The following is a 144,179-nucleotide window of genomic DNA, read 5'->3' as shown; positions in this document are numbered from 1 at the left end:
ATAGCTCACCAACCAAAATAGTTGTAGGGGGTCTGCAACTCAACATCCAGTGCATGCATCCACGATTTCCGAAGACTACAACTTGTCGTACCCACTCCTCTGGCGCTTGACGGTTTCCACCCACTAAATATTCCGCACCATGACTTGCCATGGATTCCCTTCTCTACACTTTGCATGCACCAACTAAGGCTCCTAAATGCTTCTCAAACTCCAGCTAACGACCTCATGTTCTCACAGCAATAATGACCACACGTGCGCAAGTTCAGTGCATGCTGGCCAAGATGGCGGCCCAAAGTGCACGCAAGGATAACAATATCTCTCACGCATGTAAATTGACAGCAACTATTTTTTGTGCTTGCGCCTACCAACCCAAATATGAGGTTGGAGTATCTCATGCTCTAGTCGCGCGCAACCCTAACCATCAGTTGCATGCAAAGAAAACTAAACCAAAGCACTAATTGTTACTTTACCAAGCAACTCTGCAACGCTTAATATAGCTTTTCTATCAGATTCGACGGTCTACGCTTCTTTTCCCTGTTTATTTTCCTTATTGCCTACCACTACTGCCTCCTACTCAACCTTGGACCGGCTCTGCTCAACCTCATCTCAGTCTCCTGGCCCTGTCGTGACTTGTAGAGAGAGGGAGGCTAGGGAGGAGCTCGGGGGGTCGGGCACCTTCCAAGAAGTGTCAGCAGTGTAGGCCCCTTGGTGTTTGGGAACACTCTCTCTCCCCCAATACGACTATGTATAGAAGCGGACATTGATAAAGCTCCGCAGTGACCGCTGCAATATTTTCTCAGATGACACCCGATGCCGAGCATCCTCGAGAATTGACAATGAGGATGATGATTTCAATCAGGCTGTCTTTAGTCTTTCACTTTCCCTACTTGATGGATCCTTCTTCTTCTATTCAAGCTAATTAGACATTTACTTCGCCCTCAATGGTTATGTCTTTCATGCATAATATTTTCATTTGATAAATGGTTTACATAGCTAAGTACTGGATGTTGTCTACATTATTTTTCCTTCATATACATCATACATATATTCATTTAATGTGCAAAATATTATTTTTTTATAGTGACTATGCATGTATTAAACCCATTAAAGATTTTGATTCACAACATTACAATTTGAGAAACATGATTTTAAAACGGAGTGCACTAGATGGGAAAAAGCACCTAATTGGTCCAAACGGTTGGATAGGCTCACATCCTGTTTTGTTTAAATTTTTCAAGGCAAACAATTATTCACGAAGCTTGCTATTGCTTTGTCCCAAGATCGATACACACTCGTTATCCCAGACTTGCAAACCATCATATAAATCAATTTTCAACCTTCATTATCCGCTTTCCTATACTCAAATCTATGTATTTTAACCCCAATTTTGCAATAATTTATCATTAAAGGGCTTTCAAGATATTGACATATTTAGTGTGCACTTAGATTATTGTTGAATTTAACAAGAAATCATCTTTAGTTCTTGTCTTTGAGAAACATGTTTCGAGATAAAACTAAGTACAATGCTACCATATTAGAGACCCTCCAACTCTAAATTCCCCCATCCTTCTCAACGTCTCCTTATGCGAGAATCCTCCAGTTTAATAGTGGTTAGGGGTTTGAAAAATTAATGCTTATTATATTTAATTTCTTTTAAGTAGGTCGTCAAACACTTTACGTTAAGTCATTGTTTAATTGTCATACCTTAAACAGAATGGCACCTTGTTTTATTTCATGGTCAATTAACACAAAATTAACCCATTTTGGATTTATTAACTATACTTTGATGATGTAAGTTTGATAGTTGCATCTCTCCCCTACTTGTATCTCTCTCTACATACACACTAGTATACGATTTTTCAGATACAGTATATCCTCTAGCCATCTCTCATATTGTGGCTTAAGATTGTACCAAATGCAATTTCTATTGACATCATTTGATATCAAGCTATAGCATGATTTCAATTGATTTGGGATGATTGTCAACATTTGGTGCATCCTTCAACATCTCAACCTACTTCAATTTCATACCAGGTAAATGTTTTGTAATTTTTATGCCTTGTCTAGTCCATTGGTCACTTGCACACAGATTCATCGATTTAGGCAATGTGTAAATACTCATCCTAGCGTAGATTTGTCGATCTAAGCAACATCATACGTGGAGATCCGCAAGTTTAGGTAGCACGAGTGGAGATCTGTCGATTTAGGTAGCACACCGATAGATAAGACATTTACTATTTCCAACAATTTTAAGTGAAGATCCGTCAGTTTAGGCAGCACAAATGCCAATTCATCTGCTTAGGCAGCACGTTGGGTGTAGATTCATCAATTTAGGAGACACCAATCACAAAATCATGCTGCAATGGTTGGCCACCATTGTCCCTAGCATGCTTTTATTCTAGTGGTATGGGACACTAGAATATGCAGTGTGTGGATGATGACATGAATAAGTAATTTTGTTTAGTCTCATAAATTTTCCTTTTACTATGTGATATTTTTGACACAGATTTCTAATCACTGTTTTTGACAAGTATGGTTTGCAGATTCTAATCTTCACAATTGAGGACAATTGCGAACGGAGAGGTATGTAATGGAAATGATAAATCGTATTTATTGCAGCTGACAGGTGGAAATGCATAGCTACACTATGGAATGTGCAAAGGATAGTAGATTCACTATCATTGTATTATTAAAGAGCTATTTGTGATCTATAGTCACTTTATGTCTGGGCCGACAATGTATATTCATTTTTTAGCATTCTGAAATCTATAAGTAAATACGTGCAAGAGGAAAATGCTCACTCTTGCTTCAACAAAATTGGCAGAATCACTAACAAGCAGTTGGATTTTATTAAGAATATAAAATTGTTGCTATGGTTACTGCTCGCAATCACCGAGATGGTATACACAAGATGTCACAAGAACGATATGCATATTTTTTGCAATTTCTTTTTTGATTTGTTCAAATTATGCAACAAAAGGCAAGACAACACGAGCTTATTTTTTGTTGTTAGTTGTTATGGTGGAGCAAGGCTGATATTTTGATAGTTGAGCAAGGCTCAACAACAAAACATAATCAGATGCAAGGGATATGTGTTAAGTGGTTATGGACATCAAGGAGATTTAGCCAAGGATTGCAAACCAAGGTCAAGATTTAGAGTCCAAGGTGTAAGCAAAAAAATTTATGCTTTTGCTACAACGTACAACACTTTAGATGTTTGATTAATTGTTGGATAATCGGCAAGGTCACTTCTAATTTACCTCTACTAGGTATGCAAAACGGTGCGTATTGCCAAAGGTTTTCAATTATGGTTTTTTGGCACGAAAATACTCATGGATTTTTGCTCAAGGTGCACAAACAATTTATTTTGCCTTTATGGTTGACTCTCAATGGCATTTATTTTGTCTATATAGTTGATTCTCAGTGAGATTTATTTTGCCAGATTAAGTTAAGAGTTCCAAAATTTACTCCACATGTGGAGAGTAAATGTACCCACCACGGACTTTGACACAGGGCGCCAACCTTTTGTTATGTGTCACAGACAAGTCCAAATGCTCATCAATGATTGATTTGCATTAGAAAGAAGCATTCCAGTTTCTGGAAGGAATTGCTTGAGATGAGTGTGTTAATTTTTCTTTGTTAGAGAATCTCCCTTGAGATAGGCTTTACATTAGTAGCAAAATGAGAGTAACCAGCTAGAGTGTCTCCATTTAGATAGACTCTACATTACTAGAAAAATGAGAGTCAAAAGTTAGAGTGTCTTGCTCGAGATCAGCTCTACACTTAGAGCAATAAGTTTGTTCAATTTGAGCATCTCGTTTGAGATAGGCTCCACTATTAGTACAAGAAATGGTTAGAGGTTCCTTCTAACCCAAGGAACAGTCTCTTACAAAGATAAGGATGGCAATCATTCAGTTTAGTTTTTTCGATGAGCAGATAGTCCCACATGTGAGTATCAACTTTGGTACTTATTTCGTGGATTGGTTTGCTTGATACAGGTTCAAATTAGACAAACATTGATGTTATTAAGAAGAGGTGTTCTAGTAATGTTTTCAAGGACGAAAACTCTCCTTCAAGGGGGGACTAATGGCAAGGTAAGACTAGGTCGAGCATGGTCCTTAGGCAAGGGCGGCTAGGTGCACATGTTTAGGGGTTCATAAAGATGGGCTATGAGCCTATAAGAGGATATGATTGGGTAGAGATCAGCATGACAATTCCTACTTAGCCTTTCAAAGAGAGGGGTTATTTATAGATACAGAGGGAGGTTATAGATAGATATATAGAGAAAGAAGCACTCCTCTATGAGAGAGAGGGGGAGGGAGGTTGGAGAGAGAGAGAGAGAGAGAGAGAGAGAGAGAGAGAGAGAGAGAGAGAGAGAGAGAGAGAGAGAGATATGAAATGAAATGAAATGATATATTAACGTCTTCACAAGGCCAAAGTGATCTATGAGACAAGAGTTTACAAATGGTGAATCTCTGTGTAAAAGACTGAAAAATGGAAAAGTGAAAAACTGAAAATTGAAAAACTGAAACTGAACTAAGCTAAAGTAAAATGGAATGAAATGAAATGGGATGGAATGAAATTAAATGAAAGGCCAAAATATTGAAATCAAGATCCTATCCTATGATATCTAGCATTGGTCTTTGGCGGAGCTCATCATTGTCCTCCTCAGTGAGTACCCACTTCCACCAATGTCTCAATGACCCTTGCAATCGTGGGCGTCTAGATCTCCCAAGCTCAGTGACCTTGTCAGATAGTGTACCTCTAATACAGGTGGACTCTGAAGTCTACGTGATGCCTGCTCATTTGAATGTCGCACATGTCATTTGAAAAAATCAGTGATCTCCCTATGTGAGTGTCTCCTACTGTCTGGTCTCCTCAAGAGGCTCTCCCTATGTATGCGCAACTCCAATAAAAATAGCCCAAGGCATCTTTGATCTTGATATCTCATAATTTTGGCCAGTGGTCCAAGACCCTATGTGAATAGGCAATGGAAACGGACTCATATCTCATAGTGGACTGGGCAGTGACAAACGTGATGTAACTCTACCTCTGGCTCTATATGGCATAGCTGACAAATCCTGGCCTGTGCTGGTACTCTTCTAAATCTACCAGTCTCATTCTCTAATTGATGTGATGATGTGTGCATCTATCCAATAGCACATCGTAATCCATGGGATAGATGAGTGTCCATGTAGGCAGGTCTGATCACAAAACCATCCTCTGTAAGCTCAAGGAGATGCTCTCTGTAGAAATCCATCTTTGTGCCAAGCACATGCATAGGCTGTATCCATGTCCTCCTAGTGTCTAGCTGAATCAAGTCTTGTGTGATGAGCTGAGTGATCTCGGTCCGTGTGAGAGACAAGGAGGGTGCGTCCAGTGAAAGTGGGAATCCATGTCAAAACCATGCAACTTGAACCAAGCTAGCATATACCAACAAGAGGTGTCTCCCTGTAAGGCAAGCTGTCGAGAAGATTCCAAAGTTAGATGGACATATTTTTGTATGGGGAGATCCCACTAGATACTATGCACGAAAGAAACTGATTTGGTGAGTGCTTCGATGACCAGTGGTGGAGCAGCGAGCTATGCACGGATAATCTCATGTGGTACAAAAGGCTTGGCCCTAATCATTGGCCCTAATCATCCGAGAAATAATAGAGACCAAAGGCCTCTCCATGCACTTCCATCCATTAGTACTGCCATCCCGGCTATGGCGGTCCACTAATGGCCCCCAAATCTGCACCACATAAAGCATAGTTGATGTGACCAAAAATGTCAAAAAGCCATAGTTTTGATCGAGGTTCCTGAAGCTGAACTTGCAAACACATCCTCTCCATCACAGATTTCTTTTCAATGGCTTGTGCAACGGAAGAAGAGGGCCTATCTCACTCAGTTAGAGAAGGAGTTGTATAAGCTATTTTTGAGCCAAGACTCAGGTGAGGCATGGAGATTCTTTCATGAGCCCTCCCCTCGATCGGCTATCACATCCACTGAGACTTGGGGTGAGTATGCAGGTCTCATTTCTCTACACTCCTCATGATACCAACTAATCTAGGGCATGCTCCCAGAACGACATCTGTGCTCAGGTTGGCTGTGTGGGTATGCCTCTGCTGCTGCATCATGTAATGTCTCTGTCAATATTTGGGTAAGCTCCTTCAATGGAAGTCTCGGCTCCTCAGTAGTTAAGCGTCTATATATGCCATCTATGTAGACACAATCGGTCTCTGACGTGAAACTGTATTGGGCATGTGTGGATGTTTGTGTCAATTGAGCTATATTGAACTAAAAAAGACGGTAAGCGTGAGAAGGGCATCATCTATTGCTACACCGATAGGCCTGGGCCCGACTGTAAAAATCTTGAATAGAGGGTATAAAATTGGGCCGAGCTAGAACATAATCCACTGTGCTAGCCCCATGTCTGTGAGGAAAACAAGTGAACCCACTCAATGTTGAAAATCTGTAGATCGTTCAAAATGGCCAGTCCATGTGTCTATAAAATATCCCCCAGAAACCAATGTTCTCCTCATCCTGCGAATGCCTGGCCAAACCCATATCACTGACATCCAATTCTCTTAACATCTCCTCTGAGGTATCATAGAAGACTATCTGAGAATGGCCAGACCTATCATTGATCCCCCAGAAGGATAACATCCCCATCTCTAGAGAACACCCATATATCCTCATCCAAATTCATACAAGGTGACTGTCCCTTGGGGGATGCATAGTGAGATGTGCTTGGTGGAGATAGCATATTGCAATGTAAAGTGGCCTCCCAATCTCCTCTCTCACCTTGACCCACATATACTTGGCATGCTCATCTTTATGGACAATACGAATGAGAGACTGCAACTCCTCCCTGAATAGGACTGCCACACCTCCTGACCCATGTCCTCTATACTCTGATCTCACCTCCCATCTACAAGTAGTCTCCCAACGATACCCTGACTAGGTAATGTGCGAACGGGAGTATGGTGTGTCTCTGAGTAGAAAATAATGTCTCTTCCTTTACATGTGCGTGTGCGTGTGTGTGTGTGTGTGTGTGTGTGTGTGAGAGAGAGAGAGAGAGAGAGAGAGAGAGAGAGAGAGAGAGAGAGAGAAAGAGAGAGAATACATTATATAAAAATAGAAAGCAACATGGTTGTGACCAAGAAGCTTCATCTTTCTCTACATTGAATTAAATTCTATGACAAGGATAACAATTTGTGCTAATGATTTTGATATCTTACATCATCACAAAGATAAAACTTTCTATAAAAGAAATACATAAGTGTCAAGGCTAGAGTAGAGGAATTGGTATGGAGACACCTTATAAACACACAGCTCTAAACAACGGTCATATTATATTTAGTGTAACGGTGATAAAAATGCTAAAGTGAAAACAAAAGTCATATTATATCTAATGTGATGGTGACAATTTGGATGATGAGAGGTTTGTAACCACTCGTCTATGACCTTCTTCAAGCCAAAGACATACGCCTATCATAATTAATCACAGAGAAGTTGGTCCTCAAACAAAGATGTTAATTGAAAAGAAAAAAACGCTCTTTTTTTCCAAATAAATAACCATAGAAAGACTATTTGCAAACGAGCCGCATCAAACAATAGGTTGGAGGTGGACGACAGTCCTATTCACTTTGACTTGTAGGCCTTACAAAGGCAAATTAACATGATTAGACAAAAAGCTCATGTGAAGCAAGCTTTTTCGAAGGAATGCCTCCCTCATGCAAGCATGGAGAACTAAGAGGAAACAAAAGAAATAGAACACCACATCCAACCAACTTCTCAAATTGAGAGTTTTTTTTTTCTTAAAGTCACCTTACCATAGTCCACCATTGGGACTATATTCCAATGGCAATAAAAGAATCTTGGTCATGGGATTGGTAGCAAGGAAGTGAGACACAAACCGCAAGGGCATCTGGTTGTTTGCATGCCATGGATGGGTAACATGCCTTGCTTTACATAAAGTGTAAACTTGGGCGGAAATGGTGATGTCGAGGGGTGGACATGGTACTGGTAAATTGTTGACGAGGATATCGATGGGACGAACACGTGTTTGCCATGCCACATCATCAAATTTTCATGGGGCTCCTTATGATTGGGGGGAGGACAAGAGGATTTATGACGTATTTCAAAATTTCAAATTGGGAAAAGATTTGCATGCATGCAAAAAAAGGGGTGGCAAAGGGTCATTATGTGTGGGGGGGCCTGTTCAATGTAAGGTAAACGGGCTTTCCTTGGAGGATAAACCTCTGCATCATTTGCAGGGCAGGAGAATTGTGTGCAAATGAAGATGTACGCTTCCACCATTGGAGGGGGGGGGGGGTTAGGGGGCTTGGGAGTGGGATTTCAATGGGTGGCATTTGAAGTTACAAGATGGTGATAGCTTCGATGAAGATGAAGGCGCTTTCAATGAGTTGGAAGGGATGTGGATGATACTTCAAATGCTGGATAGCCATGAGATGGAAGATTTCATTATAAAGCATCAAAATGTGTGGTTGGCTGCATTAACTTTTGCATCAAATAAGTACTTCGCGTTTGATGGGCAAATATACAATTTGATGATAACTTCCATGCAAAGTGGCCAAGAAATTAGCATAGGTTCTCTCAAAGCACAAGACAAGTGAGGCTTACTAGACTTGGAAAAAAGGGCAAGAATCAAAGGTTCTCTGCATGTAGTGGTTGATCACGGTGGCTCCATGTTTCATGATGTTGAGAATGGAAAGTTGCTTGCATGCATAGAAAATTGGGAGAGCATTGTTTTGGCATGCCACTCAAACAAGCATGTAAGCTTGCAAGCAAGCATGGCAGCTATTACATCTACATGGTGCAGAAATATTAGGCAACATAGAATCCCACTTGCTTATGTGAAGGAGATTTGGACTTGTGTGTTTGTACATCATTGCTTGGGTTGGAGGAATTTCAAGTCTATGAATGCTCCTGTGCTACTTTCACAGTACAATTCCTGAATTTACAAGATAGACTTAAGAGCCCTTGCAAGGGTGAAGGTGGTGTTGAGGAACACATGGTGCCAACGGATGATGTTCATGATATGATAAACACTATTGCTATCAAGCACAAGGCTAGATTGGTAAAGCATCAATTGTTCTTGAGCGGCTTCATTCAACTTGTGTGTCATCAATGAGCTTCATTCAACTTGTGTGTCATCAATGAGGCAAGGCACAAAGAGTGGGCCATGATTACCAAAGATTGTGCACAACAAAGAAGTGTGGATGCCCCTTCATGGTCATCATTCAACATCCCCTACAATGTCATCGATCTTGTAAGAATAAGAGTTCATGTTGGGCACTAAGGTCAAGTACTAGGATCACGTGAGGATCTTTATCACTTGTCGTTGCATCCTACTGTGAGGAAATGATGCATGAACAATTTGTTTGACATTGGAACATGCCACCATGCTGCAAACATGAGTGTCTCTACTAAGGAGCTATTCCACATCAATATGGCATCGCCGATAGAGCAAATGTCATATAGATTCTTCATGATACCAAAGGAAACTCAAAATGGTGTCGTATCAGCTTCGAATCAAAGGTAATCTGTTGAACTTTTCCACACACCATCCTTCTTGGGATAATCAATTTTTTTCTTGGGTTTACTTGTCAAGTGACTTCACTTGTATCCACATACTAGTGAACTGGTGGGTTCAATTGCATTTCCATACATAGTGATTCTTGGGGTTGCATGTGACCATGATTGTGTCCACTTATATTTGATATTTAATTATCCACAACTATAAACTCTCTATTTTTTTACATTAGAGTATGATTGGTTTGGCTTTTATTTGGTTTCAATGCTAAGGTTTTGGTCGAATTCATTGCTTTTGTTTAGGAAGGCTAAGAAGTGAGGATTGGTCTTCAATTTACAAAGAAGCATCGGAAATTGAAAGAGCAAAAACAAGAGGTTGTATTGTCGACCCTACAACCAGGATGCCTTAGATGAGATGAGTAGGATGTTCATTCTCATTATTCAAGATGATTGGATGCTCCACATGTGCTTGCATTTCTTAAGAAACAATGCTTGAGCATTAGACTCTACTTTGATTTTTTTTTTTTTTTTTTTGGGATGCCACTTTTTTAAACCGTGTTGCCAAATCAAAAGGGGATTGGTTTGCCTTTGTGGTTTACGTTGTGCACACGTGATGTAGGAACAAATCAAGAAAGCATTGCAAGTGACATTGAAGCTAGTGTTCCAAAAAATGAACAACATCCACCCTCGAGTATTGGTGATTGACAAGTGTATGACGTCTCTACTTGTAAGACCCATGAGCTGCGTAATGAAGGTTCTCCGCCCAAACTCCCATTATATAGCCCTTGGCCACTGAATAGAATATCATGTCCGCCTTTAGCAGTCGGACCTTGCCCCAAGTCCTACTCGCCTGGGTTTTACCTTGGCATGACATTACTCCCCCCTTGGAGAAGCATTTTTGTCCTCGAAAACACAAGTGGTAATATCTTCGTAAGAACACTGATGTTTTCTTGATTGGCATCCCATCTGTGGGCCAGTTCTCCTTATGACCGATAATTGGTGCAGTGAGCAGGTTCAACAAAACCAAGAGCAACATCTTGATTTTCAACATTGTCGTCCTTTTGCAACCACTTGTATCGAACCAGTTTTCAGACTTTCCGAAGATATTAGAAAATGCAAGCAAAACGTGGTGCAACTTTCCATGAAGTTGTGAGCTAGATTTCCAACTCGCGTGAGTTTCTTGAAAATCTTATAACTGCTAAGGGATAGAATAAGGAGTGTCCCCATGTCAGACTTTCGAACATTTTGGAACACACAGAACTACATGTTCACCCCTAATGAAGGTTACATGCCAACATACTTTGTCAGCACACCTATTAAGTCCTTGACTTATGAAACTATTGAAACGATACCCAACCCCCCCACAACAGGTGTTCAAAGTTGAAAACCTAACTTAAGAAAATTCTTGAATAGGGAGAGAATCACCCATTCAAAATGCTATGTGCTAACGTATGCTCTTAGCAGATCCTTTAGCACTAGAAAATTACTTGTAAGCTGCCCATCCAACGTTGGATGAATAGCAGCAATAAGAGTGAGGTACTTTCCCCCAACCACTTACAGGCAATCTTCCATGACTGACGATAACTATGACTCAACCAGTGAGTAGCTAGCCATATACTCGATATGGAGTGGAGGCAACCAACTAGGTTGAAAGCGGGTTGGAGTGGAGTAAGCTCATAGAGTATAGACCATCCAACCACAGACACCCATCCTGAGCCATTACCTTGTATGGTAGGGTGTAAACTCATAAATCTGCTTGAAAAGTGGCACTTGAAGTGCAAAGAATTGCTGAAACAAGAAAGTCCATGAATTGGCATGCCGCTCCGAACAAATTTGTGTTAAACACTAGGACCCATAACACCTAGTGTGCATGCATTTAACACAAACAAATCTGAACCGCAATTCCATGATGAGACTTTCCACGGCACGTACGTGAAAGCCTTGCAATAAGAGTTGGACCACAACAGAATGTGAAAGCTCAGTCACACCTAGGTATCAACCATGAGACATTCTCATGAACGTAGTAGACTAGGCTATATGTAGAAACGACCCTATGTTAAGGTGGTTCCACATCACTTGTAGGTACACAAGTTTGTATGTAGTACTTGACAATTTCTGGCCACAGAAATTGTTCGTGGTACGGTGTGCTCCAAATGGTCAAATAAACGAATGCGACCAGCATGTAGGGACTTCGTCGCTACACATCATTAGGAACTAGGTGCTAGTGTCAGTCCCAGAGACTCATATGTGCCACAAGTGGAATATGTCTAAAGTAAGGATGACAGAGAAAGCGACATCCATCAAGCACAAATTGTGCTTGTGTGTGGAGGTAACTATGAACACTCCATGACGCGAGTGAGAGGGACCCTGAATATCATTGCTCCACACTCGCTAAATCGAACTCCTAGAGTTCCTAAACCATGTTGTATCCCATGTGACAACATGTGCCAAACAGAACCATACCATGTAGGTCTGTAACTGTTTCAACAAGAATCAAACCCATCACGGTATCTTGAGGAACATGGAAGAGAGAAAATAACATTATTTGCTCAAAATGTTGTGCTCTTACATGACCTTGCCATGTGGCTAAAGAGGAAGCTGGATGAAAGTCTTTGAGCTCAAACATCCGTTGTACAGAACTTAATCAAACGGAATTGGAAAGGAAAAGAAACCCAAAAAAAAATATAGACTTACAATGAGGTGGAAAATTACCTGATACTTTCCCAAAAGTCAGGTATATCCCTCAACTTGTAAGCGTACCATATCAAAATTTCTTTGACCTGATTATCACTAAAGTTAGAGATTAGTGAAGATAAAGAAATGAAACTTGTAACTCTGGGTGTTGCCGTGGCAATCCAAACCCCTAGGTATAGCTTGCAAAACCAACCCCCTTGGTGAAAGGTTGGAAAGAACCTTTTGACTATCCTTTGGCAGATAGTGTTTCTTGAAAAACAAAGTGTGAAGGTGTGCAAAAATGACCATCAACACGTATTGTGTGATTTAGTAATCACATAGGTGGTCATACCACAAAACTGTGCTCCTATATGCACGCCTAGTACTATAAAGAAAATGAGAGATCCACGGAGGGTGGAACCCCTAGCTCTTATGGACAACCATGCTGTCGGAAATGCTTGCCGCATCTATACGCCGTGCTATAGACTAGCCTTGCAAGTGTAAGTTTATCAAAACTCAGCTTAGTCGTTGCACCAAAACATGTAGTGCTTACAAAATACCCAAAGATATATGTAATGTCAAGACTCTTGCTTGGCCATGAACATCGATGTGGAGTGCACGGGGTAGATCTGTTCAAGCTGGAGAACAATCACCCAAGAAATGACAACAGTTGAGTCTTACCCAAGATTTGAAAATGACTCTTAGCCAGCGTGTGTGACTCCTAACCCTTTGGCAACTAGTGTTCAATCGACGAACCAATGAAGACTAACTTGGATGGCATCTTGCCCAAGTTCTAGCTGAGAGTTAAAGCACCTTGGCTCAAGCTGACTCACAAGCAAAACATATTCATTATTCCTTGAGCAAATTAAGAAAGAGAGAGAAGGAGAGCATGAGGGCCTGAGGAACTTTCCTTAAATTGGTATGACGTGTATGGTATAGTGGGTGCCCATGCTCATGTGAATCTTATGCCTAGGGGTATATCCCTCCTCTCTCTCTTGGTGGTTCAGGACAATCAGGGGCGTAGTGACCCTCTTCATCACAATTGTAGCATCTACCTTGTAGCCTTCATCCCCTACCTCTCCCACCTGGCCGCTCTTCTCTTTGGTTCCTATTCATTATGTTAATTCTTAATTCTTGCAACTAACCAGCAAGATCATGCAAAACCCGGGCCGTAACGTGATTTGGACCTTGAACCACTAGCTCCACTCTATCATCCGTTGCCACAGGGACCATTGGTTGCACCACAATTGGCTCGGCGTGTGTCATGCCTTGCTCCCACCTTCTCTTGATCTTCTTGATCTTGGCCTCGGCAATTTCCACAGCTCTTTCGAATGTAGCAGGCTCATCTTGATCGACCTTCTCCCTTACACTTGTGTGGAGACAATCCATAAACTGACGCACTTTAAAGAAATCCCCTGGAGGTACTTGGGATGATGCCTCTAATTGAATCCAAAGTCCTTTGAAGTGTTGCAAGAACTCTTTAAAGTTAGCATGAACATTTTGCTGCAAACCTCTCAATTTTGTCGTCGCTTCTGTTTTGCAGTTAGTTTCTTCCTAAACCTGTCAAAAATTGCCAGCTTCACGTGCTCCCATGTTTGCTTTTTGTCTTCCTCTAAACCTTCAAACCACTCCCGAGCTTCTCCTTTGAGCGCAACAAGAAATACATGAAGCTTTTCTTTGTCATTCACAATGTGTACACCAAGCGTATGCCACTCGAAGTCCGCAATCCAGTCCTTCACATCCTCTTTCCCTGTGAACAGTGGCCTACTATAAGCCATCTCTTCAGAGTCGCTTCTCCCTTGCATGAGTAACTCCACAAAAGTTGAAGTCTTGCACCTCAACCAAACCACCGATTTTCTTCAATGAAGCTCAAACCTCACAGCAAAACCGCTTCACCTGGGCGCACAACCGGCAAATTTCCGCTCCCCAGTAGGATCGCCAAAGGATGATGGAGCAAAAGACGCCGTGCGCACACTCACACACCCAGACGACTCAACACCACACAAGGAATTCTCTTAAATTCCAACCCACATACACCACCACTCAAGAGCTCAATAAAAATACTACCCACAAGCTCAATTCAAACTCCAAATGCCTCTACCTACAAGCCCTTGCCTGCCCTCAGACACTACAAGGTGAGTCAAGTTGATCAACACTTGAAATCACAATTGATGGTGACCAAAATATACAAGAAAAACCATCAAAAACTCTAAAACTCCAGCCACAAAAGTACTCTCTCAAACCATTGCAAAAGCTTCACCAAACTCCACTCTGTTGGACTCTTTGGAGTAGCGCCAATCCTAATGGCACCGATACACGGTCACATAGTCTTGCAGAAAGCCGCACCTTCTTCCCTCAATTACTTGCACACACACATCCATGGAAACCTCAGAACTTCCATAGACTCTCCCAAGTGCAAAATTGAAGAGAGAAATCTCTCATTCACTCCTCCACACACTTGAAAACAGGACGCGAACGCGACGAGACTGCACTAGACCACCTGTAGGAACCCTGCTTCCTTCCTCATAGAGAGAGGTGAAAGTGCCAAGAATTGGCTTCCAAAATGATCCTTCAGCTCAAGCACTCATGGCAGCGTCATTGATGTGGCAAATTGAAGCCTTTTCACACCATTTTTGGTCATTGTTTGACCTTTTTTGACCCAGTTTTGGCCAGTTTTGACCCCTGGCGGGCATTTTTTGCGGGAAAAACCCCAAACGAACTCCAAAATTCACTAAATTTTGTAGCTTGATCCTTGATACCCAAAGCACTTTGCCACATCCCCACATTCTATTTTTGACCACTTCTAGGGTGGTGCACGCATCACCGCAGATCAGGCACCGTAAATAGACAGTTACTACATGTCCCAAACTTCTCGAGCGGGATGAGAGTACCCATACTTTTTGCTTGCATTATTTACATTCTAGAAAGCCCAAACACATTCTCTAGAGCAAAAATAAGCCACCTAGAACCATACCCAAGGCCCCGATACCCTATCCGGACATGTACATGTGTCTGACTGCTAGCACGTGAACCTGTCCATTCACAATGTGTACACGTTGCATCTTTTTTCGAGCTTGAAACCACTTTGCAAAGCTCCCAAATGCATGTATTTACATCTTTTTGTACATATGACCATGCATATAAACGCTAATTTGTACACGCCAAAAGCGGTCTACCAACGTGCACCCAAAAGCTCTAAAATTTAAAAATTTTCAAAAAATTTTGAAACATAAATTTTTTACTATCCAAAACTATTCCTCAATCCAAAAGTGATTTTCTCTAGAACCCCTTTTCCAACACCTCCTTGGTTGCAACCATCACACTCACCCTCTACTCCAACACTCTCTCTCTACACCATCTCCATTGCTGCAGCAAGAAGCTCCTCTCTCCTCCCGTCCCACCTCCCATTGCCACACCAAGCAAGGGTTATCCACCTTCTCCTATCTCGATTGCCACAACACTCCCCCCCCGTGTCACTACCACCTTCCATTGGTACACCAAGCAAAGTCATTCACTTTCTCCCACCTACATTGTAGCAACAAGCAAGGTACTCCTTCTCCTCTAATTTTCTTTGTTCACCCATGGTTAGCTCTACTCCGCAAAGGCGGCCAAAGGATGAGGTCACAGCACATGCATGCCACAATACAAGAGGTATAGATGATGAGCGGGTCCCACAAGAGTTCACCAAAGGTGCTTGGGTATACATGCAGCCATCTGCTATTGGCCCTCACCGTGTGTAAAATCATGCAAACTTGGATCTTCATTGGAAAGGAAAGCTCCTTGGCTTCAAGAATCGCAAAGGCAAGGGGACCGTAGCCATTTTGCAACATGTTTTCTCAATGTCAACCATGCAATTGTAACAACCAACTTGATTTCCAGCACATTGTAAGTACATGTTTTGAGAATACAAAGCTAGGTGTGAAATCACAATGGAATGTTTTATGGATTCAAACTTAAGATTTGCCATGCATTTATAGTCATATTTCCATCCACATGGTGGAGGAGCAACCACTACGTAGCCTCTCCTGCACATTCAATGTTATACATGCGAATATTGGAGCAAGCATTAGGAAGAGGATGGGGTCTAGGAGGGCCTCTTTATTTGCCATGCGATTATGGAGGTGATTAGCATTTTGACAAATAGATGCATGCCATGTGTGCAAGAATGGTGGGTTAGTAAGAGAGGTGTAAGAGTGGTCAAAGGATGCATTTTCCCCCTTGGGGGTTCACCATTCAGTACCCCCCTATATAACGTGCGTTCGCAGGGTATCTTAAAAAAACCCTCTTTTAACATGTTTGAATGAATAAAATGCCCCCTTATTTAGGATTTTTTTCCAAAATTGAATATAAAACCCCCTTCTTTTAATGTATCTCTATTAAATTGCCTAAAAATTTTGTATTTTAAAACACCTCCTTTCGAACTCACGTTATACATTAACATGATTACATAGTGCACCTCCCGAGTTTCCCCCCCAAAAAAGGGGGTGGCAAACTTTATGATTTTCGGCCTTCCATAACTCCTACATATGATCTCCGATTTGAACGAAGACTATAGATCTAGAATCTACATGACAAGCTCTTTCCATAGATATGTTACATGATATACTTTTACCTGCTAGATTTTAAATTTCATTCTGGGGAAAAATTTTGAATTCAAATAAAGTAATTGTTGTGCCTGTTTGAATTCAAAACCTGTCCTTTGATTGCTTTCTTAATACTAAAGATTTGACTCCCTTAAACTGCAAAATAAAGAGGCCCTCCTAGATTCCATTCTCTTCCTAATGAATTTTTGCACATCTTTGCCCAACCAAACTGATTCAAAGAAGGATTTTCTTCTATTCTCACTCCTATATTGTGCCTACTTCTAGACAAGGGTTTGGAAAGCTTGAACCAATCAAAGTATCTTCCTTATTAAGTATGGAGTGGCCACAATGAGATTTGCGGGTAGCGGTAGCATCTTTCAAGCAAAAGATGATAATAGATGTCCAAAACTCCTTGAAATATTCTAAAGCTTCTAGGTATGTGGGCTTGAGTTGGTGTTTTCCTATTTATTGTTTTGTGCATATCTTTAAAGAGTTTGGATTTGTGGAGACTACCACAATGCTTGTATGTAAAGATGTGCATTATGAGGATTTAGGGAGGATTTTAAAAGACGACTGGGGTTTTGTGGAGGGTATGCACAATGGGGATAGGGATGGTTGTAAGGTTGGAGCTTCAAGTATTGGGATGCGCTATTTAAAATCCCGCACCTCCTTGTACATAAAATTACACTATGATCATTGGATGTGCAAGCTTGTAGTGTGGACTCCCTTACAGAGTGTAGATGGCGCTATTGCAAGCTTTGACATTGCAGTGAGGATGCCTAGCGATGCTTTGGAGGTTGTCCAAGTGAACAAGCATTGGAATCTCTTTAATGTACAAGAACATTTGGCTATTATGGATTTTGAAGACCTTCAACAAGCTCAATATTGTTTACAAGGTCACAAGGTGAGAATCCTTCCACCACATTTTGACTTCATCATAGTTTGACGATTATTGGATACTTATTGTAATGAATCTCCGTAGGTTTGGAAGAGAATGGAAGACAAATTGGGGGTCTAGGAGGATTGGGGCATGGATGGAACTATGCTATCACTCTTATTGTAACTCTAGCAATTTTGGAAACAATCCCCTATGTAGTCAATATGATTTTCTTCTGACAAATTTAAGACTTTGAATATAATTTTTCACTCTACAATGGCCGTCTTACAACTTTTTTTAAAACCATCTTTAGTTATTATTGAATATGACCATCACATTGAGATGAAAGTTCATTTTTTGTGAAAGTGACTTTTTAAAAAAATTGGAAAAAGTGCCTTCTTTAAATTTTAAAAAAGGGACCATTATAAAAGGGGGGCTACATAACTCATTCAAACCTTTCACTTTCGCAACCCTTGAGGTACTCCACTCTTTGTTTGCACACCGGGCTAGATATGGAAGCCTCTACATCCTCTACATCTGCACCCACATCCACCCCTTTGTCACGCTTCACCCTCTTCCTTGATGACACCAACTACAAGGTAAAGTTGGACCTCCACACCTTCTGTACTCATCTCCCTGACCTTGATGCCACCATTGCCCTCCACATGGATGCATTTGCTGAGATTTCAGTGTTCATGGAGGAGCACATGATAAAATATTACGTATCTATCTCCCCACATGCAGGGATCTAAGTGCCTTGAGATCTCTTGCGCTACATACACAAAGGTGATCTCCCATTCTCCAAGCGGTTGAAACAGTTCCAAGAAGTTGCCGCCGACACAGGCCATTTCTTGGATGAGCAAGCCCCAAGGGTGTGAGCGCTCAAGAAGCGCAAGTTGGGGGTGTGAGTGAGGAACCTAATTTAGAGGAGCTCCGCCTACCACACCTTTAGGTTAGGTCCTTTATCAAGGACGCCAAGGAGTAGGAGGGTTTTCCCATGAACCTTGCAGTAGAAGGCCAGGCACTTCTGCTCGAGTATTCCAAGGGGCTTGAGGAGGTGGTAGAGAAATCCATCATTGTGGCTGGCACTAGTGACACTCTAGTGGATGCACAATTGACGGATGAGGCTATCCCAGATGTAGAAATCAGCCGCTTCTCCTCAGTGGTAGTGGATGGGGAGGAGTATGTCTTTATGCATGACTTGGAGAAAGCATTTGATCTACACATGGATGAGTGCATGAGCGTGCTATACACCAACACCCAATTTCCCTTAGATAGTGCACCAAATGCCCTTGAAAGTAAGCTCTTGCCACTTGGGGACTTTGTTATTGACACTATTGCAGTTGTGTGTGCAGAGGTCTTGGCAGCAGAGCAGTTGCACGTGGCCGAGGAAGAATTCCAGGTCACGCAAGCCAAGGTTGTGGCCGCTAGGATGCCTACTCCTAGCGGCCACTGCAGAACCCCCCTCTGATGATCCAAAGCTCGTGGATGCAATGAAATCAAGCGTCAACTTGGGTGGAAAGGGCAATAGGGAGGAGGAGGTGAAGGAGTAGGATGTAAACTCTATCCTAATTTCCATGTTGTTTTTATTGCCCTTCATTGTCTTTTTCTTACCCTTGACTAGTTTATGAAAGGACATCCTGGAGGTTGTTGATTTTGCAGCAAGGACTAGACGGCCTTTGGACCTCATTCTTCCCTTGCACATTACATAGGACAACTCCCCCCCTGGCGATGTTTCCATTGTACATAATGAATTGACTCCCCAAGGCCATTTCATGACATGGTCGTTGAAAGCTATGAGCAAGGTTTTGTTTGTGCACCATTTCTCAAACTGCACATCGTGTGTTCCTAGTGCGTAGATCCCTTGTATGTAGAGCAAATGGCATTGGCTTCCGTGGTCAAGTGCTTATCCAGATAGGGATACACACTTTTGTTGGCTCAACTGACCCTCATGTGATAGCGCACTCCCTCCTGACCTGGGAGTTGCCTTACGTGCAAGAGAGGCGCCAGGAAATGGCAAAGAAAATTATGAGCTCCTCATATGTACGATGTATATTCAACTTTTCAAAGAAGTAAAATATATTTTGAATTGCCTCTCTATCTTGTACATTCTTTTCAATGTGATCTCTCAATCTTGAAATTGGTGTTGTGTTTTAACAAGCGGTGTCCTTTTTGCTTTAAGCAACAACAACTCAGTATAAGTGGGACCACTGTCAAGGGGGTGGGAATGGGTCACTTGGGTTGAAATGATGCTTGGGAATTTGAATTGAAGTCGGACTTGTGTTTTTCTAGTGTTCAGAGCTGCAGAGCAGCCTAGATAGGGCCAAAAGGGGATTTTACATAGTGTTGCTACTACATAAACACTTGATTTCATAGAATATATTACCATTTTTGGGGTCCTGGAGTGCAAACAAGGCCAAAAAATGCAAAAAAGGGGGTGGCCACAAGGGCACGCAGATGGGCCAAACAGGGGTCCTGGCTGGCCCATCTGCATGCCCTTGTGGCCACCCCCTTTTTGGCATTTTTTGGCCTTCTTTGCACTCTAGGACCCTAGAAATGGTGAGATAAAGATTAGATTTAACTATTAATGCACATGATCACTCCCTTCAACTTAACTTAATACATTAAGAAACCCAAAAGGCAAATCATTTTGGGGACAATATAAAAATCATCTGAGTGAAAAGAAGTGGAATTTATACTGTCATGTTGCATAAATATTTGCTTTCACTAAATATTAACATTTTTTGGTATCCTAGAGGACATACAAGGCCAAATAAGTCAAAAAAGGGGGTGGCTACAAGGGCGCGCAGATGGGCTAAACAGGACTTCTGTTTGGCCCATCTATGCGCCCTTGTGGCCACCCCCTTTTTGGCTTTTCTTGGCCTTGTATGCCCTCCAAGAAACCAGCAAATGTTAATATTTGGTTTAAATTTAACTGTTCATACATAGAATCACTTAACTTAAAACACATGAAGAAGCAAAAAAGACAAATGAATTTGGACACAATAGACACAATCATTTTGTCATTGCAAAGTCATCTGAGTACATAAACAAGGGTGTGCAATACAAAAAGGGAGGTGTAACTTTGGTTAATGCTCAAAGTCCCACCACAATCAGCGTGCAAGCTGCATGTCCTCTGGTTGTATTTTCACTCTCTTTGCATGTATGGTGCATAGGTTGGTATCTTCCAACACCGAGATGACGTGGGCCTCTGCAGCTTCTTGAATATCCTCTAGCGCCATTGCTTGCATTCTATATTGATTGCCATAGCTTTGGAGCACCTCCTTCACCGTGCAAGCAAAGGGGGCTCGTCGAATTAGAAGCTCGGTAGCCTTCTGGCAGTGCCGTATGTTTGCAAATGCCCTGGTTATTTTATGATGCCACTGAGGTTGTCTAGGGGGAACTTGCACGTTTGCCGATAGGTGGCGTTTGGGCTTCTTGAAAAACTTAGATTTATGCTTGTTTACATGCTTTTGCATTGGATCTACCACCTCTTTTGAGTCATCCTCTCCCCTTGTCTCTCGATCTTGTGTTGTGGGGAGAGCACACTGACCACGAGGTAGGGTCTTCCCCCCCACTGACACCCGATGTGTGCGTGATATTTGACAATGCTACCATGGTGGCTCTATCTCCTATTTAGTATCTGTATGGACCACCCGAGCTCTGGATGGTCCTGCTTGCGATTGGTGGCATGGGAGTTCCTCCCTGTCGACTTTGATGTTTGATGGCCCTCCTATTCTTGCTAGCGCTCGGCGCGTTGTTTACCTCTACATCGAGGTGTTTGTTATTGTGCACGTGAAGAATCTTCTACCCTCAATGACTCGTGGGCCCAAATACCATGCCCATTGCTTGAAGATTGCCTAGAACGGCCAGCTGTTTGCGGTTGTTTTCTTGTGTCTTTAAGTCAGCCGGCTTCTCACATCCTTAGAGGGTGTTTTTGTTAGAAAGCGGATGCTCTTTGGCAGTTTGTTTGGTGCGTGCCATTGGATATGATAAAAGCTCACATGTGCTGAAGAAATAAGTGGTTTCTGAGTGGATCCAATATTTATAAGGATCCATTTTAGAAGAGCCCAATTTGAAAGGGCCCTATTCACACTAATTTTTAAAAAACTATTGTTTTTTAAAAGGATGCACCAAACTCTATTAAAAAAATATGTAAAGAAGAGTTGGACCCTACATTTACGTGTAGTCACTCGCACAAAATCCACTTTGACCCTTGTCGCACTCTGCATTGGTGCCATGCAACATGCTTGGTGGGGCCTTGCGACATTTACCACTTGTTGTTGTGCTCTTGATGACTCAATTTGCACACTTCCTAGCAGTCTGGATTGTTGCGCACTCTCCATTGTGAGCTTACGAGCAAATGTTGTGCAAAAAAACTAGTTGAACATCTCCTCCAAATAATTGAATTGCACCATTCCACCACCATGTCGAGTATTTTTTGAAGTGCACCCCTCTTGCTCGATAATGGGACTTCTCCATGCCTTGAGCGCTAAAAATCTTAAGCGAGCTATATTTGTGCATAAAGAATACACCATGCACAAACAAGATATGTTGTTTACATGAGAAAAGGATGCACATTATTTAATGAAAACAATCTCTTGTAATAAGTTCACTACGTTACATGGCTTACTATGTAATGTGTGATGTTATTTTCACCCCAAGAAAGAGTGAAGACCTTGGTGAAATCTGCCAAGGCTTCTTGAAATGATTGGCGTTGTTCTTTTGTTGTGCTAGTAAGACCCATAAGCTTGACCATTTTATCAAAATGTGCCCAAACTTGCTTGCACTTGTTTGCTTCCAAAGTTCCCAAAGGTTACCTGCCTTGTGGTTGGAGATGTTTTGAGCATCATATTGACATGGCTTTCCTTGGGTTACTTGCTTCAAAAAGTGTCTGGCTTTTTGTCCACTCATTGATACTTGTTGGGCAATTTCATGGGCCTCCCCTTTGTTCTTTGCAGCCACAATTGACACATTTCCACCATGACAGCCAATGGAATTCAAGAGTGCCTCCACCCTTTTGATCGCTTCTTGGGACTTTTCCAATGGCTTCATTGTGAAAGCATAGTCAATGTGGAGCTTCAATAGCCTATCAAAAATGTGCATGAATGCATGTAATGTACAAAAATGTACATTTGATAGGGAAATGGAAAGATTGGATTCCAAGCATGGTCCTTTTCTGCACGATCTGGGGCATTGAGCATGGAACATCTCAAAATAGACGCTTCCCATTCTCTACCATCATCTTCGACATCAAGATTGTCCAACCCTTCTTCTCCAGTGTCCAACCCTTCTTCTCCTTTGATCGCTTCCTAGGACTTTTCCAATGGCTTCATTGTGAAAGCATAGTCAATGTGGAGCTTCAATAGCCTACAAAAAATGCACATAAATACACGTAATGTATAAAAATGTACATTTGATAGGGAAATGGAAAGATTCGATTCAAAGCTTGGTCCTTTTGTGCACGATCTGGGGCATTGAGCATGGAACATCTCAAAATAGACGCTTCCCATTCTCTGTCTTTATCTTCGACATCAAGATTGTCCAACCCTTCTTCTCCATCCCCTTGCCATGGAAGCATTGAACCACCCTTTGCAGAGTTCTTCTGTGATTTTTGTGGGTTAGGTTTATACCCTCGAGTGCAAAATGGACAACACATGAGAGAAGAAGCCCTTTTTTTGCAACCAAGAAAACACTTTATGGTCTTCAAGTCCCCACCTAGGTGCCACTCCACGTCAAAGCTACCAAAACCCTCAACCTCCAACTTCTCACCTGCAATTTGGGAGTGTATTACTTTTGTGATCCATAGAGTTCTCTTAAAAATCCATGAAAGTACTCCATTTGTCTCTTTGGGCGCCTCAATAGCACCCAACCACCAAATGTCTTTCTCTGATTGCACACTAAAAGACGGGGTGGGAGATGGCTCGACTGGGCCCCTTCGCTTGGTTTGCAAAAGGGCCTCATTCATTAGAGTGACACATGGCCTCTCTAACCTTTGGCCTTTCACTATTTGACACTCATCGAGTTTCAACACAAAAGAGACCTTTGTGCCAAGCACTGCAAAATAAATAGTGGCAAGACCTTAAGCTTCAAAGTCTATGATAAGAAGAACACAACCAAAAGAAAGAAGTATAGAGTGTCATTTTTTTAACACTAGAATGGTAAGAGGACACTTTTATGTCCTTGGACACTTTTGTGTCCTGTTAAGTGACCATTTTGCTTGAATTATTTGAAGAGTATGAAAATGAATTTCTAGGTGCTATATATCCACAAAGTTGCCTTATGAGCTGAAAAAAACTTAGCATTTTTTTTGGAGTATCGATCTCACCATTAACCTTACTCTTGCACAACATTTTTGAACCTAAACTGTGTGAAAAAATGGGTCCTGTTTTTGGCTTTTTTTTCAAATTTTGGCAACTATACCACTCTAAACTTCATGTTTGTGAGGTTTAGATGGCTAGAGGTTAGTCCTTCATAGTTCTCAACATGTTTTGATGCTTGTAGGGAGAGCCAAGTGTTAAAATTGAAAGTTATAACCAATTTACAAGAATTGCATAATCCTGTTTTTTGGCCAAAATTAGCACTTTTATGATTTTTTTGGTGGCTTTCTTGATATCCAAATTCAATTTTGATTGTGTAAGTGTAATTTATAACATAAAGCTAATCTTCCCTGAGTTTTGGGGGACCTAATATGCTATATAGCATAGTATATGATGATGGTTGAGTTTTTTGATTGCTGAAGAATACGATACATTTTAGAGTAGCAAGTATAAATTTCTCAATATTGCTAGTTTCTTAGGCCAATTGTGTGTACTTTGTAGGTAGTAACCATATCTAATCATAGACTACAAACTTGGCTAGATATTGAGTAGTTTCTATGGGTTTCTAGAGGTCATAATGCTAAACCCAGCTTTTTCATGTTTGCTGTATTTAGCACTTTATCATTGCCCCCAAGGTTCCAATTGTAAGAGATCCATTATCCTTTTGACATGCTCCATGGCTCCTCTTGAATCCAAAGGCCCAAAGGGAACTAAGAAAACATATATATAGTATCTGTATTGAGCGTGACTATAGAAACTTTGATGATGGGTCCGCAGAATGGCAAAAATGCAACTTTTTTGTACCTATTTTTTTTGCCCAAAAAAAAATTAGTGAGGTAAAAGCAACCATATGCTTTGGTCACCAACCCATTGAAGCTAACGGGGCATTTTATCTCATGTCCTACAAAAATCCCCACTCTTATTTATATGCAATCAACTGTAAGAAATTGCTGTTTTGGGCAAAATACACTGGTCTATCAACTTTGGAGGATTGTAGTGACCAAGGGATGAGAAAAATTACAAGTTTCTCATTTTTTCCATATGTAGTAGTTATTGAACTATAAGCTCATGAAAGGATTTTTCAAAATGAGTGGATCTACTATGGTTTTGGAAATTTTTTCCCAAACCCTGAAAGGACACTTTTATGTCCTGTTAGGTTACCATTCTAGTGTTAAGGTAACTTGTAGAATCTAAGCATGGCTTCTTGAAGACTTCTAAGGTCCACAAAAATATCGTTCCACATTGTGTAAGGGAAGCCCTTCTCCAAAGGTTTTATGAAGTGTTTCCTACCTTTTCCCCTTGCCTTTGGTGTGCACAAAGCATGAAGCAAAGTTGGCATTGTGTCCTCAATGTTTTATATACGGTCACTCCATGAATGTATATTAAGTACAGATTGTCATTTTATGTGAAACTGTAAGGGATTTTATAGGGCGTGGAAATTTCCATATAGGAATAAATTTATTTCCCTATGTAGGGATTTTTTAAGGTGTGAAGATTACCATAACCTCATGTTTTAGGATCACCACGTAGCACATGGTATCAAAGAGATCCCCAAGCTCAAATAATTGCACTGTATCTTAATGTTTCACATCATTTTGTCAAACGCACTCAAAAAGAAAACATTCTATCTAAATATGACACAAAAAATTTACATTGAAATCATGTGTCTTAATTGAGCATAAGTGTCATCAATCACATCACATATTACAATGCCCTCCAAAGTAAGAGGATTACCCTCAAATATCACTTCTACTTTGTTATTGTCTATCAACCAACCTACAATTTTGTGAACCATGGTCACACTATCGGGATTTTTTACATCACTACAAAAAGACCTAAAGCTAGGCTCTAATTAGCTTTCTAAAAGAAGCCTTAGAGGAGAGTTGGATTAGGCATACTTTCAATGTTTTCAGTGGAATTCTATAACTTAATTATAGTCAATATTTGAGAAGTCTCTTTTATTAAGGGCCGAAGAAGCAAACTAGAAATAGTAGCAAAAGTTTAAAATTTGCAGGTTTTAAAAATATTTTCTCACATATTTCATTGGTTTTTCTTTCCTTTACCGTGGTTTGCAAACGGCTAGTTTTGATTTTCAACTGGCTCAAGGCTAAACTGAGGCAATCCTTTCCCAAATGCTGATTCCAGTTAAACTCAACCTAATGAATTTAACACTTTCTTATTGTTTTAGAAAGCCACCGTGACCCTTTCACTTGTTTTTTCTAACCTTGGCAAGTGTGAATATGCCTATATTTTATAATCATTTATCCCTTCAATAAAGATGAGGTTGAATACAATTTTTTTTGACAATTCAAATACCTACTCTCTATACTACATAATGAACTTTTAAAGGGTAGGAGATAAATCTTTGAGATAGCTTCAACTTCTCTCAATAATAATTCTTTTGATGTTACATTTTGTTAGCCTCCTAAGGAAAGGACTATGAACTAGGTCGCATGGTCCATTGATCAGCCTTTTAAAAATATGAGAGACTACCCACACTACCCATGCGTGCTTTTATAAAAATTGAGGTCTCTTGAAAACCTGCCCAAATTTTAAGCTAGAGCATGAAGACGTTAATATTTTAAAGCTATATTCCAATGCTTCATGAAATTTTTACCTATTCTGCATAGCGTGCATGCAATGGCTGAAGCCAGACCTTGCAACAAGTGATGGAATGCAACGATGTGCCCAAGGCTTGGAAACAAGGAGTGGATGGGATGACAAAGCACTAGATATTAATATGAATGACATTGGAACAGACTTGCATCAAATTGACATGGAGATAGTCAATTGTATCAATAGATCTAGAGAGTTGTTGCTACAACTGGCTGATGTATTACCACAGTGGAAATTGCAGCAAAAGGAGGTTGCTCTCAAGCATTTAACGATCTTTATGGAGAACTTGAACAATCTCCATGAGACGGAGGAGATCAACTTTCCAAGAAGGGGTAGCGTCAAAAAAATGCAGGCGAGCGTCATACAAACGCGGCTTGGGCATGGAAGGCTAATAGGTATCATTGATGGCCTAGGTGAGGCGCTTAAATATGCCCCCAACCAGCAAAGAAAAGTCGAAACATATGTTCCTTCAAACGTAAGCACAAGTGAGGGCAAAATCGGGTGTGCTTTGAGAAACGGCGACGTGTTAATTGCCAACATTGTTGTAGCAAAACCCTTCTTGTTTATGGATCAAATATAGTGTGTTGCCATACATGCCATGATTTCCTCCCTCTATCTCAAAAGCACTTGTCTACAAATTCAACTTCCCAAATCATGAACCACTTGGTATAGTTATGGGATGGTGAGAACCCAACCAGTGGTTTTATTATAGCATCATGTGACCACGAGGTGGCGCATACTGATTGTGAACGGCATCTCTTTGTGAAGCTCGATGATGGCTAGATCTATGAGAAGGTCTATGCCTCACAGATACAAATTACTTTATGTGACATGCATCTGGTTTATGGTCATCCTCATATGTCTTGCCTCATTAGAACTTGGCAAGCTATGTATTTTTGTGAACATGACTTAGAAAATTGCAATGTATGTGTTTTTGTAACAAAACTAGATTGATTTGATGTGTCCTTCATATAGCTAGATTTGTTTTGGGTTGTCAAAATCTAGTTGTTTGTTCTCACCATGACTTGTGATGAGACTAGAAGAAACAAAATCTCACCGTGATTGATGATTCAGACCTGGCATTACAGTGTACGTATCATGTGAGCTTATTGGAAACATTAACATACACAACACCATATACAAACTACCACAAACCTGGACAAGCACACATAAGACATGTGAACACATGAACCTTTGAGATAATCTAGACAGGGCCATGTAAGCCATGTCAAACCTGGACAAGCACGCATCATCCATGTGAACACATGAGCCTTTGAGATGATCCAGACAGGGCCATGTAAGCCATGTCAAGAACCATATTTTGGACTCAAAACACAGATTCTTTCAACCAACCTCTCGCCGTAGGAGAGATTACCTCATGCTTTTGCTCCTTCGGACCAACCATAGTACATGTATTTGAAGAGTGTTGCAGATCACCTCTCTTGTAGGCCATCGGGCTTGCAGGTATACATTATGCATAGCTCAGATGGCCTATCTACAGCCATGTACATACACATTTTGTTTTGTAGCATTATGAAATTGCCGATATCGTTTCTTTGATGTAGGTGCAGATCATCCATGTGGGTTGTTTTTATGCACACCATTGAGGAGAGGTGGCTTCTCTGTAGACATATGTATGGGTGTTTCTGCCAAGCGGGCTTACATTTGTGACACATGCACATCAGCCCAAGTTGATTAGGGAGACACATTGAACTAGTCCTTGCCATAAGCTTGGCATAAATTGGACCTCTCTACTATAAGCGTCACGACCAAAATAACCATAAATGTGACCTTGCCATAAACACAACCAACCTGACTATAAAAATCAACCTTGCCATAACACCATAAACTTGGACTCGCAACCGGACCTTACCCATAAACTCGGAAAAAGCCAACAACTTGACCTCACTATAAGCGTCACGATCAACATAACCGTAAAGTTGAATTCACCATAAACACATACCAACATGACAATACAAATCAACTTTGCCATAACACCATAAACCTGGAGTCGCCATAAACCAGCAGATAGCAATAATTGAACCTTGCCATAAATAGCACAACCAACATGACCATAAAAATTGAGCTCACCATAAACATAACCAACATAATGATAAAAATTTGAGCTCACCATAAAATCATAAATGCAGACTACCATAAACCTACACACGCACGCACTAGCCATGTGAACACTCGTGAGCGATCCATTTGTATGACATGCATGATCAACTAGCTATATAAGAGACATGATGAAACGTAGCCTTTGAAACCAAAAGATTAAACCTTGACTGTCTGCAATACAACCATGTGATAAACCCGCATTAAGTTGACCTCCACAAGTGGTTTTTCTTAAAACTTGGGGTGGGATATAGCGATAAACCTGACTATAGTTTGTCATGAAATAAACATGGCCTCTGACCATACATCTAACTAAATCCAGACAGAACCATAAAACTGTAACCAGTGATGAACCTGATACTTTGTATAACCCCAGACATAACCATTGACTAGACATCTAAGTAAACATAGACATAGCCATAAACCTACAATCCCGGACATATATGTCAGCATTGACTGCATCATACTTATGGCTGTTTGTAGGTTAGGGTTATGTCCAAGTTTTAGGGTTTATGGTTGTGTCCAATTGGGTTTACTTAGATGTATGTCAATGATCGTGTTTATGGAAAGGTTGCGGGTTTATGGCCACATCTAAGTAAACCCGGCCATACATAACCATAAACCTACAAACCCAGGCCATGTACATCTACCTAAACTCGGACATAACCCTAAACCTACAAATAGCCATAAGCTCGTACGGTGCAGTTACTGGTGAGATACATCTAAGCAGACCTGGACGGACATAACCATAAACCTACAAACTTGACCATACATGACAATGAACCTGGACATAGACATAAACCTACAGACCCGAACCGTGTACATCTACCTAAACTCAGATATTACCATAAACCTGTAAATATCCTTAAAGCACGGTCATTGATACATCTCAGCAAATCCGAACATAGCCATAAACCTGCAAGCCAGTAACCATACATGATAGTGAACCCGGACAAAGGCATAAACCTACAAACCTGAACCGTGTACTTCTACCTAAAGTCGGACATAACCCTAAACCTGTTGACATCCATAAACCATGTCATTATTGACATACATCAAAGAAAACCCGGACAAAACCATAAACCTGCAAACCAGTAACATACATGATAGTGAACCTAGACATAGGCTTATATACACCTACAAACCCAGACCGTGTACATCTACCTAAACCCAGACATAATCCTAAACCTATTGACAGCCATCAACCATGTCACTGCTAACATACATCAAAGAAAACTCAAACATAACCATAAACATGTAAGCCAATAACCATACATGATAGTGACTTTGGACATAGGCATAAACCTACAAACTTGAACCGTGTAAAAGCAAACCTAGACATAACCACAAACCTGCAAGCCCACTCGGATCGTGTACATCCTAAACTCGGAAATAACCCGAGTATTACCCATTGGAAAATAACATAGTTGTTAAACATAACCAATGTACTACCCATTGGAAAATACCATAGCTGTACACTTGATTATTTTGACTTTCTCGAAGCAGAACAAGAAGTTTATCAAATTAGTTTGTAAAGAAATTGTCTGCTCATTGGATCCTAGACAATATGCAATGGGCTTCAAGCAACCCAATAACTTTACAGAATAGTTGTTCCCCTCCTTACATCGATCAATCAGACAAGTTGCAACCCTTTGAGAAGCCAAGAGATATCAGTAATCAGCAAGCACCAGTCACCTGTGGAAAGCTGACTAGAATCAGAGCAATAAACTCAGGTCACTTCACAAGCAGTAGGAAGATTTGACATCATCAAAAGCAACACTTTTCAGTGTACATTCTGAGGTGCACTAAATCTACAAAAGAGCAAATTGCACTAAATCTACAAAAGAGCAAAGTCATACCACTAAATGAAAGATCAAAAGCGAACTAAAGCAAATGAAGGGAAAGGAATCAGCATCCTACAAAGATCTGATACAAAGCAGAACACAAATTGACAAACTGCAAAAGTGATTTTTTACAAGTATATTATTCTATATTAGGGCTCTCTTTATGTATACATAGTAAAATAAAAGATTCACCATCCAAAACTACTTGTTTTATATATGCCATAAACAAGAGCTTACAGATGACCTGCTAGAGTTCACACTAGGGTTTTTAGTGAAGCTTAAATGTGCGAGCAACAATGAAGTAAGCAGTTGTAAGCAGCTAGCAAACCCCCACCAAATTGTGATGAACACAAAGCTAGTGACATGTTTGATGCGATGAGCAAGAAATACCAAGTGGACTACTTTGGGAATAGATTGAAAAATAATCGTTGTCAAAAAAACTTGCCATAAATACTTTCAGCCAACACAAAAATGAGAACATTGCACAAAAAACCAGGAACATTGCACCGAAAAATTTGCCATAATTGCTTTAGCCAAAACCATACAATGTACATGGGGTCCAAAACCATAATTTGAGCAGGATTAACATACATGACATGACCATAACCTAGTCACAAACCTCATACAAAACCATACAACGTACGTGGGCCCAAAACCATAACTTGAGCAGTTAACAAATGACCATAACTTAGTCACAAACTTGATACAATGTACGTGGGCCCAAAATCATAACTTGAGTAGTTAACAAATGACCATAACTTAGTCACAAACTTGATACAAAACCTTGCCATACACTTGGCTCCCTTTAAGGTAAAATGCCAACATATAAAACGGGTAAAATGCCTCCTTTTCCCATAGCAGCATCCACAACAGAAAACGACATGGAGTCCACAAGCATCACTTGTAGGAGGACATCTGAGGCTAGTGTGTGCTCCATCCACGTGTAAAAGTATGTATGTTAAGCACATTGCTACTCGTCGCAATGCATACGAGCTCAAAAACATGAAGGTGATTACATTGCAAACAGATTCAACGTGCATGTGGATGCTTTACTACATAAGATGAAGCATGAAGCTTGATCATCCATGTCCACTCGTAGACCAAAGAGAAGAGAGTTGAGTGACATAGGCACATGTGAAGAGAATCTATATCCAACATGCGTCAATCACAAACATAATGAGCATAAGACAATTAGAGAACTAGGAACGTAGGGATGGTTGAAAAAAGCCACCTATACAAGTCCCGATTACTACGTGTCGGAGTGGCAAGGCTGACTTCATGGCCTATTTTTTCAACTATCAGATGGTTATTACTGACATAAAATATGAGAGCTGACAAAGAGAGACTATTTTTTCAATTGTCAGCTGGTTATTAAACATAAAATAGTACAGCCGACAAAGAGAGATCCTCAAGGGAATCTATATCAATAGGTTTCTCTCGTGTCTTCCCTCTTGGAATTGGAAGCTTTTTCTTTGTTGGAGTAGCAAGCAATGTAGGCTAGAAAGGAATGCACATTGATTAGAACACATTAACATGCTGGAGTAAAATTACTTATGCACAATAATGCGAGAGTAACAAATCCTAGATGCATACATCATTGAGCTTAAGATTGCTTAGTGTCTGCAAGTCCTTGGCTCTCTTTTGTGTTGTCTTCATAATTCTCATTGTCATCCGCATGTTTTACTAACTTGTAGTTAATGAATTGTGAGATGCTCCATCATCTACCAAGATTCTCACCTCGTGACCTTGGATAGAACCATGCATTCTCACAAGCTCATGTGAGCCAAAAGTTGGTTTCCACATACAGGATGTAATACAACACTCCTGAACTGCTTTGGTATGTTTCGACTACACCAGGTGCAGAGCTTTTTCCATACCTTGGGCAACAGATTTCCTCTTGGGGCAATCCTTTTTGCCATTCCCTCTTCCCAAGAACTTAAAACATAACTCATCTTTCTTTGCTTTTTTAAATTCCTTACTTGACATATGGTCTCTAGGCCCCTTGGGCTTCTTGGACACATTAGATGAGGCTACCTGAATTTTTCTTTTATTATGACTATGAGATGCGCATGCATGCAAAGTGTCAAGCATATGCGTGATATGCAATGCTTTTTTATCTGGATCATTATGAATATGGGCCTTCATTATAGCTTCCTCAAGTGTTTTGGGATCCTGGGTCTTAACATGCTTCTTAAGCTCAAGAGTTAATCCACGGATGAAACTGTGTACTTGTTGGAAGGTATGAAAACCCTCTAGCTTGAGGATAACATCTCTATAATGTGAGATATATTCAAGAAATGTCTTATGTTGACGCATAGAACACTTATCCCATGCATTCCAATTCATTTGCAGTGCCTTGACTACATCTGGAGTTTGACAAAGATCGTGAATACCATCCCATATAATCAGGAAGATATTTACTGTATCTTTGTTGCACTCTTTCTCCTCCCCTTGAAGATCAATGGTTTTTTAATTTTCAACAAATCGTCCACCTCTTTCTGAGTGAGAATTGGAAATGGGTTTGGATTGAAACCTTGCTCTAGCATGCGAGGGATTGGATTCTTAGGACTAGAGCCCAAAAACATACCAGGTTACTCATCATTAGTACGGCCCTTTGTCCTATGTGCAAAATTTGTTTCTAAAATAGACATGCGTGATTGTAATGCTTGAAATTCCTAAAGATCAAGTAGTATTATGCTGCTGTCCGTGCCAATTGTTGTGCGGGTACCCTCCATGAGGGTATCCTATTACGGTACAATAGTAGGACTTATGGGAGCAGAATCCTGAAAATTGAAAGTATGAGGCATGTCCAAGTTTGAATCCATGGTGCAGTGCTATGTTAACGAGAAAAAGATGAATGTCTTGTATTAAAACTGTCATGTGAAGCTTTTTTTGAATTGATGTAGTGATCGTCGATGAGCAACCACAACTAAGACGTCAATTGGTTGTGCCAAATCAAAACCCAAACTATGATAACTTGTCAAAAGCAATCCCGATGCAAACTCCAAACTTCTTCCAAACTACTACTAGAGAGATGGAGCGTCAAAAGTATCTTATCTAGCAGCATTAAAGAAACAAATTTCCTCCCTCTTTGCAACGCACACCACGAATCCAACCACAGTCAATTTTTTGTAGGTTGATGGAACCCCGACCATGCACGTGTGTGTAGCTGTTTTACCATAAATAATATGACATAATTGAACTTTTTACATTCAAAAGATAGATGGCTTTGGAAGAAAGGAAATGATAAGTACAAAAAAAACTCAGTCTTAGAATTATTTTTGTACAATTTTTGTAAGAATGAGGCCTCATTCCAGTATACAAATAGCAGAAGAACTTCCCAAGCAGTAAGTGAATGTGTAATCTAGTGTAGGACAGCTTGCCAAAGCTAAGAAAACCTTCCAAGATAAGATAGAGTCCTTATGTGCATCCATCCAAACAAGACAACAAATATGTTAGCCTTGGATGTGTTTTATAGGTATCAATGGACTATACCAGTTGTTATCCATGTCGATCTTACAAACTTTTTTTAAAACTTTTACAAGCTAAGTCCATAGTAATTATGTGGATAAATGTTTTTCAAAAAGAACCCAAAGTTTTCAATTTAGAGAAGAATTTTATATCATTCTGATTAGAAGGCCATCACCCCTTCTAATCCAAGTGTCTAAATCCCCGCACTTTTATTATCACAATTCATCTTCCTAGATTAATGAAAGCACCATCATATGAAGTTTATGAAATAGGTTTTCTTTTGTATCTATAAAAATTCCTTTAATAGTTCCAATCCAGCCATAGACTAGTTCAATGTTTGTTTTAAGTCGGGTAAAGTTTAGGCCCACCATGTTATCCAAATCCACCAGTTTGTAAGTCACTTACCTTATACATCCTTATGGCTAACCTAGGTGGCAAGATGCCCTTGCTAAATCAAGTTCATAAGGTGAGTCTAACTACAAAAAGAATTATGCTATTCAGTATCCAATTCCTTATGTGAATGAAAAAAGGAGATCCTTGTAGTACTTTATCATGACGGTTTTAGCCATTCAACCAGTGAGACTGAAAGAAGTAGGGCAAAAAAAAAAAAAACCCTCTAACACCCGTATGCAGCAGGGTCAAGCCCTGTTTTTACCATAATTAAAAATCCCATAATGCCCATGTAAATACCGATAAGCAGTAAATCAAATAGAATTTGGGAACAGTCCCAAAAGTCTTCATGGAATGCAGTCATGGCAACTTCCCATACCATAATGATGTCAAATAACATTGTGCAATGGTAAAACCCCTTTCTGCTCACAAAACCAACTTAAGCAACGGTAGACAGTAGACCAAAACAAATACCAAGCACCAAAGGGAATAGCAACCGCTAGTGAGTAAGCAGAAACTGTAAAGTATTACCCGTTACCCTGGCCATAACGGCATGTTCAGATACAGCAATACCGTGCCACCTGGCCAAATTATCCACAAAAAATATTCACTACCAGTGTGCAGAGGGTGGAACAACACCACCCCATTTCAAGCTCTGTCCAATATAAAAAACATAAGGTTTATCCAGTCATAGAACAATAACCCATGCAAAAAGGCACCAGTTAGCATGCCAACCTGCAATCAAATTAGTAAGCAATAGAAAAAATGTCTGCTCATACCAATTACCAGGGCAAAGCTGTAACCAAACCAGTGGTGGTCAGTCCACTGAACAGTAGCTAGTAGGTAGGTTTCGATTTTTATAGGAAAACCAAAGTTAAAAGCGGCAGTAGGTAGTAAGCCATACCAAAAAAGAACCACCAATATGGAATCCTCAACAAAAATAACGTGACACAGATAGCAATTAGAATCCCAATACTAGGATTTAAAGCCTTGCGAAAAAAAAAACCGATTGCTCCTTACTATACTGTGTAAAAACTACTCAAGGTGTCATGCCATCTAACGCAGCACAGAAATATTGCCCTAAAAAAATAGGTGCAAAAAAGAACCATGGGTAAAAATTGTCGACCTGTGTTACTTGTGTTGTGAGCTCCATACTTTGGTGCAGTAGAGATATAGACATGTAGTACTTTTTTATGCAAAAAACGGAGCACAAACAAAGCTAAGTGAAGGGCAAAGTTGCACCCTCGCCTTTTAAATAGAGGAGGGAGGGAGGTCGCCATAACTGCATAGCGCGTAGATTTCCATGAGAGGAGAGATCCCCAGCTGAGATGGTGAGGCCGCTTGCAAGGTGTAATGAAGAGGCAACCCAAGTGCTTTCATGGCCGGGTCAACCAAAGGCAGTATCAGAATGTAGCACTCATGTTTTTAGAAGGGCCACGCCCCATGGTGGAGACCATAGGCGGTAGGTTTCAATCGAATCCCAAGAGCTAAGTAAGCTCGGGATTTCTTAATAGGTAGGTGGTACAGTGTGTGTGTGTGTGTGTGTGTGACAATTAGCTCGGGCAAAAAAAACCGCCACCTCAACATGTCCCTTGTAAATTAGAAGGGCCAAGTCCCATGGAGGAGACTCAATAAACTGAAGCTTTACGAGGTGAGTGACCAATAAGTTAGGGGTTTTAAAGTACTACAATGTGTGTGTGTGTGTGTGTGAGGGCCTGCACATGGCCAAGAGCTTTAGATTCTCCTCTATGGCTTGCTTCATCCACTATGCTTTGCATGCATGCAACACACCAAAGTAGAACCTCTAACTTAAGATTGGATACCAATGAGAGGCCATGGGAAGTGGAAACCAATGCTCTACCAATCATCTTGTCCCATTCATATAGGGTAGCACCTGTGCCAATTTCCAATTTAGCCCTTGGCCTCACAGACATAGTCTAACTTACCCATACAAACCTAGGAAGACACAGATAAACCTAGGCATACATAGATAACCCGAGGCACACATACAAATTTTATATTACAAATCTGTGGAGGCAAATACTTCACCTATGCCTTCTATGTATGTAGCCAACATAGCAAGATAATACATGCAACTTGTTGAGTTGTGCCATCTCACCGACCCCCAACAAGATCAATCACTCTCGGCAATGGCCAGTAGTGTCTTGCCAAGGGAAAACCCAGGCGAGTAGGACTCGGGCCAAGGGCCGGCTACTAAAGGCGGACAAGGAAATTCCATTCAGTGGCCAAGGGCTATATAATGGGGGGTTGGGCGGAGAATCTTCATTATGCAGCTCTTGGGTCTTACATTGTTATTAGAGCAAGGTGGAGAGGAAGCAGAATAACAAGCTATGGAGGAGAGGGGAAAAGCTTGCATGACCTTGTATGTTTTGCATGTTATCTCTCTCTCTCTCTCTCTCTCTCTCTCTCTCTCTCTCTCTCTCTCTCTCTCTCTCTCTCTCTCTCTCTCTCTCTCTCTCTCTCTCTCTCTCTCTCTCTCTCTCTCTCTCGTGTCAAGCCATCATGGCGTGGTGAAGAAGTGGACTACCGTGGGCAGGAGCCCTTAGCAGTCGAGGACGAGAACGAGGTCGAGGACTGGCATGTAGGGCTCTGGGAGTGGCTGCCTGCACACAAAGGGGACTAGTGGCGGACCTCCATCAAATTCGCTGTGCTCGGTGTCATTGGGTTCAGAGGAGGGAGAGGAGCAAGATTCATCTCTATTGCCTTGGCCCCTGAGGTCCAGATTGTCCCCCCTACTATTTTTGACCCGGCGCAGATCGCTATGGCATCTGCAGAGTAAGGTTATTTTTTTTATAAAAAAATTCTTGCTCTTTCACACTCTGGGTGCCCAAGGGGCCACACACAAAGGGTGTCTTCCAAGGGGTCATCCCCTCGTAGCGCCACAGGCAAGGCGGCATGCACGCATGCAAGACTGAGGACATGAAAGGACAACCAATTGGCCCCGTGCCGTTTTGACCCGGCAAACATGCCGACCCGATCACCCGCATGCATGGCTCAAAAGGGAGTCACAGACAGTCGGCCAAGGGCCGTTTTGAGCTCAACATTGCGAATCCATATGAGCTTAAGCATGCTCAGGCTACTGGCCTTCTGTTTTTTGCTTGATAGCACCTGTCTATTGCTGATTTGCCGTGCAGAGTGCGGTCTAGTATCAATATCATCTTCACCTGTCCAAGGTACAATTGACACGTTATCAAGGAACGCTCTATCTACGTAGATATCAATTCGATGATTGTATCCGATACAATCGGCTATCCAAGGGATAAAGTATTCAAGGATTCAAGCGGCATTGGTATCTGCTGAAACTCCTTCGGCATATTGTGAGGTATTTTGGACAACCTGGTAAAACATTAGGTATTTCTGTTAAAGTTTGTTATTCAATAATTTGCTTTTGGTTAGGGTTCCAACTTATGTACGGATTGCCGCCCAAGGGGTAGGTTGTACTTTATCAAGCAAGGCTTGATTGTCATTACAACACGGCTCTATTGACTTTAGTGACTCCCATTGCTTGGCATGAAGGATTGACTAACATGACTGATCATTCATGGATAGAATTCAATGCATATGCCTTCAGCATATGGGACATACTTCTTATTTGCAACTTTGTTTATTGCCTGCCATGTTGCATACACTGTAGCCAATGAACCACTGCTTGGTTTGTACACTTCCCTCAATCATGGCTCGACTACCAACCGCCTTGACCCACAACACGTGTCCTCAGTGGTTTAACTTTGATGTGCAAGCATAGCAATTGGACTTTGTTTTGGAATCTCACGGAGATTGGCAAGGCATGTACCTAGAATTCATGTGAACAGTGCAAAATTGTTTGGCATGGCCGACTCTTTGCACGTCAGACAAGGCTCTCTTTCCCATGTCTCGACAGCCAACAGGGGCACATATGTTCAACAAGGTCATCTACTTGTTACTGCTTCTAGAAGCTGGCGAAAAATATGGCAATTTTACTTATCAAAATGAATATCTGGGTCGATACTAGCATTTGTTGGCTACACATTACTTATGTGAAGCACAGCTTCAATTTATGCATTTTGCATTAAGACTTCCCAAGATTGGCATATGCTATGAGCATACACGCTCGAGAGGATTTGGCACTATGCTTGTAGGATCTTTCATTACGTACCAGACGGGCGTAAATGCCTTATGAGAGTGTATATGATACATGTGACAACTCTCTCTCCCACTCATTTGAATTGGCTATGAGTCGGATTCGAGCAAGTTTCTCCTTCAAAAGTTCAGGACATCTGCTTACGATCCGAAGACCAGGTTAGTCTATGTTAAGATTTGTTTGATTTTTCATGATTATGCATTTCCATTGGAAAGGATTGTCAGTTATGCAAGCAAAGAGATTTGCCAGTTATATGTGATGCAAGGCTTCTAACTTGTGCTAAGATATTGCCTCTTGACTGGGCATCAAGGGCATTGGCACACAAGTTTGGGGCACTGGCAAACATTGCGATATCACCTCACAGCATCCCTACCAGTACCGACTCTGCAAGGCACTTATGATTTTGGCTTTTATGTTTCAGCCTGTCAATGTAGCCAAGGGCTTACAATAGGATGGTCCTGATATGATTTTGATTACCTCTCTTGATGAGAGCATCATCAAGGTAGATTGTTGCATGCCTATAGGATATGTTGCAATATGGATGTGGTCGAGGGAGAATAGAAGAAAATCATCAAGAGCGGGCACTAGAAGAACCACCACCGCAACAACAACCACAACCGTTGCCTGGAAATGGAGAAGGTAGAGCTATTAACATCATTACCCTTGAGCATCAAGATGTGGATGTTTTGGCCAATAAGAGAGCTAGGCATGATAGAGAGAAAGAGACAGAAGAAGAGAGGGAAACAAGAGCAAGGAAAGGAAAGGCTAATGTAGAAGACAAACTAGAAAGTAGCAAGAGGCAGTGAAGAAGGAAAATTTGTCCAAAGGACTACCTCCTTGGCCAAGGTGTTGAAGACTATGATATTGTCGACGACATACGAAATCAAAAGGCAAATATATCTTTTGGTCAGTATGTATCTATTAGTGTGGGGTCATTAGCTTTTGGGTCGGTACTCTTACAAAAGCAAGGAACAAACTTCAAGCCAATTTATTTTGAGACCAAGATGAATAATGTAAGCGAGTTCTCCTACACGAAAATGGAACAGTGGGTATTCGCCTTGGTTCTTGCTTGTTGAAGGTTCAAAACCTATCTGTTGTCCCAAAAGTTTTATGTGCTCACTACATCAAATCTTTTGCCAGATGTAGTACAACATTTGAAGCCTAGCAAGCACATCTTAAAGTGGACTTTGGAGCTTCAAGAGTATGAGTTTGAGTTTAAAGTGGATCATTCTATTAAAGCTCACTTGGCAGACATAGTGGTACATAAAGGGGGGGAGCTTCCATCTTACCCAAGGGTTGGCAAGGATGATCATGAAGAGAAAGTAGATATTACAGATGTGTATACAATGATGTTTTATGGTGCATACAGGAAAGTTCTTCAAAAAGCAAGTGGTGGGGTAGTCATTAAGAACCCAAAAGGCAATGTAATCTTTTCTAGAGCTTATGATCTTGATGAAGATAAAAGTAACATTGAGGCCGAGTATCTCACGCTTTTCCTTGGGTTGAAGCAGTGTGTTGAGTTTGGATTGAAGAGGGTCATTGCAAAGGGGATGCATTGCTAGTCGTGAATCAGTTGCTTGGTTTGTGGAATGTTAAGAAAGACAATTTGAAGAAATGGTTCTATGGCATCAAGAAGCTTTTGCATGAGTTTGAGAAGATACAGTTTAAGCATGTTCCTCGTGAGCAGAATAAATAAGCTAATGAGTTGGCTAGGGACAAGTTGGATGCCTTGGTAGCTCCTTTAAAGGTCAAGGAAGCCTTGTATGCAGGAAGGGAATTATTGCAAAATGTAGAAGTATTTCTTGGTAAAGGGCAATGTCCAGAGGGCATGTCAAAGGTTCAGCGTAACAGAATAGTTGCAAAAGAAAGAAACTACACATTGGTAGGTGAGGATCTCATGCTTTATGGCAAGGATATCATTTTGAGAAAAGTGCCGTACAAAGAAGAGATAGGCTTGATTTTGGAGCACTGCCATGACCATCAAGGCAAGGATCAGGTTGTCTTTCATGTTTTGAGAGTAGGTTACTATTGGCCCTCTATGATGAGAGATGCTTATTTTTGGTGCAAGTCATGCCATGAATGCCAAGTGTTTGCAAATTGGAAGCTTTTGGCTAAGCCTCAAAAAGCTATAATGTCTTTTGATGCATTTGCAAAATGGGGAGTAGATGCTGTAGGTCCAATGCCAAGAACCAACAATGGAAAAAGGTATATCCTTGTGGCTGTGGACGATTTGACAAAATGGGTGGAGGCAAGAGCAGTAAAAGATGTAATAGCAGGAAGAGTGGCCTCTTTTTTATATGAACAGGTGTGTTGCAGGTTTGGAGCTCCTATGGTTATCATTTCTGATGGTGGACCAGGGTTTAAGGAAAAACTTGTTGTTGCTCTCATGGAGAAATTGAAAATTCAGCATAGGAATTCTTCTCCTTACTACCCACAATGCAATGGGTTGGTTGAGAACTGCAATGGTCAAATTGTGAAGATGCTATCAAAGCATGCCAGAGAGCATCCTAAAGAGTGGGACTTGGACTTGGAAAAGTGTTTGTGGGCTTATAGAACTGCGCATAGAGTGTCAACACAGTTTACACCCTATGAGCTTGTTTATGGAAAAGAAGCTCTTATGCCTATACAAGTGCAGTTGGATGCCTTGAAATTGTTATGCAGAATGCAAGGTGAGCATAATGACAAGCTCCAAGAAAGAATTCTTTCTCTAGAGTTGTTGCAAATGAACAGAGAGAAAGCCAGTGATTATTATCTTCAACAAGGAGAGACAAGGATGGAGAAAATGAATAAGAGGCTGCCAAAGAAAGAGATCAAAGAGGGAGATCTGGTGATGATGTACGATTTTCGCTTGGATTTTAGTTTTCAAAAGAAGTTGAGGGACAAATGGTTGGGTCCATACAGAGTGAAGCATGTATTTTCTAATGGCATATATGAGTTGGAAAAATTGTCTGGTGAACGTTTGCGCTACAAAATAAATGGTTATAGATTAAAGAAATATTTTGCGAGGGATGTGGTTCTAGATGCAAATAGTCTCTTGGTTGAGCAGAAATGCTCTATCTAGAGGGTGGGCAATGATGATAGACCGCTTTTGGCGTGTACAAAGTAGCGTTTATGTGCATGGTCATATGTACAAAAAGATGTAAATACATACATTTGGGAGCTTTGCAAAGTGGTTTCAAGTTCGAAAAAAGATGCAACATGTACACATTGTGAATAGACAGGTTTGCGTGATACAAGCAACAAGTACGGGTACTCTCATCCCGCTCGAGAAGTTTGGGACATGTAGTAACTGTCTATTTACGGTGCCTGATCTGCGGTGATGCGTGCACCACCTTAGAAGTGGTCAAAAATAGAATGTGGGGATGTGGAAAATTTCTTTGGGTATCAAGGATCAAGCGTACAAAATTTGGTGAATTTTGGAGTTCGTTTGGGGTTTTTCCCTTGAAAAATGCCCGCCGGGGGTCAAAATTGGTCAAAACTGGGTCAAAAAAGATCAAAAAATGACCGAAAATTGTGTGAAAAGGATTCAATTTGCCACATCAATGACGCTGCCGTGAGTGCTCAAGCTAAAGGAGCATTTTGGAAGCCAAGTCTTGGCACTTTCACCTCTCTCTGTGGGGAAGGAAGCAGGGTTCCTACAGGTGGTTTAGTGCAGTCTTGTCGCGTTCGTGTCCTGTTTTCGAGTGTGTGGAGGAGTGAATGAGAGCTTTCTATCTTCAATTTTGCACATGGGAGAGTCTATGGAAGTTCTGAGGTTTCCATGGATGTGTGTGTGCAAGGAATCGAGGGAAGAAGGTGCGGCTTTTTGCAAGACTATGTGACCCTGTATCGGTGCCATTAGGGTTGGAGCTACTCCAAAGAGTCCAACAGAGTGAAGTTTGGTGAAGCTTTTGCAATGGTTTGAGAGAGGCATTTTGTGGATGGAGTTTTTGAGATTTTGATTTTTTTTCTTGTGTATTTTGGTCACCATCAAGTGTTGATCAATTCGACTCACCTTGTAGTGTCTGCGGGCAGGCAAGGGCTTGTAGATCGAGCTCGCCGTTTGGAGTTTGAATTGAGCTTGTGGGTAGTATTTTTATTGAGCTCTTGAGTGGCGGTGTGTGTGGGTTGGAATTTAAGAAAATGCTTTGTGTGGTGTTGAGCTGTCTGGGTGTGTGAGTGTGCGCACGACATCTTTTGCTCCATCAACATCTTGACTTTTGATGGTCAAAAAATGCTTTTTTGACCATAAAATAGGTTTACGGGGGTTTTAAGAAGATACGATTTGAGTTTTGATTTTTTTTTCAGTACCAGATTAAAAAAGGAGGGAAGTTGGAGGTTTTAAGTGCCCCCCCTCCCCCCCCCCCCCCCCCCCCCACACACACACACACACACAGAGACACCCCTGGCTCCACAACAACAAAGATGTCTAGTTCCACCACTCAGAGAAGACCCAAACATGAAAGAGAAGAGCTTCTACTACACAATACCAAGGATGATAAGGGTTGTTGGGCTACCCCATGTGATTGTAATGTTGTGGCATCTTGGACTGCCATTTGGAATAGAAAGCTTATGAATTTCAAGAAAAATAAGGAGGGTATGGTGGCCATTGTGCAACATGTATATACCCTTGTCGACATCCATGTATGTCCCCCTTCCAACCTATGTAAAGTGCTTGTTCAAAATTAAAAGTATCTATCTTAGGCTTTCAAAGGTGCAATTTTGTTATCTACCATGTTTTTACTAATGCTTGTTCTTGTAAACATCTTTTCCGCTACCCTTTTGGAAGAACAATGACTTCAGTGCCCCTCCCGTATGTTCATGGTCGTATATGTCTACATTGGCGAGATGTTCGTTACGCTTTTTCTTCTACTCTCACAAGCATGTGGTACTCACAAGAACAGGGGGGTTTGGTAAGCTTAAGGTCATTGAGATCCCTTTGCTTCAAATCTTTGAATAGCTAATCCTCGATGTTTGGTGATTGATCTTATGGAGGAGAATTGAAGCTTCTGTCTCGATATTACTCCGCATGCTCATTAAGTCCATATTGCGATATTTGGAAGCTTAATTTAAACACTTATAATTGAAGCTTCTGTCTCGATATTGCTCTGCATGCTGCACCAAGTCCATATTGCAATATTTGGAAGCTTAATTTAAACGCTTTTTATAATTTTAGGATCTTTTTGAAGAGTGATTCTTAGATGTCATGAAGATCTTGACAAATGTAACTATAAGTACTACATGAAAATAGGTAATATTGCTTCAGAAAGTTTCTTTTTCATGTACCCTTTGACTTGATCCATCAACAAAATGTTTCAAATCAACATGGGTAGGTAATTTTTGAATAAAAAACTCTTGAATGGCCAACGATCATTCTTGCTCTATGCTTAGAGTTAAGTAATTGAAGGTGTTGGTTGGTTTGAAAGTTTCACATAATTTAGCAAGGCCTTAACATGTGCCTTGTGCCTGCAACTTATTGTCAATTTGAACAATCTCTTCTAAAATTCCAAGTGCCATCATATTGAATAGAAAGGCAAAGTTTTTATGCATCTTTCATCCATGTAAGTAAGAGTTTCCATGTGTATTTAGCATGTAATGTAATAGCCTTAACTTTGTCTATACATCAATTTATGTACAATGTGCGTTCTATTAGTGGATGATTAGCATCATTTCTTATTTTACAGGCACTAATGGAGAGGGCACATACAAAGGAAATTGGAAAGTTTGTAGCTTCTAGGATGCAATCTTCTTGAGTTACAAATGGGCATTGATGCACCAAGTTGCACACCATGAAATACATTTCATCTTTATTTTTGCTTAGGTGAACACTTCTTGGTGGCTGATTGTTAATCCCTCTTGGAAATAGTTTCTCAAGGTTTTCTAATGTTTTATCCTAATACCTCTATTTGGGCAACGAGCAATTGCCATGAATAATGATTTCTTTGTAGCCTTCATTTAGTGAAGATTTTTTGCAAGATAATCTTGTTCCTATTGTTTTGTTTATCAACTTTCAAACAATATGATTTTTTAAGAGTGAATTGGACTTGTTTTTTTGTTAAAAAGTTAATATGAAAAATAAGAGTTTACTTATGAGGGATATGTGACGCTTTTGTGGATAGCCTAAATCTTTGAAGAGAAATGAAAAGGAGGACTATGGATCTTCTTGCATTTACCTTAGATTTTAAATCATTGTAGGCATTCACCTCAAGGGTAAACCTTACCTTGCCAAATTTTGACCTTTCATGGCTAATGGTTATGCTCAATTTTGGATACACTAGTCAAAAGAATGCACTTTAAGTCTCGATTTCAACTATGCACATGGCTAGTAGGTGTGGCAAATGTTGTTTTTGGGTCGAATTAAAGGGAAAATTGGAAGATCCCTTCTTTGATATTGCCAAGGTTTGAGTGAGAACGAGGAGATATTTTTTGACGTGGAAAGGTTTCTGACACCTAGAGGAGAGACATGAAGAGAGAGGTCATGAAGGACAAATCACTTGTTGATGGCATTGAGCAGATCTTGGACCTGCAATGCGGACCCCGATTGTAGCAAGAGGACGTGTGTTTGCAAAGGTAGTGAGCACTACACAGTAGCAAGGCAAAGCATCTCTCTCTCCTTGAGCGGCATGCACAATAGTGAGGCAGAGTGTGTCTCTCTCTCTCTCTCTCTCACACACACACACACACACACACACACACACACACACACACACACACACACACACACACACACACACACACACACACACACACACACACACATGCCAGTCTCTTCTCCTCCTCCTTTTTCTTCTCCCTATTCACTTGTGGGCTTGTGCATGTCGCTTTTGCAAGAGAGGAGCCACACCATCTGCCTCTCTCTCCATATCTGCCTGAGATGATTCTATGCACGGCTTTTGCACGTAGTGTGTGCATTTTCTTAGTCTGCGTCTCACTTGCTACCCGTTGACCTTAGATCTTGTGTTTAAGGTAGCAAGCAAGCATGTCTCTTGTGGGCTTGTGCATTTCGCTTTTGAAAGAGAGGAGCCACACCATCTGCCTCTCTCTCCCTATCTACAGACGATGATTCTATGCACGGCTTTTGCACGTAGTGTCTGTATTTTCTTAGTCTGCATCTCACTTGCTACCCGTTGACCTTAGGTCTTGTTGTTAAGGTAGCAAACAAGCATGTTGCTTGTGGGCTTGTGCATGTCGCTTTTGAAAGAGAGGAGCCACACCATCTGCCTCTCTCTCCCTATCTACAGACGATGATTCTGTGCACGTCTTTTGCACGTAGTGTCTGCATTTTCTTAGTCTGCACCTCATTTTCTGCCCGTTGACCTTATGACTTGTTGTTAAGGTAGCAAGCAATCCATGTTACAAACTTTAGACCGAGTAGAGAGAGAGAGAGAGAGAGAGAGAGAGAGAGAGAGAGAGAGAGAGAGAGAGAGAGAGAGAGAGAGAGAGAGAGAGAGTTGTGGAAGGCAATGGTTGTCATAAGCAAGAGGAGCTTGGTGGCAAGGACGGAAACAAAGCGTGCGCAGGAACAATGACCTAAGGCATCATGTGATAGGAGGACACGAGCTAAGAGGGGTGCCCAGTTGACGGGTGGAGTAGGCATACAAGCTAGATGGTGAGAACAGACAAAAGGATGAGATGTGTTTTTATTTTTAGTATGAGGTCAACACGTGCGTGCATTGGGTGTTAACTGATTCAACGTCAGTTAACAGGAGCTGCTAAAGACCAAAGACGTACGGATGCACATCGAAGATCAACATGAAGAAGCGGTGAATATCAAAGTTACACATTTTTCACATTTTTCCAAAATGGTCATGTATTGTAAATTCCCAATTTATTTCAAGCCATTGTAATATTTTAGTGTGTTACGAGCTCAATGGGAGTTCCAAGCTGTAAAGAACAGGTCAGTTAGTGTGCCTAGGCAGTAGATTCAATAAGTGGTGGAGCCTTAAAGGCCTTCAATGCCCGGACATTGCATATTTTTACCTAAGTATATAAGGCAGTGTGTAAAAGAAATTAGGGTTCTTAAGCTCATTTGTTGAGAGCACTCTTTGGTGAGAACCTCTTGAGGTGTGTGGCTATGGAGTACATGAGCTTCTCCTTGCTCATGTGACTTGATTAACACTAATCAATGCTTAATTCTCTTTCACTATGCCTCTCTCATGCTTCTTGTGATTGCCTATGATGCTTAGATTAGCAAGATCTTAACTAATTAGTGGTTAATCCCACTCTAATCTTGTGTGATTTCCCTCTTTTGCTTGTGTGTGCATGTAGGTTTGATTGGAGTGTGGTGCTCGATACTCTCAGAAGGGGCAAGGAGACCTAGGTGAAGACAACGGCAAAGGGCTCTCCTAACTCAGTGTATCAAAACATTGCATATCATCACAAGGCCTTGGGGCGTGGTCATTGCATGTGGTGGGTGATCCCAACAACATTCCAAAATACTGTATGCAGAGACTAAGTTCAATAAGTCTTGGAGTTGGCATCTCAAAATGCCCTTATGTTTATCAAGTAGCAATCTCGATAGCCCCTGTGCAGTCTTGACTAGTTGGTGGTGCATGCAAAGAACTCCCACAGCATTTTGGAACGTTTTTACATAGCACATAATTGGTGGCATGCTTCTTAAAATGCTACAGTAGGCTCCTTGGCAATGCCTTTCAAAACACCATCCTTGGCAGTAAGCAGCAAGAGGCATTTTGAAGCATATCAAGACATTTCCCTTGGAGCAAGCAGTCCTAAGCTCTGCATCAAAACGCCTCTTGTTGAAGGCATAGGAGGTTGCAAAGACAGTGAACTTGTCAATTGGTGAAATTATGGTTGTTTTGCCAAGTTTTATGAAACACTACTTGAAAGGTTGGCCAACAAAGGTTTTTTTGCGTCAAGCACTTGTGAGCAGTTTTTTTTTAATGCTTTTTCAACACACTACCTAGAAGGTTTGAACCAATGGATGGTGCACTTGTCCGCAGAGAATCTCATATTCTTTCCTAGTCACTATGATCTTATTCCCACTTACAACAATATCAACGATAAATTCAGTATGAAGTATTTCTTCAAGCTTGTCTTGGTTAATGAAGAGGATAACATATTTCAAGCACCAAGACATACATCCACAGATGCAAAACATGAAGATTTGCTTCAAGAATGTGGTTCTGGACTTTGCAAATTGTTTTTATCAGTCAAGTATCATAGGTCTGTTACAGTTTTTCTGTTGTCAACAAAATTATCTTTTTCAATCAAAGCGTCTTTTACCTAATTTGTTTCCACTCATGCCTAAATTTTGTACGGGTTATAGACACTTCCACATATAACTAGTAAGACCTGCCATTTCTTTTTGGTTGAGTTCTTGTTGTCTCATCCTAATAGCTGTTTGAGGGACGTGCAGACACACCTATGTTGCTGTGAAGGGGGGCCTTCTACTCGTAGTTTCAGGTGTTGAACTCTACCATGGTCTACACCAAGTCCATTGTCAGTGTTTTGGCCTTGAGGGGGGAGTTGTTGGGTTCCAAGCAAGGTTGGTCCACTAAAAGCGTCCCCATGCAAATATTTCTTATATCATGGAGTATAACCCCAGTTCTAGTAGAGCTTGTATGTGATAGCTCAATCTTCTATAGGTAAGGCTTCACAAACTAATCAATAACAGTAGTGTGTGTTTTTGTATGTGATAGCTCAATCTTCTATAGGTAAGGCTTCACAAACTAATCAATAACAGTAGTGTGTGTTTTTGTTATACTGTGTCGAGCTTGTCTCTCTATCTCCCTCTCGTCATCTCTGCACGCTGCCCCTACAGCCATGGCTTCTTTTCCTTGTGGCACCCTCCATAACCGTTAAGTCCCTTCATTAACTACTCTTTGCAATTAAAATTATTGTAACCGCGGGTGTGGATACTTGATTGCTTGTTTCAAGGATTAAAGAGTAGTAACTAAGGTTTTAAAAGTGCCAAAGAAAGAGCTTGCATACACATACACCAATCTCTAATCATGGAACAACATAATCAAGAGAATAGGATGAATACCCACATGATGTAAGCATTGATGATGGTCAAAGAATTGTCAACTATCTTGTTGGCAAGTTTCAAGAAATTATGGCAATACTACCTTGCAAGCGGAGGTTCAGAGCCAATTACCATAGCTCTTCAAGCTGTTGGTGAGGACCCCAAAACAGGAACCTCTATGGGTAATGAACAAGAAATTGAAGAAGAACCTCCACAACAATCTATCAAAGCAAATGTTATGTGTCAAGAACCTTCAAGGGAGATGTATGAATGTGACACCCCTGTTACCTATGAAAGTGGTGCGACCCTAAGAAGATGGCAGGCAAAGTGGTCCCTAAGCAGTCCCTAAGCCCTCCTAAGAAGAAGGGGTAATCAAACACACCCTTGCATGCTAATCCAAACAAGGGAGAAGATCACAACTCGCAAAGAAGAAAGTGGAGCAAGCGAGATCACAAGCAAGAGGCCACCGACAATAAAAATATTGAAAGAGATTTAAGAAAACTTTATTTTGGAATGTTGTCTAATTCACTTGGTCCTAAGATATCTATTGAGGTCTCTTGGAATTTGTTGTGCGACATGAAAATTTCTCTTCTTCTTCTTCTTCTCCTCTCTCTCTCTCTCTCTCTCACACACACACACACACACACACACACACACACACACACACACACACACACACACACACACACACACACACACACACACACACACACACACACACATGCAAACAAGAAAATACGACATGGTCGAATCATTTGGCACACAACGATCTACCAATTAGACTTTGTAAGTGGTGTACAAGGTTAAAGTTTGAGGAGTAACAGCTAGTGAGATTAAAACTAAAGCTTCATTGCAATCGTGCTAAAAAAGAAACCAAGCAGATATTTATCTCATAAAATAAAAAAATTTGAATGAGTGTTGTGTTTTGAGTATAGTAGGTTTTATGGAGGCAAACATGTGCACTTTTGGATTTAGATTTATTACTTGTGATTCCGTATTGGCTTCATGAATATTGTTGTAGCACAAACCATGATTCACCACATTAAAGGTCCTTCAAAAAGAGACACTAGACCCGTTTTAGTGACATACAAAGTCCTACTAAAAGAGCCATGTAGCTATGGCAAACCCAAAAAACCCCTTCATGAGGAATAGAGACCTTATACTAAGTCTTTGAGAATGTTATAAGCATAAGAGGGTGTTGATCTTAGCCTGCACACTGTCCAAGAAGGCTTGGTCTTCTTGGATCTACATGCTTTGTCTGATGTCTTCCTCACCTCCTCAATCCAATCCTCCAAGTGGTCATGTTTTTTTTCTTCTATTCATCAAACAATCCTTTCTCCTTTAAGGACTCATATAGCTCGGATACACCCTTCAAGATAGAGAACCTTTCTCTTCAAGATATAGCTACTTATCATATAAGTGAACATCATTGATTACGATTCTTAGACTAGGTATTGAGTAAGGCCCATCATACACAAACATGTTTTTATAATTCCAACTTAGCCACAAAGTAGAGAGATTATCCTCTTCTAGAAGTATTGCTTACAATTTCAAATAAGGGGGGCAATATAGATTAACCAAAAGGTTAGTTAAGGAAATAGATAGAAAATATCCCTTGTGTCGGACTAGAATCTTGGAAAGACTCTTGATGTATACCTCTTTCCAAGAATAACATGAGAAAAAACTATAAATAGAGAGGATGTTTGAGCTATCCATTTTCCAAATTCTCAATCACTATAGCATCTATGAGTAGTCACATTCATCATTAGAGAAGATACCGCATCTTTGATGCTCCTCGTTGATCAGACAATCGTAATGTTGATTGGCCACAACTGTTATTGCCATCTCCTTTGTATAGATTGGCAATGTACTCAACAAAATAAGAAAAAGTTATCCATCACAATTTCACAATAACAACGTATGTTATATCCATAATAACGAAAATTACATTGAAAGAGACACATTGACCACACTTATGAAGTGAATGTCACAAACCTAGCAACCAAGATGTACAAAATAAATTGTAATTTCAAGTGTGTGCATAGCATGAAATGCCTCACATTGTAGCAAAAAAATGGCAGATTGGAGATTTGGTAGAGTAAGAGTTTATAAAGCAAAAATATGCATTTAGTTTTTCATGTGCAGGACCTATCTCTAATAAAAATAAAAAGGCAAGGGTCACAAGTCATTATAGGGGTTCAACCCCATGCCTAGGTCTATGCCCTCATCAACATCCATGATATGGAAGAGTCAAAGTATCTCATCCTCCTACTCTCTAAAAAATCTCTACTTGTTGGCATTGAGGTAATCGAGTCTCGGTATCTACTTAGGGATAACTCTATCCATCTCGTTTGTCCAAGTTTCTCCCTAGAACCAAGGCTTTAATATTTGAAACATAGAATTTAGTTTTGAAAAGCATTCAGAGTCAGCTTTGTAAATGCAATTATGTTATAGATCCTATAAACATTGCACCTCACATGCTTGTGAAAGTGGAGCATTTGTTTAATAGAATTAGATGTGGTTCCAATCTAAGAAAGAAGATGGTGGACACAAATTTATCTCGCGAACACCATATTTTCTAAGCAATGTTGATTACAATATGATGAATTCAACAACATGTAAATCCACAAATACTAGTACATCTAAAACCAAAAATTAAATATCCAATCTTTTAGTATAAGGTTGATAGGAGCGTGCGTTGGGTGTTAACTGATTCAACGTTAGTTAACAGGAGCTGCTAAAGACCAAAGACGTATGGATGCACGTCAAGATCAACATGAAGAAGCGGTGAAGATTAAAGTCACACATTTTTCACATTTTTCCAAAATGGTCAGTATTGTAAATTTCCAATTTATTTCAAGCCATTGTAATATTTTAGTGTGTTACGAGCTTAATGGGAGTTCCAAGCTGTAAAGAACAGGCCAGTTAGTGTGCCTAAGCAGTAGATTCAATAAGTGGTGGAGCCCTAAAGGCCTTGGATGCCCGGACATTGCATATTTTTACCCTAGGTATATAAGGCAGTGTGTAAAAGAAATTAGGGTTCTTAAGCTCATTTGTTGAGAGCACTCTTTGGTGAGAGCTCTTGAGGTGTGTGGCTATGGAGTCCTTGAGCTTCTCCTTGCTCATGTGACTTGATTAACACTAATCAATGCTTAATTCTCTTTCACTATGCCTCTCTCATGCTTCTTGTGATTGCCTATGATGCTTAGATTAGCAAGATCTTAACTAATTAGTGGCTAATCCATCTCTAATCTTGTGTGATTTCCCTCTTTTGCTTGTGTGTGCATGTAGGTTTGATTGGAGTGTGGTGCTTGATACGCTAAGGAGGGGCAAGGAGACATAGGTGAAGACAACGGCAAAGGGCTCTCCTAACTTAGTGTATCAAAACATTGCATATCATCACAAGGCCTTGGGGCGTGGTCATTGCATGTGGTGGGTGATCCCAACAACGTTCCAAAATACTGTATGCAGAGACTAAGTTCAATAAGTCTTGGAGTTGGCATCTCAAAATGCCCTTATGTTTATCAAGTAGGAATCTCGATAGCCCCTGTGCAGTCTTGACTAGTTGGTGGTGCATGCAAAGAACTCCCACAGCATTTTGGAACGTTTTTACATAGCACATAATTGGTGGCATGCTTCTTAAAATGCTACAGTAGGCTCCTTTGCAATGCCTTTCAAAACACCATCCTTGGCAGTAAGCAGCAAGAGGCATTTTGAAGCATATCAAGACGTTTCCCTTGGAACAAGAAGTCCTAAGCTCTGCACATCAAAACGCCTCTTGTTGAAGGCATAGGAGGTTGCAAAGACAATGAATTTGTCAGTTGGTGAAATTATGGTTGTTTTGCCAAGTTTTATGAAACACTACTTGAAAGGTTGGCCAACAAAGGTTTTTTTGCGGCAAGCACTTGTGAGCAGTTTTTTTTAATGCTTTTTCAACACACTACCTAGAAGGTTTGAACCAATGGATGGTGCACCTGTCTGCGGAGAATCAATACCCCTCATATTCTTTCCTAGTCACTATGATCTTATTCCCACTTACAACAATATCAACGATAAATGCAGTATGAAGTATTTCTTCAAGCTTGTCTTGGTTAATGAAGAGGATAACAGATTTCATGCACCAAGACGTACATCCACAGATGCAGAACATGAAGATTTGCTTCAAGAATGTGGTCCTGGACTTTGCAAATTGTTTTTATTAGTCAAGTATCATAGGTATGTTACAGTTTTTCTATTGTTAACAAAATTATCTTTTTCAGTCAAAGCGTCTTTTACCTTATTTGTTGCGAGTAATGCCTAAATTTTGTATGGGTTATAGACACTGCCACATATAACTAGTAAGACCTGCCATTTCTTTTTGGTCGACCACACTTATGAAGTGAATGTCACAAACCTAGCAACCAAGATGTACAAAATAAACTATAATTTCAAGTGTGCGCATAGCATGAAATGCCTCACATTGTAGTAAAAAATGGCAGATTGGAGATTTGGTAGAGTAAGACTTTAATAAAGCAAAAATATGCATTAGTTTCTGATGTGTAGGACCTATATCTAATAAAAATAAAAAGACAAGGATCACAAGCCATTATAGGGGTTCAACCCCATGCCTAGGTCTATGCCTTCATCAACATCCACGATATGGAAGAGTTAAAGTATCTCATCCTCCTACTCTCTAAAAACTCTCTACTTGTTGGCATTGAGGTAATCGAGTCTCAGTATCTAATTAGGGATAACTCTATCCTTCTCGCTTGTCCAAGTTTCTCCCTAGAACCAAGGCTTTAATATTTGAAACATAGAATTTATTTAATATCAGAGTCAGCTTTGTAAATGCACCTCTCATGAGGATTTGTTTGATAGAATTAGATGTGGTTCCAATCTAAGAGAGAAGATGGTCAACACAAATTTATCTCTCGGACACCATATTTTCTAAGCAATGTTGATTACAATATGATGAATTTAACAACATGTAAATCCTCAAATACTAGTACATCTAGAACCAGAAATTAAATATCCAATCATAGTGATACTGCGTAATCTAGTAATTACACCGACAAAGAAACCTCCATAAATTGCATCTTTTGTCCTATAGACTCCCATATTATTTGATATTGAACTTCCTTGAAAAATCCATGCCAATGCTTTCAATTAGCAAATACTCTCCCAACACCCAATTAGTCAAAGCAATCTTCTCTGTTGCTTGTACTCGACTGGTAGGTCATTTTGCAGATGGAGGAGGCCAAGTTTCAAAGCACAACACAAAGGAGTGAGAACACATTGCTATTGAACCAAGTCATGCTCAAATGTCAAATTTTATACTGGGCCCCCCCAAAAATAGGTTACACGGTGCACTTCTTCTACAATGTACACAAAGGTTAATAGCAGATTGCTTCCAAGACCATCATGGACTAGTCTAGGTGGAATGAGTTGAATGTGGATCAGCCCTATCATCTAATACCACCTCATGCTCCCACATGTTATTGTCAACTTGTATTTGTAGTGTTATCTCCCTCTCTTTTTCTATGCCCCCTCCCCCGCGGTCCATTTTTAGATTTTTTTCCCCTTGGAAGCTCTATGTTGGTATAGGAGGTTGCGAGCAAGATCAAGAGCAAACAAGTCCCAATGAGTAGGGGTCAAGAGCAATGGGAAGTGGAAAATGAAGAGTAGCCTTAAAACCTTTATCTAATTCTATTGCATGCACAAAGGGGAATCCTCCAAGGTTTGCATGCTAAATGGCCAACTCCATACTTCTCCCTTTTCAACAAGCACCTAGAAGTGCAGAACAAACTAGAGGGTAAAAAGATGATGACATCATCTTGATGGATGATAATTACTAGATTATGGCTAACATAGTGCACCAACACTAGTCTTTTTGACCTTGTGCCTAATGTTGTAGTGAAGTACTATTGAAGAAAGATTGAGTATATTTTGGGAAGCTTGATGCCTCACCCATCACGCTCCATATATCTTGACTACCTTCGTCCATGTGAACTTTCAACCATGTGGCATTTGATTGAGAGAGAGAGAGAGAGAGAGAGAGAGAGAGAGAGAGAGAGAGAGACAGAGATTATGCATGATGTTGGGTTACCTTTTAGAATGTACACTAGGAGATGCATTCAAGCAAAACCCCAACTTGAGAGAGAGAGAGAGAGAGAGAGAGAGAGAGAGAGAGAGAGAGAGAGAGACATCGATTATGCATGATGTTGGGTTACCTTTTAGAATGTACACTAGGAGATGCATTCAAGCAAAACCCCAACTAGATTTAAAATTAAAATTGGGATAAATCTTTTGGGGAATTAGTAAAGTGCCTCTGCATTTTGATGAAATCCCCAAAATACAATTGTATCACTTGTGAACCTATATCTTTCACATTGTTATTTTTGTCAAATGATAGATATAAATGTTAAAGGGGTAAAAAGAGATTTACCATCTCATAATAACCTAACATAGTTGGATATGAGAAGCTATTTTGTTTCATGAGTCCATAGTACTCTTAAAAATTGAGTTTAGCCATCTCATATGAAGGGAGAAAAAGAGGCACCCTCTTTACCAAAGGGAGGCATTAGGTAGAAAGATGCTTCAAAACAATGTCTTGGAAGAATGTTCCCACATGATTAGAGGGATCCTTCGTTACCAAAGGTCTGAGACAATGGGTACTAGAGCCTGCAACTCTCCACCCAGCCATACCCTATAAAGGCCTTGCCTTGCTAATAAGAGGGCCCCCTTGACCGTATGGCTCTGTCTTGTCCCTTCGCATGCCCGATCCTACCCTAGGCCGACATTACTCCCCCATTGGAGAAGCGCTTTTTACCTCAAAAAAAAAGTGGTTGTATCTTCATAAGAATATTAATTTTTTCCATAGTGGCATCCTTCATGGATCAAATTGTTCAGTGACCCGAATACAGTTTAGAAGGAGGTTCAATGAAATCAAGACTAACATCTGGATTGTTCACATTGTTGTCCATTTGAAACCGTATTTTATAACTAGCCCATGTCCAACATAGTGTGTAGAGTCCATTTTAGAATGCACATGAGCATACTTAACAAGTTATCACAACAAATATGTACTCCAAAGAGTAACTCATTTCAATTTCCATGAAATTAACCTACTGATGTGACTCATCAGCCAAGCCTAAGTCCTTGATTTGTTATCTTTTCACATTAGTAAACAACCTCAACGTAACTAGTGTTCAAGGTTGAGAACCTGACTTATACATGAAGGGACTAAACCTAGTTGTAAACATGCTTTACCAGTGCGTAGAGTCCATTTAGAATGCACATGAGCATACTAAACGAGTTATCACAACAAAGATGTACTCCAAAGAGTACCTCTTTTCACTTTCCATGAAACTAACATGCTGACATAACTCATCAGCCAAGCCTAAGTCCTTGATTTGTTATCTTCTCACATTAGTAAACAACCCCAACATAGCTAGTGTTCAAGATTGAGAACGTGATTTATACATGAAGAGACTAGACCTAGTTGCAAGCATGCTTTACCTTGTGATAAGAAAACTCCAACTAGAGCAATACATACTTTCTTACTAGATTGCTTAGTGCTAACATACACATTGTGCATATCCTTTAGCACAATATTACACTTTGTAATTTGTCTATGCTCTTTGGATACCCGACAATATTGAGGTACGTTCTCCCCATTATTTACAAACAGTCTTCCCAGATGACTGGTAAACAAGGATCACAATGCCTTACAACATTTTTGAGAAATGAACAATGTTATGAAAAACCATCTTGGTTAACTTGAAATATCCACAAGCACCCAAACCGAGTCATGTCCTCTATTGATGATTGGTAGATCCAAATGTAATCTCATAGAGATATTGCACATAGAGTGCAAAATGCTTTGTAAGAAACTAGTATGATGAATATGCAAGCCGCTCCAAATCAGCCTTTGCTAAACACTAGGGCCCATAATACCTAGTGTGCATGCAATTAGAAAAAATAGATCCGAACCTTCATATCCATGATCATACTTGCCAATGCTTATGGCGAATGTGATGCTCCTAGCACACATTAAAAAGGAGTGTATAAAGTTTTGAAAAGAAACTAAATACTTTCTACTGCAATCATTTCCAAGCCTTGCTAAAATGTTTGAACCATAATAGAAGGTGAAACATTAGCACTTGTAACCTTAATATGTCATTTTGAGTATCCGACAATTTTTGGCCACTGAAATTGTTGCTAAAACGATGTGCTGAAAATGGTCTATAGAACGGGTCGACCAACACCTAGGGACAAATCAAACCATACAAGTGGGTCCATAACTGCGTAATACAAAAAGTTATTTTGGACACTACAACCCAAAATTCTTGGCTCTTAAATGACCTTGTCATCTCTCTGAATAGCACAAATGGATGAAAGAATTCAAGCTTAAAGGGTCACAAGGCAAAGGAAAGCATGGGTGTCTAATCACTAGACTCTATGCACACGTGGCACAATCGATAATCGAGGGCGTCCGTACACATAAAAACACTCCCCCCCCGCCCCCCTCTCCCTTTTCCCATGTGGGTGCATTTTGTATAGAGAGTTTGAAATATAGACGTTGGTAGGCATGGTTTGAGCGCCAAAGCCCATTGTATTAGTGGTTGAGCATTCAAGTCTGCTCATACCTACCCACATTCAAACCCTTGCTTTCTCAATGACTTTTTTGGTTTAAGAATCACCCCTCACTTGCTACCTTGAAGAAATTCTAAGGCACAAAAATGATCGACAACTGGTGAAGCTTATTGCCGAGTGTAACATGTGGTCGACTCTGGATTGTGCAACATCACCTAGAGTCTGATATTTAGACCAAGCCCAAGGCAAGCTACACATAGGCTGATCTCAAAACACCCTTGCATGCACTGAAACTTCCAAGGGAATGGCTCCAAATGTTGCAAACCTCCCTATGTGGAAGCGACACACAAAGAGGCAAAGACAAGTTGCTGGCAAACCCTATACCCGGTAAGCTTCAAGAACCAAGGCTCCAACACAATCCTACCCCCATCGTGCAAGACAACTAACACACAAAGAGACAATTTTCGAGTATCTGACAATTTTTGGCAACTGAAATTGTTCCTAATATGACGTGCTAAAAATGGTCTATAAAATGGATTTGACCAGCATCTAGGAACTTTGTCGCGACACATAATTGAAATAGCGGTGCTAGTGTCAGTCCTAGAGACTCATATCCTTTACATGTGGAATATGTCTCAACTAAGGATGTCTAAAAAAAATCATCTTTCAAGTATGAGATCTATTGGTGTGTTGTAATGGAATTGGCCTATTTAACTTGAGAGTAGCGGAAATTAATGAGAGTACTTTTGAGAAATGACTTTGTGAGCATAACGGGTGAACATAATTGAAGATAGCAACATAATCATAGCAATATTTAACTTGGCAAGAACAATACTTTTGCAAGAGAGAGAATTTAGAGAACATAACAACAGTTGAGGACCGGATTTATGTGGAGCCGGTCACCCCTCCAATAGGCATTTGTATTATGATTTCTTCCATTAAGAGAGACTTGTTACAATACAATCTTTGTGTTCCTTGTGACCTAGGTGATGCAATGAAGATGGAAAACTTCGTGCATCACAAACATAACATAAACTTGAAGAAAGCTTTAACTATCCCAAGCCTAAGTCCCAAGACCTCAAACACCTTCGAAGGTGGAGAGAGATAGGAGAGAATGAGAGTAGAGAAGAGGAAGAAGAAACATTTCATAGGAGAAAGAATTAGTTCCTCACTTATCATAACTATTCTTGATAGCATACATAGTAGCATAGTAATGAAGAAGAAGGAGATGGAAAGCTTAAGCATTGAAGCATGACTCTTGGTTGGATTTGCACTCCATAGCCAAGAGTGTTGGTGTAGGCTCTCAACGTCTACTTGCTTGGAGAAGGAGAAGGAGCTCTTGCACTTTGCATATCCCACAATGAGAGAGTTTGTGAGTGTGTGTGTGAGTATACCCCCTAAGCAATCCCCTAGCTTGCTTGGGTCGACCCACCCTTGTAGCTCATGCTTGAAGCTCATTGGACCCCTTCAAGTCTAGCCAATTACAAGAAGGGGGCATTACAAGCAGCAAGGGTAGCCTTGGGACAAGTGTCCCCCTTTCCCCTTTGAGAGAGAGGACTTGATAAATGAAAAATTAATTAAATAAATCTCCTAAATTACCATTGGACCCCTTGGGTGTCCAACCAATAGGCTTCAGGCACACCATGAGGGCAACATGAGGAGGAACTTGACAAGTGTCTCTTTTGCTTTCTTTGTACCATGCATGCCTTGTGTGAGTGTGTGGGTGTTCTCTCTCATCCCCCCTCATGTAGGGCTTGCCCCCTCCTTGTAGGGATCGAATATTTGACTTTTTGACACCTCAAGCCCCTCATGCATAGGCCTTGTTCCCACCACAAGCTTGGCCCTTAAGCACTTTAAGCTTGGACTGGGTTCTCACCTCAAGTACAACCCTAGCATCTCAAGCATGTCAAGCACCCCAAGCATCTCAATCATCAAGCACCTCAAGCATCTCAATCACCTTAAGCACCTCAATCATCAAGTACCTCAAGCACATTAGTCATCAAGCATGACAAGTAGGACAAGCACCTCGAGCTGGGTCAGGTTCCCACCTCAAGCTCAACCCTAGCTTACCTAAGGTCAAAGGACTTTTACACACATTATTGGATGTCTTCAATGAAGCTAAGCCTAAGGTCTTATGCTCCATTGGTTAGCTTTTCTCTTTGATAGACCATCTCTCATTTGGACCCCTTTACCATTGGCCTAGTGTTGAGATAGATCTATAAGCACATGTCTATATCTTAACCCTTGTTCTCGTTTATTCTCCCACATTAAGTGATCAGTTTAATATGAGAAAATCATTTGGGTTGGTTAGATATTAGATATTAGATTTTATGACATTACCTCTCTCGTGAAATCATAGTCGTCCTCGACTATGAGGTAGAAGAGATAAAGACTTAGTCATTTTACGTAGCGGGTAGAGGATCCCTTTTTACCCTATGACATCTTTCCAAGATGGATGACTAATCCATTTGGTGCTTGGGAGACATAGCTGCTGCAAGCATGTATGCTCTTTAGTCCATTTCATTCTCCCAAAGTAGAGTGACAATTTCTACTTGGTGTTTGAGAGACGTCGTCATCACAAACATGATTCTAAGCATACATACTAGTTAATTTTGTGCACAATTAAAAAAAGGACTAGTCTTATAAAACAAAAACATGAGTCATTTAAAAGAAATTTGTACAGCTTTCTTCAATGTAGCATTGTAAGCATTGAGAAGGTTCATATTATCCTTAAGCTGTATTCCTTGCATCCATCTAGCATCTTCAAAAGGATAATTTTTGAACTTAATAAGATACCGTCGGATAATCTTACCATGTTGTAGTACCTTGTCTTCATGCCGAAGGATAGCTTCGGATTGTAGCACCTCTTCTTGGTCTTCAACTTTGGGAGGGTCTTCAATAATTGGTTCACCTAGTGGCTCTCCTTTGTAGGGCTTAAGTAGGCTTACATGAAAGGCATTGTGTATGAGCCAATGGTTGGGAAACTTGAGTTGATAAGCTATATCATTGATGGGCTTCAAGATTTGGAAAGTACCATAGTATCTTTTTGCTAGTTTAGCATAATACTTTTGATGGCCAGTAGGATTTTTGCCCGTCGTTTGCCTTAATCAAGCCTTAGGAAACTTAAGTAAGACCCAATCATTTTTTTAAAACATCAAGGCCCTTTTGTGCTGATTAGCAGTAGCTTTTTTCCTTTGTTGAGAGATGGACATAGCCTCCTTAATCTTTTGAAAAGATTCTTGTAGGTCACGGCTATACTCATCGGCGGCAAAGATCTTCCCATGTACTTTGAGTAGCAAGGGACTTTTAGGTCTTCCCTCAATGATCTCAAAAGGTGCTCTTCCCGTAGAAGTATGTACAATATTATTGTAGGCATACTCTACAAGAGGTAAGTACTTTTCCCATTGTGAGCGTTGATCTACTTTGGTAACATAAGTCTTGGATTGGCTATCTCACTTTGGCCATCCGTTTGTGGGTGATACGCCGAAGAGAAATTCAATCTTGTTCCTAGATTTTCAAAAAGACCTTTCCAAAAATTACTGGTCATTCTAGGATCTCTATCTGACACGATGGATGTGGGTAATCCATGGTGCTTGAAAATCTGAGATATGAAGAGATTTGCCATGTGATGTGCCTTAATAGTCTTTTTGACAGGAATAAAATGTGCTTGCTTGCTAAACCTGTCGACTATTGTCCATATTCCCGTATTCCCATGGATAGACTTGGGTAATCCAAAGATGAAATCCATGGATATACTCTCCGATGGTGAATTTGGGATAGGCAATGGTTGGAATAATCCAGGTTGCTTCCCTCTATCATACTTGGTCTTTTGGCATACTACACATTTTGAAACATACTCTTGTATGTCCACTTTCATGGTAGGCCAATAGAAGTATGTCTCTACTCCTCGGAGAGTAGGTTGAATACCTCTATGCCCCGCATATGGAGGAGCATGGGATTCATACATAACTTTCTCACGAAGGGAATGTGTAACACATAGCCTATTACTGTGGAGAAGATAACCATCCTACAAGGTGAATGGTTTCTTTTCTTCCCCAAAGCAAGGACTGACATTATGTCTCTAAAGTCAGGGTCAGTAGCATACTCATTTATCATAGAAGATAGATCATTGTGAGTAGCTATAGACACCGCATTAACTTTTGATCGTCATGAAAGTGCATCGGCCACTTGATTGTGCTTATCAGAAATGTCAGCAATATGAAAATTAAATTGCAAAAGAAAATTTTCCCACCTCATTTGTTTGTCAAAAAGATTGGTTTGCATCATGAAATACTTGACACTTTGGTGATCGGTTTGTAGAATGAATGGAGTTCCCAAGAAGTAGTGCTTCCATGTGTCTAGGGCATGTAAAACAACTAAAAGCTCTTTCTCATAAATGCCTAAAACTCGTTCATCAGTATTGATCCGTCGGCTCTCATATGCTATGGCATGCCCTTCTTGAAGCAAAACTGCTCCAAGGCAATCACCACAAGCATCACATTGGACCTCAAATGGCTTTGAGAGATCCAAAAGTACGAGGACTGGTTGGGAAGTAGGATTCTCTTTGAGCTTCTCAAAAGCATTTTGCTCATTAGCACTCCATACATACTTAACGTTCTTCTTAGTTAAGTCGTGTAGTGGTCCTGCTACTTGAGAGAATTATGCTATGAAGTGTCTATAGTATGCACCACATACCAATGAAGCTTCTTAGCTCATGTAGATTCCTTGGGTTAGGCCATGCTTTTATTACCTCTAACTTTGATGGATCCTTACGGATACCATCTTGAGAGATAATATGACCTAAGTATTGAATCTCTTGAAGGAAAAATTCACTTTTCTTTTGGTTGAGAAAAAGCTTATTCTCCCTCAATGCTTGAAAAATCACTTGGAGATGTTGCTTATGTTCCTTCAAAGACTTGGACTAGATGATGATATCATCAAAGAACACTCCAATGAATTTACAATAAGGTCTAAACATTTTCTCCATTAAACGATTGAATGTAGCTGGTGCATTAGTCAAGCCAAAAGGCATGACTAGATATTCATAAAGACCGAACATTGTGCGAAACATGGTCATTAGGATATCTTCATCCACTATCCTTATTTGATGATAGCCACTCTTAAGGTCAATCCTACTAAAGTAGGTAGAGCCTTGTATCTTATCAAACAGATCTTCTACCCAAGGCACGGGAAATCTGTTTTTGATAGTGATATGGTTTAGTGCTCGATAGTCCACACACATATGATATGTACCATCTTTCTTTTGCACTAAAAGGACTAGAGAACAAAAGGGAGAGGAACTAGGCCTCACCATCCCTTTGTCTACCAGTTCCTGTACTTGCCTCATGATCTCCTCTTGTTGAGCTTGTGAGACTAGATAAGGAGGCTTGTTAGGCGGTGAGCTTCCTGGAAGGAGTTCAATGCGATGGTCATCATCCCCTCGTTTTGGTGGTAAGTCCATAGGGATATCATCGATGAACACATCTTGGAATCCTTTTAGAAAATTAGACAAGTCTAACTCTTCTTGATTCCTACTATTTACATTTCATGAATCATTAGGATCTTTTAGATATTCTTTGACAAAAATTATGTACGTAGAAACTGAGATCTTCATTGACTTATCAAAAGCAAGAGGATTTACAAGTGGAATAGTACGACCACGCTCACTAGCATCTATATACATGTTATTTCCCTTGTAGGTGAAGTAGATTCTCCTTCTAGGGAACTTCATGTTGGCAACCATGCGATCAAACCATGGCGCCCCTAGGATAGCATCCTCATGTTGGAGAGGAGAGATGAAGAAGTCTTCTTTGTCGACATAGCTTTGGACATGAAGCCTCAACTTCCCAATCAAGGGAGTAACGGAGGCTTGCTTTCCCTTGAAAGGTACGTCAATCATTACCATATTTCCCATCTCAAAAGCTTGAATGACCAACTTGGTGGCCAACTCCATTGATATGAAGTTGTGAGTAGAGCCAAGGTCAAACTAGATGAAGGCATCGTGCTCTCTTAGCTTTCCCCAAGCATAGGAAAGTGATGATCCTTTGCAATGAGCATCCTCTTTTGGAGCTTCGATGGTGGAAGCCCTAGGATTCTCATTGCAAGTAATCTTCTTGGGGCAAGAACGATAGCCATGTCCTTGCTCCCCACACTTGAAACACTTATGGTCCTTGCGAAAAGCTTCAAGCTCTTTAGGAGAGAGTTTGTTTTTACCTTTCTGAACTCCCTTCTCCTTGGACCAATTGTTGTTATTGTTGTTGGAAGTGCCTTGGGAAGAATTTTGAACATTGGTTTTCCCCTTTGCATCATTTTTGCCTTTGTTTTCCATGGACTTGACATTACGTCTAGCCCCTTGATGGAAATTGATGCGTGAAGCAACCATGGTGTGATGGATTACTTCGCTAATAGTACCAGGCCGTTGAGAGTTGATGTACTCGGACATCTCTTTAGGTAATCTCGCACAGAATTGCTGCCTTTGCTTGACAAAGTCTATCTTTTGAAAGACAGTAGCCTTGAGATGTAGATCCCAAAACTTGTCTACATACTTGTGGATAGACTCATGAGAGACAGTAGCCTTGAGATGTAGATCCCAAAACAGTAGCCTTGAGATGTAGATCCCAAAACTTGTCTACATACTTGTGGATAGACTCATGAGAGAGAAGCTTCAAGCTGCACCATTTGGTAAGCACTTTGTCCTTTGCATCGCTTGCAAGGAATTGCTTCATGATGGAAACTCGTAGAGTTTTCCATGTCTTTGGGGCTTCGCTGTTGCCACAAAGGCTAGCCCACCATTGATGAGCTGATTTTTAGAAGTGCATAGATACATTGTTGTTTGCGTTGCAGAGAAATGCACACAGCTTGGAGAAGATGAAGGAAGCTCAAGACACACAATAGAGAGTGTGTTACTTAGTATGCATTAGAAAGATAGATAGCCCTAGAGTGATGGGCGTATATACAATGCTCGGGGGAAAAAACCTCCTAAAGAGGGAAAAAATTCCCCGACGGTCCTAATGTGTTCACACACATCACTAACACATGTATATGGTAACAAATCCCCCCTGGAGTGATGCGGTGAACGAGAGCTGGCACATGAGTAAAGGGAAGTGCCATGCCTTGAGGACATAGTCAGTCCACAAAGGGGTGTAAGCCTAAAGCTTTGCGGAAAGCTTCAAGCTTCTCATGAGACAATGCCTTTGTGAAAAGATCTGCAAGGTTGTCCTCTGTTGGCACATAAGCCAAGCTGATCTCTCCTGTTGAGAGCCTCTCCCTGACATACTGGTAATGCACCTCAGTGTGCTTTGTGCGAGCATGAAAAACTGGGTTCCTCGCAACTGCCAATGCGCTCTGACTGTTAGTGTAGATAGTGTTGGCAGTGTCCTGTCCAATACCCAAATCATCCATAAGGCGTCTAAGCCATACACACTCAACCGTAGCTGTGAAGACTGCCTTGTTCTCAGCCTCAGAATTCGAAGTGGCCATCGTAGGTTGCTTCTTGCTCAACCACGATATACATGAACTGCCAAGCATGAAACAAAAACCACTTGTGGACACTCGCGTGTCAAAACAACCAGCCCAATCTGAGTCCGAAAAAGCATGTAAGTTGGCGGCAATGATCCCCTTTGGGATAAAACAAGCCAAGATGTAAAGTGCCACTAAGGTATGGGAAAATCCTCTTGACAGCCTGCCAATGCTTAGACCCTGGGCTATGCATAAATCTGTTGACCTGTGAGACTGCAAACTGAATATCTGGCCTCGTGTTGCATACATAAATGAGGCAGCCAACAGCAGTTTGGTAAAGAGTGACATTAGCAGGATCACCATCATCATGTAGTCTCAACTTCAAACGTGTTTCCGTGGGAGTGGCAATAGATTTGCAATCCTCGAGTCCAAACTTACATAGCAATGTCTCTATGTATTTTTTCTGACACAAGGCAATACCAAAATCACACTGCTTAAATTGTATACCCAAGTAATGATGCAACAGCCCCAAATCTTTCATCTTGTAAGTAGCATTCAAATCAGCCTTAAATTCAGCAATATGTCTCTCATTTGGTCTAGTGATTAGCAAATCATCGACATAAAGAACCACAATGAGAAGTACATCACCCTCACGCTTTACATACAATGTGCTTTCTGCTGGGCTGTTACGAAAGCCTCGTTTAACCAAATGAGTGTCAGCTTTCTCATACCAAGCACGAGGAGATTGCTTCAACCCATACAAAGCCTTCTCTGCACACTTTGTCCCCTTGTCCTTTTATGACAAAACCGCGAGGCTGCGTTACATAAACTTCCTCAAACTTATGTCACCATTCAAGAAAGGAGTAAAAATGTCTGATTGATGTACATCCGAACCAAAATGAGCTGCAAATGCACATAGAATACGCACAGTAGTCATACGACAAGTGGGAGAAATAGTCTCTTCATAATCTATGCCTTTTTGCTGTGCATAACCCTTTGCAACAAGTCGAGCCTTATGGCGATCGATCTCACCATCCGGCTTGCGTTTCAACTTGTAAACCCACTTCGTACCAATGGCCTTTTTGCCAGGAGGCAAATCACATAAAGTCCATGTGTCATTTCTATAAGTGCATCATATTCTGATTGCATGGCAGCCATCCAATTTTTTGAATTCTGTGCTTCATATAAAAACAGAGGCTCCTCAACATCATGTAAGCTAGACACAACCAAAGCATAACAATCTGATGCATAAGATGCATGGCGAGAGCCTGAACGAGTATGACTAGACAAAGGTGCATCCAATTTACTGTCACGCAAAGTGTGCACCAGCCATTTTGAAATACCTCTAGCTTGCTCATTTTCAGCCCTTTCCTCATCAAGTGCATCATGTACATCTGCATCAGTAATAGGCTGATCTGTAACATTTTCAGAAACCCCCATAGGCTGTACAGTTGCCTCATTGGAAATTACATTCGTATTTCCACCACTGAAAAGAGGCAACAAAGTGTCATAAATGTCCTGTGAGCTTACATTACTGCCTCTAGTACATGACACAAGGGTTGAACAGAATCTTCCACAAATACTACATCCTGTGAAACCAGAATACGCTTTTTTTGCGGTAACCTTTACTTTCAGTACTATAACCAACAAAAATACATTTGATAGCCTTATCATCCAATTTTCTGTGTTGTGTTTGTGGCACCAAAGCATATGCCAAACAGCCAAAAACACGCATGTGCTCAATAGAAGGCTTTCTATCATGCCATGCTTCATATGGAGTAATAGACTGCAAAGCTTTTGTAGGACACCTGTTAAGTACATAAGTGGCACACATGATGGCCTCAAGCCAAAAAGAATGCGGCAAAGCTTGACTTTTGACCATATATCGTGCCATTTCCGCTAGTGACCTGTTTTTCCTCTCAGCAACACCATTTTGTTGAGGTGTATAAGGCACCACGACTAGCCAAAAATGCATTAATTTCATGAGACATATACTCCCCCCCTCGATCGGAACGGAGGGTGCCCATAGTACATTTCGAGACATTTTCAGCCATAGCCAGAAATTGTTTGAAGCCCATCAAAACTTCTGACTTCTCTTTAAGCGGAAACACCCATGCATGCCTGGAGTAATCATCAATGAAAGTCACGAAGTAAAGGTAATTGCCCAAGGACGGACTTTGCATGGGCCCACAAACATCACTATGCACAAGCTGCAACCTGCATGTGGCCCGAACTGAATAATCCTTTGGAAACTTAGAACGCTGCATCTTACCCAAAATACAGCCTTAACAAACATGTTTGACAGGTGCTTCAAGAGGCGGCAAAGAACAACCCTATCAGATTTCTGCAAATGCAGCAAATTGGCAAAATTCAGATGACCAAAACGTGCATGCCAAAGTTTTGCATCTGAAATAGCCCTTGAATCTGCAACAACATTTGCAAAATTTTATCCACACTTGTCATACAAAGAGAGCTTATACAGCCCACGGCACAAAAGGCCAGATGCAACAATTTCATCACCAAAACTGAGATCATGAACTGTACATCTGTCATCCACAAATTTGACTACAAGTCCAGGTCTAGCAAGTCGGATACAGACAAGAGATTCTTCTTGATCCCAGGTACATAAAGTGCATCAACAAGTGTGGAGGAACTGCCATTTGTAGCAGTAAGCACAATCTTTCCAACTCCCTGAACCGGATAAGAGGCATTGTTGGCACAAGTGACTAGATTCCCATGAGGGATAGACTCGAGAGAGGTAAACAATTCACGATGTGAGGTAATGTGCTTTATAGCACCACTGTTGAAATACCACACATGTGAATCTGCAGCACAACTGACAAGCATGCATCATGGACAGCAGGATTGTAAGTGCACTCTACGCTAAAAGCCCATTTTGCATCAACATCAGCAACATAGTCTCCTTTCATAGAAGACTGAACAATGGTTGCATTTGTAGTGGAACCAGCATTTGCAGTGGAACCACCCTCTTTTTTCTTAGCCTCTTTGGCCTTCAACTTAGGACACGACTTGATCAAGTGATCATTAGCTTTACAATAATGGCAATGCATCTTCTTTTTGCCCTTATCACAAGAATTTCCAGATAAATTGCTGCCAACAGAAGCATTAGGAATAGAAGTTTTGCCACTCACAGCAGAACCATAAGAAGTGGCCGCATTGCTGTTACCACCCTTTCTTTGAGAAGCAATAAAAGCCTGTTCAACTGCACGCTACCTAGTTTTGTTTTTTTTGGAAAGTGACTCTTGCAATAGCAATGTGCATAATGCATCAAACTTGACAACTTCAGGATTTCCTTGGTTCATCAATCTCCAAGTACTAGCAAAAGTCTGGTAGGAATCTGGTAAGACATCAAGGACAGTCTGCACAAGGGAACTGTCTGAAATGACTTCACTTATAGAAATAAGTTGCTCATTTATATCCTTGACACCAGCAAGGAAAGTGTCCATATCATCTTCCTCATGCATAATCTTTGACTCCAGCTCTTTACGTAGCGAAGCAATTTTAGGCTCATTGCGGCTTGCATAAAGACCTGCTAGAATATCCCAATCCTGTTTTGCAGATTTTGTTGAACGAATGTGAGGAACAATGGTGCGCTTCACAGACAACGCAATCACTGCATGAGCCTGTGCATCCTTTACATCCCAACGAGCTTGTTCTGCCGTAGGCAAAACAACTCTAATAACAACAATCCTTGCAGCAAGACCTGCAACATCCTCAACATCGCCTACATCCTCAGAACCAGGACGCACATCAATGCCCTGCACAATGTTCTAGACGCCCTTTAACACAAGAACATGTTGCATCATATAAGCCCACATAGGGTAGTTGTCCCCATCCAACCTCTCCTCAGCAGCAAACATCTTGAACACATGTGTGTTGTTGTCAGCCATTGTAAATGCTGCACCTGATGTGAAAACTGTCCGAAAATAGGAGAAATAGAGCGAAAACAACACCTGCTATATAGCACAAACCGTAGAAGACTATGAGATACCTGCTATGAAGAAAACGGCACTGACAGAAATTCTGCACAAAATGACAAAATAGCCTGTGTAGTACTGCCTATAGTGGAAACGGAGGCCGAAATGAGCCCGAATAAAAAATCTGAGCAGACATTGCTCTACGATCTCACCCAAAATTTTTGTCGACCTACGAACGCTTGCCAACGCTCATTGAAATCGGAGAAAATGAGCAGGCGTGTGCTGGAGCAGCTGGCGACTAAGCCCAGGAGGACGCAACCTGCTCTGATACCAATTGTTGAAATTAGGGTTGCAGAGAAACACACACAGCTTGGAGAAGACGAAGGAAGCTCAAGGCACACAATAGAGAGTGTGTTACTTAGTATGTAATAGAAAGATAGATAGCCCTAGAGTGATGGGCGTATATACAATGCTCGGGGGAAAAAACCTCCTAAAGAGGGAAAAAATGCCCCGGCAGTTCTAATGTGTTCACACACATCACTACCACATGTGTATGGTAACATACATGGCGTAGCTTCGAGGAGTCTGTGAAGTCCTTGTCTCCAAAGGCCGCATCAAATTGCTGGATGAAGGCCAACACTTTGTCGGTAGCACCAAAGGTGCCATCATAGGTGAGAAAAGAGATACTCTTTCCTCCCTCCTTGAACTTCTTTAGCTTTTGTGACCTTCGCCATGCAGGAAATGATTTGTGATGTCCTCCCCTCTTGTATTCTCTAGGAGAATAGCCATAGCTTTCATCGGAAGAGGAGGAAGGTGAAGAAGAAGGAGAAGAGGGTACCTCTTCCTAGCCCTTTTCTTCCTTTGTTTCTTCTCTTCCCTTTCGGAGTGACGAGGAGAAGGACTATGTGTTGATCTTTTCCTCTTGGGAGGAGTGGGCGATTGTCTAGACCGCCGTCTTTGTGGAGACACATCTTTAAAGGAACTTAAACTTTTATTGCTTTCTTGCTCTTTAGATTCCTCCTCTCGAATGGGAGAGAGTCTTCTTTTGGGGGTCTCTTCAAGAGGCCTCCTAAGCTCTCTCTCCTCTTGGAGAGGAAGGGAAATTCCATAAGCACGAAGTTGTTGAGTAACTTCGGCTTGCAAAGCAGGGTTGCCCATAGCTTGCTGCAACCTAGTGACAAGATAATTCACAAACATAGGAGCATCATCATTAGCACCTTCATGTGCAAAATCAAATCTATCAATGTTCATTCTACTCTCTTGATTATTGTCAGCCATGTTAGCAAAATTTATATATGTACTTAGTGTATGCTTTGGCAATTCAAAACCTTAGTTGCCACTCCTCTTAGCCTTTGAAAATAGGCTCTTAAGTATCTACACCCGTGGCTCGAAGTGGTTAATTATAGAGAGTACATGAGTAGGTCTAACATAGAAGAGTTGACAAGGGCTAGCTCCTTTCGGACTTCTTATAGCTCAATAATGGTAAAGCCATAGGAAAGCCTAAAAAAGCTCCGTTATTAAGTCCAAAGTTCTCGAGGTGTGCAACATATCTCACATAGTGGGCTCAACAAAACCGATAATAGATCCCAGTTCCACTTACCCTAATATAATAGATCCCAGTTCCACTTACCCTAATATAATTAACAACATCAACCATTTATAGGCTACTTAAGGACCTCTCTTCTTAAGCAAGAAAAGAGAAACCAAATGCTCTGATACCAATGTAATGGAATTGGCCTATTTAACTTGAGAGTAGAGGAAATTAATGAGAGTAATTTTGAGAAATGACTTTGTGAGCATAGAGGGTGAACATAATTGAAGATAGCAACATAATCATAGCAATTAGTTAACTTGGCATGAACAATACTTTTGCAAGAGAGAGAATTTAGAGAACATGACAACAATTGAGGACCGGATTTATTTGGAGCCGGTCCCCCATCCAATAGGCATTTGTATTATTATTTCTTCCATTAAGAGAGACTTGTTACAATACAATCTTTGTGTTCCTTGTGACCTAGGTGATGCAATGAACAAGGAAAACTTCATGCATCACAAGCATAACATAAACTTGAAGAAAACTTTAACTATCCCAAGCCTCAGTCCCAAGACCTCAAACACCTTTGAAGGTGGAGAGAGCTAGCAGGGAATGAGGGTAGAGAAGAGGGAGAAGAAACATTTCATAGGAGAAAGAATTAGTTCCTCACTTATCATAACTCTTCTTACTAGAATACATAATAGCATAGTAATGAAGACGAAGGAGATGGCAAGCTTAAGCATTGAAGCATGGCTCTTGGTTGGATTTGCACTCCATAGCCAAGAGTGTTGGTGTAGGCTCTCAACCTCTACTTGCCTGGAGAAGGAGAGGGAGATCTTGCACTTTGCATAGCACACAATGAGAGTGTTTGTGGGTGTGTGTGTGTGAGATACCACCTAAGGAACCCCCTAGCTTGATTGGGTCGACCCCCTCTTGTAACTCATGCTTGAAGCTTATTGGACCCCTCCAGGTCCAACCAATCACAAGCAGGAGGCGTTACAAGCAGCAAGGGTAGCCTTCGGACAAGTGTCCCCCTTTACCCTTTGAGAGAGAGGACTTGATAAATGCAAATACAATTAAATAAATCTCCTAAATTATCATTGGACCCCTTGGGTGTCCAACCAATAGGCTTCAGGCACACCATGAGGGCAACATGAGGAGGAACTTGACAAGTGTCCCTTTTGCTTTCTTTGTACCATGCATTCCTTGTGTGAGTGTGTGCGTGTTCTCTCTCATCCGCCATCATGTAGGACTCACCCCCTCATTGTTGGGATTGAATATTTGAATTTTTGACACCTCAAGCCCCTCATGCATCGGCCCAATTCCCACCATAAGCTTGGCCCTTAAGCACTTTAAGCTTGGGTTGGGTTCTTACCTCAAGTACAACCCTAGCATCTCAAGCATGTCAAGCATCTCAATCATCAAGCACCTCAAGCATCTGAAGCACCTCAATCATCAAGCACCTCAAGCATATTAGTCATCAAGCATGACAAGTAGGACAAGCACCTCAAGCTGGGTCGGGTTGCCGCCTCAAGCTCAGCCCTAGCTTACCTAAGGTCAAAGTACTTTTACACACATTATTGGAGGTCTTCAATGAAGCTAACCCTAAGGTCTTATTCTGCATTGGTTAGCCTTTCTCTTTGATAGACCTTCTCTCATTTAGGCCCCTTTACCATTGGCCCCATGTTGAGATAGATCTATAAGCACATGTCTATATCTTAACCCTTGTTCCAGTTGATTCTCCCACATTAAGTGATCAGTTTAATGTGAAAATCATTTGGGTTGGTTAGATATTAGATATTAGATTTTATGACATGTGTGGAGGTAACTAGAACCAAGATGCAACGTGCGTGAGAGGGACCCTCTTGAATTCTGCTCCACACCGGCTAAATCGAACTCCTTGATTTCCTAGACTATGTTGTATCCCATGTGATAACATGTGCCAAATCAAATCATACAAGTGGGTCCATAACTACGTAGTGAAAAAAGCTATTTTGGACACTACGGCACATATTTCTTGGCTCTTATATGACCTTGTCATCTCTTTGAAGAGCACAAAAAGATGAAAGCGTTCAAACTTATTCATCTGACTTGAAAAAGTCAAGTGAAGCATATTAAAAAATGAAAAAACCAAATCAAATGCATAACTGGAGGTGGAACATAGCGTTCACGTACTTGTAGTCAAGGGCACCTGCTTAAATTTCCTACATGCAAAGGCCTAGGAACACTAATTTAACATGAGTGAAATTCAAGTAGTATTGCACATGTAAGCATGGGTGTTGCCTTTGCAATCCAAACCCCTTGGCTAAAATCTACCTTGTAAAATCTCTTGGTTAGACTTTGCAAGGAAACTGCTCAACTAGCAGCCAATAGTAAATGAAGTTAACTTTGGAAGTTGAAAGTGTCCACTACCCTTGGAAGCTTGTGGACTGCTCTGCTTGAAAGTGCAAGTGTGAAGGTTCCAAGAATTGACCATCAACACTTAATAAGTGATTTAGTAATCACGAGCTGGATCTTACCCAAAAACTATACTCGTATAGACACTCTTAGTGCTACAGATAAAATAGTAGATCCACTCAATTTGGAATCCTATTCACAACTGGATCTTTTCTAAACCGAAAAATTCATAATCAAATCTTGGTAGAGATAAGAATTTACGAGTTTGAGACTTTCAAAACTCAACTTGATCTTCACACTTAAAGTATGTAGTGCTAAAGTAATGCCCAAAAATTTGCTAATGGCAAGACTCTTGCTTGTCCATTGGAATTGATGGGCTTTCAAATGGATAGAATTGTTTGATCTTGAAAACAATCATTGATGGATAACAAACAGATGGCTCTTAGCCATTCCAAAAAAGGTGGCTCTTAGCCCTTCACAAAGAAATGGCTCTTAGCTTTTTCTGTTATCATATTGGAATAGAAAGATAATCATACCTAGTTTCACTTTTCTTGTAGAGAATTTGGAGAGAGAGAGAGAGAGAGAGAGAGAGAGAGAGAGAGAGAGAGAGAGAGAGAGAGAGAATGCTGGGCTGAAGAAAATCCCTTATTTTAATGTGTTGTATGTCCCCTACATTTGCCTTTGTGCAAATAGTGGTTGTGTGGTAGCTTATCCTATAAGCGTACAAGAATGTGCTTGTACAATGCCTTCCTAGAGAGAGGTAACATAAGTCACATCTTGACCCACCTACCTTGTATGTGGTCATGACTATACTAGAGTGACTTATATATGGTGATTTGCCTGTGAATAAACATAAATAGACATCAATAACTTTCCTCATCCTTGACAGAGCAGCTAGTTTTATAGGAGAAGCGTATAAATGATGGGGTGTCGTAAGTCAATTGTACTAGTACTCCAGGTATACTTATCAAGAAATAATAAGCCCCTGGCTTCAATGACAGTCTCAACCATGCGATTCCTTGGTATACGTGCCTTGCATGAATACACTAGCATGGATACATCACAGTGCTTCGTTGTATAAAGTGTGAGCTTATATTCATGTAATGCCAAAGATGTATGCCATTATCATCGATCTGAAGTCAATCAATTATACCTTGGCACATAAGAGAAGCCTTCCTTCACATGTAGTCTGACAAAGCAGTTTGCTTTGTGTAGCTGAGAAATCTTTTTTCAAGTAAAAGGTTAAATTACAGAAGAAACAAGTATAACTTGAAATTTACTAACCTTGTCGTCCACTTGTGGCCAGGTTTCTAGTAATTCAAAAGTAAGAAACTTGCTCGAATTTGGCTCATAGCCATACATACTGCTTGAGTGAGTTAGCATATGTATCATACACACGCTCTTGTGACGTAAAACCTGCAGACATCTTGGCAAGTTTCTCCTAGTTTGTATGCTAATAGCATATTCCAAACTTTGGAAATTGTGATGCCAGATGCTGAAAAGGAATCCTTGCTTCACATACGTACTCATGGAGTTCTGTTGCTTGTAGCTAACATATACTCTTGCCAATTTACAATGTCATAGCAAAAGAAAGTCAACCTTGTCAAGCATTCACAAATAGTCAACCTTGTTGAATTGTGCATCATATTAAAAAAAAAATACTTGCAAAGTATGTACCTCATACCTGCTTGGCTTGATTACTGTTTTCCTTGACCACATAGATATGTCTTGATGGACGGATGTGTAAAGATGGTTTGCCGAGAAGCCATGCTCTTAGCAAAATTGCAAATCCAAAATACGACATAGAGAAATCCCTTTTGACTTCTCAAGCTGTAAGAAGTGGTCGGGGAATTACCCGTCTCGATTGAGGATCATAGCCATTTATGCGATTGATTAAAACGAAAACTCCACAATTCACCTTGCCTTTGGAGTAGTTGCCTTTTGCAATAGTTTCAAGTCTAGTAATAGGAAGTGCCACTCTCCTTGAGATGCTAGAGAGGTAGTTTGTACTCAAGCCATGCTTGATTTGGATTTGCAAACTAATCATTGGTCCTTGCCAATAATATATGTAGCAAAATTTTAATGTTGATGGTAACGTTCACAAGCCGTGCTTGTGCTTGGAGTGCTTAAAGTGTACTCACCGGTATTGCATGACAGAGCTATGCAACATATTATGAAAAATTTTCCAAACAAATTGAAATCCATGCATACCTTATAAAGTCCTTATACTGACTTGTCGTGTTGTGGATCGTTTGCATGTTGCATGACATTGCATGCCAAGCCAAGCTTTTATTGCCTTGCAGACATGCAGTACAAAATCTCGAGCCTTGCTTGAGTACATCAGAGTTTGTTGTAGTCTTAAATATGGTCCTACCATGTTGGCTCGTAGCCTTGCCGATTTTCCCAGTTGAATCTCAAGCCATTCTTGACTTGCTCAACCTTGTGATAACCTTTCTGTGGATATGTTTGCCATGGTCGAGAGTTGTGGGAAAACTATTCTAGGAACCCCAAGACCATCTTGAGATTTATCTTTGGCTTGCATCGGTTGTCTGCATGTGGTATCTGCCAATGTAAGACTATTATTGTACCTGAATTTGTTGCATGTTCGGGGCAACGAACACTTGATAATTATCTGCCATCGCCACTCTACACCATACAGTTATTCCCATGGGATGGGTCCTTGGGTTGCCTTGGGCACCTTTGGGCGCCCAAAAAATTACAAAAAAGTGTGAATCGGGTGGCCATGGCATTCACAAAGAAGCCTCTCCTGCATGCCAAGCTTTCTTTCTCACAATGGAGACTACAAACCGTTATCGATGGCCTTTCTAAAAGGAACTTTGATCCCTGTCCCAGAGAGAGCTCACAGAGCTCCTCCATGCATGTTTTGGTTGCCATAGACTTTCCTCTCTCCCCCCTCTAAGGGTTGTTACATGTGATATCCTTCGACCTTTCTTCCTCCCAACTTTGGAGGGATAGTTTCCCATGGCCATGTCTCGTTGCTTGATTCCATGTCTTGCGTAATGGTTTGATCACTGCCAGAGAGAGAGAGAGAGAGAGAGAGAGAGAGAGAGAGAGAGAGAGAGAGAGAGAGAGAGAGAGATCATGCAACGACCATGCGAGGGATTTCCCTCCTCCTCCATAGATCTCCCCTCCCTTGAGCTCTAATACCAATGTGAGACAACTCTCGACCCAGCCATGCCCTATAAAGGCCTGCCTTGCTAGTAATAGGGCCCCCTTGACTACATGGCTCTGTCTTGGCCCTTGGTCTGCCCGGTCCTACCCTACGCCTGACAAAAGGGATGCATAATTAGATAGAAAGATGCTTCAAAAAGACATCTTGAGAAGATATTTGTGACAAAAGTGATTTAGGATTATTGTGTATGTTTCTTGAGAAAAGTCACATAAAGTTCTCACATATTAAATTTACATTTTGTGTTTGTTCTCCCACTTAGATTACAAAGTCCTAGCGGTTATCTAAAAGAACTTTAAAAGAAATCTAGCACATTTTTGGGATTTTCTTGTAAAAATATGATAGCTCCATTATATACCTCGATGCGAACAATGGAACAATTTATTTTTTTCCTTATCTGTAATGGTTGAAAAACATGTTTTCCTTAAAAACTGCTCTAGAGTTTGCAAAAATGCATTCCTTAGCATATTTTTATTGTACTAAAATTGAATTATTATGGCTCGAAATATAACAATCTTGAGAAACCTACACATGGAATTTGTTGAAGATAAATTAATTCCATTCAAAGATTTTTACTAATCTACAGAAAGTTTATAGGTTTTTTAGCACCTTAAACTTTAAATTTGAGAGGTAAATTTCAAAATCTGTTAGTGGCATTCCACTAAACCTAGGTTGTTTTGGAGTGTGATGTGGAATTTTCTCTTTTTGTTGTGTAGTGTGTATTGGCAGCAATGGGACACCTATGAACCGGGATGTTTTGAGTTGCTACTCACATGGACTTTGAAGTGCTTCTTGACCTGATATAATGCCATGTGAAAGAAGCCATTGCGACAGGCCTTTGCAAATTTAATGGGAGAAAAAGTGGATTAGAGGTCCCTCTAATCAAGAGGGGTGTCAAAAGATTCATCATACACCAAGATAGCTATTATGACCTCTACAAGATTTCTTTAACACAACAAATTCCTATTGTTACTAGTGTAGGAAACAAGTCCACCCCAAAAATATTAGATGCAATGCACAAAGAATTTCCTTGCACCTCTCAAAGAATGGTGGAAATTATATGCTTGAGCTACCTGTTCATTATGATGTCTATATTGCATTGCGAATAGAAGAATAGATTTTCTCTAAGAGAGAAGCGATGAACGAAAAAAGGCCTATCTTTGTTAATGCTGATGAGGTGTTATAAAATGATATCCATATAACAAAGTACATTGTGGTGACTGAACCGGTGGCAGATGCTTGCACCCATGAGCAAACTCTAGTGGCTACAAGTGGACAGTGACTTAATGTGACCATTGCTAACACAATATAAACAATAGAAGAGCAAAACTAGGCCACAAGATTACATGCTTTAGTCAAGTTGGAATTAGAAGTGAGCGGTGTGATGGATTAAGTTTTGAGTCGTGCAGGAATGTAAGGCAAGGTGTGGCAATATTGTGCTTCTAAAGCGATGATGCAAGTATTCTACATCAACTACGACTACCTAGAGAGGAGGGGGGGGCATCATTGTTCTAAGACTACCTCGATTGGCAATCAGGGTCTTAGTTTTCTATTACATTATGTGCACTCTCTCAAGCTTTTCATGGTTGGTGAGCCAATCTAAATTATCTTGCTAGTAGAGTAGCCCCTATCTTCTTGTGGTTGATCTTAGAGCTTAAGGCAATGCAAAAGGTGCCCAAGGCACTTTAGATCTATCTTAAAGATTGGTCATTATGAGCTAGCAAAATTCTAGTGTCATCTACGAATTGGGATAAACATTGGGCGACTAAGTGTTTTAGAAAAATGTATCCCAAGAGCAGTATTGAAGTGCTTCTTTTAAGAGGAATTTTCAATGACCAAAGTTCATTTTGACTTTGTTGATATCAAGATTTTAATATTGCTTGCATTAATACTACACCTTGCATTTGACGTTTATTTCTCTATAAGAGAGAGAGAGAGAGAGAGAGGAAGAGAGAGAGAGAGGGAGTGTCAATCGGCTCCTATATTCACCGCTAGATTCTTAAGCTGGGGCTTTCTGAGATCCCATTGTATGAAAATCTTGCTAGTTACAATCTCGGGTGCGCTGGTTGATGGCGTGAACAATGAGCTATCAAGAGAAGTTGCTAAGTCTTTCAAGTTGTTCCTCAGCCACATCAAGAGGTTGACAAACTCCACCCAAATCGGGCATACATCTTCAAACGCGTCCGTGAACTCAACAAAGGCAGCACATAAATGACACGTGATTGAAAAATAGTGGGCTTTTGGCTAGGATTCTGGCCACCATGGCCGCATCATTGCATTAAACGGAGAAAAATACTTTTGCGATACAGTGAGCAAACACCATTGGTCCACTCAGATTTAATATATTTGGTCTATAAAGCCAATTGGTATGTTTGGCTCTACTCGACACCATCCCCATAAACCAAAAAACCAAGGTGGAGTTGGCAACCTCGACTAGTTGCTTCTTAACAATGATAGGCAAAACGGCTACAAGAATAGCATCTTTGACTTCCACTGGCTACGAGAGTGTCTTCCTGAGGGCTTATAAGGCTTTGTCACCCTGGGAAGTTTTCATGACGTCGGCCGGTGACGTCGCCCTCTCCAATGGCCTTTTGTTGAGAGACACAACACTAAGGATGTAAGCAAGCTCTTCCTCTATCTGTATTGTACGCATCTGGAGCTCTTCCTTAGTCAGCCCTACAATGCCATTCTCGTCAAACCCTTTGCTGCCTAAGGTGCCTTGGCTTGAACCGCCTTCCGAGCCACTTTCCACATGTCGGTACAGTTGGTCTTTGGTCGGCTTATGAGCCCCTAGGATTGCCTCCACATAGTTTGGTTTTTTTTTTTTGCATTCCATGGCTTGCAAACGGGGATGACAAAGTCACAAACACACTTGAAGCTAATGTGGAAGGTTTGGCACCCCTTGTCACTATCTTACATAGGGTCAATGCGGGGGGGGCCTAAGGCCGCCCAAATTTGGGGGTGCGAAGCGGCTTTGATCTCAGCCGTCTGATCAAGTGGTGAACTAAGGGTTAACTAGGGGGTGAACTCAAGGCAAAAATGGCGCTCCAAGTTCATCCCTAGTTTACCCCGATTTCACGCCTATTTCACTTGCCTCATGGGATGTGGGTCGAACCCAAGACCTCTTAGTTGCCACACAAAAGCCCTACCACCATGCAAGCATGTGTCGTTGTCCATGTCGACATGGCACATGATCACAACCTAGTTTACCCGCCCCTAGATCACCCCCAGTTCACCCTAGTTCACTAGATGAACCGACGGCTAAGATTAAAGCCGCCTCCCCCCCCCCCCAAATTTGGGCCCGAGATCCCCTCCGGACCATATGTATGTGCCATATAGTGACGAGGTTTGGCACCCTTCTAAAGACCAAAGTGCAAAAGGTTTTTACTGTTTAATTGATTGTTTTATTTTTTAAGGGGGAGGATTTTTTCTTTTATTTTCTCTCCTTGGATGATCGATCGCTATCCGTGATGTGGCAAGGAAATCATCTACACCATCTCGGCACACAAACAGATTGCAACAAGAGAGGCCTAAGATTGCTATCCGTTAAAGAGAGAGAGAGAGAGAGAGAGAGAGAGAGAGAGAGAGAGAGAGAGAGAGAGAGAGAGGGGGGGAGGGTAATGGATCGCGGTTGGTGCGGGAGTAAGATCGTGATCCGAGCATTCTAACGCTATTACAGGGTCACAAGGCAAAGGAAAGTGTGCGAGTCTAATAATTGGACCCTATGCACACGTGGCACAATCTATAACCAAGGGCACCTTTACACATAAAGAACCCCCCCCCCCCCCCCCCCCACCCACCCTTTTCCCATGTGGGTGCAGCCTGTATAGAGAGTTTGAAATATAGACGTTGGTAGGCGTGGTTTGAGCACCGAAGCCCATTTATTATTGGTTGAGCATTCAAGTCTGTTCGTACGTACTTGGATTCAAACCCTCGCTTTCTCAATCACTTTTTTGGTTTATGCATCACCCCTCACTTGCTACCTTGAAAAAATTCTAAGGCATGAAAAATAATCGGCAATCGATGAAGCCGGTTGCTGAGCGTAACATGTGGTGGACTCTAGGGTGTGCAACATCGCATAGAGTCCGATATTTAGACCAAGCCCAAGGCAAGCTACACATAGGCTGATCTCAAAACACCCTTGCATGCATTGAATCTTCCTAGGGAATGGCTCCAAATGTTGCAAACCTGTCTATGTGGAAGCGACACACCAAGAGGCAAAGACAAGTTGCTGGCGAACCCTACACCGAGTAAGCTTCGAGCACCAAGGCTCCATCACAATCCTACCCCCATGCATGCAAGACAACTAACACGCAAAGAGACTTTCAGTCTTCAGGGGACCATTGCACTGGAAAGCCTACATAGACCTTTAGGACACCATTGCGCTCATAATAGATGTACCAGTTTAAGCTAGTGGTTGATACACAAGAAGATTTAGAAATTTTCTCATGTAGGAAAATGGAGTCTTTTTTAGTGTTTTTCATGCAATGCATAACATCACGAGCTTCTTCTCGAGAGGCACTACATAGCTGGCTAGGTACAATGGGGGGTAGGGGACCATCGGCCTACACACAAGAAGTTTTAGACGGTTTCCCATTTTGGGAAAGAGGTCCTCTTTCCTTGGTTATTCCCATAATGTTCAACATCATAAGCTTCTGCAGGCTCGGCACCGTGCACGTAGCTAGGTGCACAGTTCTTGCCCATAAAACCTCATGATGTTGTCGGCATTCACAATGTGGGAATAATGGTGGGAAGCTGTTGAAAGCTTCATGTGACAGCTGCGAAGATGTGTATGCCAACAACTAGCTGTTTTCCCAAAAACCTAGCTAGAAGCCAAGGATTACTGAGAAGAAATGAATGAAATTGTTTTGTGGACCCGTTCGGTTAAGCTTATGTATCATGCGTGCCTACCAGATTTATGGGCAAATCCAAAAAAGGTTTTAGAAAAATTTTGAACTCATTTTTGGGCCTTTTAAGAGTGCCACATCATCAAAGTTGTACAAAAGAAAGCAACCCGGTAGACCCCTCTAAATATTGCTTAGAACCCCATGATATGACCTATCATTGGAAAGTTCTTGAAAAATGGATTCTAAAGAGCCAAGGTCCGAAAAGTTTGGATGACTTCTATGAAAGTTATGCCTTTTTTTTTCAATCAACCAGGTTTTGTTACCGTTACGGTAATCTAAAATCACCTTTTTCTAGATCTACATGAAGGCAATGTCCGATACATGCATGCTATATATCAATAGATAGCATTTGAAGAGTAGATTCTAAATATCCAACCTCCAACAAGTTTGGATCTTATTTGCAAAAAAATTACTGATCCCCACTTTTTGAAAGCTATGCCACATCAACAATTCTTACAAGGCCCATTTTTGAGTCCAAACTTTTCCTAATGTGTATCATGTTTCTCCCTTTTGGTGAACTTAGATAGCACTCCCTAGTTAGTACTTAAGCCAGCCCATGTCACACTATGACGGACGGACGCAGGCTCAAGGTGACGTATGGCCAATAGGGAAATTACCTTCCTTGCATTCTGTCACACGTTATCGGTGGATATGCTAAGCTGACATCATTAGGAGAAATATGAACCTTGCATGGGCCTTGTAAGGAATCCTAATTTTTAGTGATTAAGGCTAATGGTGTGTAGTGTTAAGGGGACAAAGGCATTCAAGAAGCTAGTTTTGAGTAGGCTTTTTTAGCATTTTTTTTAGACACATGTAGGATGTGGACCTAGGAGGTCACCTTCTCTCTCTAGCTTTTTGAAAGTGAAGGGAGTAAAGAGGTGTGGCCACATCATCAAAAACGTGGATCACTAAGAGCCAAAATTTGACTTTTAAAAAAAAAAGTTATTTTTACTTAAAACTCCCCCCCAACATATATCCATATCAAAAAAGTATTTTTTGACATTTTTTTAAACTTACAAGCACTAAAAGTCCAATTTAAAAAAAAAACTCCCCCTAAAAAAAAAAACTTTCTTCTCTCTTCCTTCTCCCTCCTTTCTCCCTCTCCTCTCCCTCCTTGCCCCTTCTCTCCTCCTCCTCCCCTCTCTCCCTCTCCCCCACTGTCCCCTTCTCTCCTCCCATGTTCCTCCCTCTCCCTCCCTGCCCCCTTCTCTCCTCCTTCTCCACTCTCTCTCTCTCTCTCCCACTACCCCCTTGTCTTCTCCCATGTTCCTCTCTCTCCCTCCCCTCTCTCTCTTTTCATCCTTTGCTTCCTCATGCAACAGCTACCATGGTGCTCAAGGACATCACAAATCGTATGCATACATATTTGCTTGTTCGCAACGTTTGCACCGAAGGCCGCACGTGAGGGTGAGCAGAGGTCATCCCAGGAATGTCGTACCATCAGTGAGATGAATGTTGACGATTCTTCAATATCTTGCCAATACCATCACATATTTGAATAAAACACCACTTTATGCAAGGTAACAATATACTTCTTACTTTTGATTGTGTTCTTCTTATCATAAACTTTGAAGTCTAAGGTGTTGCCTCTACTTGTTTTGTAGTGCTTGGCACAAAGGTTGCTTTTATGCACAAATAGTGAAAGGCTGCAGGTTAGAGAGGCCAAGTGTCACCACTTTTCCTGTAAAACAGTCTTCTTTGTTACATCTTGCAGGTAGGTGCTTCAAATCCATGCTTATTAGGGGTGGTAGTCTCATCCTAATGTATATTTTTGTATTGTTTATTCCCAGCTAGATAGAAATACTTGCAAATTTGTACAACATATACTTAACAAGTGTCTTCATTATATAGCTTGCAAATGTTGAATTCATATATGTTTTTGTTACAAGGTGACCTCTTGCTATGCTAGTTGAGTGGCGTTGTTTGCAAGAATGGCTCAAGGAACTGGCATAACATGAAGCTTTTACGGTGGCACAAAGCTCTCCTCAGCGGCAATGTGGCTTCCACTACACCAAAAATCATTATGCTGACATGAAGAGATCCCTAGTAGGACAATGCAAAAAATTTTCATCAGCAGCAACACACTCTTTCCTAACATGAGGGCACTCCTACCAAAGATATCTTTATGTGATAGGTCATCCCAGGAGCATACCATGTCCTGGAATGGATGTAAGAACTATGACCGCACTACTCCTTGGAAAGTGTTCACAAATGTATGTTTATCAAAGTTAATGAGAAGAAATTTGGACTTTTTTGTTTGTTGATGTGTAAGAGCACTCTAGGTCTACCATATTTTAGATTGTTTGATAAGTTAAATAAAATTTGTAGTCATTTAAAGTGTAAGTTTGTTTTTGTTTGGTAAGATTGTACATGAGAAGACATAATAAAGTATAAGAGATCTTGACGGAATAAGCCTCGATTAGATTCCTACCATGCACTTGTGACACCAGACCTCTCCTTGAACCTTTTGATTTCTATCATTGTGGGAAGTCCAAGGGTGGTCTATTTTCAAATTTTTAGCAATAACTTCTTTTTAAAGGAAATTTTGGTTATTTTAAAGTTTGTACACAGTCTAGGAGTTCATTCTGATTGTTTTCCTTCAATTTTAATTTTTGATCGAGGGCACTCCTTGGAAGCCACTTTTGAAGGTGTTAGGGTGAGATTTTGAGAAAGTTTTCTATGTAGGAAATGCAGTCCTTAACACAATAAAAAACATTGGTTCTCTGAGTATTTTCAGATTCCATGGTTTTAATGCCCGTTCGAGCTCGTAGATTAAGGAAAAGTAAGAAATGTCTGTTTTACATCATTTTTAAAGAAATTGCCAACTTGCACGTTGATTTTTGGAAAATCCGATTAGGATATGATTTTTTTTCCATCACACGATGGTCGAAGAGCGCGACGAGATGAACAAATTTATGTGAGACAAGCCCAGACAGATTCGGAGCCAATTGAACACTAGAAGATCTTGAAAACAGCCACTTGAATTATGACCATGCATTAAAAAAAGCTTGTACTTGTCATTTTAGGGGCCCAGGGATCCTCAACAAGAGAGGCCACAAGGGCGCGCAAACTGGCCATCCAAAATTGGCCATGAGATAGAACTGGGCAGTTTAATGTGTTCATAGCAACCCCTCCCCCCCCCCCCCCCCCCCCCCCCCCCAAATGGAAGATACCTAAACCTTGTATCATGCTTATCAACCATTTTCTCCTTCCTTGTGTCCATCCCCTCTTCTTGAAAATATCTTGGTCCCTATTTGTGCCTGGATGGGCATTCTACGCGCCGTTGTGGTCCCTCTTGTTGAGGGTCCCTGGGGCTTCAAAATGACAAATAGGGGCTTTGTTTTAATGTATGGCCATGAGATAGAGTTGTAGTGTTTGATGTCCGGAGTATTCACTATGTCAAATTTTCCTATATCATGTGCGTTCACCACAATGGATTGAAAGTAGCCCTTATAGGCCTTACCTACACATGTTTCTGTAACTTTACAAGAATATAAATTCCCTTATGTTGAACACATGTGCTATGTTACATATACTTTAGTGAACTCCCAAGGTCAAAGGCCTCACAAATTTTGTGCACTCAGAACATTTAGCACTAGAAATCAACCAAACAAGGAGCCAATTTTTACTTCCTTGTGTTCACCTCGTGTTCTTGGGAATGTTTTGGTTAAGCCATTTCTTTGGTATTTAAAACCACATGTGACCCCTATTGTTATAGTATCCGACCAAAGGTTTCTTGATTAGCAGTTATATAGGTTCGAGTGATACATATCTTCCATGTTAACAATGCATGTATCTATAATTTATGTTTACACTTTCTCTATCCAAATGAGCTACATAGTAAAAATCAAATCCGCAATTCAACAATTAAGTTCACAAGGTGATAGCTATTGGTATGATCTTTAGCAATACCAAATAAATAGCTACCAATATCGAATGAATAGGGATATTTAAGAAGGTTTGATACCAAAAACTTGTCAACACTACTCAAAAAGGTGGAAACTCAAAGGCTTTATAATATATATGATGAAACAAGAATCAATAATAAGTCACCCCTATATATCTACACCTCCATCTCAAGTTGTCATTTCTCTAAGTCAAGCTTGGCATATGCATAGTATGGAAACAATAACATTTTGGAAAGCAAGAATTTAGCTTTCTCAACTTTTGAAATGTTGCTATTGATATATATTCAACATCTCCAAATGAGGACATCTTGACAAAGGTTATGATCCACTTAATAAGAATAACCATTAGTGATTAAACTGAAATCAAAATATTGCATGAATTTCTTCATGGTGGAATGATTAAGACTTGAAACTTCAAACATCTTACAGGCAAATCAGAATATCCAAAAAAATCAACAATATTTCTCAAATCTGTATGAAACTCCAGTAATCAAAATAAAATACTCTCACTCAGTGCGACACCATTTAACAAAAAGAAATATTTATATTGCATTTATAGAGGAATCCAGCCTCATAAAAATAATTACAAATGGAGACAATGTTGCTGCTGTTAGGCTTCTCTTACAAGTATTTGTCTTTCTCATCTAGAGATTCATATACATGAGTATTTGTGTGTCTATGACACTAGGGAAGATAGTAGTACTATAGGGATGGCTTTTCTAAGAGCTCATAGAGAGTACCTATTGGTTCAAGATTCTACAAAAAATCCTACTATTCTTATCAAAATCTTTTAACATGGTAGTGAAAGGTTCCTCACCGAACAAAAATAGGGTGATTTCCATCTCTGCACATGGTTGCTTGCTCATGTCCTCTCAAAACAAGTTGACTCTGTAAGTAAACAACAGATTATGTGAGCACAAAGTTATAAAGTACAAAATGATATTATTCTAATAATCTAATGACAACTATACAAAGAATAAATTATAAGAAAAATCTTTGATGACTCTCCATAGATAACACAACTTACTTACATTGTGAGACTTAATCACATGCTACAAAACTATAGATGGCGCACCAAAGCCATCAACAACATAGCACCACCCAATGTTATGAGGTGTGAAGCCTAAATATTGAAAGCCATAAAGAGGTTAATTCCCTCCAGCATGATAAACTTAAAGATGGAGATGATCTTAAGCTCTGAATGTAAGCTACAAGGGTAGTTTTCTCACCATTCTATCTTTATGTTGGAGATGAATCCTTGCAATGCCCATGCACTATTCACACCTCCTGTTCTTGTGGTATGCATGTCATGTGAGTTGATGCTTTTTCCACCTTCGGGAGTAGAGGTTTCCATGTAGTGCGAGTGAATGAAAGTAGAAGGAGGAGAATCTTGTTTCATGCTATAATGGAGGTGAGAGAAGGGAGAGGAGCTAGCTTGGTGTGGAACTATGTGGTGGGCAAGGGGAAGAGATGGGGGAGAAGCTTGCTTGGTGCTACAATGGAGATGGGAGAAAGCTAGTAAAGAGATAATGTTGGACTATAGGGGGTGTATGTGGTTGTTGCAGCCATGGAGAGCTTGGAAAAGAGTTTGTAGAGAGAGAAAATCACTTTTAGCTATAGAATAGGTTTGGAAAGACTTTGGAGGGTGGAAAATGATGTTTTGAATTTTTTTGGAAAAAATTAATTTTTTGGAATTTTTTAGTGCACGTTTTTTACTTTTGGAGGTCAAAAATACTTTTTTGACCATGAAATAGGTTAGGGGATCTTTTAAGGAGGGAAAACTTGAAATTTGAAATTTTTTGAAAGTTTGAAATTTTTAGTGTATTTTTAAATCCGGGCCAAAAAGTGGGGGAAAAAAGGTCAAAGTGGTCCCCCCTCTCCCTTCTTCCCCCCCCCTCCCTTTCCCCTAGCCACCTCCCTTACCTTCTCACTAGATAAGAGGCCATTAAGAGGTGTAAGGCTACCTTGTCCCCCTACTTTTTTGAGGGTATAGAGTGTGTCCACCACCCTCTTCCTATTGGCTGGCCTCTAACTAACCTTAATCCCAAAGGGCCCCTAGAGGGTTCATATTTTTCCTAATGATGTCGCCCAAGCCCATCGACGCTTGCACATACCAATCTAGTTCATAGCCTCGCTTGCAAAACTTGCATAGGAGGCTTTAGTGCTACCACCTTGTGTGACTGGAAAGATGGAAGAACAAGCAAGCCTCCTTCCATCAACTCATGGGCAGGGTACTCCTGGGTTTGTGGAGGAAGGTCCCAACGCTTTCATCTGTAAGTCTTGGGGGAGGACTATAAAACTCACCGCTATGCTTACATATGGACATATTTTCTCGAGCGTACGTACATCAAAAAAGAATTGTTGCCAAATAATGCAACCTCTTGGAAACAAACATGTGCTAATCACCCTATCATTTACATATCCAATAACTATAACACGTCATCCATGACCCATATGATGCAAGAACCAGGAGCTGATTTATGGTGTGCACAGTTGTGAATCACTACCCCTAGATACGACTGATGGACAACATGAAAGACATGGCAGTCTCTCTGCGAGCCCCGCCATTTGTGTCATCCCATCGTAAAGCTGGTACAATAGAAAATAATGTTTACATATGGTGGGACCTTAGAAACCAGCAACCCAAAACCTAGTGGGGTAAATGTGGGGCCCGACTTGAAGGTGATCCCACTTAACTTTGTCACTTATTTTGGAGCATGGTTCAAATGCAATGGCTTTGGGCACTTTGCAAGAGCTTGCCCGATGGTGAAAACCATGTAGGCAACTACAACAAAGGGGGAGAGAATGACAATAGAGGAGCCTCCAAAAAACATGGAAACTGAGTAGCCCTCTCAAATTAAGAGTGAACAATCAAAAAGAGGGGGTCAAACCCATAGCAATCCTGATGGCAAACCCCAAAAGAAAACCCAACGCCAACTAATGAAGTCCTTTCAAGCCCAAAAAAGAGAAGAAGAGGCCTCCGTTAGATTTCAGTTTTTGTCTTCTCCTTTGTAGAAAACCCTACCCCTATGATCTAGAAGATAGTCATTGACTTTACATTCAGCAAGAAAGGCAAAGGATGGACGCATGTTCCTAGCATCTCATGCAAACGTTTCAAATCCCAAGCTAGGTCGGTGATAATCTTAAGAATTATATGACTTCAAAGCTAGAAGAAGGCTCTCAGACTGTGGTGTAGAAAATGCCAACGGAAAAAAAACCCAAAAATGATTAACGAGGATGTTTTTCTCAAGGTTGATGTGTTTGAGCCCCTCTCTCAATGATGGAAGATCTATCTATCCATTCATGGAATGTGAAGGGCTTGAAACTCCACGAGAAACACAACTTATTAAGGGATGAAGTACGTAAAGCTAGAACCAACATTAGTAGTGGAACTAGCCTCTTTCTTCTTAGCCTCTTTGGCCTTCAACTTATGAGATTGCTTGATCAAATGATCATTAGCTTTACAATAATGGCAACGCATCTTCTTTTTGCCTTTATCACCAAAATTTCCACACGAATTGTTGCCAGCAAAAGCATTAGGAACAAGCAATTTACCACTTGCAGAAGAACCATGAGAAGTGGCTACATTGTTGTTACCACCTTTTTTTTGAGCAGCAATAAAGGCCTCTTCAATTTTTGGTTGTCTAGGCCTGTTTTTTTTGGGAAAGTGACACTTACAACAACAATGTGCATAATGCATCAAACTTGACTACTTTAGGATTTCTTTGGGTCATAAATCTCCAAGTACTAGCAAAACTCTGGTAAGAATTTGGCAAGGCAGCAAGAGCAGTCTGCACAAGGGTGCTGTCTTAAATGACTTCACCTGCAGAAATAAGTTGCTCATTGATGTCCTTGACACCAGTAAGGAAAGTGTCCATGTCATCTTCCTTATGCATAATCTCCGACTCCAACTCTTTACGCAACAATGGAAATTTTGCCTCATTGTGACTTGCATAAAGACCAACTAGAATAGCCCAAGCCTGTTTGTAGATTGCATTGAACGAATGTGAGGAGTAATAGTGCAATTCATAGACAACACAATCAATGCATGAGCATGTACATCTTTTACATCCCAATGAGCTTGCTCAATTGTAGGCAAAATAGTTGTAGTAGTAGCAACCCTACCACCAAAACCTACAACATCCTCAACATCACTTACATCCTCAGAACCAAGACGTACATCAATGCCCTATAGAATGTTCTAAATTCCCTTTGACACAAGGACATGTTGCATCATGTAAGCCCACATGGGGTAATTGTCCCCATCCAACCTATCCTAAGCAGCAAACATCTTGAACACGTCTGTGTTGTTGCTAGCCATGGCGAATGCTACGCTTGATGTGAAAACTACCCAAAAAGAGGAGAAACAGAGTGGGAACAACACGTGCTATTTAGCACAAACCGTAGAAGACTGTACGGGACATGTTATGCAAAAAATAGCACTGACAAAAAAATTTGCACAAAATGACAAAATAGACTCCACACTACTACCACTAGTCGAAACCGAGGCTGAAATGAGCCCAAATCAAAAATCTAAGCAGACCTACAAATGCTTGCCAAAGCTCACAGAAATTGGAGAAAGTGAGCAGGCGTGTGCTGAAGTTGTTGGCGACTATGCCTGGGAGGATGCACCCTACTCTGATACCAATTTTGTTGGAATTAGGGTTGTAGGAGAACACACACAACTTGGAGAAGATGAAGGAAGATTAAGGCACACAATTGAGAGTGCATTATTTAGTGTGCAATGGAAAGATTAGTTAGCCATAGAGTGATGGGCATATATACAATGCACGGGGGAAATAATCTTCTAGTGAGGGAAAAAAATCCTCAATGATCCTAAGTGTGTCCACACACATCACTACCACATGTATATGGTAACACTCTCTACCTTCTATTTTGATGTTGCAAATTGTTGAAGCCAAGCTTGCAATGATGGCATTGTTGCTTGTTGGTTTTGATGGTTAAGCCACATTATCTCTATACTGGTTGTAATTCTCTGGATATGTGACAATGAGGTAGTGATTTCCCTCTTCATCATCACGGAATCTATCACCATCATCATATACTAGGATAATCTAATATCCTTGAGCCGATTCCTCTTCTATGAAAATGCATTTATGTTGGAAAGGGTGAAGGGAACACATCCAGAACACACAGAGTTGCCTCACTATAGCCCAGGGTATACATAGTGCCCAATCCACTATAGTTCACCTTCAAAACTTGACATTTCTCACAAGAAAACCATCGCTTGCACACAACCATACACACCTAGGCATTGAAACACACCAAACTCCTTTTATAGGAGTCGCTAAGCCAAAATAAAAGGTTTTTATCTGCTCATTGTCGTACAGCTCTGCTTCCATGATGGGAAAAATAGCAAAAGGATGCACGTTAAGCCTAATTGAAGCATGTATGATTATTCAACAGTAATAAGGGCTTGATAACAAGCAGGTTAAATTCTAAATGTATGCCATATGTGGCTTTAAACGGCCAATAGATGCCTTAATGATGCTAAGAAGAGTATGTTTGAAGTGAGCACAAATGGATGATTATGGACTAGCACTGTAGTACTCAAAGTGCTCTACATGTTGATCTTTTCAGATAAAAAATTAGAGTTCCGGTTTTGTAGATATTGTCACTTTAAGTTCCACCGAGGGCCAGTCCAACACCACCTTGGTCGCCTCGTTCATTGTTCCATCTAGGAGTTTTGAGCTTCAACCAGGTTTTGGAATGCAGTAGAATAAGTTCTTGAGGAGAATCTTGTCCAAAATCTCATCGCATGTAGTGCATTGGTAGATGGGTATGCTTGGTAGGCAATCCTTGAGCTCGCAACTCAATTAGTTGACACAAATGCCACATAGAGCAATGGCAAGAGAATTTTGGATGGCTTAGGCCTAATATGGTGCGTTAACATTAATTTGGATGATATGTGAGCATTGATTGCGGAGTATGTCCGACCTAGCTACAACACAGAAGCTCTGATGCTTTTAACTGATTGCAAAGGGAAGGCCTTTCACCAAATGCAATCACCAATACTTACATCTTGAAGTAAAATGGCACTATACAAGCCATTGAAATGGGCAACTAAATTCATGATGATATTGTCAGTCAAGGGCTACTGAAAACAAAATGAGTATTGGGAAATGCCTTGGTTGTTGTGCATGCCAAATGTGGTGCCCTTATGATATGAAGGGACAAATGACCACCCAAAGGCAATGGCCGTGCATAGACTTCAAAGAATGGCCATCCACCATATGGCACGAGGGTTAATAAGTGTGCAGGGAAGGAAGAAAAGGGGGGATGAGGCATCGACCAACAATGATCAGCACTAAGGGGGGAAGAAGAGCTCAAAGCAGCTCTTGGAGTGGTCGAATGGCAATGATCAGGAGACGACAATTGCTCAATAGCCCCTGATGCTACGGATTGATACCAATCATGCCAGCTTTTGTGCAGGTCTGTGTTGACATGCCCATCATCAGGGCTTGTTTCTCACGGCCCTATCAATGACATTACCATTGTTGCTTAGAGTGGGATGCTAGATGTGAAAAGAGGGCTATTTTAGGAGGGCTTGTTTCTCACGGCCCTATCAATGACATTACCATTGTTGCTTAGAGTGGGATGCTAGATATGAAAAGAGGGCTATTTTAGGAGGGGGGGTATGGCATGAGAAAATTGAACATGAGGAGGAAAAGGGGGTTGATCAAAGAGATAAGAAGAAAAATGAAAGGCTCTCTATCCCTCTCTCTCTCTCTCTCTCTCTCTCTCTCTCTCTCTCTCTCTCTCTCTCTCTCTCTCTCTCTCTCTCTCACTCGATGAGCATCCAAGCAAAGGAGAATCAAAGAGAGGAGAAGGAGGCATAAGCAAGAGAAGAAGAAGAGGACGGAGCCCTCTCTCTCACTCTCTTGACCAAGGCTTGGAGAACTCTCTATCTCTCTCACTCTCTCTCCCCCTTATAGAGAGGAGGCACAAGCAAACAAGGAGAAGCCTAAGGAATCTCTCTCTCTCTCTCTCTCTCTCTCTCTCTCTCTCTCTCCCCCCCCCCTTCTTCGGGGTCAAGATCTCTTGCTCTCACTCTTGATCAAAGAAAGGAAGGGAGTCGTCTTTTGCCAGCAAGGAGGAGTTTTTGTGATTAAATCATCATAATTAGCCGTTTTTCTTGTTTGAATTCAAAAATTGTCCTTTGATTACTTTTCTTATTACTAGAGGTTTGAATTTCTTAAACTGCCAAATAAAGAGGCCCTCATAGACCCCATTGTCTTCCTAATGCATACTTCAATTTTCACATTGACAATTTGTATTTGTGTGCAATAAGTACTTTAAAAATTTGAGTGCTCAACGTTTCTATTTGAAAAAACAGGAGCATGCTAGTACTTGACACCCAGGCACTAGATTGTCGATCTCATGTTGGTTAGAATTCTCTAATGTCACTTCCTAGTCCATTTCATCATCATTCGTTTGTTTTGTGGCAAGGATTTCATGGGTCTGTGTTGGGTGGAAGTGGTCATGCGCTACCTTTGCGGCGCAATTAATGAAGGGGCATGAATAAAACACATGTTGCAGAGAACATACACAATATCTTTGGCATGCTCATGAGTTAGATGATTTCTACACTTGGAATGAATGAAATCATAGGCAGACCAATTGCATTTGCAACTGCCTTGAAGGTAGCAACAACCAATAACATTCAAGTGGCCACATGTTGGAGTTCCACTTTGTCTCCCCCATATTCTTTCCACCACATTGGAGATGAGTGTTTCTTGATTACTTTAGTGTTTTATGGATCTCCAAAGCTACCTTATTTATTAGCACAATCAACACTTGGAAAAAAGGCATTACACCCTCGTCACCTCCTAGAAGCAATTGTTCTCATACCTTTTTTTTGAAGTCTTCCATGACAGTTAGATCCTTGACTATGTAGTTGAAATTTTGGAGCCAAAACAAATGCGGCTCCATGAAAACATGTATGCATTTCGTCCCAAAGTCTTTCTATAGTCCATACTACTTGTGTCTTTTCCCTAGCAGTAAATTGGTTAATTTTTACTAATAGCTTCAAACATGAAATAGGACACCTTGCGAATGACAAATTTTTTTGGTGTTAATGGTCCTTAGTAGGAGCTCCACATAAGGCTTTCTAATACCACATACCTTCTCTATAAAAACCAGCAAGTGGATGATCTTTGGGTCGCGGTAGCATCTTGATAATTTGGATACATTGAGAGCCATCCCATCTTTGGTCAACATCTATCAATGCTACTTCAACAATATGTAGACCACCCAAAACATTGTACACCATTGCAAAGTGGGCCTCATAGAAGATTTTGAGGGTCTTGTTAGGTAACTTGGCCCAAAAGAGGGTGTAGATAATTAAAGTGATTCTCCTTGATAAATTCCATCACATGATTGGCACTTAGTGAAACCTACTTCACAAATGGAATTCTTCGCATATCTTTAAAGAGTATGTTTAGTGTCTTGGCGACACATTGTTTTGCATTTTAGGGATTTATCTATTGGCTCCATTGGGCAATTCACCATTATGTTGATCAATGGTCTTTTTTGGCAGCAATTGTTCCACCCTTGTAGCGCTAGGGTACAACAAAAAACTGGCAAAAAATCAAGCATTGTTCACTTGAGTATCTCCTCTATGGCACCCTTAGCTTTGTCAACATATACTGTGCACATTTTGTTATAGCCAAGTAGTACAAACCCCATTTTAGTACACATTTTGTTATAGTTAGGTAAGACAAACCCCTTTTTTTGCAATAGACATCAAGGCATCCCTAAACAGTGGATTTTTTATTACATTGAATGAAATACCACATGCCATGAACTCCTAATTCCATTTTAGATGCAATTTGTATATGTCTTGCTTTTGGGAAGTTTCTTTCATAGTTTACAGGGAAGTGGGACTACTCTCTACACTTAGACCCACTTGTGTTGATCCTATGACACTTGCCCCAAGGAGCTCTAAACATTGTCCTCTTGCATTGGCGTATCTATGTTGTTCCCCTTTAGCTTCCTCAAATACTTCGATTGCTCTATTAGAGGGTCCAATTGAGTTTCACCCAACCTTGCATTTTTTAGGAGATGTGCTTTCTCTTTGCACTTCTTTACGTAGGTTGCAAAGTGAGTCCAAATATCGATAGTCATGTAGTGCAATCTCCCATGTTTATGCCAACACCAAACAAGTGCTCCTTGATGCAGATTGCATTGCCATTAAAGACATCATCGCAGGTGTTGCATTTAAGCTTGGATATAGTTTTACCTCGGTGAATCTCTTGCACATATCCCCACTCCTTTCCTCGCACCATATTCTTTGAGCTTTACTACTACTTTGAATTTTTTTGCTACTTCCTACAATGTGTGTGGACCATACAATTAGTTTTTCTATTCATAAAAGCTCTATAAGTAATCAAGTGAATGTAAAACTATAATTTAGGATACAAGGGTTTACAGTCTAATTGACATTCACCAATGGACATTGATGTATGAGTCTACTAGCTTAAAATTGGAGGTAAAAGAGAGCTAACTCATGAAAAACCAAGTAACAATAGTTGACAATCCACTACATATGTCTCTTCAAACTAAGAGTGTAAAGACTGCCCTACAACCAGAGCAAGTGTCAGAGTGGATCTCTCTAGCATGCATCTTAATCCTAGTACACAAGGCTCCCTAGAGCACCTTCCAAATGAATACCTTTATGTATTCAAGCCCTTTAAACTCCCAGATGGTATTGACACTCTTTTGTCATCATTTTTTTGACCAAATTTTCTTCCACATCTATTAAATAAGGCAAACGAGTCCGCTTTGTAAACTAGCAAATCATAGGTACTCTGGGTCTTGTAAAGTGATAACACTTCATCTTTTGGCCAATTCTAGGCTCTGCAATCTAGTTTTGATCCACAGACAAGTGGAAATGAGGATGTCAGCATTTCCAAGAGTCTACTAATCAGAAGCCTTTCATATTACCTCAAATTATGTTGCAACACAAAGAGCTCCACATCCTTCCATCAAAAGTTTATGTCATCCCAAAGATAAAAAAGTTAAAAAATCCCTTTGTTGTTTACCAGCCTTGCAACTTCCCTCCAAAAGGGGGTTCATGGATCTGGTTCCAATTTTGGAGAGCCAGGGGGACCAATTATGCGTGGAATCCTTGAAGTATCTGAAATTCTCCCCCCATTCCAAGGTTGAATCTGCTTCACTGCATTCTTGTGCTAGCTCCCTTGTGAAGCTTCCAAGCTTGAGGGATTGTCCAAGAAGGTGCCAAAATATTGTCCGACATAATGGCCTTCTTCCATAAGCCCCCTTCAGGCTAGCTTAGCATCGTTTATCATATCCTAGGACATGACAGCTCATCCCTTTTTTGGTTCTATCAAAGAAACAACAAGTTTGGCACATGAAGCTTCAACATGCACCATGGGATCAATAATCCCAAGTCCACCTTGATTTTTAGGTCTTGCAACCCAATCTCATCTTCCCCATTGGCACGGGGTTGTGGCTTTCATGTTGCTTTTCCATAGAAACCATTTGATAGGCTTCAAGGATTCTTTCCAATTGGATTTTGTCATGCCAAGGGTAGAAATCCTAGAGGTCAAGGACTGGGAGCCAAGGGCCGACTGCCAGTGGGAAGGGATTCTAGGGCCAAGAGGCTACAAAGGGAGGTTGGGCGGAGGATTCAAATAGGACAATTCCAGGGATTTACATTGATATTAGAGCTTAGGGGAGGAGAGCTATGGAGAAGGGGGGAAGATGGCCTTGCATGTCTTCCCCTCTCTCTCTCTCTCTCTCTCTCTCTCTCTCTCTCTTGTTTTGAGGATGGAGGAAGAGGAGATGGGATGTAGCTGGACCAAAGGGAGAGGTCATGGAAGGCATGTTGCATGCTCCATGCATGCTTCACCTTTGCAAAAAAGAGCCGACTGTTGGTCGTGGGAGGAGTTGCTAGCAAGGATGAGGGAGGCTCGAGGTCCGCCGCAAGAGCAGTTGCTAACATGGAAGCAAAGCCATGGTGGATCGAGTGACCTGCATCAAACTGTGGAAATGTGGGCTCGTTAGGAGCTCATAGGGATACAAAGCGTAGCTCTTCTCTGCACCACCGGCTCTTGAGATCGCTATAGAGCGCTGTGGGCGGGAAAAGTCTGTGTACGTTGCCGCCATCGCTATAGAGGTTTTTGTTTTATTTTTGTTTGTTCATTTTTTGAGCAAAACGGGTACCCTAATTTGGGCACCTCCCAATTAAGAGTCTTAGCCCATGATAGAGATTTGAATGTTGGGAGAATGCATGTGACCATTGATGCGAAGCCCTTGGGGTTTCGTAGCCTCGACAAAAATGACTTTTCAAGTTCTGAGTCACAACAAACAAAAAAATCAAAGCCTTTTGGATGGTGTGGTTCACAATCACAGGTTCGACATCTCAAGGTTTGTCACTCAAGGCCTGTGATGACGGGCATGCTAGGGGCATTACGTTAAGAATCCCAGTATAGCATGCAAGGCACACGGCAAGATGCTGCAAATTTATTTTAGAAAGCCATGCAAGGCATAGAAGGGGTTGTTGAAAACCATCCACATGCAAGGCCTGTCGATCTATTGGCTCCAATCCAATAATAGATTCAAGGGAAGCAAGGCTTCTAGTTATCTTCCATCGCCAAAAATGGGAAGCCATGACTTTCAAGACAATCGCTTCCTATCTAACAACGTTTTTTGACATAGAAGTCTTCAATGGCCGGTAAGTACCATGAATTGGAGTTTTTCATTCATATAAATTTTGCAAAATCTTTGCATTTGTCAAAGCAAGCTTTGAGACTATGACTTATAGTGGAAAGGGAGCTTGTTCCAAGGGATGTTTGTCACGGATAAATGTCATCGTGTTTAGGCAAGGCCTGTGGCATATCAGTACAGGCAAGCCCTGGGGCATGTAAGGTGAGAATGTTTCGCAAAGCCAACAATTAACTATAATTGCAAGAAGCTATCAAGATAATTTTCTAGGGCATGGCTCCTAGGAAATTTATCTGCCCATGTTGCATCAGACATGGATATGATCCACTAATTGTCGGTATGCATGATCCGATGCGTTTCTAACATCTCTGTCTACAACATCTTCAAGAATACAATAAGCAAGCCAAGCAGGTACGAGGTACATGACTTGCAAGAATTTTTTTAATTTTTCAATACATTGCACAATTCAACAAGGTCGATTATTTATGACTGCTGGACAAGGTCGACTTTCTTTAGGTATGCCATTGTAAATTGGCAAGAGTATTTGTTAGCTATGAGCACCAGAACTCCATGAGTACTTATGTGAAGCAAGGATTCCCTTTCAGCATTTGGCATAGCGGTTTCCACAGTTTGAATATGCTATTAGCATACGAACTTGGGGAAACTTGCCAAGATGTCTGCAGGTTTTTACATCCCATGAGGGTGTACATGATACATACGCTAACTCACTCCAGTAGTACATATGGCTATGAGCCAGATTTGAGCAAATTAACAAAACTTGGCCACAAGTGGGCGACAAGGTTAGTAAATGTCAAGATGTGGTCTATTTCTTACTTTTCACTTGGTAAAAGATATCGCTGCTCTGCAAAGAAAAGTGCTTGGGCAGACTCCATACGAAGTCGTGTACAAGAAAAGTGCTTTGCCAATTTTCATGCGAAGCAAGTCTTCTCTTATGTGATAAGGTATTATCGATTGACTTTACATCAATGATAATGGCACACATATTTAGCACTACATGGATATAAGCTCACAGTTTAAGCAATGCTGCAGTGTGCTATATCCATACCAGTGTAATCGTGCAAGGCACGTACATTTTGGGCTCACATGGTTGAAACTTTCATTGAATCCACGGGCTTATTATTATATTCTTTAATATGTATGCATGGCGTACTAGTACAATGGACGTATGGCACTCCATCATTTTATACGCTTCTGCTATAGTGCTAGCTACTCTGTCAAGGACGGGCTCAATTATTGGTGTTTTTTTTTAATTGTTTATGTTTATTCACATGTAAAGTTCCATACATATGCACCCTATTATAGCTATGATCACATACAAGGTACGTGAGTCAAGATGTGACTTATGGTACCTCTCTCTACGAGAGCGTGGTATACATACACTGTTGTATGCTTATTAGATAAGCTATGACACAGACATGGTCTACACTAGAGCATAGGCAATGGGCATACAACACATTAGAATAAGGGGTTTTCCTCAGCCCAACACTCTCTCTCTCTCTCTCTCTCTCTCTCTCTCTTTCAAATTCTCTGCAAGAAAGGTGAAACTAAGCATGGTTTTATTGAAATCTTTATATGTCAATATGCCAATAGGAGGGGCTATGAGCCATCTATTTTGGAATGGCTAAGAGCCATTTGTTTGTAATCCATCAGTGATTGAACAATTCTATTTAGTTGAGTACCCGATTATAATGGACAAGAAAGATTCTTGCCATTAGTGATTTTTTGGGAATTATTTTGACACTACACACTTTAAGTGTGAAAATCAAAATGATTTTTTGAACGTCTTAAACTTGTAAGGGCTTATCTCTACCAAGGTGTATAGATGAAGCCATCCTTTCAAACAACATGGATGTTCACAAAAACCTAGGACTACACATTTTTCAGATTTGGAAAAGACCTAGTGATGAATACGATTCCAGCTTCAATGGATTTCCGATTTCATCTATAGCACTAAGAGTGTCTATATACATACAGTTTTGGGGTAAGACCCAGCTCGTGATTACTAAATCACTTATCAAGTGTGACGGTCAATTCTTGGAATCTTCACACTTGCACTTTTCAGGAAAGAAGTCCATAAGGTGCCAAGAGCTAATAAATAATTTTAACTTCCAACATTGAATTCATATATTGTTGGCTGCTAGTTGAGTATATTCCATACAAAAGTCTAACCAAGGGGTTTCATAATGTCGATTTTAATCGAGGGGTTTGGATTGCAATGGCAACACCCCAGGTTACATGCGCAATACTACTTACATTTCACTACATTTTCAAATTAGTGCTCTTAGGCCTTTGCATGCGAGAACTTTGGGCAGGTGCCTTTCCAGGTACGCATCTAATTTGGTTTGGTTTCTATTCCCCCCCCCCCCCCCCCCCCCTTTTCCAAGTAGGATGCATAAACTTCTCTGTTTTCATTCATTTTTGCTCTTCAGTGAGATGACAAGGTCATGTAAGAGCCAAGAAATTTTGGTTGTAGTGTCCAAAATAAGTTTCTGCACTACGCAATTATGGACCCACTTGTAGGGTTTGATTTAGCACATGTTGTCACATGGGAGACAACATGGTCTAGAAACTCCAGGAGTTTGGTTTAGCTAGTGTGGAGCATGGATAATGAGGGTCCCACTCACACACATCGCATGCGTGTTTACAGTTACCTCTATGTTGGGGTATAGGCGTTTGTGCCTTGCCCGGCGAACCCAAATGCAACGCAAAAGATCGCTCAAGCAGCGATACCCGACATCCACTATCCCGTAACTGTCTGACTGAGATCAAATCCAGTCTCAGATCTGGCACATAACGCACATGACGCAGGGTAAATCTCATACCACTGGGCAAGGACAAACATACGTCTCCTGTACCCTCAATGTCATACACAGCACCATCAGCCATGTGCACACAACCAAGTCTCCCACTAGAAAACGTGCTAAACCACTCACGATGCGACGTGACATGAAAAGTAGCATCTGAATCTAATAACCAATGTGAAGACAATGTGCAATCCGATATGCAATCCGTAGACATAAGATCGTCTGAAGACAAGCTAGATGTAAATGTGACATCGCCGTCACAAGCATACTCAGTAACCACCGTACTGATCTCACTAGCATCTGTTGTGCCCAAATCTGCTTACGCATTTGTCGCCTCCGTTGTCTCAAACGCCTGAAACATCGACGCCTAATGTGCCCTCTATGTCCACAATGCCAACATGTCAAGTCTCTATGCCGTCGAGACTTGCGTGTGGGATCAGTCTCTCCCATGGACATAGAAGTGGGACTAGACTTCCCTGTAGACATGGATGTCGCGTACATACCATGTAAACTCTGCCATAAAGCATGAGTTGTAGTCTCCCTCGAGACCTGCCAGTCAACAGACTCAACCAGATGCAAACGAATCGTAGACATTGCTAACTCATCAAGATCCTGCCAATCATCATCACTCATAGAATTGGGCTTCGCCGATAAACCATGCAAGGGTTTATCCTGCCCCAAATCCGTCAATGCAACAAGCATATGTTCCTTCCAAGCAACAAAATCTACACCATCAAACTGTGTCAGACCATAACGCTAGAAGTCAAATGAAAAATCAGCCATAATGCTCGCAAAAGAGCAACCAACAATGAGTAGCAAATGACAACCAAATCAGCCCTAAACTGGCTCGAATCGCATCAACAAAAGTATGCAAATATGGATGTAAGATATGGCTGCAAAACAGCCCCAAAACAGCCCGAAAATTCAGCTCTTAAACAGCTGCATAAACAAGTCACAAACGTGTCCCAGATCAGCCTACAACTGAGCCATACATGGACACCTGCAAAGAGGAAACAATGGCTGAAAATTCAGCACCCAAATAAGCCCTCAAACCTGCCTGTAAACTTATAAACCTGTAGCTGAAACTTGCTGAAAAACCTCAAGCCATTAGTGCTCGAATCCGGCTACCTAGCTCGTAGCCACACAAGCATACATCACAACATTCACTCCTGTGAGTGTGCCAAGATAACTGTACGCCTGTCAAACTGTGAGCGAATCACCAAGCCCACACTGTGCGGTATCGATGCATACACACGCACAAATCTCCCACCTGCAGAGAACACTGCACGCAAATGCTGAGTGCAACCCGCAATCTCTACCTAGATCGTATAAATGATACGCATAAAACTCCTGGGAAAATTTCGCCAGAGTTTCGTCAGTAAAACGGCCACAAAACCAGTAACCAAACTGACTGCACGCTCAAAACCATGAGCAACCAAAGCGCATCAAACCGCACTCCAAATGCATGCACCAATCTCCACACTTTGCATACATCATTGCAAACACCTGCAAATCTAGTACACAAATATCTTCTCTACCTGTGACTGCCAAAAAACATGCTCGAGGCATACATTGCCGAGCTCAAAATGCAATCACATTAGTCTCCCTGATCATCAAACCACATAAGGCATAAATTGTATCCTCCCACCTGTGAGGAAACTTGCAGCAAATATCACTCTCACATTTGAGAGCAAACCATGTGTGGAATCCTCGACACACAATAAACAACTGCTGCTGCAGAAAATTCAGCGTTCAGAATTTTAAAAATCTGAGATGACGAGCGCGTCCGGAGCGTGCCAAAACCCCAAGGTAAACTCCTGGATCACATGTATCCGAGTCCGGGTGTGAAAGCTATGCCAAAAAACCTTCGTTTCGATCCAAAAACGCAGCATAAACTGCCAAAAGAGGGCTGAAAAATGCAGCTCCTCAACTGTAGCTCGAATGAGGTTTCTGATGGCTCGAATGGCTTCGAAAGGGAGGTAAAATGCCAGGACGCTTGGTGGAAACGCTCTCGGAAAGCTGAATTTGCCGATGCCGAAGTCGAAACCCTGTTTGCACTCTTGAAAGTGCGCGCGCGCGGACGCGATCTCGGGAATGAAATTGGCTCTCCGCTGTCGTCGTGACTGTGCACACACGCGCTCCCTCCGCACCTACGCTCTGATACCAATTGAAGGGGATCGGGGAGCCACAAACGGAGAGTGAGAGAGAGAAGGAGACACACACAGTTGGGGCACCACTTGAGCAGTCACACAGAGAGGTGACAGAGTCAGACATGCATGCTTTGCTAGTGACTGAGCAAAGCAGAGAGTCAGTTGTGCGAGATACTTCTATGCAGAATAGACAGGTAGAGCGGTCTTGCTCGAGTGAGTCACGATAGGAGGACGTTGTACAAGAGTCTATGCATACGGAGTTAGAGCATGAGAGCTCTAGTGAGTCACAGCAGATTGAGTGGTCATGTTTGCAGTGGATGATTGTAGAGGAGGCTGAGATGTCAGCGATTATGCAGTCATTCCTTTCTATGCTTGACAGTGAGCATGGGGATATAGTTGTGCAGGATATGTCTTCCAGCAGACACCTACAATAGCTGGTTTGCTCTGAGGTTGCACGACAGGTTGATGCGTCTTTTGCGGACAGTCAGGAGATGCATGTGGCTGACACGCCTTGTCAGTCAGAGATGCCTATTTCCAGGGATACATATGTTGATGCATGCTCTGTAGAGCTAGCAGGGCCCGCTAGCATTGCATCGGCATTCGGTGGTCTCATGTATGAGATGCTGATCTTGAGACCGGATATCGCAGCTGCAGTGAGAGCATTTGCAGTTGGGGTTGTCAGTCGTTTTTTGACTGATGATGGCATAGTGTACGAGGGAGATATGCAGGTATTGCATACATACTTGCAGTACATGTGCGGTACGTTTGGTGGTGTATGGACTTGCATGGGTGCAGGACAACCGGATGCACACGATCACAGCCAGCAAGTGGGCATCGATTGAGAGCGGTTTTCTCTCACCTTTTGTAGTCTTTAGACTAGGTTCCCTTGCTTAAAGGCACAGTCGCCTTTAAGTGGGAGGTTGTTGGGGTATAGGCGTCTGTGCCTTGCCCGGCCGCCCAGAGTCTGGGCGTCCACTGACGTGTATACCTTATACATAGCATAAGTGTATAGGGGGCTGCTCACTCTTTTGAGTCTCCCCACCCACATTTGCGTGTGTGTCTCCTTCTCTCTCTCACTCTCCGTTTGTGGTGCTCCCCGATCCCCTTCACTCTAGACCCAAGTACATCTCGTACTTGAAGGATGTTCTTTTTTTTGACATCCTTACCTGAGACATATTCCATATGTGGAGAATATGAGTCTCTAGTACTGACAATGGTGTAGCTACTTCAATTATGTGTCGCGACGATGTTCCTAGGTGCTGGTCAGATTCGTTTTCTTGCCCCATTTTTAGCACGTCGTATTAAGAACAATTTCAGTGGTGGTCAAAAGTTGTCGGATACGTAGAACGACTTGTTAAGGTTATAAGTGTGGCTAAACAACATTAACGGATTGTTGTTTATGCATATAAAAAGGCTATAAGTTGTTAATGATAAGGTTTCATTGTTTGTACCTAGAAGTGATTAATGTTTCACCTTCTATTATGGTTCAAACGTTTAAGCACGGCTCACAAATCATTGTAGTAGAGAGTATTTAGTATCTTTTCATAACTATTTACACTCCTCTTTAATGTGTGCTAGGAGCATCACATTCGCCATAAGTACTGGCAAGAACGATCATGGATCTATTTTTTGCTAAATGTATGCACACTAGGTGTTATGGGCCCTAGTGTTTAGCAAGGGCTAATTTGGAGTGGCATGCATATTCATCACATTAGTCATATGAAGCATTTTTCACTCTATGTGCAATATCTCTATGAAATTATGTTTGGATCTACCAATCACCAATAGAGGTCATGGCTTGGTTTAAGTGTTTGTGGATCTTTCAAGTTCACCAAGATGGTTATTCATGACATTGTTATTTTCTTAGCAATGTTGTACGACATTGTGATCCCCGTTTACCAGTCATTTGAAAGACTATCTGTAAATTGTGGGGAATCCCAGATACCTCACTAATGTCAATATCCAAGGGGATAGGAAGATTATAAAAGTTATTCTACTGCCAGTATCGAAGGGGATAGGTAGATTACAAAAGCAATGCTAATGTCAGTATCCACGAGGATAGGTAGATTAGACATACTACAAAACATAACTTTGTGCTAAAGGATATGAAAATCTATTTACTGATACGAGAAGATAACAAGTCAAGGACTTAAACTTGGATGATGTGTTATGTCAGCAAGTTACTTTCATGGAAAGTAAAAGAGTTACTCTTTCGGGTACATCTTAGTTGTGATAACTTGTTTAGCATACTCAAGTGAGTTCTAAATGGAGTTTATATGCTATGTTCTATATGAGATGGTTACACCAAGATGGTTGCAAATGGACAACAATGCAGAACATCAGGATGTTATTCATGCTTTTGTTGGACCTCCCGGAGAACCATGTTCCAGTCAAATGCACATCTGGATCCATGAAGGATGCACATGTGGAACACATTAGTGTATCACCACTCTTGTTTTTGAGGACAAAAATGATTCTCCAAGGGGGGAGTAATGTCATGGCAAGGGTAACAACCCTAGAGGTGAGGGACCGGCGGGCCAATGGCTGGCTACCAGTGGGAAGGGATCCTAGGACCAGGAGGCTATAAAGGGAGGTTGGGTGGAGAATTCGGACAGGGCAGTCCCATTGATTTATAGATTTGCTCAATTTTAATAGTGGCAATACAAATGATATGTACGGTATCATGAAGGCATTAATCACAGTGACCCTGTTATGGAAAGGAAGGAACACAAACTTCCATCTTTTCATTTTACAGTTTATTTTGGTCAAAAGCCAATCAAATCTCTATTTATCCATAATGCCTACCCCAAGTGGAGTGCCTTAGTGCCTGAACACAATGACTTTGCCTATAAATTCTCTAGACCATGATGTGAGGTCGAAGGCATCACCTTTTGAGGTTTATATTGTTAAGGGCTCACAACCCTAACAGGTAATCAATATAAGAATGCTGCAGTGTAGAGAAAAGCGAGGCATGAGACTGCACATTACACCATGAAAACTGTAGACTATATGAACACAAGAGACCATGGCTAAGCAAGAGAAAGTACTGATCTACCCTGAATTCGTCATCAACGTCCAACTACAGGCCTAAAACAACAATACGAGTGCAAGAAGACTACAAACTGCAAACTGTTGGGTAGCTACATCAGAAAATCGCTACACACCATGTGACCATTTGGATATTTCCAACTACCTAGGCATAAAGACCTTGTGTAAACATGCTCCTAAGGCTTAAAGATAATACCTTAGTTAAAAGTCCAAAAAGACAAATGCCCTGACATATGAGGCACTAACACCTGGCACACCCGGTGGGCAATGTTTGCAAAACATTGTGAGAAGCCACAAAACCTTGACAAAAAACTTGAAAGCCAAAATGAAGTCTTGCGTGAGGTTACTGCTCCTGAACACCTGTTTCTTCAGTTTTTGAGCTATTCCTCCTGGGTGTGCATCCACATCATCTCCAGTTTCCACCACTGTAACCTCAGTAAGCGGATCTTCTAACATTGCTTTAGCAAGTTTCATAAATGGGTCTTGAAATTGCTGCTGATCATTTGCGTCATCATTGTGTGTAAATCCAACTAAAACTGCACCCTATACTTCATATTGCACTATATTTTGAGCTTCAACTTCAGCTCTAGTCTGAACTGCATCACCTGTTGCACTATCCATTTGCACATCTATAATTACCTGCTGCTGCAACTGTGCATACTGCTCCTTTAGCTCAATATACTATCTCTCCAAGATCAAAATTTTCTCCTTTGTCTCCTCCTCTACAAAATTTTGATAAGGTTTACTCACAACATCATACATTGTGAGTATCTCATCCACAATCTTTAAATTGATGTTGTCCACCTACAACATCTGCTTCTTCATCTGCAATTGCAATTAGAACTGTGATTTCACCTGCTATTAACTGTTCCTGAACTTTAGTTTCAGTTTTATCCAACATTACAATATCACTTTGAGTATGCAGTTGTTCAGATTGATGATGTTTTTGCTGCTCCAACTGTATCTACAATTCCTCATACTGCTGTTTCAGTTCATCATACTGCTGCTCTAGTTCATTATTATGCCTCTGCAATAACAAATTCTCCTCCTTTGCTTCTTCCTCTGTGTCAATGCTTACTTCCATCTTAGCTGCAACCTCATCCATTGTATGTTCTTCAATGTTTTACTCAGCACTTCCTCCACAGTGTTCAATAATGCCTCCCCAACATGAAGATTCTCTCCCTCATTCTCCTGTCCTATGAGTGTAGTTGTATCTTCAATTAATTGCTCTTGAACTTCTTGATCTGCGTTATTAATCAGTATCACTTCACATTTAGCACCCTCTGGTTTAGGTTGTTCATGAACTTGTTGTTCCCTCTTATACTTCAGCTGTATAAAATGATCTTTCAGTTTAGTGAACTTCTTCTGCAACAACAAATTTTCTTTCTTAGCCTCTTCTTCAGCAAAGGCCTGGTATGGCTTATTGAACAGATTAGCAGGTTCATGTTCAGGTTCAAGTTCAAGGTCAGGTTCAGGTTTCTCTTCAAAAATATTGAAGAAAGATTCAAGGTAGGATGAAAACTTTGCAACCATTAGACACTACCTCTTGAACATATCCAATATCTCTACATGAAGAGGAAATACTGGGAAACCTGATTTAGACTCCCGTAAGCCAAAACAATTGATTTTCTTGAAAATTCTGATTCAGGAAACATCAAAACCGATCTGCTTCTTCATCAAACTGATCTGATTTAAGGCTGAAAACTAACAAGTTGAGCTCTCCTTTACACATAAAAAACACCACCACGAGTCTGGCTCACATTTCTCCTCAAAATAATAAAGAAATCCACTTTGTAGCTGCAAAACTGTCCAATTAGTGATATCTCCCTGAAACTGAAAACTTTTGACTTGTGTTCCTTGAAAATACTTAGTGATAGCCATTTTTCGGCTCTCCGTAATTGCCATAGTCAGTTACCCCACCCTACCAAAATCACATAAACACTGTGGCTATTCTTACCTTTTCATTGTACATAGGCGTGTGTGAGTTAGGGGGCTTTTCCCATATCTTCTTAAAAACCCTCAGCTAGCTAATCACTAGGCTAGTTGAGCCAAAAAAATAAAAAAATTTAAATATATTATGGCCCATTTGTGTGTATATATTTCATTGTACATAGGGCCTAAATATAGGAAAGTTTTATAATTATTTTGGTATTTATTTAAATATTTCTACCTAGGTGTGCGTTATTTTTCTATATATGCTATGTACATTTACTCACCATTACCATAATTGTTTCATTAAGTGTTCCCTCCCAGTCCATGGACTTTTGTAGCAAGAGAGAAGCCAAAGATTTTTTCTGTGCACTAGCTGTGGAACGCTTTCTTTTTGACGCACCTACTCCTTCAAATAAGTGCCTGAGGAGCTTATCTTGCAACTCCACAGATGCATGGTGCTCATCACAAATAGATTGAAATCCAATTACTGAGTCTAAGATTGCATCATTCAAGTCTCGATTAGGAGTGGTTAAACATGCTCTTGCATCTCCTGTTGGCGTCTTGAACTCTGAAATCACCCTTTTCACTTGTCGCTCTTCGTTTTTTAGCAATACCCATGGCGCTCTTGGAAGTTTTGTTTGACTAGCTGCATTGGTGAAAGGTCACAGCTCTGGCATCTTTCCAACCAACTGCAAATCATCTCGTGAAGCTCGATTGTGTTTCATTCCCATGATTGTCTTCCAGAGGAGCTCTCCCACGTTCTTGAATATATGCATTGGATCCAGCAAATGGTTAATTAGTAGATCACCCCAGTATGGCAACGTATGGAGAATGGACAAACGTTTCATTCCTGGAACAGGTTGCCCCTCATGTTGCTCCCATCGGCGACGCCACTCTTGTACATGCATAGGACGACATTCGACGCGACCAAGCTGGCATTCGTGCAAGTGATGGACATCTGGAAGATAACGGTGGTGACCTTGATAAATTGTCTTTCGAAGAGAGGTAGAATAGCGCACATCCAAAGACTGCCCGCAAATTGGACATGCATTGTATCCCGAAGTTGTTAGTCCTGCATATATCAAAGCATGAATCAGGCCAAGGCAAAGGGCTTGCGAGTAGCGAGAATTTTGTAAATCAATAACCATTACCAGAAGCTTCTCCGTATCCTGGCCAATCATGCATAGTCCACATAAGAAGTCCATGGATCCTTGCATGCTGTTGTTCTACTGGTTCAACCGCATCTGCTATGTCGATCCCATGCCATAACTCCTGGAGCTCGTCAACTAGTGGAGCTAGATAAACATCCATGTTTTTTGCTTTGAACTTACCAGGTACAATCAAGCTTAAAATCAAATGACCCTTCTTGATAGCAAGCCACGGCGGGAGGTTGTAATTGATAAGGCACACAGGCCAAGTGCTCCATTACGAACTTCTCAAGCCAAATGGATTGACTCCATCCATTGCCATGCCCAAACGCAAATTGCGTGGTTCACTCTTAAAATGTGGCCAGGTATCTTCAATGTGCCTCCAAGCCTTCGAATCAGCGGGCACCCTAAATGTTGCGTCAGTGGATCTATTCGTAGAATGCCACCGCATCAACTTTGCAATGGAACCACAACGAAACATGCTTTTTATCCTAGGAATAATAGGGAAATGCCGCAACACTTTAGCTGGCACTGTCTCGCCAACTGCATCTTGTTTGTAGCGCATTGCTTCGCACTTAGGACACGACAGACAATCTGCGAATTCATTGCGAAAAAGAATGCAATCATTTGGACATGCATGAATCTTGTTGTAGTCCAGCAATAACCTGTTTAAGCCACATTAAATTAAAATTAAAGCTCTCCGAGAACATCACCGTTGCAATCGGAAAATCTCTTTTGTAAATTACGTGCCTAAACAAAGCAGTGACGCTTGCATCTGACCACCCGTACACTGACTGAAGATTCAAAAATGCCAGACAAGTACGAAGCACAGATATTTTGGCGCCTTCATAGATTGGTTGACGTGCCAACTTTCTCAACATGTCTTCAGGAGATAGGCGCACGGCTTCTGGTGCTGCTTCGTTCGCGTTCTCCTCGCTTGTCTGGAAGAAGGCATCCAGCATCTCCTCCATGCCGTCGTCTTCTGTCTGTAAGCCCTTTTCTGCTTCCATCCGTGGCTCTATACTGGTTGGACCTTCACGCATAATCTTTTCTCTCTCTCTCTCTCTCTCTCTCTCTCTCTCTCTCTCTCTCTCTCTCTCTCTCTCTCTCTCTCTCTCTCTCTCAGATGTAGGTGCTATGTTGCGGAAATCAATGCCCGTTCCGTAGGAGTCGTATCGCAGATTCTGTACGGTTTCTCTAGCAAACTCTCCGTACTTGTGCACATGCTCATTACATATCCTACGTTTGCGCAGGATTTGATACTTGTAGAGCGTGCACGAGCATGCAATCTTTTCCTCCATGTTAGTTGATGACGTTGCCATCTACAATGATTATGAATGTTGTTTTAATATATATATATATATATATATATATATATATATATATATATATATATATATATATATATATATATATATATATATATATATATATATATATATATATATATATATATATATATACTCCTCACAATGTAAACTACCTCGCATTCTCTAGTCTTGCCCAATCTCCGTACACCTCGGTCTAGAGGTGTACGGAGATCAGGACCACCGGGTCAAAATCTCGTCTTTATTGGTCAAATCCTATATGGGTAGACACATACATGCACTCCCAGGTGTACATGGAAATGCATGTAGCAGGCAAAACCCCTTTGCCTCTTTTAGTTCCATCGTTTCTTCTCTGTCTACGTACCCTATCTCTCGTTCTTTCTCTCTCGATCTCGCTCTCGCTATCTCTCTTTCTCTCTCTCTCTCTCTCTCTCTCTCTCTCTCTCTCTCGATCTCGCTCTCGCTATCTCTCTTTCTCTATTTTCCTATCTCTCTCTATTTCTCTATTTTCCTATTTCTCTGCCATAACTCCTGTAGCTCCACTTCCCTATCTCTCTCTCTCTCTCTCTCTCTCTCTATATATATATATATATATAAAACTCTCTTTCTCTATCTCTCTATTTCCTATCTCTCTCTCTCTCTCTCTCTCTCTCTCTCTCTACTTTCCTATCTCTCTAATGATCGAACGAGTGACTGATCTAGGGAGATCTAAACGCCCACGACTGCGGAGGATTACACAACATCGACAGAGGCTGCATCAGAGGATCTAGCTAGGTCACTTTGGCTCGATATGCACAACGTCCGGTCAGAGTACTGACCATGGAGGAGATCTACCTATCCCTACTAGCTCGTTTAGCCGTTTAGTCCACACCCAGCAGTTTAGGATTCCATAATATTTTATTTTGTCATCTTCGTACTCAGACTTTGTATCAGATCCATCACATTGTAACTTTCTTGTCTCATGTCTCATAGGTCACTTTGGCCTTTCGAAGACGTTAATATAACATTTCATTTCATTTCTCTCTTTAATTTTTTTTTCTTTAGTTTTAATTTCCTAAGCATACATTAATTCTCTCTCTCTCTCTCTCTCTCTCTCTTTGATTACCTACACACACACACACATTTCTCTCTCTCTCTCTCTCTCTCTCTCTCTCTCTCTCTTTCCTACACACACACACATTTCTCTCTCTCTCTCTCTCTCTCTCTCTCTCTTTCCTACACACACACACACACATACACACACATTTCTCTCTCTCTCTCTCTCTCTCTCTCTCTCTCTCTCTCTCTCTCTCTATTTCCTACACACACCTCTCTCTCTCTCTCTCTTTCCTACACACACACACACACACACACAGAGACACACACACCGCTCTCTCTCTCTCTCTCTCTCTCTCTTTCCTACACACACACACCGTTCTCTCTCTCTCTCTCTCTCTCTCTCTCTCTCTCTCTCTCTCTTTCCTACACACACACACACACACGATGTAGAGGTAGAGAGAGAGAGAGAGAGAGAGAGAGAGAGATACAGAGAGAGAGAGCAAGAGAGAGGGGTTGGGGAGGGTGGAGATGGACATAATACCTGCGCAGCAGGTTTCGGCCAAGATCCAAGTAGGCGAAAATGGCCCCTGCGCGCGGGTTTCGCTTTTTTCCCCTAATTTTTTTGGCGTCGATATATGCGTCGCTATATACGTGGCAAATAAAGCCTTTCCACGCGTATATCGATGCACATTGCGACGCGTATATCGACGCACATTGCGACGGGTATAGCGATGCCCGCTAATGTCATCGATATACGCGTGGAAAAGCAAGGCCGTCGATATAGGCGCGTCGATATCTTCATTTAGTGTTGTAGTGAATCATAAAAATGGCTTGATTTGTCACCACCTGATTTGAATATCTCTCATTCTTCAAATCGAATGAGAGATTGTTGATGATCATTGCTTGAGCAACAATGAGACTTTAAATTCGGGAACAAAATCTCTTTGCAAATTGTTAAGTTTTTGTTCAGGGACCTACATTATGGAATTTTGTAAATCAGGGACCTTCGACATTGAAACTTGCAATTCAAGGACGTGAAATTGGAGATCATTATCTTCACAATGTGAATAACTCATATCCATGTTTCGAAATTGGCTTTTAGTCCTCAAGACTCCAAAAACACTTCTCCATCAACATAAACACCCTCCTGACTATCACTTGCGGGATACTCCTCATCAAGATACATCAAAAACTGATTCACACATCATCCTCATCATCAACACACATTATGTCTTCATCTATCTTTACCTCTTCCACTTCATTGAATTGAAATCTTATCTTTTCCTGAATTTCAACTTCTTCAAGATTGATGTCCAAGGTTGGTATATGGGTTGGTATGAGGTATTCGCTGAGCTGTAAAGCATGACTTCCTCTTCTGACCAACTCGACTATTATGCCAATTGTGTGCATCATCAAGAAAATAAAAAAACCAATCTAGATCCTCTTGAGGATCACACATGTCGTGATGACATGATGCATCTTGAAAACTCTGCATAACTTGATACAAGTCCCTGCACAACTTTCGCATGCAATACTTGACACAAACATCCACCACTTCTTTATATGAATTTATATGGAGATGAAAAGTTTTATGAATTTCTATTTCCATGGAGATTTTCATTTCCTAAAGTCACCCTTCACTTATGCATTTGAGATGTTTTGAAATGATTTTTTTGGCCTGCTAAACGCCTTAGTACCCATACGGTGAAGGTCATCTTATTCTAATTGCTTGACTTGTGTCCCTCAATGGGGCTTAAAAGTCTTGAAGAGAAAGCATTTTAGGTGCTATTTCTAAAAGATGCATTCACTTGTTTGACATATTCAAACAAAATTTAGAAAACAAATAGCTAGAAAATACATTCATAGGAGTTTGATCCCATGATATGAAGTCAGCAAACTTTCGTTTAAGATATTAATTGCAAACAATCATTTTATTTAAAATTTTGTAAAAAAATATTTCATTAAATTATTTAAGTATTTCTTATGCATATTAAATCTCTTTTTTAATAACATTAAAATATTTTTTAGTTTTAGTGTGACAATGTGTCTCTTTACTTTATTGTTTTTATTTTTATTTATTTTAATTTTATTTAGTATTGAAATGCTAATGTGGAGGCTTCATCTTATAGTTGAGACCCTCCTGTATAATTGATATGTATTATAACACAACTATATTATAACACATCAAGAATTCCATATGATTGTGGACGCTCATTTAAACTCACTCTCCTAAACTTTTACCCCCGCCTCAACTTTGAAGTTAGGGGGGCCTTAGTGCCTCCTCACTTTGTTTTTAAATGGTGAGTGGATTACATTATCAAAAGCAAACAAATACGATGTTTTGAAAGGATTTTTATTGTGGGCTACTTATTTGGTATTATATTAATTCGTTTGGATCAGCAAAGATGGTATTTAATTTTAATTCATCTGAAATGGTTAGGACCTTAATTTCCTTAATCTATCTTAATCCCTTTAATATGAATAGTTCAAGTTCAAGTAACTAGAAGTAAATTTTTTGCTTTAGTTTTTAATTCCATGGTCAATTTTTACTTGGTAAGCGAAAGGCCCACCACCTGTCGCCTGCAAAACTACGCATAGGAAGTTGGTTAGCGCAAGCAGTAAGTTTTTTTTTAGAACCACAAGTCTTGGGTTCTCCCACTCGTCCTCGCCAAGCAAATCACCGCTGCACAATACAAAGGCAACACACAGAGTTCAAGACTAAGGCCATTAACAGGAGCAAGGCGACAGGAAGGAGCATGCAGGGGCTAGGCTGGCTTGCCTTGCAGATGCAGAGACAATCCACATCTAGTAGTCAAGGTCTCCGGCCATCCCATTTATGCTTGCAGACAAACCTCGCTGCACAAACGCTTCACTCCACATAGGTTGCGATTCACTTTTCAAAGGTTTTTCATCTCGAGTTTCTTCACCTGCAAGTTTTGTTTTCTCTCGCCTCCCTCAGTATTGGCCATCACATCCTCAAATAACCCTTCTTCCCAACGCCCTGCTCTTGTTGAGCAACGTGTCCAAGAAGAGCAGGAGACATTAATTCACGGCAAAAACCATATAAACAAAGTTCATGCATGAAACAAAGCAGAGGAGAGACAGGAAGAGGGAGAGTCAGAGCTATGAAGATTATGCTTAATGTGAAAAGCAAGACCAAGATGCAATGCAATGTTTCCATGCGTGTTATTGAAACTTGTCTTGTGATTGGGATCTGCAGTTGCAGAAGAATGAGGATGGGATGAAAGGTTTGAAGTACTTCTCCCTCATGTGTGATGACTATCTCCACGGTACCGTCATGCAGCGGATAGCCAATGTTGGTGAGGCAGCATCGAACTAATGCAAGCGTATGAGCATGGGTGGTGGCGGGCAGCAAGTGACACCAACTTAAACTAAGAGAGGGTTCAATGCCAAGACAGCGAGATGACAAAATGACTTAAAAGCAGCGGTGGCATGGCAAAGCAGACTTCCTTCAGCCTAATTTTCTGTGAGGAGGATGCCATCCAGATTTGTCTCTGCTCACTCTATTGTTTCCACAGATGTGCATGTCCATGTTATTAGTCCCTGCTTAAATGTCTCGTTCCACAAGCAGGGACTTAAGTCTGTTGCCCCAACACTACTAAGAGAACTCACCAAGTAAAGATGCTATGCTTGAGGTCAAGAGGGTGAGGAAGAATTGAAAGAGCAAGAGGCTGAGGGGCGAACAAGAGATGATAGGACAAAAGGGACAAGGAGAGGTGAGAGGCCTGGATGATGGTTGAGTACTGCGCGCGCGAGAGAGAGAGAGAGAGAGAGAGAGAGAGAGAGAGAAGCTAATATTGATTAAAAGACAAGCCCGAAGTTCAAGGCTTGTGACGGTGGGCCTCAGGACTATATACACATGTACATTTAAGAAGCTCGTTCATGGGATCGACGGCGCGGAACTGAGGCGTGATCGGCGAGACGATCTGGATCGTCCATGTGGCGGGGCCGGGCTCGGGGTAGGAGGTAAACCCGGGCGTCGAATGACGGGACGACGTGGCGCCGGGCGGGTGACGTGGCCTCGGGACGTGGGTGAGATGGCGACGGATGATCCATGTCAGCAGGAATTATGACGGGGGGGAAATCCGACGGGATCACCCGCCATGATTTTGAAGTGGGGTGTGTCACCTCACCTCACCTCGGCAGTGAGGGGAGCTGCAGGTCGTCTCGCCATTCTCGACCGGGTTGCTTTCACTTTGCACCTTGTAGTACAGCCTGCAGGTCGTCCTGCCATTCTCGACTGGGTTGCGTTCAACATTGCCACCTCTGTTTTGGGGTTTGAGGGGGTGTTTCAGGGCGGCGCGCAGGTCTGTCCAGGGGGTTTCAAGGGCATCGCGGCAAGGGGGAGCTCTGTCCAGGATTGCGCAGAGATGGCGGGCAAGGCAAAGAAGGGAGGGAGGACGGGAATGAGGGGCGCCTACTCTACACCTCCGCCAAAGAAGCCTACTGGAAGGGTTGGGGGGGCAGCCAAAAAGCCGCCTGCGATGAGAGCCACGCGGTCGAGGGCGGGGCCAACGCTGGTTGAGGAGGTCAAAGAGGTGGGGGGGAGCTCCTTCTTGCAGTGTCTCAGCCCGATGTTGTTCCGGAGCCTTCGCTGGTCAAGATTGCTACTGTGACCGGGGAAAGGAAGAAGAAAGCGAGGAAAGGACCAAACAATGACGATGTTCCTCCATTGGCGGTTGTAGAACCGGAGCCATGCAAGCCTGCTGCTGTTGTGACCAAGGAAGGGAAGAAGGGGGCTTTAAAGGCCCAACAACCAGAACAAGTAAGACAGTTCCCGGGTTTACCTGTGAATGTCCGGGTTTATCTGTGGACGTTTGGGTTTATTTGTTCCAACGTGTGCAGGGTTTGAAGATTGCAACGCCTCAGGGCCAAGATGCTCCTCTGTCGGTGGATGTACCTCGAGAGGCGTGCCAAGGTGCTGCTTTAAAGAAAGGTCCAAAGGCCCCAAAGGCCCCAAAGGAGATCCAACACACAAAACAGGTAGGACTCTTTCTGTATAGATGCCCAAGTTTATCTGTCATTGCCCGAAGATTTTTGTGGTTTAAGGGAAATTTGTGCCTGCTGTTAAGTGTTCACATGTGCAGGGTTTGAAGAGGGCAACACCTTTGAAGATTGATGCTCCTCTGTCGGCGGATGTACCTCGAGAGCCGTTCCAAGGTGTTGCTTCAAAGAAGGCTCCAAAGGCCCCAAAGATTGCAACGCCTTTGAAGATTGCAATGCCACCGGGCCAAGATGCTTCTTTGTCGGCGGATGTACCTCGAGAGCAAGGCCAAGGCTCTGTTTTGAAGAAGGCCCCAAAGGTCCCAAAGGAGGCCCAACCAGCAAAACATGTAAGATTTGTGCAGGGTCAAGATGCTCCTCTGTCATCGGATGTACCTCGGGAGCCATGCCAAGATGCTAGTATGAAGAAGGCCCTGGCCCCAAAGGCCCCAAAGGAGATCCAACCAACAAAACAGGTAGGAGAAATGCCTGGGTTTATCTGTCAGTGCCCGAGTTGCCCGGGTTTATCTGTCAGTTAAGTGCTTAGGTGTTTAAGATGTTAAGTGCTTAGGTGTTTAAGATGTGCAGGGTTTGAATCTGGTTAAAGGATCGGGCACGTTGAAGGCTCAAAAAAGCGGCCAGTCAAAGGAGGTGAGCGGCACAGCGGACACCCGACCAGGGGCTCCAAAGGCTCCTAAGGCTACAAAGGAGGACCAACAAACTAAAATGGTAAGACTGTGCCCGGGTTTACCTGTCAGTGCTCGGGTATTGTGCAATTTTTTTGAAAATTGTGTCGGCTGTAATGTGTGCAGGATATAATTGTGCTTGAAGAATCAAGTCCCTTGAAGGTTCAAAAGAGTGGTCAAGCAAAGAAGTTGAGTGGCACAGCAGGCTCCGAGCCACCCAAGACACAGGTATGCAACAAACGGCCCTAGGCAGACTATTGCAATGAAAGTGTGCCTTGCAAGTGTTTTTGGTCCTTGCACCCGGGTTTATGTCTGAGTGCATTGTCATAGGTGAACAAGAGAAAGGCCAAGGCCGATGTGAAAGAGAAAGAAGGTACAACGGTCCCCGAGAAACAAAATGTGAAGAGGTTGAAGAGGATAAAAGAGGTGGAAGTCCGTGATCCCGTCGACCGAAAACTTGCTGTTGACGAGGTAAGCCCCTCAAGTGTTGTGCAAGAAGCCAATGAATTGTCTTTTTTTATCTTATGGTTTTCCTCTTCTTTGATAAAATGGTGAGGTAAAGGTGAAAGGGCACACGGGCAAGGGGCAGTTGGAGAAGGTGCCGGAGGTTAAGATTGTTGTAAAGAGGGATGGTGTGAAGAATAAGGCTAAAAAGCATGTGGAGACGGGGCAAGAGGATGAAGGGCCGGCGGATAAGGCTCTTGCCCTTGTCGGCTCTTCAAAGCGGCCCAAGCTTCAAGTAAAGAGAGCAAAACAATCAGGGGCAAGTTGTACTACCTCCACAACTGTGGTAAGAAGTCCCTAGGTTTATCTGTCACGGCATGGTGTGCAACTTTCTCTCTCTCTCTCTAGTATTCTTGTTGCCCGGGTTTATCTGTCACGGCATGGTGTGCAACTCTCTCTTTCTCTCTCTCTCTCTCTCTAGTATTCTTATTTCCCGGATTTATCTGTCACGGCATGGTGTGCAACTCTCTCTCTCTCTCTCTCTCTCTCTCTCTCTCTCTTTCTCTCTAGTATTCTTATTGCCCGGGTTTATCTGTCATGGCATGGTGTGCAACTCTCTCTCTCTCTCTCTGTCTACTATTGCCCGGGTTTACCTGTCTCACGGCATGGTGTGCAGCTCTCTCTTTCTCTCTCTCTCTCTCTCTAGTATTCTTATTGCCCGGGGTTACCTGTCACGGCATGGTGTGCAACTCTCTCTCTCTGCCTAGTATTTTTTATTGCCCGGGTTTATCTGTCACTGACTTGCTTTGCCTTTTGTATTGTATTGGATGTAGACGCCTTATGTTGTGGTTATCAATGGGGGTAAGTTGGTGAGGATTTGTCGGGATGAACCACCATGTGTGAGTCGGAACACTCTCATGGAGAAGCGATCACGGATGATTCAACACTTAAAGAAAGTACATGGGCTGGATGTCTTCATCCCTCAAAGTCTCGGAGGGCGGCCTCGAGGGTGTGTCAACAACGACGTGCCCAAGTCAAGTATACGAGATCAGGTACGGGTCCAACAACACTTTAAGGATGTGAGTCGAAAGTTTGCAGTAAATCGAAAGAGGATTGAGGAGAGAGCAAAGAATAGGGCAGCCCTCACTTGGGACGTTCTTCCGCACAAGGCTCAAAAGGCCATGAAGAAAGATACTTTTATCATGCAGTTTGTGGCCAACCACATGAAAACGATCGATCAAAGGGAAGAGGCAATGAAAAAGGAGATCAAGAGTCACGTGGAGGAAGGCTACGAATCTAGGGTAAGTTCTATGGTCATAGAAGCCAAATTTACTATTTTAATCGGGTTTGTGTTTTTGTAAGTGCCCGGGTTTATTGTATGTCTGAGTTTAAATTAATCTGTTTTAATGCAGCGCCGGATCAAAGTGGGGACCTTGATTGTTCGTAGTGACGAGGATAAAAGCAGCGGGGGGAGTGATGACGAGTCTAACCAGGATGGCAATGGGGATGATGATCCCGATTATGGTAGCGATGGGGATGCCGATGATGACGATGCTGGGAGTGACACAAGTGGTGGCGGTGATGACATAAGTGGTGGGAGTGACATAAGTGGTGCCGATGATGACGATGGTTGGGGTGACACAAGTGGTGGCGGTGATGACATAAGTGGTGGGAGTAACATCAGTGGTGGCGGTGATGACGATGGTGGGGGTGACATAAGTGGTGCCGGTGATGACGGTGAGGATGATGGGACTGATGACGGCGGTGGAAGTGGCAAAGGGGACAGTGAGGATGGCGTCCAAGATGTTAGTAGTGATGAGGATGAGGCGCAAGAGATTTTATCTTCACCTGCTTGAGATTGTTTTGAGTGACTATGTCGTTTGTATGATTTTGTTTCACATACTTATCAGCTCTAACATGGAATGTGAACTTTTCATTCTCTCCTCGGCTTTTGCTAGGTGGTTAAAACAATTTTGTGTTACAATTTTTTTGGGTTGACATGTTATCCACGTTTACATGTTCGGATGTTAAATTAAATCTGGGTTTATGGATTGCCTGGGTTGATATGTATAACGGGTTTACTTTATCGATTATCAAAATGCTGTTTGTATGAACTTGCATCACATACTCATCAGCTTTAGCATGCAATGTGTTAGCTTTCCCTTCTCTCTCTTGGCTTAAGCTATGAAATTAAGTTGCTTCATAGTTTGAATAGTGTGCCTTGGGTAGACATCCATGGTATGTGTGAAAGCTTGTGAAGTGCGTAGATTTTGTGGTTGTATTTGCAAGCTGTCATTCAAGTTGTATTTGCAATTAGTTGTGTTGTTTGGTATCATGGAAAATTTCACCATATGGTTTGAAAGCCTCTCTCTCTCTCTCTCTCTCTCTCTCTCTCTCTCACACACACACACACACACACACACACACACACACACACACACACACACACACACACACACACACACACACACACACACACACACACACACGAAAACTCATCCAATGTTTTATGAGGCCTCATCGTGTTTTATGTTTTGGTGCGTTAGTCATGCATTTTGTTTTCCTTGGACAAGTTTCTAAAAAAACATTGACATTGCCATTGTGCCTAAGCTATTAGTAGTGGTAGTAGTATTAGTGCTCGTAGTGAAAATCCACAATGATGATGGTAGAAAGAGGAAAGGAAGATGCTGCCAAGAGTATAAGACAATCATACTAGAAGGACAAATCTCTTCTTCACTTGCATCAAATACATTTCTACAACTAAACTATGTTGATAGTGTGTGTGTGTGTGTGTGTTTTTGAACCTAATTAGTCTAAAAATTTATTATTGTATAACTTAAATCTAACTATATAGACACTGCAATCTCTATCAAAGTTGAGAAAAACTATACACCTAATGGTTGCACAAGAAATACAATCCTAAGAGGGCATCGAGAATGAACTGCCACATAAACAGGTAGCCCATGGTGAATTAAAATAGGTATGGAATTAAGTGTATAAAGCAGAGGTATTGAAGATTATTTTAGGGAAGGTAATGAGTCAAAATTCTCCATCACAAGACAAGAAGTAGTGCCGATAGGTTGAGAAAAACCCAAAATAGGCATAAGGTTGATTGAAAGAAAAACAAAAAGCCTATCAAGTTGTACAAAGCAAGAATAGTCCACTCCTTTACCACCATAATAATAAGTTTAAAACTTGCCTTATTCAGGTGAAAAGAGATGGTAGGTGATTGAGAGGTCCAAGAATAGTACAAATAACCAAACATGGGATACAGATAAACCCGGGCAAAACAGCAAGACAAGAGGCAGATGTTTACTGCTCAGTTTCAGGTGAAAAGATATGGTAGGTGATTGAGAGGTCCAAAAATAGTACAAATAACCAAACATGGGATACAGATAAACCCGGGCAAAACAGCAAGGCAAGAGGAAGATGTTTACTGCAGGGTTTTACAAAAGTACAATTTGATGAGCTGATGCCAATACTCCATGCATGGTTTCCCCATCATTGAACTTCAGATCAAACAAACGCTCATCGTCATTGTTTGGTCCGCATACCACGAATGTAACAAGGCATTCATAAGCATCAGACCCATGAAACAACAAGGCTTGTCGGCCTATCAATGCTCCTAGCTTTTCTTGAGCTCTTAGCCGTGGAGTCATAGGCAACAATGCATTGCAAGTGTGGCATGTATCGAACCCCTTGTCCACCAAGAAAGTCTTTGTGCAACAATGATGAGAGTAAACCCGCCTTTGCAAAGCAAACCAAACTCTATTACGGCCCCTTTGATGCTTATGTCGCAAGGCACCCGTTTGTCTAGCAGGCCGTGTGGGCACTGTGATTTGCATATTTACTCCTTCTGGCCTAGGTTGGCCATGCCCAAGTCGAGTGGCAGTTACATGTGCCTGTACTTGTGTTACACTTCCCTTCTTTGGAAAATCGATCTCCATGGGTGCTCTTTGAGCAAAGAGGCCAACATATGCTGCTCGCACTTGCCCCACCAATGACAAGATCTTTGAGTCACTATATGATGGAATGCCCTCTTCAATGTTGTGCAAGAGTGGTTTTAGCTCGTCAATGCATTGGGTCAAAACTTGTGTTGGAGGAGGCTCTACATCGATGGTAGTACCCTCAAACTGTTCAGGATCGTGCTCCATGACTAGCTCTCGGGCTGTGTCAATGATGGGTAGAATATGGCTAATATGAGAAAAGAAGTCCCTTAAGATGAGTCGCATTCCATACAGATGCTTGCAGTTGCTAAACCAATCTGGGCAGTCACAATATGCCGACTGTATACTAACTTGATACCATGTCCCTGTGGATGACATGCTCAAGACCTTAAATAAGAGTGCAGCTTCATCGATAACTTGAATCGTCGATGGGTCATTTGCATATCTCCTTAAGATTTCTTCACCTCGTGCAAGTCTTGTGGTCTGCAGCCAATCATTTCCATAAATGTTGGGCTTTCCACAGTCAACTACACAAAATATACAGTGATCAGCTTCAGAAGCAATCTAGACACAGATAAACCCAGGCAACCATATAAACCTATACCATACTATAAACCCAGGCACAAATGCAAGTCTTCATGCAAACGAATAATCCTACTAGGCAGTCATAGAAAAACCCATTGCCTTTGCTTTGATTAATATGAAAAGAAAATATTATACCAATCTCTTGCTTCTGACGAAAGAACTTGATAGCAGTGCCACCCATTCGTGTCCCCGTGTTGGAGTCACCCACCAGGGCATGCAATAAATCCAAGGCTGATCGATTGATCCTTGCATCTAGAAGCGTGTATTTCACATACTGCCATAGTCGCTCGACCAAATTGGTAGTGTCCACATGCCCATGTGGAAATAAACGACCGTATTTTGGCCACATTCGTTGCCAGATGCATGTCTTTGCGGCCCAACCATTGCAGATATACCTTACAATATTAGGGTGGCCTTCACATTCTATCAAAAACTGGGCATACCAAGCCTCGAAGTTGTCCTCTGTACCACATTGCATTAGATTTTCCATTGATGCATATAGGGTTTCACGCATCTCCTTAGGAGCCTGCCAAAAAAGTGGGCAGGCATATCAAGAAACATATACGAGATAATCTATAGTTCACCCATATCAGCCCAGGTCCACACAGATAAGCTCTCACACAGAGAAAACCAAGGCACTGACAGATAAACCCAGGCACTAACAGATAAACCTCTAACATGAAAATAAACCCACGTACACATATACAAAACCATATTACAAACCTGTGGAAGCAAGTGCTCCACCCATGCTTTCTTGGTATGGAATCAACATAGGAAGACAGTACATGCAACTTGTTGAGTTGTCCCATCTTTGTCCACCTCCCAAAAAGATTGATCAGCATGAACAACTTTATTGATGGCCAATAATGAAGTCATACACTTGTCAATCACCAATGCTCGAGGGCGAATGTTGTTCATTCTGTGGAACACAAGCCTTAGTGTCACTTGCAAAGCAATGCTTTCTTTAGATGTTCCTACATCATGTGTGCATAACATAAACCACAAGGGTAAACCAATTCCATTTTGATTTGGCAATACGGCTGCATAGAGTGGCATCCCAAAAACATTTGTTTTCAATGTGGAGTCTATTGCCCAAGCATTGTTTGTTGAGAAACGCAAGCACATGCCGAGCATCCAATCATCCTGAATAATGAGTATGAATGGCCTTTCCATCTCATCGAAGGCATCCGGGTTGTAGGGTTGACAATAGAGAACTTTGTTTTGCTCTTTTAATTTTAGAGCCTCCTGGTACATTGAAGACCAGTCATCGCTTCCTAGCCTCCCTAAACAAAATCAGTCAATTAAACTCAAGTCTTAAATGAATCTGACAGATAAACCCAGTCAAAATGATAAATAAACCCAGGCACTACCCCAAAATAAACCCAGGCACCATGACAGATAAGCCCATACAAACCTATGAGTATCCCAGCAAGGAGACATTTAGGGCTTTATTTACCTTCGGATCGAAGCTGATATGCCATCATTTGAATTTCCTTTGGTATCATGAAGAATCTATGTGACACTTGCTCTATCAGCAATGCCATATTGAAGTGAAATAGCTCCTTGGAGACACTCATCTTTGCGACATGGCGACATGTTCCAACGTCAAACAAATCTTCCATGCATCGTTTCCTCATAGTAGGATGCACCGGCAAGTGATAAAGATCCTCACGTGATCCCGGCACATGACCTTTGTGCCCAACATGAACCCTTATCCTTACACTTTCCTTTATATCATAGACGCGTTGAATGACGATAGTAAACGGGCATCCACAGTTCTTTGATGTGCGCAGTCTTTGATGATCGTGGCCCTTTCTTCGTGCCTCCCCATTGCGATGACACACAAGTTGAATGAAGCCCCTCGACGACAATGATTGCTGCTCTACCAATCTATCCTTGTGCTTGATAGCAATAGCGTTGATCACATTTTAAATATCATCCATCAGCTTTGTATGTTCCTCAACACCACCTTCATCCTTGCCGGGACTCTTTTGTCTGTCTTGTAAACCCGGGCACTTTTCTGTGGAAGTGGTGTCATGGCTCTCCAATTCCCCCAACCTGGGCAACGATGCACAAACACATAAGCAAGTGGGATTCCATGCTGTCTAATACTTGTGCACCATGTACATGCAATGGATGCCATCGTTGCCCGCAAGCATAAATGGTCGTTTGAGTGGCATGCGGAAACAATGCTTTCCCAATCTTCTATACATGCAATCAACTTTCCATTCCCAATAACAAGACGCGAAGATCCACCTTGGTCAACCATTACGTGTAGTGAATCCCTCATTCTTGCCCATTTTTTCAAGTCTAGCACACCTCGCTTGTCATGGGCTTTGAGAGCACTTATGGTAATCATTTGGCCACTTTCGATAGAAGCTATCATAAGCGCGTATGTTTGTCTATCAAAAGCAAAGTACCTAGTTGATGCAAAAGCAAATGCATCCAAACACCCACTTTGATGCTCTCCAAAGAACTCTTCCACCTCATCCATATCACTTGAGTTTCCATCCGAAGCGCCAACTGCCCCTCCCTTGGACTCGTTCCAAGCACCATCAAGCTCCCCGAAGCTCTCATTGCCTTTTAGCTGCAAGAGCAACCCATTCAGATCCCACCCCCAAGGCCCCCCAACCGCTGCCCCTCCACTGGCGGAGGCGTGCATCTTCGTCAACACAAAACACCCACCTGTGCCCCCCGTTCAGAAGCCCGGGTTTACCCCTACACCTGCTCTGTTGCATGACCTTCCCCAATTCAGATATGAAACTGACCCGCCACCCCACCACCCCACCTTGCATGAAGAAATCCCTTTCGGCGCCCTAACTGACAATCATTGTCCGCGCACGGAAAGCTGCCCCGACCACCCACCTGCCCCTTTATCCACGTGGCACCTCATCGCCCGAGGCCACGTCACCCGCCCGGTGCCACGTCGTCCCGCCATTTGGCGCCCGGGTTTACCTCCTACCCCGAGCCCGGCCCCGCCACGCGGACGATCTAGATCGTCTCGCCGATCCCGCCTCAGTTCCGCACCGTCGATCCCATGAACGAGCTTCTTAAATGTACATGTGTATATAATCCTGAGGGACTACGGGCGAGCACAAACATGAAGATGAGTTTCTGATGGTAAAGATGAATACACATCATCAACATTCTGACAATTTTTCGGTGGTGATGATAATGATGATGCATCGCTTTGATTATTCCTGATCCACATGTCAGAGATGGAGAGAACGTAGGACGTATCCCTCAGCACCATTTCAATTAAATAAAAGTTGTCTTTGATACCAAATCTTAGGGCCCTTCTGCAACCACAAGCTCTCTACCTCAATACACAAGACAAGGGGCTCCTCTTGAGCCCTAAAGCAACACAAAGGCAGGGTAAAGGGGCCAACTTAAGGCCGCCTAAGCGGCATGGAAGATTGCAAAAAATTGCTGCACCAAACTAATCATGCAATGGCACAATAGAAGGCCCGTGCTCATTGCTACGACCAACAAAAAGCTCAATGTGAGCAGCTCATCATCGACGTCGTAGAACAGCAAAACATCTTCTATGTGTAACAAAAATGGCCGTGCAAAGCAAGCCGCTGCAGGGTGAGAAGCGAGCCAATGGGACAGCAAGGCTCAATCTCGCAATCCTATGAAAGAGGTTTGACCTCAGTCAGGCTAACCACAACAACACTGGCTGCTTGATGGCTCATGACTGGTTTGTTTCCGTCTTGCTCATTGGGGTAGTCGTGCCCCTCTTTCAGGGGGCGGATTTTTAATGGACCCTTTACCCTAGGTCTATAATGCATCTCAACTTGTAGAGCAAGTATAGGGCTCTACAACCAAAACGAAAGAGAACAAGATCTTTCTAGGTCGTACCAAAAGAAACCACAATTGACGTACATACGAGGGGTTGCACGACTCGTAAAAAAACCAGGATAAGTCTCAAGACCACAAATAAATCATCATGAAGTGGCTCAATGGAGGCCAAGTGGCTTAGCAACCACAAGCCCATTGAGGGTGCTCACATGACACCTTGCTAGTGTATAGATCTGACCAAAAACCAAACCTTGCAAAACTCATCCCTACTGTGCATAACTTGATATGAACCGCAACCCACTGCTCGTAAAAACTTGTGAATAATTTTACTTGTTGCTAAACTGTACTCAGCCCAAAAAAAGACGAGAACAAGCCCACCTTGGAGTTAATACTGATCAGAGAGAGAGAGAGAGAGAGAGAGAGAGAGAGAGAGAGAGAGAGAGAGAGAGAGAGAGAGAGAGAGAGAGAGAGAGAGAGAGAGAGAGAGAGAGAGAGAGAGAGAGAGAGAGAGAGAAGCTAATACTAATCAAAAGACAAGTCCCGAGTTCAAGGCTTGTGACTGCTGGCGAGCACAAACATGAAGGCAAGTTTTTGACGGTAAAGATAAAGACACATTGACATATTAACAATTTGCAGGTAATGATGATGATGATGCATCGCTTTGATTTAAAGTGGTACTGCTCGTTCACATGTGTGATTTGAGGAGGAATGTATGCGATCACAATTATCTTTTGTAGGGTTTGGAGTTCGTGGGCGACCTTCCATGGAGCCACATGTTAGAGGTGGCAAGAACGTAAGACGTATCCCTCAATACCATTACATTCAAATAAAAGCTGGCTCTGACTCCAAATCTAGGGTCCTTGTGCAACCACCAGCTTTATACATCAATACACAAGACAAGGTGCTCATGTTGAGCCTTGGAGCAGCACAAAGGCCAATTCTATAGTGGCCAGCTCCTCACCTAATAAGTTGCTACAAAAGGGTAGAAAAAAGAGAGGGTTTACACACCTCAATGTGTAGAGCCCGCATAGGGCTCTACAATGAAAAAATAATGAGAACAAGAGCTTCGTAGCTCATATAAAAAAAAACACAACTGGGGTATATATGAAGGGTTCGACCGCTGGCAAAGAAACCAATAGATGTCTCAAGACCACAAAGAAATCAACACACTCTGGCTTAATCATTATGGAAAATTTGGACTCTCAAAGGGGCCCTATAAGGAGGTTTGACTTTGCCTCTCTTGTCCAAAGTGGGCAACCCGGTGAGGTACATAAACGATTTGTTAAAACCCTATCAGCATATCATTGGAAAGATCTTAGAAATTAGGTTCTAAATCCCCAAACTCCAACAAATTTGGAGTTGATTTCTAGAAGTTATGACCTCCCCACTGAAGCTAAAATGTGGGGAGAGATTCCATTTATAAGACGAAATTGTAACATAAAAAAATGGAATCTTCTAGAATATAAAGAATCTGATGCCATGCTATATATGAATGGATAGATCTCGATGAGTATATTTTAAATCCAAAAGTTTCGACAAGATTTGATTTCATTTGTAAATTTTTTACCATGCGCCCATTTTGAACAAGAGAGAGAAAGTCAAAGTCCTTATAGGGCCCATTTGAAAGTCCAATATTTTCTAATAGGAGACCAGACAGCTTAGCAACCACAAGCCCATTGAGGGCACTCGTACGACATTCAGGTATGTACAAATGTGACCAAAACCTAGCTTGCAAAGACCTTGCAAAACTCAGCCTTGCTACATATAACCTAATCTTACCACAACCCATTGCAGGTGATAAAACAGATCACAAAGCGGTGTGAGAGATCTACTATAAGAAAGGGAGTTGAATGCCTTTGGAATAGCCACACATCAACAAGCATTTGTGAAGAGAGAAAGAATTGGGCACACAGGTATCACCGCAAGTGTTACCGCGGCTCTCATCTCGCGAAAAACTCCGTGGGTATACGCACGGGTATGTAGTTTAATATTGCTACAAAAATTGCCCCACTCATAGCCTCGGTGATAGCCGCGTGTATACCCTATACGCAAGTTATTAAAAAAATATCCAAGGGTCTCGGATGATTCAAGTACCCATATGTGAAGACTTTGCATCGTCAAAAGATCCTTGGATATAATTTTTTTACATAGATATCACATCTATTTCTTATTTGAGATTTAACAATATCAAACAGTTTTTGAAACACTAAAAACTTAAAAGCAATTTATTGAAAATTTTTTTTATTGGTATCGAGAGTTTGCAAAATGTATACAAGGCCTTTTAGCCAGGCATAAAAGTGAAATATTTACAAGGGTTCTTGGTCAGCCGTTCATAATGTGAGGGGATATGTTGTACGAGCGCTCTCGGTCGGGCGTTCAAAATGTGAGGGGATTGTGTTAGTAAGTTAGTGACCCTCACCGTCACCCTGGCTGCCCTCATCGTCATTGCCCTCATTAGGGCCACCTCTCGAGTCTACAAAAATAACAAAGCAAACCACATAATTAGTAAACATTAAAATAAGTAAACAACAAAATAATCAATTAGTTAGGCTAACTTCGTACTTGTGTAGTGGTCAAGGTGTCAATGAGAGCGTCGAACTGTGCTTGATGAATGTGGCCTTGTTGAAGCATCCATAGGTAGGTATTTTATTCATCATTGTGTTTTTGATACTTCACCACCTCCCTTGACACTCAATGTCTTATGATGTTTTCCTGCCTATTAAGCATTATTTATATTAGTTTACATCAAGATTATGGTTCGAATAAAAACAAAAAACGTTACTTACCACTTAGTCCTTCTAGATGTCCTTTCTGCCAGAACCCCAACTGTGAGCTTGTTATCTTGCCCTTGCTTGCCTCTGTTGAGGATGGTCGACTCCACTATCCCTCTCTTGGAGGCAAACTCCCACTCTATATCATGCATATTGGCACCCTTTTTTTGGAGATTGGGATGTTGCGTTGTTGTTTCGTGGCGTTGCGAACGATGGAACGTTTATTACGAAGGAAGGTGTTGATAAAACCTTCCATCCACTGCGTGGTAAAAGATTGGCCTTGGGGATTAGGAAATCATGACTGCATTGTATCAATATAATTTAGGTACTAAGGATCTTTTTGCTTGCAGTCGATGAAGAAATTAGTGTAGGCAGAATGGATCAAGCTCTTCAAGTGATTGTGGAAGAGCTTGCCATTGTTTATGCTAAGGTCGGGGGTGTTGTCCTAATGACACCTATAGTATATGCCATCATCATCGGCATCTCGAACGTCCACATCAAAACTGTACCCCAGATCAGGCAAGTTAGTGGAAGATCCTCCCCCACCTCCTCCTAAGCAAGCATCAAAACAAGAGCCTCCCCCTAATCCTCGTCTCCGTTGGCTGTAAGTGGACCCTCGTCAGCCCCCAGAGCCACATGAACTATATCGCTCACTCTTCCCTAAAGAAGATCAACGACCACGAGTGCTAGCATGGCATGGTGGTCGTAGCGGGGAGGGTTGATGCAAGGGAATTATAGAAGAGGGTCCCGAGGGAAATGGTGAAGGAAATGTAGTAGAGGGGGCCAAGGGAAAGGGTCAAGGAAATGGAGTGGGGGGTGCCGAGGGAAAGGGTGAAGGAAAGGTAGTGGAGTCCTGCAAGCATGAGCGAGGGTGAGAGGGAAATCCCATACTGGGACACCTGATGTGGTGTATATGAAGAAGATCTCTTGCAAAGCTCGCTCATACTCTTGCCACATGAACAAGAATGAGGCTATGTGGCATAGGGACCAAATGAGGAGGAGGACATGGAGAGGAGTGGTCATAGGGATTGGATCCCACGGTTGTCCTAAAAGAGCGGAAGAAGTATTTGTCTTTCCCGGCCATGTCACAACTCAAAAAGAGAACTCAAATACAACCTAGACATACTAAATGGGCAGCCCATTGCATGCAAATAGGCATGCCAAAATCCCTCTAATAGAGGGGATATAGCCATGCCATAATCTAGGGGTTTTGGGCAGCCCATTTCGCCCCTCTATTAGAGGGGTTTTGGCATGCCTGTTTGCATGTAATGGGCAACCCAAACATGCTACCCACCATTGAAGGGGGTGAGAAAAATAGGGCCAAAAAAACATGAGCATGGGGGACAATTCATGGGCTCATATGAGCCTATAACTAGACCAATTTAAGGCAGGAGATTGGGCCCTTTATTAGAGGGATTTAATTAGCTGCCCATTGCATGTGATTAGGCATGCAAAAAGCCTTCTAATAGTGAAGCCAAACTCATGCCATTTGTCCCCTCTATTAGAGAGGTTATGGCATGCCTATTTTCATGCAATGTGCTGCTTGTTTGGGAGCCCATTGCATGAAAATAGACATTTCAAAACCCCTCTAATAGAGGGGACAAACTCATACCCAAAACTATGGGTTTTGGGATGAGTTTGGCCCCTCTAGTAGAGAGGTTTTGGGCTACCATTTTACCCCTCTATTAGAGAGTTTTTGGCATGCCTATTTTCATGCAATGGACTGCCATCTTGGGAGCCCATCACATGAAAATAGGCATGCCAAAACCCGTCTAATAGAGGGGCCAAACTCATGCCCAAAACTAGATACCCAGGGCCTGTTTTTTTTTCTAAATATTGAATCACTTCCCCCTTCTTTTTGCCGACCTACTCTCCCTCCACTTCTTTTAAGAAGAATTTCATAGTTGATTTTAATCACTCTCATTTTTTATCTTTAATCTCTTGTTTTCGTTCCCTCCCTCCCCTCTCGCATTTTGAAGATGCAAGCACCAACGTGGGACGAAGATGGACCAGACAATGCGGTGGAATGTGATCAATGGTTGAATGACAGGTTGTTGTGTCCATGCGAGCATTGCAAAAGGGCCATTCCTAGTCTCCAATGAGTCTATTTCAAGCATGTCAAGGACTATGGAATGTGGTACAATCCACGAACAAAAAAACGGATATTCGCAAACTTTTGCACATGGATACCGCTCCTCAGTGGAGTGTTGTGGGAGGAGGATCTCGAGCAAGGAAGTCAGAGAGACTATTGCAAGAAAATAGTTTTTTCCCACCACCAACAATGGGTGAGAGTTCGAGATCCAGTGCAGGTGATTATGCGGAGGAGGAGATGACATATCTACCGCACCAGATGGAGGAGGATACAGATATGGAGAATTTGGTTGCTAAGCTTCTCGCTCTCGCGAGGAGGGTCCATGTGACAATGAAGATTGTGGATGCAAAGAGACTGCACAAAAGGATGAGGATACTCTTTTGGTTGCAAGCAGGACACCTATATATCCCAGACCTTCGTTCTCTATTCTTCATGCTTTGATAGAGATTTTGAATCTACAGGTCATGTGCAATGAGAAATACAAGCATTGATTGTCCTTTAAGGTTAAGCAAACCTAGATTTTTGCAACCTGTTTTCAAAGCTAATAGATAAATAAACTTTGCAACTAATGGTTAAATAAACTTTGATTTTTGTAGCCTGTTATCAAAGCTACTTCCAAAGGGTCATAGGATGCCACAATATAGACACACTGCTTGTAAATCTCCCATAAATCTGTTAATGTGATAGGTATGAACTACAAAAAGATACATGCATGTGTCTATGATTTCATTGGGTGAAAGCATGTTTAGGTGGTCCAAAAAGGGCTATCTTGGACACTTCTTTTTAAAGTAGTTTTTGGGAACTTTTGAGTCTAGATTTGTTTTTTGGGGGAGGAAACTCAATGATAAGTAATGAAGATGGGGGGAATTTTTTTAAGTAGAGGGGTATGCATTTTTTACCATCCCCGGTAGTTCTTGGACATGTTGGATGTATGAGCACCCCCTTTGTGATCTCCTTCTATGCATGGTGGTTAGCACAAAGCTACAGGTTTAGGGCATTCTCTGTGCGCGGTTTTTGCATAGAGCAGCGTGCCTTTCTCTCCTTATATGTGTGGTGTTTCTGCAACACATTCCCTTTGTTTCCCTTGCGTGTGATTCTTTACTATGTGTGCTTAGTTCTCCATCTCTCTCTCTCTCTCGATATTTTATATATATATATAATAGAGAGAGAGAGAGAGAGAGAGAGAGAGAGAGAGAGAGAGAGAGAGAGAGAGAGATAGGATGGAGCCTTCTTGCCAGTTAGGTTGTGAGTGTCTATGACATTTTTGGTCTTGTTGATGCATGGGTTCTTCATGATGTATGTTCATGCGTTGAGCTCTTTTTCTTCAGGTTTGCTTGATCCGGCTCCGTGCCCACCAGTACAAAGTCGAGTAGAATTTCTCGAGGAATTCACAGGATGTTACGCAATTACTGGGTGGCAAAGAAAAGGGAACAAAGAGAGAGGCAAATCAAGAGACACTTTGTGTTGAAAAGCGGAAAGATGTCCAACTCGATGAGAAGCCAAAAAGGAAGATTCTTCGTGCCATGTCAAGGTGTTGGTAAGAGCACACGCAAGGATTAACAACAAAAATCCAAGGAGAGATTTTTGAACAGTTACTCTAGCAACCAGTATTTTGCAACCTGCAGAACTCGGCACATTCTATACAAAGAGCAGTACTTTCCAACATGCACAACACCTTGTAAGAAGTCAAGGTCCCGCACTCAGCCATGAAATTTCTTTTCAAGAGGGCAATAGTGATGGAATGCATTAATTTGAGAGATAAAGTAGATGCACCTCCCTTTATGGATAGAGCACTTGCAATATCATTGGGCATACATAGAATAAACATCGGTTTTTCCAATGCACGACTTCATTTAGAGGATGAGAATAGTCCTTTTCCAGTCTTATCATGTCAACGGCAAGCTCATCGTTCTACAAACATCACAGAGGAAATTAAGGAGCTTGTGTTTGGTTTTCGGATAGCAGAGAGCCGTGTCTCTCCAAATAAGAAGGACATATGCCAAAGGCGTATCGGTAGAAACACTGCTCTCATGCATCCATTGCATTTGATGGATCAACCTCAGGTATTATGAACTATGCACTAATACTTTGTCAAACTATAACAACTGTCAAACTGTAAAAAACCACTTTGAAGTAGTATATTGAGCCGTGTTCACCACTGTCAAATTGTAAAAAACCCCTTCCAAGTAATATATTGACCAATTTTCACCACTGTCAAGCTATCACAATCACAATCAAATGGTAAAAACCATTGCCAAGTAGTATAATGACCACTGTTCGCCACTTTTAAGCTGTCTGAACCACTTTCAAACTATAAAAAACCTCTGAAAATTGAGAAAACAATTGAAAAGTGGTTTAATCTCCCTTCAAGTACTTTGCAAAGCAGTTTAAGTACTGATAGTGATTTGAAGTACCTAAAAAATGCTTTCAACCCCCTTCAAGTGGAAGCTTGTACTTTGCATGTGCTAAAATAGTTTGTCACTACCTTAAAGTATTTTAAAAACCAGTTGCAATCTGCCAAGTGCTAAGGTGAGCACCTACGTAAGCACTTGGAAGTTTTCAAACCACTTGAAGGTGATTGAAAGTGAAAAACAAACCACTTGAAAGTGGTTTAATGAACACTTTTAATCTTTTTTAGGTGGTTTGAAATCTGCCAATTGCTTGGGTGAGAACCTTGAATATTTCAAACCACTTGAAGATGATTGAAAGTGGTTTGACGACCCTTTTCAATCGCCTTTAGGTGGGTTTAAGTGCTTCAGGTGGTTTGAAATCTTCCAAGTGCTTAGGTGAGAACCTATATAAGTATTTGGAAGATTTTAAACCACCTAAAGGTGATTGAAAGTGGTAAACAAACCACTTGAAAGTGGTTTGATAAATTTTTTCAATCACCCGAAGGTGGTTTAAAGTGCTTCAAGTGGTTTCAAATAGTTCTTCAAAGCCACTTTCAAACATCAAAAACCACTTCTAAGTGGTAAATGTTCCTCTTGAGTGCTTTTACAAACCCAAGATTTGGGTATTATCCAACTGAAGGTGATTGAAAGTGGTAAACAAACCACTTGAAAGTGGTAAAAAAACCACTTCAAAGTGGTTAAATGACCACTTTCAATCACCTCTATAGGTGGTTTAAAGTGCTTAGGTGAGAACCTATGTAAGCACTTGGAAGATTTTAAACCACCTGAAGGTGATTGAAAGTGGTAAACAACATTTGAGAGCCTCACGACACTATGGGAGTCCTTTTTGTGTCCTAAACTAGAAAATTCCATGTTTCATTTACACATCTGCTTGATGGGAAGATGTGATCAGTGTGATGCCAAACAAATCACATGTTGTCTTCTTGAAGTACACAATGACAACTTTCAGGTGTCTACAAATGTTTTTGTTGGTGTGGAGACACAATCTATAGATGAAGATGGCCAGCACCAGAAAAGAAAAGATCTTGTTATTTAGCAGATTGGGTTCTCCACTTCCATTTCATTCATGAAAGACAAGCTGACCAAGTTTATCAAACATAACTACATCTACAGATGTCTGGCCAACCAATTCAAAGAGTGTCTACAGAGTTTTCCAAGTAATGCCGTTGTCTCTGTCATCGACTTTGCAAAAAATTACAGTTTTAAAATTCAAAATGAGATCCAATCCATGCACTGTTATTCTAGTTAGGTGAGAATTTTGGTCCACATCTACTATGTGCACTCGACAATGGGCGACATCATAAAAATTCTCCATTTTTATACATCACATGACAATGTGCATGACACATTGTTCGTTCAACACTACTTTCTTTTGCATGACCAGGGTTTTTCTTTAAAGCGAAACTAGGTATGGTCTGATGGTGCAGCATCAAACTTCAAAGCACGATGGCCTTTCTTCTTTGTTGCAAGGTTTTCTCATCTTATTGAGCTTGAGATGATGCACAACTAATTTGGGTCAGTTCGCGGAAAAGGTGAACATGACGATGCATGCGCGGTCATAAAGAGGGCATTAACCAATGAGCAATTGAAGGTGGATGGACACCCCGTGTATAATGTAGCAACAATGATCAATTACCTCACCCTAATGAACAATAGGAAAGACGAACAAGGTCAATAGGGTCTTTTGGGAAATCAAGGTGGGTGATGTGCTGAGAGAATATAGAATGGGATTGCAAGAAAATAGTGGATCACGTTTGATGCATTGTGTGAATGGTTTCTTTTCTACAAATACGATTGCACTGATATGTAGAAATATTTGTCCTACTTCTGTCATGCTTGTGTGAATGGTCAATGGAGAAGATGTGCAAACAAAGGTCCTGTAGAAGCATGGTAGTACTTAAGGAAGTGACGAGGAGATTGATGCACTATGTATGCTGGTCATCATGATGATTTGAGCGACGCCTTATGAGTTGGAGATAGATTTGCAGTCAACACTGAGGAGGAAGACTCTGATTTTTATATACTAAGGTGTTGTAAGGAGAAGAGGCTATCCATCGCAATTCAAAAGAATGTGTGGTACAGTCAGATACAGAAGAACTCCTACTCTATTGATGGGAATTTTTACGATAAAGTCGAGGGACGCTCCGATCGATATGTGTTATTAGATGATAGGCCTCCTGCTTCCATGTACTCACACCTAGTTCGATGCCTTAAGTTCCCCTTGTACCCTAAGAGAAATGAGCCTAATGTCTACACTTTGAGTGACACCATGTATGAGCACATCTACAATAGCATGCCTCTGAAGCCTATTTAAAACACATTGATCTTATAAAGTATAAGTGGGTACCGCTTTCTTGTATTTGTTACTCACAAAAACCTATGTTCCTCATCCAAAAGCTGAAGCGTTTCTTGCACTTTTTCATTTTTTCGAGTACATGTAGCTTTTTTCCATCCACTTGCAAGTGCTTCAAACTACCTTCAACTAGATTTTACAAAAATATATGGCCCTTTAAGCCACCCAAAAGTTGTCAAGACACCCTTATATACGTAGTTTCAATATCATTGACCACCTACAAGTGCTATCTAAACCACTAGCAAGTGGTTCAGAACCTTTTCCAAACCACTTTCAAAGCAAGTGCAAGTGGAGGAGAAGACCTAGCAAGTGATCTAGAAGGCCTTTGCAAGTGCTTTAGAACCACTTGCTTGTATACATAGCTTTGATCTCATAGACCACTTGCAAGTGCTATATAAACCACTAGCAACTGGTTTATATAGCACTAGCAAATGGTTTTGAACCACTATCAAATGCTATCTAAAACCACTAGCAAGTGGTTTTGAACCACTATCAAGTGCTATCTAAACCACTAGCAAGTGGTTCTAAACCACTATCAAGTGCTTTCTTAGCCACTACCAATTGGTTTTGAACGACTAGCAAGTGCTATCTTAACCACTGCAAGTGGTTCTAAACCACTGGCAAGTTGTTCTTAATAATTGGCAAGTGGTTCAGAACCACCTGCAAGTGCTATCTGAACCACTAGCAAGTGGTTCTTAACTACTGGCAAAAGGCTATCTTAATAGCTGCAAGTGGTTCTGAACCACTGGCAAGAGGTTCTTACCCACTGTCAAGTGGTTCAAAACCACTGGCAAGTGCTATCCTAACCACTAGAAAAAGGTTTAGAACCACTGGCAAGTGTTATCTTAACCACTATCAAGTGGATTAGAACCACTTTCAAAGTGCTTGCAAGTGGAATAGAAGACCTAGCAAGTGGTCCAGAAGGCCTTTGAAAGTGGTTCAAAACCTCTTTCAAGTGGTTCTTAACCACTTGGTAGTGGCTACCAATTTACATAATGCAAATGGTTTTCAACCACTTGCATGTGGTCCACAGTTCACAAGTGGTATAGCTTGCACTTTTGCCCATTAACCACTGATTTTTATCTTCTACAAAAGCCCTAAGAAAAACTACTAAAAAAATTTAAAATCAACTTATAATAAGATCTTGCAAGGCACACAACAAAAAGGTTGATTGAATAGAAAATCATGTTGATACATTAGAAATCGGTATAGAATTCCGCAATACAATGTCCGTTTTTCCCATCTTACAAAACAAAATAAGTCGTGATCATCACGAGTTACACTATCAAACTCATCATGGGTATCTATATACATGATCACATGTACACAACTCTTAAGATTTCCGTTGAGATCGGAGATCAGAAGGCGGCCTTTTATAACGTGGTTGTGGAGGTGATGGAGGTAGCGCTTTGCCTTTCCCGCTTGATAATTTTTCCCTCACAGATTCAACATTTTGAAGAGTCTGCCACCTTCTTCTTCTAGCATCCAGTTTACAAGCAATGATCAACTCCGATCAATTTTTTGTTTCCTTCCACTCATGGGAAAATGGAAAAACTTCATGATGCATAATTTTCTCCCATTGGTCTTCTGTCTGGTCCTCTAGAGAAGGCAAGATAACATAGGATTCTTCGTCGTTCAAGCACCACTTGGGATAATTGTTATCTAGCAAGAGGGTGTTATCTTTGTTGAATTGTGGAAACTCTTTCCAAAAAGTGTCCAAGACTAGAAAGAGCATTTGTTCCCCTTGCTCATCAAGCCATGAGCTTCTAATGCATGCCTCCTTTGAAATCCATCCATTCAAGCACCTGTAGGCCTAAGGTAAACACAATTCTAACCTCTTTCTAGGTCTCGGTAGGGGCTTGCATTTGAGACGTACACTTTAACAATCTGGCTAGCCCCAAGAACAAACCACTCTACAAAATGGTACACATGGTGGTTTAGATTATTGTCCTGCTTCACCTTCCGAAAGTGCAACATGTTCACATTAGGCGGGCTTTCCCTCTCTCTTGTCGTGAGTGACAATAAGCAGATCATTATTTTTAATGATCAAGGCAGGCCTATTATCCTCCCAAAGGTGAGGGACACGAAACTGAGTTACTAGGGGTGCTTCCCGATCAAAGTGCCCCAAGTCTTCTTGGGCACAATGCCGGTGCCCAACATTACCAAGCACTTGTATTGTTACTACAACGCCCAAAAGACCACACCTAGTAAATTGTAGTGAAGATTGACACCATGAGACAAAAAATATATCTTATATTCAAAATAAGTAGATAGCACAAAAAGCACATGGAACTTAAAGTTTGCAATGTGCACGGATTTTGGGGGTCTTGATTAGTATTTTTCTTCGGATTTGGATGAAGCACTCCTTCCTCCTGTTGTCACTTGCATTTCTTCCTCAGGGTATCTGCAATTACTATAGTAATGTCTCTTTATCCTTTGCATCCTCCACTATTTCCGCGCTTTCCAATTCTAGGATCACAATAAGGTTTAGGAAAAAAAAAACGAAACCTGCTCAAAAAAAAATGAAACACTACATACATGCACTTCATTACCTTCTTGGTTTTCGGTTGAGAGCTTGCTGGAGTCATGTCCAATGGTTTCTTTGCCATGGTTCTCAACCACAAAGCGTTCAAACTTGGGGTCCTTCACTCTATCCCCACTTCATCCAAGAGCCTTGCCATGCTGAAAACCCTAAGATAGCTCTATGTTGTTCTCGTCAAGTTCTAACCCTTCTGTATTGTTCTCGTCAAGTTCAAGTAGACAAGAACTTTTATCAGTATTGGTTTCTGTGAAGAAAAAAATCATGTTAAGGGACTTATCTGATGACTAGTGGATTTGATCCGAGTAAAGTGAACCCACCCTCCGGCTCTCTGTACTCAATTCCGAGTGCCAAGAACTTGGCAATTTCTGGAATCTTTACTGTGCACAATGGGTGAGTGCACTCTGCTATATTGCCGCATAGAACTGCAAAGCAAAATGGGTGACATTTGTGTTGACATTCTAACAAGAAGACCATTGCCATGTGGTTAGCTGAGAGGGGTTTCTCACATGCAACACAGTCACCCCCAATACACACAAACGATTTCAAAATAGAGGCTTTAGTCGGCGGTGAAGGGACAATGATGCCTCTACCCTTTTTCTGGATATATTGGATGGTTTTATCCATAAATGATCTTCAAGACATCAAGGTTTCTAATTTAAATTTTAAAGACATATTCCTTTTCTTCCAACCATAGCATAAACAACAACGGAGAGTAAGATCATTTAATGCTTGGATGGACTTAAGTGCACAAGCTTGAATGCTTCTATTCAACTTCTTCTAAAGAATTCAAAGCAAATTAAAAAATGATTGATAAATCTTATCAAAACACTTTCTAGGCATTTCTAAGCGCTTTCCAACAACTTGTTTAGCACTTTTTAACCATCGATTGAGCACCATTGAGCACTTTAGGGCACTTTCTAACCACCTGGTCACCACTTTCTAAGCACCTAGTTACCACTTTCTTGGGAACATAAAGCATTTCAAATCACTTTCTAACAACCGATTTAGCACCATTGAGCACTTCAAAGCACTTTCTTACCACCAAGTCACCACTTTGTACTCCTTGTGAGAAGAGCAAGTGCTTCAAAGTGCAAATTGGTTCCTTGAAAGCACTTTGAAGTACTTTCTAAGCACCGTTCAACATTGTGGAGCACTTCAAAGCAGTCTCTTCACTCAATCCTTACCATTTGGTCTAAACTTCATAACCACCTAGTAGGCAGTTAAGAGCTATGTCAAAGTACTCCAAAGTACTTTCAAGGACCCTTTCAACACTTTCTCACCAGTTTTTGACCACCTATTAATCCATTTCAAGAATATTGTAGGGACCATTGAGCACTTCCGAGCACTTTCAAAGCACTTGGTTACCACTTTCTTAGCACCAAAAAGAATTTCAAATCACTTTCTGACCACCTATTGAGAAACAGTGAGCACTTCAAAGCACTTTCTTACCACCTAGTCACCACTTTTACTCCTTGTGAGCAGTTAAAGTGATCCAGGATGCAGATTATTTCCTTGAAAGCACTTTGAAGTACTTTCTAAGCGCCATTCAGTATTGTGGAGCACTTCAAAGTAGTCTCTTCACTCGATCCTTTCCACGTGGTCGAAACTTTATAACCACCATTTAAATAGTATAGAGCTATGTCAAAGCACTTCAAAGTACATTCAAGGACCCTTTCAACAATTTCAAGCACTTTCTCACCACTTTTTGACCACATGTTAAGCACTTTCAAGCATATTGTAGGCACCATTGAGTATTTCAGAGCACTTTCTAACCACCTTGTTACCACTTTCTTTGCACCATATAAAGCATTCCAAATCACTTTCTAACCACCTTCTAAGAAAAATTGAGCACTTCAAAGCACTTCCTTTCTTACCATCTAGTCACCACTATGTGCTCCTTGTGAGGATTTTAAGTGCTTCAAAGTTCTGATTGCTTCGTTGAAGGCACTTTGAAGTACTTTCTAAGCACCATTCAACATTGTGGAGCACTTCAAAGCAGTCTCTTCACTCAGTCCTTACCACTTGGTAAAAACTTGATAACCATCTAGCTATATCAAAGTACTTTGAAGGACCCTTTCAGCACTTTGAAACACTTTCTTATTATATATCAAGCATATTGTAGGTACCATTGAGAACTTCAAAGCACTTTTAGGTGCTTTTAAGGCATTTGTAAGCACTTTCTAGGCACCAGTGAGCACTATGAAGCTTTTTCTAAGCACTTTCTCAGCACTTCCTACTCCAAGTACGCAATTTAGACCTATCTCAAAGCACTTCATAACATGAAGCACTTCTAGTTTGAAGTCTAACCACTTGGTCAACACGTTCCACTTATCTATTGAGAAATTTGGATTTATCATAAAGCAATTCTAGGCACTTTTAGCAACAAGCTGACCTACAAGGAATCCAAATCTTCTTTAAGCCACCCCAAATCAGTAGTGGCACCTGTCCTGGACATCATCTTGGTGATAGCTATGACCTCTACCTCTTTGCGTTCTATCGCCCATGGATCTGAATCCGGTGAGGTCTTGAGCACCTCCAGCTCCTTGTTTAGTTGTTCCAATTCCCTGTAGAAGTCACTGTAAACAAAAAAATGCCCTTTATTTCGAAGCCACAGGTCCCTCTTTTCTTGCAGCTGCACTTTCACCTCGCCCAACAACCTGTTTTGCTCATTCTCCTGGCCCACTAAGTCCCTCTGCCATTCTAAGCACCTGTTGAATATACATTGGCATCTCTACTGCCTGAAATGGCTGCTTCTTGCTTGCTGACATTGTCGATATTGATGACAAGGCATCATCACAGATAGATGCTTCTATTTGAATGACACCTGTCAAGTCATAATTGGTGCGGAGATTGTTGAACTTCAGCTCCAGACCCCCTTTTTGCATCTTGCAGTTTTCAAGGACACTACCACCAAACCTTGCCAATGCAATCTGATGTCCATTCGGATCACTTTGCTGCTACTGGACACCTCTCATACACAAAACCCACTGCAAGTTTTTCTATAGCAGCTCACCATTGGATGGGGTTGCTTGGTACAAAAGCCAGCAGTCGTCAACGAACTCATCCCTCACATGGTTGAGAAATAACTTTGTGCTTTTCTTGTGCAAGGACTTGAAGACACTCAGCAACTCATCATCGAGGATATCTTTATCTCTGAGCTCTTTAGACAGCTTCCCCTCTAGGCTGAGCCCATACTCCTCATGCAGTTACTTGGCCAAGAAGAAAAATCTCAATAGCCGTGGGCACTCCAATGCTGCAAGCACCAGAAAACAGAGCTTGTTGAAAGCCCAGCTTTGCAAACACTGAAACAATGGAAAAAAACAATGCAAAACATACACATGCATACCTTTCAATGACTTGTTGACAGCTTTGAGTTGGATGCAATGCATTCTAGAGTGTCAAGCACAACCTTTACCTCCAATTTTGATGGACTGCTTTGCGTCGCGAGCTCATTGGCTGGAGGGGTTTGATCTTGAAGTTCAAGTTCAGACATTGTGCCCTTCCCAGTCTCGTGCCTTGGTAAACCACGTGAAGGTGACTTCATCTTGCAGCCTACAGATTGATTGTATAGTAAAGAGGATGAGCTTATGAGCATGCAGAGAAAGACTAATGCCTATAGCTCCAAGTGCTACATTATGATGCATGCAAAGCTTGACTTCCGTAAAGCAGACATGCAAAACGAGACATGCAAACATGGAAGCCTCAGCATTTCCAACTGTTTTTGAGCACGACTTGTGACCTCTGTTTGCGGACAGGATGCCTTTTTGTGAGCATGAGGAGAAAGACTAATGCATGCATACAATTCCAAGTGCTACAATATTCATGATGCATGCAAAGCATCACTTCAAAAGCAGCAGGAAAAATGGCACATGCAACCATGGAAACCTCAAAGTTGAAAATGGTAGTAGGGTTTACCTTCTCAATCTGGAAAAGCAAAGGGGAGAGTGAATGAGATGGGTGCAAACCTCATCAATTCAAAATGACAGTAGGGTTTTCTCACTCTGGAAGAGCAGAGGCAACAATGAATGAGACGAGCGTTTGAGATTCGAAGCTCACGGAGATCACCTAGCACGCGGGAAGAATCTGTCAAAAGTTGACGTCGTCCTATGACAAGTCACATCACGCATATCTTGAAACAATGATTGAGCCGCCCCTCCCTACAATTAGTGGACCCTTCCAACTATTAAGTCCATTAACATTTCAAAATTCCCCTTTTCTTTTTTGAATTTATCACAAATTCCTTTCCAAAGTAGTCTCTTGGTGGTACCCCAAAAAGTGAAATAGTGGTACCACCAATACATGCTTAGACTCCATTATCTTCCACAATGAGTAGTATGATCGGTTGGAGAAATTTCCAAAGTGTGGTAAAGAGAGATAAGAAGACCTTCCCATTGATGGAGAGGAAAGAAAGAAGACTCATTTGGTACCAAGAAATTTTTTACAACATTTACCTCTCATCCCACGTATCCAATACATGTTCAAGGCCACAACATTCAACAAAATCCTTGCATGGCATGCCAATAGTCACTCTATGATGGTATAATGCGTGCCCTAGCAGATTCACAAGCATGGAAACACATTGAGGAAAAATGGCCCGCGTTCAAAGGAGACCCACAATATCTTTGTTTGGGCCTTGCAAGTGACAGTGTCAATACTTTCATCACCAACACTACGTTGTGAGCGAGATGGAAACACACACAACGCCTCTATGATCACTCGATACACACTCTTGGGATAACACACACACACACACACACACACACACACACACACACACACACACACTATGGGGCACCACTAGGCTTAGACAATCCACTTGGCTGAGACAAGGAACACACCTATGGAGTGAGACGAGAGAGACTATCCATTTGCCCACTCAACATAGACACACACACACACACACCCAAAACAATCAGCTCAAAAGAGGAAGATTTTTGATGTTTAGATACCATTGATCTTGGGTAAACACCAATGGGGCAAATAGCTCACACAATATGGACGAAATATGCAAGATACAATCACAAGTTGGAGCAGAGGCTTCGCTCACAGGAGTAACTTACACAGCCAAAATAGCAAAAAACAAATGAGGAATTTGAAAAAATGGACAGTGCTATTGCGTTTGGAACGGCCAAAAACCTTAGTCTACAATATCAAAGTGCTCAAATCCGACCTCGGATGAGCAGTTTATGGCCAAAACAGACTCCAAAAACAGCAAAAATTGAGTTGCGGCTGTTTCTCCTCTTCTGTCCACATTTTTTTCTGGTTTTTCTCAGGTTCTTTAGTGTCCACACTTCACTTTATCCCTTTGGCACCTTTGGCCTTTTGATTGATCTTAAACGGATCCTGAACAGGCCAAAAAATGGCCACGCAATGTGTTTTTGTCACCCTTCTACATCCATCCGCACACCTGGCACTCAACTTTTCTCAATAATGCATCCCATAATCATGTGAAGTGGCCCCCAAATATAGTTCTCATGATGACCTTTTTTCATAATTCATCACAAAAAAACACCCACGTTGTGTCCGTACTTATCCATGTGCAAGTCTTGATCCCATTCGTCCTCCTGACGCCACTAGATGCCACTTGACGCACCTTCTTACCTCATGGCGTTGTCCCATGGATAGCTTCCTCAAGAATTTTTACACTCTACCAACTCCTCATTATTATAGAAAAACACATTGATATTGGTAACGATAAAAATTGATGTACTATGTACACGTTGTCCTACCTGTACACATGTGGCCCCAACGTAACCACCTCGATCTGGAAAATGGGCAATCCTTTATTTGATGCACCATGCATGTGTATGTACATATGAACAATCACTTATTCCAAAAAACTCCTAACATAATTTTCCCATCCCCTAGCATGTTAGATCATTCATGACCAGCAGCAACAAAAAGAGATATGAGACTCGCCGCGTCACAGGTCTCCTCATCCCTCACATACATTACTTGTTTTGCAGACAGCTCATCTTGTTCCACCATCATTAATCTAGCATGATATAATTTAAGATGCAATCCAGTTACCCTTGACTTATGTAGAATCGCATCCAGGTTAGCCAATTGATATGTACCATTTAGAAAACACTCCACTACCTTGAAAGGGCCTTCCCACTTAATTTGAAACTTCTTTTGGAATGTCTTGTCCAGCTTAGTGTTGTAGCGCAAAACCAAGTCATGTTTCTTGATACCCTTACTTTTGACCTTTTCATTTATCTTTGCTACAGCCTTATCTTTCATTTGTCCATAATGTTCCAATGTGCTCATCCGATCCAACTGAACCTCTTGTAATTGTAAGAGCCTCTTTTTGAATGCATCACTGGACCGCCCAAGAAACTTCTCTAACATCTTGACCACAGACAACTCTACTTCCACAAGCAATAGTGCTTCCTTTCCATATACCAAATGAAATGGAGTAAACCCTGTACCTGTCTTCACCGAAGTACAGTAAGCCCATAATGCACTAGGCACTGCCAAATCCCAATTCTTTCCTTGGTGCTCTGTCACTTTCGAAAGAATTTGTACCAGATCACCATTGAATATTTCATTTAAGCCATTACATAATAAGGAGAGGTATGTTGGTGCCTAATATTCATCTTCGCGCATAAAAAATCTAATAGTTTAGCTCTAAACCCTGGCCCCTTCTTCGAAAGTAGCTCTAGTGGCACCCCAAACTTGCAACATATTTCATTGTATACAAATTTTTCCACATCCTTTGCAGTGATTTGTTTTACTGCTATAGCCTCCGCCCATCTAGAGAGATAGTCCACTGCAGTCAAAATATAGCTTTTGCCCCTGCTTGTGATAGGTAAACGGGCCTATTGCATCAATCCCCCACTTTTCAAACACATCAAACACCATAATGAATTTTCATAGCTCTGGCTTCAACAATCTCTTCCCAAATGCTTGACACCTATTGCAAGACCTACACCAATGTGGGGAACATCCTTGTGCAAACTAGGCCATATATACCCCTCTTGCAAGTTCTTATGCAAGGTGATATTACGAGCAAAATGTCCGCCACATGCACATTCATGATTCTTTTCCAATACTCTATAAAGCTCCTCCAACCAAGGTACACATCGCAACACGATATCAGCCCCTTTCATGTATAAGACATCACCAATTAATTTGTACTTGGATGCTCTATGCACAAAACCATACTTCTTAGACTTGTGAATGTCCTTCGGAATGATTCATGTTAGCAAAAACTCCTCTTCTTGAGCGAAAATTTCCCGGCCATGATAAAGAGGTAAATTGGTCCTCAACACAAATAGCTCCCCAATCATGCTTTGAAACACACACAGCACCTCTATGATCACCCAATACACACTCTTGGGATAATACACACACACACACACACACACACACACACACACACACACACACACACACACACACACACACACACACACACACACACACACACACACACACACACACACACACTCACACTATGGGACACCATTTGGCTTACACAATCCACCTGGCCGAGACAGGGTACACACCTATGGACTGAGAAAAGAGAGACTATCCATTTGCTCACTCAACACAGACACACACACACACACACACACACACACACACTCAGCTCAAGGAAGATTTTTGATGTTTAGATACAATTGAGCTTGGGCCAAAACCAATGGGGCAAATAGCTCACATAATGTGGATGAAATATGTGAGATACAATCACAAATTGGAGCAGAGGCTTCACTCACAGGAGGAGGCTTCACTCACAGGAGAAACTTACACAGCCAAACAACAAAAAAATAGTGAGGCATTTGGCAAGATGGATAACACCATTGCATCTGGAACGGCCAAAAACCCAGTCTACAATATCAAAGTGCTCCAATCCGACCTCACAAGAGTAGTTTATGGCCAGAACAGGCTCCAAAAACAGCAAAAAGCTAAGTTGC

The 144,179-nt window shown here is 41.4% G+C and overlaps 1 protein-coding gene and 1 pseudogene across 1 annotated transcript; both read left to right on the top strand.

The window, feature by feature from the left end:
• Positions 1–26,631: 26,631 nt before the first annotated feature.
• LOC147424022 (uncharacterized) lies at positions 26,632–95,695 on the top strand (annotated as a pseudogene).
• An 18,053-nt stretch (positions 95,696–113,748) lies between these two features.
• On the top strand, positions 113,749–117,699 carry LOC147424021 (uncharacterized). Its single transcript, XM_086501538.1, has 12 exons — positions 113,749–114,022; positions 114,175–114,410; positions 114,491–114,628; positions 114,733–114,978; positions 115,050–115,104; positions 115,217–115,228; positions 115,308–115,357; positions 115,441–115,542; positions 115,645–115,785; positions 115,877–116,104; positions 116,592–117,059; positions 117,171–117,699. Exons 1-12 carry the CDS (start codon positions 113,749–113,751, stop codon positions 117,612–117,614), a joined length of 2,394 nt encoding a protein of 797 aa, XP_086357664.1. The 3' UTR covers positions 117,615–117,699.
• The last annotated feature ends 26,480 nt before the right edge of the window (positions 117,700–144,179 follow it).

This window comes from Adiantum capillus-veneris, chromosome 26, assembly GCF_014529385.1.
Source record: "Adiantum capillus-veneris isolate H3 chromosome 26, ASM1452938v2, whole genome shotgun sequence".
NCBI lineage: Eukaryota > Viridiplantae > Streptophyta > Polypodiopsida > Polypodiales > Pteridaceae > Adiantum > Adiantum capillus-veneris.
Note: the sequence above shows the minus strand (reverse complement) of the source record. Positions and strands in the feature narration are given on the sequence as shown.

Excerpts from the sequence above, each read along its gene's own strand:
- LOC147424021 (XM_086501538.1), top strand. The coding sequence starts at position 113,749 with ATGATTTTGAAGTGGGGTGTGTCACCTCACCTCACCTCGGCAGTGAGG. Across the intron at positions 115,786-115,876 it reads GAAAACTTGCTGTTGACGAG|GTGAAAGGGCACACGGGCAA; the intron begins GTAAGCCCCTCA and ends GGTGAGGTAAAG. Across the intron at positions 116,105-116,591 it reads GTACTACCTCCACAACTGTG|ACGCCTTATGTTGTGGTTAT; the intron begins GTAAGAAGTCCC and ends TATTGGATGTAG.